Raw genomic sequence first — 117535 nt, forward strand, 5'->3', positions numbered from 1 at the left:
AGGAAGAAAACACAATGAGAAATGTGCACACAGACGTATATACTGTGCCTGCACACACAGAATATATCATTTCATATTTATGAGTTACGGTAACAGGTTTTTTTTTTTTAATGGAAACGTTTTTGACAGTGTCACCAGTCAGAACTCAGCAGGCGACAAGACCATGCAGCAGGAAGGCTCACATTCTCTCCAACTCGCTTGCAGGGAAAATATAAAGTAGAAAAAAAAAAAAATCATATTTTGGACACAAATGGCTGGAAAATACAGGTGAAGTGCAGAGCAGGAGGGAATTTATATGCGCATAATTTGAAAAAAACCTTTTGTATTTTCACTTCTATATACATCTGGGAGGCAATCCTCTCATTCTCAGCAAGGTGCTGAGAGAGCGACAGATATACTATAGTTTGACCCGCTGAAGTTACTCTATTTAGCGTGCCATGCTCTCTGGGGCTAACATGCAACATCCACGCTAATGCTGTTCCTGCAGCCACCCTTGTTTCCATAACAACTAAAGGTGAAGGAGACAGGGATCTAACCACAAAAAAAAGCAGAGCGGCCTGAGAGGGAGGGCGCACACGCACGGTTGATGTAAAGCAAGCACGCACGCCGGCCCACACATGCAGACGAAAATACACACATTGTTGTAATTTCACGACAACCCACCCATCCACCTACTCGTGTTGTTTTCCCACCACAGGTGTGTTCAGAGGAGAGGGCAGGTGGTGCGCGCTCCCCTGGTCCCATCCTCTGAGGGTTATTACTGTAACAAATAATCCCACGATGACGCCAAGTCCAAACAGTTGCAAAAATAAAGACGGGATATTGATTTGATATTTGCAGCAGTATTTTGTCAGTGGATTCGGCTGCTTGTTTGTTGTTCTTCCCAGTGTATATATAGAAACTGCAGCGCTGCGTCTTTGTGTGTGGGCCCCGGTCATGGGAGGAAGGCCTTTTGTATAGCTTGCTTATTCTACTATGATGTGTTCACTTGACTCCATGCTTGTGTCCCAGTGGCCTGATGCTGTTATGTCTCCAAGGGCTCAAACTCTAGCTTGAGAGGGACTGATAAGGAAATTGAGCCGGCCCCTTTCCTCCCTCCTCCCGGCTATATACAGAATGATTGTTTCATTTGTATACAGTTTATTTTCTACTTTTAACCACCCTCTCTCTCTCTCTCTCTCTAAATCACTGCATGAATATTTTTGGGCGCGAGTACTAAAGCTTGTGGCAGCATGGTAGTTTCAAGGCCATGCAACTGTGAGATTCACCTCAGTGATATTATAATTCAGGTGAGAAACCATAGCGCACAAAAATGAGAGGAATGTGCAGAGATAAATCTCCAAAACCTCTTCTGCAAATTTCCCATGAATATACCTCCATGACATTGTTCAGGAAGAGCCTGTGTGTGTGTGTGTGTGTGTGTGTGTTATTATAGGGAAGGTTGTTTGTGTGTGTGTGCGGTAAGATAAAGAAAAAGAGAGAGGGATTGCTAAGTTGGTGGTTTGAATGATGTTTAACTGGAGCTCAGCACAGCTGAATGAGGCTGTAAATCCTCTTTCTCCTGGGTGCAGTTTCTCAGAGCGTCGTGGTACAGAACTATCACAGAGAGAAGGATGTCACCACATTACAGTTGCACACACATACACACACACACACACACACGCACTATTTCTACCTCCTACAAGGCATAAAATATAACCCATACCATCAACAGCAACCCACTCAGAGGACTTAGGATATACACAGAGCACAGAGCTCCATCCCACATTAACCAAACACAGAGAGCTCTCCTCTTGAGGCTTCTCATCCTCACTGGCCTCACTGGCACATAATCTTCCTCTGCCACATCCCTTTTCCTCACAGCTCACACGGCTTACGATCAAATCGCGAGTCAAAAGGAAAACAGCAAAAGTCAGTGAGTGATGGCAGCAATTTCATGCAATAATGGAAATCAGCATTGTGTATAGAGAAAATAAATGATGGGAATAGTTTTTTTTTTAAATGTTCAAATGTATCTACTATATGTCTAAAAGTATGACTACAGGCATTTTCTTATATCTATAACTTCACTTGAGGGCATTTATTAGGCTGCAGCAAGTAACACCAATTTGAAGCATTTTAAGAGAAAAAACCAAAAAAAACCCATTTTCATTTTACCTTTTTATTTGCTGCTGCATTTCTGCCAACATCATACAGCAGTATCCAACTTCTTCAAAGAGGAAATGTGCTGCTTTGTAAACATACGTAACTTGTGGAGCTAATTTGATTCAGATGAGGAGATTTATGTGCAGAGCCGAGGAGACTCGGGAGGTTGTTTTTTTGGGGGTTTTTTTTTTTGAAGGGTGGAATCGTCAATTATTTTGGAACAGATGGGTCTCAAAGTGCAATTGAATTTGATTATCGCCTCAATGGAATACATAATGAAAGAGCCATAATTTGAAGAGAAAGTTATGAGAAGGCCATTTCAATTCCTCCACAAACTAAACTGAGGTACCAGCCTCGCACAACGGGCTCGGGCACTCAGATGATTTTCTATTTCTCATTTTCTGTCTTTCTTCGCCCTTTAATGACAGCAAGAGTGAATCATGACGAGCACAGCTGTTTATTTGCTTGTTTCTGAAATCTGCCCCAGCTGCGTTCGTGAAAGCCTGATGCTTTTGTCATTGTTAAATGATTACCACTCTTCATGAAATACAACTTTGTTTTTCAATCTATTATCGACACTCTTGTTCAAATAATAACAGGCTTGGCACCTCAGCGCCGTTGAAATCATTTGACAGATTTGGAGTAAAGAATTGTCTGCGGTGCCAGCATCGAACAGATTATTACAGAAGCTTAAAGATGTTTTGTCCAAGAACGTTCAAATCCTGACAACCTGTCAGGCATGATTGCTCCACAAACAGCTTTCCTTTACTTAACTTGTGATCGACAGATACGTTTTTAGCTGTTTTTTTCCCCCCTCTCAGGTTCAAGAGTTTACATTGATTAAGGTTTCACAGAACTTATTTGATCTGTTCTGAATTGGGCTTTGTTAAAACTTTTTAGATTCATCAGTCATTCCCTCATTTTTAGAGCTTATACATGATTATCACAGCTTCCTCCTAAAAACAATTTTAGAGAGTGGATCTTGTCCAAATGGGAACACGTTGTTAGGAAGCTTTATTTGCATGTGAGGGAATGAGAAATCAGTAAATTCCAGCATGCAATGTGATGTGACACCCTGTCCTACATAAAGAGAGCGGGAAAAATGGTAGAAAACACACTCAGTGATTTAACCAGAAGCAAAGTAGATGTTCAAACTAATGAAAATGTTCCTGTAACTTCGCTCTTAAATCGATAGTAACTCTGACCCCAATACCAAAATAGAACATTTCTCAAATTGAATATAGTATCTGTGATATAAAGATTTCCTTGGGCAAAGTAAAAATGTATGACTCATTTTAATGAAAAATTCAAGTCAGACCAATAGATGGATAATACAAACCCCTTAAAGGTCCACAGTGTCCTCCTACTAAAATTGTGAGAGGTGCTGCTTTAATCCGAAGCCATTATCCAAACAATACAACTATTGAAACAAAGAATCCCTCAAATCATTTCATTGGTCTCTGATGTCAAGCACTTGAACCGCAACACCTCCACTCAAACCCAGCCACAAACACTCCAGACAGATGGCTAGGACCCACTGGAGGAGGTGTCCCGCCATGCCTGATAACAAGTTTCCCGGGCTATATAGGGCAACCGTGACTGTAAACACACCAGCCTCCAGTGGAGCGAACAGGTGGCGTACCACATAGGAACCCCTCGTCATGTTGCGTGTCCACAACAAAAAGTTCCATTATGAGGAAAAGTCTTTCTCTTCGCTATAATGGCCTCAGATCAGCTCATGGAGAAAATAACAGAGCTGAGATGCTTCTGGGAAATCAAATCCAGGGCTCTGCACCCAAACATCGCCGCAGAGCAAAACCAACACGAGGCATTAGCTTCAGTCTGGCGAAAAACAGAACTAAAGCCAGACCATCAGCGATGTGGTCCCTGGTCATCGGTATCTTTTTTATCAAATTAATTTCCTCTGTGCTGCTTCACAATGACAAGAAGGCTGGCCTAGTTTGGAGCTTTGAATAGAGCTTTTCTCATTCCAATCATTTCCTCCATGTATTTGTTTTCGGAGGCAGTATCCTCTGGTGGTGGTGGTGGTGGTGGTGGTGGTGGGGGGGGGATGATAATGTCACAGAGGAAGGAAAGTGATGGTCTGCCTGGTGTTTATACAAGACTTTGGCATTTGTTGTCATTGGGTCTGCCGTCATTGGCAGGCAAGATGCCACAGAGTCCCTTCCCATCCTCCATCCTCCATCCTCCACACACACATGCACACCCTCCCCACTCTGACCCATATAGGTGCTTTGAACCGCTGGCAGGCCCGACAAGATTATCTGGGCCCCCTTCCCAGGAAGACCACTGGGATGTGGGTGCGTGTGTGCGCGTGTGTACATGAAACATATCTAAAAATGTAAGCACGCTGTCAGCCTCTGCACGTGCATGTACGTACGCAGTGCCGCTGCAGTTTTTGTGACAGCGCTTTGGAAGCTGTTGAAAGAGCTGTAAGGTTTAGTCTCCAGGTGATTCTCTTCTTCAGACTGTCACTGAAGGAGCAGGGAGGGGGATACAGAGGGTTTTTTTATTTTTTTTATTTTAAATTTAGGATTTCTGAATTTCTCAAGAGAAGGTAGAATTCTCTTCTTTTAATATTCTGTATGACTATACCACAAGCTGTTTTCAAGGGTTTCACAACCATTAAAACCAATGTTCCTTGATCCAGCCAGGCCTCTCCTTGCTAGGTCACTGTGAGAAGCCTCTATGCAATAACATAAAGGAAATACTAAGTGATTAACTTAGAAAAGCAAACAAAGTTACCTCCCTAACTGTGATGACTAATGTGCTGCTGGTTTGTCCTCTCCTCCATCTTGATTACATAATCCCCAGATTAATTAGCTGTGTGTTTCAGTCACTTCCTGTAGCGCGACCCTCAAATGGGCTCCCTCCGCAATCTGGCCTATCGACTTACAGGGCGCCAGAGCTTTTTCTTTGAAGGCCGCCTCGGCTTCAGAGGCAAAAGAAGTCTCTGATCTGACGGCTAAAGGAAAGGGCCCCTGCAGTGTGGCATTACAGACTGATAAAAACCTAGAAAAACAACATTTGGGTAACACACACACTCAAAGGGAAAAAAAAAAAAAATTTAAGAATAATCTGGCTGTGAAAACAAGAGGCGGTATGGAACAATGACAATCTGGCTCCTTTGGTAATTTCCTGTCGGCGTTCATTCGTGTGATGTGGTCGTGACTGTTCTGCCGGGATCAATCAAACCTGTGAGCAGATGGCATCGCACTCCTCCAGCGGACTGGGGATTGTCTGTGTTTTTTCAGAGACGGTAATTGGCCCGCTATGTCACGGACCGGAGCATGCTAACAGCCACTGCCACCTCCGCTGTGCAGCGACAACATGTGTCTTTTTTTGCTTTGTATGGCTCATAACGTCATACCTGTGCTCCAAGCCTCCTTTTTTCACATCAACTCAAACTAAACATTGCTATAATTAATACAATAACCAATGTGATGACTATTTCACACATGTCAAGTCATGACAGTAACAGCCAATGCAAGCAGTGAGTGGCTGCCTTACTACAGGCGTCCGCAGGACCCCAAAGACCAAACGATATCGTGTTCTGGATCAGAAAATCTGCCATATTTGCTAACAGGGTTTGCATTGAGGTGAAGAAAGCTTATGTGGATAAATGGAACCGTGTGTGGGAAACTCGGCAAGCTGTATAAAAGAGAGGCACAGTAATTGCATGTGTACTGTATGAGCCTCTGTATGTGTGTGTGTGTGTGTGTGTGTGGGGCTAAGATGGCGGGCACTTCAAAGCTTTGATGTTGCAGCTCCTAAATGAGGGCCACCAGAGGTCCAGACTAATGGGACATCATGGGGAGATTAGAGGCCAAGTGTAGCGTGCTGACAACACAGCATTATGTATGTGTGTGTGTGACAGACAGAGAGGGAGAGAGAGAGAGAGCATGGGTTTCTGTGTGTGGGCTTTCCTTAGTGTATTCTTTTTGCAATTAAAAGTAAAAGTTTGGCTCTAAGTCTCTGATGGAGTTTGTGGAGAAATTAACAGGAAGTGTTTAGTTGTGTCCACAAGTATCGCAGAAGTGTCGCACTGCAGCAGTCCCACCTTCATGTAGCACAGTCAGAAAATCTTGGCCGGCTCGTTCCGCAGTATGGTATAAATCCTTTATTAAATAATCATAACAATAATTATAATAACAATCATAAAAAGAGCTTTTCTGTACAAAGACCCCTTTAAAACAACAACAACAGCAGTCCGAGCAGTGCGAAGAGGGGGGGGGGGGTGGCGGGGGTCCTGTCCTTTTACATGTTTGGTCCTCCCGGGCTGAAGGGGGTGCTGTGACTGTCACTGTCAGTGTCAAATTACTGTATCTGATATTCTCGGCTCCAAAGGCAAGCTGGATCCCCGAGGCTCCAAGGCACTTTGAAGAGAGTCAGTGGGGTCCAGAGATGCTGGGCCTCAGAGGAGAGGGACGGCTTGTGTGTTTCTGTGTGTGTGTGTGTGTGTGTGTGTACATGATGAAGGTGAAAGGGATGAAATGTTGAGTGCATGTGTGTGTAGTGAATCCACGGCATTTATGTACTTCATGGTCTCAAATATATATATCTCTCAGCAGCAGCCATTACTCCCTTCATTTTTAGGTCTGAGTGCCTCTCAGTGTGTGTGTGTGTGTGTGTCCACAGTTTCATGTGTTTCTGAGAGAGAGGGGGGCGGGGGTGTGTATTCATGTTCTGTATATACACATCTGTATATACAAGTGAAGTAATGTGTGTATGTGCATGTGCATGGGAGGGTCTCTCACCCTCGCCTTCTCATGGCTTATGAGTCCATTCACATCGTGCAAGACAAGACTCTTTCTGATTGGTTCAGAACCGCCCCGAAGAATGCCCGCCTTGCTGTGCGAGAGCCGACATTAAAAAATAATAATAATAAAATAAAAATAAAAAAAAAAAAAATAAAAACAACATCAGAAAACAGGTCACAATTAGCCAGCAGATTGAGGTGGGGGAGGTTATGTGTGTGCATGTGTGTGTGTTTGGGGCGGGAGGGGGGGGGGGGTAGGTCCTTTAATTCATGGCTTTTGAGGTCCACATGTAAAAAGAGAGGGAGATAGATAGCTCCTCTCTTGTCTCGGTGTCGCCTCAACGTTCCTTTTTTTTCGACATTTCTGCAAACAGTTTGCTTTTAAGGCTTGTAGTGTGTCCGGGCACACAGTCAGTCGATTGAGAAAGCAGTTTCTGGCTGTGCATTTGTTTTTGATCCCGTTTGTTTTCTGTCCTAGCGAAAGCACAGAGAGAACATTACCCCTGTGTGAGGGAGAGAGGGAGGGAGGCAGGGGATTTTAGTGCTCTGTCAGTCATAGTCTCTCTCTCACTCTCTCTTTGTTTCTCTTTCCTCAGTGGTTCTCAGTCTCTGCTCTTCCCAGCAATCCATAGGTTGCACCGACCAAAGCTCCTTGACCTTTTACCATTAACCACAATGTAAACATGACCTTCTCTTTGACAGGAACCAGCAACAACAGTCTCCGACAACTAAATCTAACAACGTCTCTCTGTCATTAAAAGAATGTGTTAACCCCCCCCCCCAACCCCACCTCTACACACATACACTTTCTTTGCCTGTTTTTTTCTACTTATCTGCCATCACAGAAGGAAAACATTAAACAGAAAGAGAGTGACCGAGCTGACAGACAAACTGGAGGGACGTCGGTGACTAAAAATACCACAGACTGTCAGGAACTAAGAGGATAACGGAGGCTGATAGGTAGCAGAGTCTACGACTGAACTAAAAAAGTCAACGGGCCACACAAAGGAGCTAAGTTCTAGGCCACTGTGTTCACATGTGATAAAAAAGACGCTTTCTAAGCACGTTCCTAACCTACCACCTTTCCAACACAATGTGTTCTGACTCAGTATGTGTAGCTTACAGTATCCAGTTTCAAAACTAGACCTCTTACAAATCTATGATGCATTTATAAACAGTTCTCTTTTGGTGGAGCAGGAATCTGTAACTGATATGTGTAGATATTTATTTTTGAGGCCTAACATCCCCGCAATGGAACAATCCATCTGGGTAACCCCAGTCCTTCTCTCATTGGTTCTTTCTCCACACTACCAAACACTGGACTGTGCCAAGTTTTCCGATCGAGGAAACGAGTTCACGCTGGAGCTGAAAAGTTGGCTTTCTGGTTGTCCATGTGTCCAGGGATCTGCACCATTGAGGAAGTAAACTTACACTAAACTGAACTGGAGGAAATGAAGAAAGCAGTGAGAGGTTTTCACAAATGGCTGTATCTCTCGTTCTCGTTCCGCCCTCTCCCCTCACGCCTCGGTGCAGCAGCGCTGTTGGTTCAGTTTGACCTTGTGCTTGAGGCCGTCGTACAGTTCGAAGTTGTAGTTCTCCAAGGTGGTGGAGGAGCGTGACGACAGGCCGCTGTAGGAGCAGGTGCAGTAGAGGAGGAGGCCGGCGCACACCGCCCCGAGCAGGACGCCCAGGGAACTCATGACGATGATGGTGACCAGGATGGGGTCGAGGGTGTACAGCCATGAGTTGTCCTTCTCTGAGACACGGGTCACCGGAGGCTCAGACGATGGGGATGGTGTGTTCCAATCGGGGAACTGTAAATCTGAGACAGGAGGGAAGGGAGTGAGCACTTCATAATGCTAGTGAGACAAAGGGGCGTTTTCTTGAAACAGAAATGTGACAAAAGAGATTAGCCAGATTAGAGATCATGCCTCTACTGATGAAAAGATGCTTACCTCCACCTAGCGGGTCTCTGCCACTGGAAAGCCGCCCATCTCCGACCTCATTTTGTGTCTTAACTGTCAGAGAGAAGCACAGGTGACACGGACTTTAAGCATCAAGCAAATCCTACACATAATTATCATTACATAGCAGCAAGTGTACAGAAGGAGGATTCTCTCAGATTCACACACACATACAAGTCTTGGAGTAATAGAAAAATATGACTTTATTAATAGAGAAAGGTCATTACGATACATTCAAACACACGGTCATCACATAATATACTGATGGTATAAGACTGTTCATTCCATGTGAATAAAGATGCAAACATGTCATCATCAAATAATTAACATTACCCATCATTATCACCGATAAAATCATCGACACTACTGTCAAGTTTAAGAGTGGTGTATAAGATGATCAAGAAAAAAAAAAAGCAACTCATGGCTACAAATGTCAACATTTAAGTAGTGCTTGTGACAGTCTCGCTTTCCAGTTGGTGAAATTCTCAACACCGCCGGGCAAAGGTTATGGAAAACTGATACGTATGCCAGTGTCTGAATGGGAAGATTACAAGTGTGGTAAAAACTAGCAGTGGGTGCAGCACTTTAGTTGAGCCCCATAGCTCAAGTGTACTTCTACTTTAGATTAGTTTTCTTCTCACTTTTTGTGTGTGCATTTGTGTCTATGTGTGTGTATTTGAGTCTCTCTATGTGTGTGTGTGTATTTGCGCTTGCTGCTCTTGGCAAGCATTCAGGAGTGGGAGTAACTACTTGGCAAGGCACACGTCTAGATGTGGAGGTCTTTGACGGCCAATGGCGTTATTAATACTGTTTCCAGGGCAACTGAAGTTGGCAGCAGATTGGGCGATGGAGGTGCGGTAGATGGGAGGGAAAAGTGCTTACCGCAGCCTTCATAAATGTTATCTGTCCATTAACTAATTACGACTATTAGAGGCTTGGAGCTTAACGGTGTCGAAATGGACGAGGTAGGGTGTCCAATCCCTCCTCCCCGAGTTGATTTAAGAGCACATAGTGAGAGCATGCCAAAAAACACTTTTTTTTCCTCCCCCCACTCTGGAGAGAAAAGAGCAGCTTCTAAATTGTGGCAACAAATTGAGGTGCATTCTGCTGAGCTGTGGGCAAGTAGGTGATGGATTTTTGCTGGTGTGACAGATCGCGAGAGCACGCCCCGTTAAGCCACAGAGTAAAGACCTCAATTTCATTCAATCGAGGATGTCGCCACCTTTGTACCAACTGATGAGAGAGAAATTGGCACCAATTCATCTTTCTCACTCAGATTTTGGAGAAATTTCAAAAATAAAACAGGCTTTTAGATCCCAAATATGTTAAATATTAGTAAGAAATGCATTAGGTATGTCTTATTTTATGTTAATGGCCATTCACGGCATCTTATGGCACTAATAGGAAAACCATCAATAGCTGCAGCTCTGCTCTGGTTTTCATAACGTCTTGGATCCCTCTCAAGGGTGCACATATACAGCGAAACACTGCACTTATGGCTTCCAGCTGGTGCAGCGGCATTGTGGGATTTGTAGGAGCATAAATCAAGAAAGAAGTGGTGATGGCAGACAGCTGTGTCTATTTACAACCCTAAAAACAACAAGCACATATTCACACTGAAAACACAAGACGGTTCGGCTCGGCTCGGCTTTCATCTGGGCAGCTTAAAGACATAGGGAACAATGGGAGTGGGTGGTATGAAGCATAAATGGGAGTGGAACAACGTGCTTTATTACGCCAGAGAATCAGGATGAAACACTAAACACTGAAGACGGCTGCATCCATCACTGACTGATGCCTTTATCAAGAGGAGACAAGACGTTCAATCAAACGAGCTAGTTATCTCCATTTGAGATGCAGGACTTTAAGTATGATGGATTTGCATTCCTTTGTTTTTAAATGTGCACATGCTCTGTTGAAAGGGACAATGGAAGGGATTTCTTAGCTCCTCCGTCACAACAGCCTCACTATTGGTACAACTCATATCACAGCTATCTCGTGTTGTTATTACGGAGATACCAAGAGCTTTATTTTCTGGGGCTTGCCAGATCATTTCCACAGCCAGCACAATGAATGCATCTCAGCCTAACAGTTTTCTCCTCTCTCTCTCTCTCAGCACTGCAGAGCTCCTCATGTCCCTGGGGTCTTGTTTTAGCCTGTGGTTTGGCAGCTCTGGCTGGCTCTCGCAGCAGAACCAGCTCAACCCCCACCCCCCTCCTCTTCCCAGCCCACACATGTCTGTGTGTACGTCCATGCTGGGGTCATTCCAGGAGGACCGTTGGGGTTATGAGGAGCCAGACGGCACTCAATGGTCCGAAACAAGCTGTTCAGATAAATAACTTACTCAGACTTCAGTCCTCTCATCAGGAGCAGCATAGTGTGAAATGTCAACAGCAAACTCCTTAATGGAACATAGAGGAAAACAGCAACCGAAGCTACATCCATGAGAGACAGAGAGAGAGAGAGCACAGTGTTTCTTTGCAAATTTTCACTTGGCAGTTTAGGACAACGTCTGTGTCATCATCACCCTTGCAACTGTAAACTAAAGCAGAGGGGGGTTCGTCAAGTGGATGTCCTGTCAATCCTGCAGCATCACGACACACACTGCCACTGACATCACAAGTTGGCGTCCTCCTCTGCCAAACACAACCCAGCTAAGTGCGTCTTTTCAGCAGAGGGTACGGTGTCGGTCCCGGCTGTCCAATCTCACTGTCAGGACTGGCTCCACCCCTGGGGTGGCCATACTGGAGGACCAGTTAGAATACTGGAAGCACTGCGAGGAGCTGTGATAGGCCACTGACAGCTGGCTCTTCTTGGTGGCCAGGTGTTGTCGGCAGCAACAGAAGGCTCTGACCAAGATGGCCACCGCCAGGAGAAGGAGGGCGCCCCCGGCGGCCATAATGTAATACCAGTGGATGGGCAAGGGAGGCACAGGAACGCCTCCCCCTGGTGGAGAGATACAGAATAATTGGCCAGCGGGAAAAGAGAGGAGTGGCACTTGTTTACTTTCTACACTTAATTCTCTATTTTCTATCCCTATGTCTTCATCATATGAACAGCAGGCGTGCACCTCATGTGAGCATGCACAAGCATGCCAGTTGCAAAAAATAAAATAAATCTCCAAGGCCAAAAAAAAAAAAATTAAAATGCATCCATTTCTCTCATGTAGCTTGTTTTTGCAGTCGGAGGACAGGTTTTCACACCAAGATCATCAAGAGGTTTGTTTTGAAATCAGTCCAATGGTTGATCCAATCAAATGCGATGTAATTACATTTTTTCAAAGCTCAAATGAAATGACTTGGTGTGAAACGAAAGCTAAAATAATTAGTTATGAAAGCACCCACACACATTGAATTAAGGAGCTTCCACTTCCTGTTTCGAAACTGGCACAGGAAGTCACAACCAGCCCCCTGATAAAGCCTCAGAACCATGCAAGAATCAGTCGGACACCACATGGGAATCCAATGTTCCAGAGCTCTCTCCGAGCTGATATTGGATTGGGATTTGTTATTTAGCTGGCTTGAGTTGGCAGATTTGTTTTGAGTACATAATTTATCCTGTTCTCTGTTCTTGGTTTTTCATTTTCCTTTTTCTCATGCATCAGCCTCCCGGCCAGTCCTCTCCTCCTCAAGCCAAGCGCGGTCTCCTTGGAGACTATCTCCACAGATCCTCTACACTGCTGCCCCTGGCTTGAACCCTCTCCTCAAATTCTTGGTAAAAACCAACTAACCACCTTCCAAGAAGCCTCTACTCGATTATCCAAGTCTGCTATGCAAAAAGGAACCCCTGAAGACACTGAAAAGCTAAAAAATAGAGCCCACATGTACCTTCTGAACTTGATGTGGAGTGTTGTACGACTGAGAGAATGTCACATTGAACTAGGGAAAGTGAAGCAGAGCTGAATACATCCTGATTTTTGGACCGTGTCACATAATTACAGAGGGAAATGGTGCGTGCGTCTTCTACTTCACACTGCACACACTCATTAGACAGAGCTGAGTTAGGGAGAGGAGAGAGACACCCGTGCTTGCTGCCGCTCAGTCACTCTGATTGCATTTCACTGGGGACGCTGGTGTGTATGTGAGGTGATGTTAATGTGTGTGTTTGTGCGAGTTTGTCAAGGGTTAGAGACTCTGTGTGAGTTTGTGTGCGTGAAGACGGAGGAGTGGAAAAGCTGAAGAAGTGCACACACATCACATTCGCACTGAAACCGCCAAGCTCTTATCTTATTGGAAGACATTATGAGATGCCAAAACACTAACATCAATCTCATACAGTCCCCCAGGAAGCTCTAAATATTTTTCATGAAGCAGACAGTTATTTAAAACCCTTCAGGCTGTGTCAGGCAGCCTAGAACTGAGAATATGTAGCTCTGTTCAAATATCTGACTCCATGAGGTGCGCTTGATTTAGCTTGCCTTGCACGCACAGTTTGTTCTTTTGAGACTAATCCTTTGTTTCCACTGAGACTGACAAGATAAAACTAATGCACCACAACACATTACTGAAATAATCTATTTTTCAACTTGGTTAGAGTTTGAGACAATTCATTGAGTATTTGCAAATTTATTAATTTAGATTTTAGCGAGGGGTTTGGGTTTTTTTTTTTTTTTTGGTGATGTCTACATGCTGCTGATGATGCGATGAATCCCACAGCTCCAGCTAGAGACTCAGCCTCCGTGTTGCCGGTGGAAGGACTGGTTTGGGCTCATTTGTTTAGCGGTTGAGACAACTTAGTGCCACCAAGCAAAAAACCCCAGGCTAGTGCATACAAACGGGCAGGAAGCAAGACCAGAGAGGAAGTGACATCACACCAAAGTCAAACTCACCTGGATTCTCAGGAGAGAAAGCTGAGATGGGTTCTGCGGGGGCAGAGAGAAAGCCGGGCATACATAGAGGGAGGAAAAGAAAGAGGGAGAGAGGGAACTGTTAGATAACTTTAAATACGAGGGAAAAGTCAGCCAAATGTCACACAAATGTCACAAGACTATCAAACTCCTCCTGAGGAAATTTAAGTTAATTCCTCAGATAACTCACATGAATTATGGCATTTACTCAGCTCCTTTGCTAGAATGCAATTTCAAACAGAGTACGTTGTGTGAGTTGGGAATTTGAGACAGGCTGTGCTGAGAGTGTACGGGGCTACGTGTGCATGTGTGCGTCCGCGTTCGCAAAGTTCACGCATTTCAAGTTGTTTATCTGTGGCGTCCAGATAAACTGGAGCGGGCTGGGGCGTTTTGGCTTGCTGCGAACGCACAGAGCAGAACCTTCACTTTGATTGCCTGGAATGCAAACACAAAGAAGCGCTGTGTGTGTGTGTGTGTGTCTCGGTGTGCGTTAGATGTGCGTGTGTTTGTGTGCGGGTGGGGGTAGGTGGGGTGGAGTGAGAGACAAAGACAGAGAGAAACCAACTTGGGAACTTGCGCCTTTTGGCGGGAACGCCAACGTACTGTGAAGAACTCAACTGCGCTGGGTGATAAGCGGCATCCCAGCATGCTCTGGGAGTGGCAAAGGAGGGGAGGGAGAGGAGTAAGTAACACAGCAGCATGAAGGCAGGGTGGGAAGGATGGGGGGGAGGAGGGGGAGGAGGGGGGGTTGCTGGGCTGTCGTCTTTGCCTTCCAAGCTGCTGCGCTGCTTCGACTCACTCAAGACTCTCATGACACACACACATACGCACAAAAATGAATGATAGAACACAAAAAAAAGGCAGAGACAGAAGTGTTTGAAACAAGCCAGGGACATAACACACACTTATGCATGCATGCACACACACACACACACACACACACACACTTTCCCTCAATTACACTTTGCCTTCTCCCCACTGTGGTCCAGCTCCAAAGCACACTGGACGTCAGTCAGAAGTAATGACGGCAGGTTTTTGGCTCTGAACCCCCGGCTCGCTCTCTGATCTGTTTAAGACCCTCTCCAAAGCCAGCGCTCGGGCCAGATTAAGGAGGCTGTGCTGGCGCTCGGCTCGCACCAGGCACCCAGAAACTTGCTTGGGAAACAGCCTGTCTAGTAATTCCCTTTGACGGCTCGGGAAAAGCTCTGTTTACAAATATGATGGGGGAGTGAGTGCAAGAGAGATGGAGGGAGAGGAGAGAAAGAGAAGAAGAGAAATCTAATGAAACATAGATTAGCATCGCTGGGGCCCACAGGGCGTTTATGGCCTAGTTTTCCTATTCTTCTTTTCTTTTCTTCTCTTTTTTTGGTGGAGGAGTAAACGCTGTCCCTCCCTCTCCTTCCTCCTTTCATCTCTGTATTCGGTGGGCTCTTTGGAGGAGAGGCTGTCTCCGAAACTGGGATGGGAGGGCCAGGGAGTGGAGGGGAGGACATTAGGGGGTGGGGGGGAGTTGGGGGGGGGGGGGGTGTTTATCTCTTCATGTGTATCACTGCTCAAGGACCTTCAGGCTGAAAGTGGAGGAGGTGGAAGGGATACAGAGGGAATGGCAGATTGATGGAGGGCGAGATGATGAGGCGATGGTGGTGTTGACAGAGGATGAGAGGGAGCTGGTGGGTCAAATGGATATGTGTGTGTGTGTGTGTGTGTGTGTCTTTAAATATTCTTCCGAATGGGAAAGAACTAAAGAAAAAAGTTGCTGCCTGGATGTGAAGCGCGTAAATGTGTGTGACTTACGTGTGCACTCTTTCAGAGGGGTGCTGGAGCTCATCTGGATGTTGTCTATCCAGATGTGTCCTCTGGTGCCGTGCGCGAAGAAACCCTCCATCACAACCTACCACAGCCAAAACAAGGGAGGAAGAGGAAGAGGAGGTGGAGAGGGAGAGGGAGGAGGGGGGTGGGGAAGAAAGTTTGAAAAAGAAGAGGAAGACAGAGACAGGATGAAGGCAAGGAGGGAGCGGGGGAGGGGGGTGGGGGGGGGGGGGTGGAGGCAAATTGAGAATGGGGACAAGCAGCAGCAGCAGGAGGAGGAGGAGGAGAAATAGGATAAAAACTTAATACAGTGCCTGTGATTTCAAAGTTGCACTCAACACTCGCAATCATCCTCCCCTTCCCTGCAAGCTTCTTCAGCTGACTTTTTCATGAGAACATTAACTACTTGTGATGTCTCTGACAAATGCACAGCAATCCCCAAACAATCATGCAGCCAATAGAGACAACATGGCTTACTTTAGCTTCTTTTGAAGTCAAACCTGGCCTAAGGTGACAGAGGTTAAAACTGATGCTTTTATATGCACCCACATGAATATATCTCACACTTTAAAGGGATGTTCTCTATCTGGGGAGACATATAAGCCATAAAGAGTCTGACCCAGATATATATTTATCAAGCAGACATACTTTAATATAGCTCACTGATACTGGCAGGAGTTTTGATAAAGCTAAACTTCACGCTATGTGGGATTATTGTTACCTGGAAGTCTTTAGGAGAACGAGGCAGGATAGTGCGACCCTCCTTCCAGCCAGTGCTCTGATCGTCCTTCAGCGTCCACAGGAGGGTTTCCTCATTGTGGGCGTCCCGCAGCAGGACCCTCAGGTGGCCCTGGGCCTCACCCCACAGCTGATAGAAGAAGAGGAGGCAAAGGGGCCCGGTTTCAGCCGCCACCACGGGGCTCACGAGGCGGGCTCGCTGCTGCTCAGTCTTCAGGCTGGCGTCCATGCTCAGATAGCTGTTGACCTCTGGAGGGGAGTGAGATGTGTCAGTGTGAGAGGTTACACTGCATAAACACTCTTTTAACTCTCAAGACCCGGAATCCACACGTGCTACCAGTTTTTGAAAATGAAAATGAACCACATCAAAATCCAATTGGATAAATTCAGGAACACAAAGGGTCAAGTGAAAAGTAAAAAAAAGTTGACAGTGGAGATTTTCACAGCAGCAATGTGCAACCAAGCTGCTCTAGTATTTTAACACATCGCCAGAAGTGAGCAGAGCTTTGTTTTAACCTTGAGTTTGCTGGTTGCTACAGTGAAACGAGAGGGAAAAAAGTCTGTTTTAATTGGTTTTCATTTCAGCCCTCCAGGCATTAAAAACTAGGAAATTTGAAAGGCTGCGTAGACTTTTATCCACTGGAAATGGATGCTGCTGAAATGAATTTGCGGGGCGCAAATGGAGCGCACGCACAATCTGTGTGTCCTCATGGATACCGTCAGACAATTTTCATCATTAATCACCACTGTTTGCACGTACAGGCAGACCCTGACACATATATGTACACCCTTATACCCACATGTACAGTGTGTTTTCACACAATCACAGACATTTCCAACAGGGCTCTCAAACAAAAAAGAAACTAATCACCAGTTGCTAACAGGAACAAGATCACCCCCACACAATAGTCACACTAAACAATAGGGATATGACAAATATAAACACACAGAAGAATAGGTCCAGTGAGAGCGTCATATGTACACGCAGTGCTACCAGAACTCCAGCCAAGACCCACGGGGCCTATTTCTCTTCATTCCCTTCCAGGTGAAGGACTTAAACAAACGGAAAAGTCCAACAAAACGCACGCCACTCCATTTGTTTACACCAGAGGATGTTTAGTTTGCAAATTGGAGGCTGACACAAATTCCATTGTGAGGGGGGATAAGATTGGTGAGCCTACTGTACGTGTGAGCGTGTGTGAGTGTGTGAGAGAGAAGAGGCTGCCAGTGTATGTGTGAGAGAGTGACTCAATGAGGCGTCTGGTGAAGAATTTCTTAAGTGGGCCCTGTGGGAAAATGTCCAGTATCAACAATCTGCAGATTAAATCACCTGCTTTATCATGAACAAGTGTGTGTGTGTGTGTGTGTGTGTGTGTGTGTGTGTAGTGGGGGAATACGTGCCTCTCTCTTTTACAGGGAAGGAAAAATAGTCTGACACATATCAGGAGGCATAAAGGTACTTTCCAGAATATGAGTGTGTCTCTTTTTGTAACACACACAGTAGGAGTGTATGTTTTAGTGCAGCCGTGCTGATTGACTGGACCGTTAACCTTTCGCTGCGCGTGTGTTTATGTGTATATATGTGTGTGTGTGTGTGTGTGTGTGTGTGTGTGTGTTCCAGCAGATCAGACAAGCAGTATCTGGAGGGACAAATCTTCCTCTGACTTGACAGCTCCCCTCTGCCCGCCATACGCCTGTGTGTGACACTTCAGACAGTGTGTGTGACAGTATGTCCCTTTGGCCTTTTGCAGCTCTGGAATGAATGCATGTGTATCTCTGCGTACTCTTCCTTGCTGCACATGACACTGTTTTTTTGTTTGTGTGTGTGTGTGTGTGGTGTATATATTGTATGTGTTTTTACGCCTAGAGAGGGTGCGCGAGTGGAACATTTTTGTGACTCGGCGATGTGTTTTATCACTCATTCTAATGCGTGCACCAAAGCCTCTTCCATCATCTCTGCCTCGTGCTGAAGTGCAGCGTCTTGCAGCAAAACCCCCATTGTTGTGCCTCTTGTTTGCCAGACAGCTCATAATTGAGACTGCCTCGCCATACGCAGCGAAACAGAGCAGTATTAATCCATTTCACAGCGGTCTCCTGCAGCGAGAAGCAAACAAGGATTCAATCTACGCAGCCTAGTTAGCACATTCGTATTAGCGGGGGGGGACATTAAGCCAAATAATACAACAGTATAAGGGCGCTGATTCCAGCTGCGTTTCATGAGTGAGGTCAAGAGGTGAGGAGATCATAGTTCCTGAGTCACATGAGAAAAAGGAATTCTGTAGAAGATTAAACAGTGATTTGATAGCGGTGAAATAATGATCCTGCGTTAGCTGGGATTTCTGACCTTTGACATCTGCGGGAGAATCAAAGGCCGGCGTGGCGTGTTCAAAACGCCTGGAAATGATACTCCATACATGAAAGCCACAACCTGGCTAATCTAAGCAACCCTTTCCAATCCGGCCGTGATGAAAGAAGCTGCTTTGAACCCCCCCCCCCCTTCTCTGTCAACGATGGTTATGACCTAAATAGGTCACGCTTCAGGAAAATGTCTTGCCTTTGCTGTGAGCGCCGTTGCTCTGCTGAACATAACCCAGGTGACATCACAAATTTGACGAAGGGGGGGGGGCATGCTGAACCTCTTGTTCAATTCTGTGCAGCTGAAGAAATGCTGAATCTTTCATGGAGACTTGCTCAAAACCAATGAATTTTAAAACAAGGTTGGTATAACAATCCTGTGCCCTGCCTATGAAAAATTATAAATAGCTCTATGAAAAAAATCCTCCTTAAAACCCAGCAGGAGATGTCTTCTGTAGCTTTTAATAACACGCCAAAAGCTGCACTTTTGATCCTCGGGTATGTATAAAGGGAAAATGAATAATTATTTCTTCAAGGAGTGTCTAAGTAGATGGAAGTCTACACAGCATCATCTGGGATGTGCCTCTGGTAATTGAGGGGCAGTAAAGGGACGGCTGGGAATAACTGCTCGTCTTTGGAATCTCCTGCTCTGAACTTAATTGGAGCTACTGGGTCTTAACCCCTTCCTGCCGAGACGCCGCACATTTGGACACACAGGGCGGAGAGCTGTGTGTACTTGACACGGCGGCGGTGTCTTTTTCCCTCTCATTCCCTCAATTCATTTTCATTCTCATTCACTCGGAAAGAGCAGCGTGGCTGGCAGACGCCACCGCTGCTAAATTAGACTGGTTTCAATTTAAGGAGTTATTTTAATCAAATTGAAAAAGGACTCAATGAAGATGCACAAGGAGAATGAGTCCATTTAATTATAGAAAACAGTGTCTTGTCTAGACCCACTGAAGTTGATAAAATAAACTTAATGCATTTGCGCTTCTGCAATTTTCCGCACCCAAATCAAGTTCCTCTTGCAGCTGCATACATAACAGCTCTGCAGCAGTTGAGAGAAGTTTATACAGAAACATGTAATGCCAAAATAAAATTTTGTCAACCTGAGATGCTAACTGCAAACCTAATCCTGACGCGAGCTCCTGCAGGTCACTGTCCATCAACTGCTGCACAGAGAAAAGCTTAAGCAGCTCTGAGTCACTCTGATAACCAGACAGTGGCGCTGACTCATGCAGAATCACCACATGATGGATAAGGAGACTCACCGTAGCTGTGCAGGGACCAGAAGAGAGGGGCGTTCGGGTCGTGCGTCCACCCACACAGGCCATTGTCAAACTCACACATGCTGTCTGATGGAGGAGAGGTGGCTACTGTAGAGGTGGAGAGCAGCGAGGAAGGAAAAAATGGCGTAAGAGCGAGAAACCAAAGGGCACAAAGGCATGAGAAGTTTCATTCATTTCAGATAAGGAAGCATTCATTCAAGCAGCTCTACAAACAGCCCATTCAGAGGCTTTCATCTTTGCATTACAGCTTCCTAATACCACTATTAATCCAGTGTGTCTTTCGCTTTCATGTAAAACACCCTGTCGCTTGCTCTCACCTGTCATCGTGACGGGGACAGTGGTGGTTTCAATGTCGGCGGGCAGAGTTGGCGTGACCGTGTCAGCCGGTGTGGTGATTTCTACAGGAACAAAAAAAAAAAAAACACAACAGAATTCAGGTCAAAGACAGTATGGTATGAAACAATCCTCAGACATTACATTACTGTAAGGAGGACACATAAATCACCCAGTGTTTGTTTAAGTTGAGATTATTCATGTGTCATACATCAGGGAGGGCCGGGAAAAACAGACAGGAGAGGAAATGATAAGAAACAAAGGCAGAAAGAAGCAGAAAGGAATGAGATATAGTGTCTTTATGCACCTTAAATAACGCTCCATTATTTTCTAAGGATTGAAATATCAATATGAGCTGGTTTGAATTACTTTAAAAGCTGCTGGATGTGATTTTAAATGTTCAATACTTTAAAATGACACCATTGACACCACTGTCATGTATGAAGCTACAGCCAGCAGTGGGCTATCTTAGCTTAGCTTAGCATAAAGACTATTGGAAACAACTAGGGTGCAGGACCTCGTACCCCTTGTAAAAGGGTGAAATTTCTTTTTTAAAATTTTTTTTATTGCAACATGCTTTTCCCCGGCAGCTAATCTCTGACGGTAATCCAGTTCAGATTGGCTTTATCAGCAGTGAGAGGATGTTTTAAACAGGAAGCTGCTGTTTTGATGATCCTGTCTTGATTTTTTCTTTTTTTTTTTAGCCATAATTCAGCACATAAACATCACGTCCATGTGTCCCATGAAGGGTGAATTAAAGTGCACGTCGTTACTGAGAGTGCGAGGTCGCTGCCCGAAAACTAACTGTATCTCCTGTCTCCATTCGGCCATCCCACCCAGAGCGGGAGAGACAGGCACAGATAGCCCTAGAGGACCCAAGGGGGCCCCCGTCATGTTGTGTCTGGGTGCTCAGGCGTCAGTTTCTGTCAAACACACACACACACACACACATACTGACTCAAATATGCAGACACACAGATGCACAGGCGCACATGTCCACATGCAGATGCAGAGTCACACACACGCTCGTGCACACACAAGAAGGCCTGGCGCTAAAGCTGATGGATGGATGTGTCTAACAAACTCCCCTCGACCTTGGACAGGATGATCACGCTCTGGGACCACTCACTGGCTGTCGGGGAGGATACAGAGCACACACACACACACACACACACACACACACACACACACACACACACACACACACACACACACTCCATCTCCCGCTCCTTTTTCTGGTGCATGTGTGAGCTGCCGCGTGTGCGTTAGCCTCACTCTATAACTCACGCACTCTCGAGAGAAGGGAGAACAAACAGCAAAGTGAAATGCATGATTTTCTCTCTGCCCTCAACATCTATTCAAGCACACATTTATCACAAAGAAAGACCGACAACATACAAAGGTATAAAAAAAACAAAAAAAAACCAAACACAACTATATGCTCATTAAAAGATGTCACACGGGCGCGCACACAGACACATGTTGAGCAGGCTGCAGTTGGAATGTGAAGTGGGAGAAAGCAGCGTGTTATTAGGAGCAGATGGATCAACCCTGGTGTTATGGGAGTTTACACAGAGGTTTGGGTCACGTCTCAACCAAAGATCCACATTTATCATGTGAATAAACTGTGTAGTCTCGATTTCTGTCTGTGTAACCACTGCAAAAAGCCATTAACCACGTATGTTTACACAGTGACTTGTTTTTGTCACATTTCACTACACTGCAGTCAGCAGCATATTGCACTAATTTGACATCCGTGATCACTGAAATGCATATGTGGATTTGTAAGCATGTTATATGTCACATTCCTTTGTTAGCTTTCCCTGCCGTGTCTCATTTAAGCCAAACAACTCTGGATCCATGGTGATCTCATGTGAGACTGAGCTCATCAGTTGTTAAAGAAACACAACAAGCGCACAAACATCTAATAAAAGAAAGAAAAAAAAAGAAAAAAAAGAGTCACATGGATTTAACCTGCTGAACGCCTGTTAGTGGCAATACTAGAGCCTCCTACTGTTAATATTCCTCTTTCTGCATGACTACCATCATCATTTATAGACTATGAAAGGCACTAAGGGTAACAAACGCAGCGTGATACACAATTGATCTGCTTAAAGGAACTTCCTGTGGAAATGAGTGCGATGGCGCCCCAGCTGGAGAAATGGCAAACATGAAAGGGCCCGCCACAGCTGGCGACGGCTTCTGACATTCACCCAGCGTTAATGTCATGTCCTTTACACCAGTCATTAACTACCTAATGAGACTCTTATCGCTGCCGGCCCCACCAGAAAGGTAAGGCAAGCAAAGCAGCCCTCTACCTCAAACCTCTCCTCCTGCCATGTTTCAAATTCAAGACCGTCTCTTGTTCCTCTTCTTCTTCCTATTCTGTCCCTTGTGCTCATTCTTCTTGTTTGTTTTTCGCCTTTTTATTCCAGTCTAACCTTTGAGTCCTCCGGTTAAGTCTCTGGACAAGGCGTTAAAATAAACCGCGCGCCTACACATTACCTGGTCGCCAGTGTGCGTATAACTAAACACACATAAACACAAAACACACAGGCTATTCCATTAAGATTCCACCCGGCCCCTGAGCACTATGCTTTCAAAGGTCAGGCCTTGTCACAGTGTAAATGTGCTGACCTTTCCAGGGTGTGACAGGAGTGTCGGGGGCAATGGGAATGGGACCGACTTGTGCGTTTTTGTGTGGGTGTGTAAATTTATGTGAGACAGAGTGAGAATGTGTGTGCGAGCGTATGCGACCTACCTACCTTTGCCCGTAGCCCTGTCCTTGATGTGTGTGAGGATGTGTGTGTCACAGAGCGAGGAGGCCCGCGTGTGCATAGGCAGCGACTATTGTACATGCGCAGCAGAGGGCCTCGCCGTGCAGGAGGAGTCCCTCCGCAGCGGAGCGCTGTCTTACATAATGTGCCTACTGCTGCAGGTGATGATGCAAGTCATCATCATGCACAGGATGAGGCACCAACATTTAGAACTGGACTCAGGGGAGCTGCTGGCATAGATAATGGAGGCGCACACTCGCACATACAAATACACATACAGTGCAGCTGCGCACGCATACACGCATGCTCACAAAAGACACACACCAAAAGACACACAGGGTGGTGTGGTGAGGGCCAGCCCTCTCTGCGTAAAAGACATTGCTCACTCCCAAAGAATCTGACTCAGCAATATGTCAGAGAAGAGGAAAAAAAAAAATCTTCAATTATGTAGAAAGCCTTTCTGTAAATCTCTGCTTGGCAGACCTAGACACACACACTGTGCTAAGACACACACACATTGATGAATGGATGCGCACGTACACACACACACACACACACACACACACACCACAAAAGAACATGATGGGAAAGACAAGGAGCCATTGTTTGAAATTCTGTTGGGTGGGGTTAAGTGCTCAGATCAAGGTTCAGACAGACACAGAGACACACACACACACACACACACTGTCCTAAATGATGGGATGCTACTGCGACCTGAAGAGCTTAAAGGAACAGCCCATGTAAGTATAAGACCAAACTGTGATGACTGGTTAAAATCTGTCACCATAGCTCAACAGTGCAGAATTTACTGGGGTTTCCTGAAGCCAGCGTGAGGCTGAGCTTTACGTTACAGGTGTGTATATGCATCTGCGAGTTCTACACTACAGTGCCTCCAAGACTAAAACGATCCTACCTGGAAACAGGAGGAGATGATATTTTGCATTTTTTTTTTTTCAAAGATCAGTCTAAAATCTCCTTCCACAGCTCATAAATTTTTCATTTTTGGAGCACATACAGTAGAAAAAAAAAACTGTCACTGTAGAGAGAGAGAGAGAGAGAGAGAGAGAGAGAGAGAGACAGCTGGGGGAAACAGAAGGAGTCAGGACCAGCAGCAGTGAGCTTGGAAAAGAGGTGCAAATGATGAGTAACAGAGGAAGAGGGGAGGAGAGGAAAGGAGAGGAGGCATGGTAACGAAAAAAGAACAAAAACATTTACGGACCCACGCACTGGGCCTCGGGGTGGGAAAAGAAAAAAAAACTGCAACCATGTGTAGGAACTGGGAGAGAGAGAAAGAGAGACCTTATTCTGCTTCATTGTGGTAGCTGCTGCTTGGCTCAAACAGCACTATGCAAGATTTAGGATAAAATATATATCCTTTTTTTTCCGTTTTTTTATCATCCTAAACCATATAAATGAGAAGAAACTGAAAAGACGGCTTAGCTGAGGACAGAGCAGAAAGAAGTGAATAGTTTGTGTGGAAGGGGAAGTGAATGATTTACAGGATGTCAGCAGTAGTCCACTCTGCCTGCTGAGTTTTGGAGGCCTGTGAACAATGTGTGACCCTCAACGGTAGTTTTCTGTGTCACAAAACTTTCCGCTCTATTTGATCAAAATCACTCCCAGTTTTTTTTTGTTTTTTTTTTTATGGCTTGTTCATTTCGGGGTTCATTGTCGTATCGTTTCTGCACTGTCCCTCCCAGCGCAGCTCACTTGTCAGTCAAACAGTAAATGGAAAACACATCACTTCCTGTGTGCCACAGGGGGTCGTGTGTGTGTGTGTGTGTGTGTGGGGGGGGGGCACCAGGTGTTTCGAAAATCACATATAAATTAAATGGCAACTGCTTTCTATGGCTTTTTATATTTGTTTTTTACAGTGTCAGTGTGACAGTTGTATGAAATGCTGGATTATCTCAGGTATGGTTTGGCATCTACACACAACTGTGCACAATCCCATTTACATTGCACTATATGTGGTTAACATTGTTGTGTTTAATATTGATGTTATGATGCCAGATCTGAGCGTCTGTGTCTTTAAATGGGCATTACAGTGTCCAGAGAAGAGACAAAGGCCGTTATGATAATGTTCTGTTCTTAATATTTAATCTCACTTCAGCAGGAGAGCAGTGCACTTAGGTACACTGAGGTGATGTGTGTGTCTGCTTGTGTGTTTGTGCATGACTCGCATTTGCAGAGGCATGGTTACCGTGTTGTGTGGGAGTGCGAGGAGTCTAGAGGGTATACATTTGTATTTGTGGTTTGTTCGGCTGAGCGCGTTGTGCTGCACGGCCCAGTCATCCTGTCGAGGCACAGAGGGAGTGGCAAGCAGTGAGAGTCCACATGTGTGCAAGCGATGGTGAATGTGTGTATGCGTGTGTCTCCAGCACTACCTCACATCTGGATAACAGACCACGCTGGAAAGTGAACAAACCAGCTCTCTCTCTCTCTCTCTCTCTCTCCCTCTCTGTGGGAACGCATTCCTTCAAACCGAACCCTGTCCACTCCCTGCTGTTGTGAACACTTGTTGTAGGAGCTTAGCCTAACGTGCATCTTCCAGGTGAAACAATATCAGAAGGGAACCCAAAAAAAAACCCCACAAACTTCACTGTGCTATCACTTCCCCTTTTTCTCTGCCTGCACCGGGTGTCTCTTTTCACCTCTGCCAGCCTCGCCTCACATAATGACTCTCATGCATATCTAATGCGAGCCTCACTTTTCTGGGGAGCCACTTTCCTCAAGGTCCATTCAGTTCTGTTTAGCTCTCTCCAGTTCATTAGAGTGTCGGGTAAATTATTCAGCCTGGAATACCATAGCCAGCAAATTATCATATATGAAATGATTCATATAATAAGCAACAGCAGAGCGTCCTACCTGGAAGGTCACAGCCAAGTATCTCCACTCTCATGCCGATCCCCGCTGGAGACCACCTCTCTGGATACAGCCTGATGTACTGAGCGACCGTCTCCTCAAAGCGGCGCAGCTCTGGGGTGTCGTAGTGTGTGTTCCCCTCGAAAATCTGCACAAAACACACAAACTGTAATGTAATGGTTGCTGAACTGGCGTTACACACAATACAATCTTATCCTGCTCCTTCGCCCACCCTGGGAAGGCTGGTCTTTATGTCCATGATGAAATTCCACTCTTTTCCATTCAGGCTGTACGCCACTTTGTACTTCCGAACAAATGCCCGGTTATCTGTGGTCGCCCCACTTCCAGCGTCTCCCCCTCTCGCTCCTTGGGTGATCACACCACGCACCGTCTTTGGCACGCCAAGGTCCACCTGAAGAGATGACATTCAGATGAATGCACTTTATAATAAAACAACACATGGTAATAGTTTAATTGCTACTGTGCCTCTTGTGTCAGCTGTGTTGCCTCTGGCATAATTACTTGATAGATTACTCTTTCTGGGGTTCACTCAGGCAAATCAGCTGTCTTATATACTAATGTCAACTGTTAATGTGTGGAAGTGAATGTCCAGGGTTCAATGGATGATTCACATATATTAACATGCATGAAAAAACTGCATTAAAAAGGATCTGCAAGGTGACAAAAAGCTGTAATATGAAGTGGAATCTTACAGATAAAAGGTACAATAAAACAATATTAAAATCTTCTTGTACCTGGAGCCACTCCTCTCCAGCCAGAGGCTGTGCAGGGGCGGGGAACCAGCCGGAGCGACTGGCCACCAGACGGGCGGTGCCGGGGCTCCACACCATGTCCCTGCTGGAGGAGGCTGAGATCTGTGCATCAGGCAGCAGGCCGGACAGCAGGCCCTGCAGGTCTGAGCATGGGACATCTGGATGGGAAAGGAGAGAGGGCAGAGATTACTTTAACCTTCACCTTGGGAGGCGACGGGAGGAGGGGGGTGGGGGGTTGGACGCAGACGTTTCAGTGACGACCTAACATACACTCACGCTGTTACACATATTCCCACCTGGGAGCGGTTAAGCTTCACCGCAGGATTGCAGGACTGGCCGCTAAGCATTAAGAGTTCAGACAAACAGGAGCGGGAGAGGTGAGACGGGGGGAGATGTGCAGCTCAGCACTGCTGCTTTTCATGTTTCCATTCATGCACTTCCACATCTCAGACAAATATTTAAGTGTCTTTTAAATATGTAGTTCGCTGTATTGTGTCTGTGTTCAGCAGGCTGCACACATTTTATGTGCATCCACCGGCTGAGGGAAAGTTTCACATACACGCAGAAGCACTTTGGGGATGAAACTCATTCAGATGTGGATAGGCGAGTCGCGCTGAAAGTGAGTTGCTGAGGGAGTATGTGAGAGGGAGAAATGAGGATTAAGGGGATAAGAAAGGTATAATATGAAGAGCTGGGAGGCAGAGAGGTAGAGAGCGGAAAGAGTGGGAAAAAAAAGGGACGACAGCACAGGGAGGCTGGGAGAAGGAGAGCAAGAGACGAGACTCCTACAGAGGCAAACAGTGGGAGAGAGAGAGGGATAGAGGGAGGAGGGGTGAGAGAGGAGCGCGGAGGGTGGTGGGAGGTAGAGAGAGCTTGAGGAAGAGGAAGAGAGGGGGACACAGAGGAAGTGAGAAAGGGCATAAGGAAGGGAGATGGGGAGATGTTAGTTGTGCTGACGGTTTAAGAGAACACAGATCAAAGTTTCATGCTGTTATGTCACTGCAAAAGCAGGAGATGTAAATAATGAATAAAAGGCACAGGAAGTGTTTATATGTGTGTGTGTTGGTGGGTGGTGTCCGTACACATTTCAAAGGGTGCGCCTGCTTTTGAGGTCATCTGCTATATTTAGAAAGCGCCGGCGTGTGGGTGTACCTGCACTGTAACTGCTAATAGTTATTTCAATAGCAGCTGTCGAGGCTGAAGAGAATCACAGTGTCTGATGTAAGAGTGAACGGGGAGCCATGAATGATTGATCGGCACTCGCTTCCCCTCCGATATAGAGGAGCTCACAGAGCGAAGAGGACATATCAGAAAAGGAAGTCAGAGACAGAAAGCGAACACGGAGAGGAAGCGGGAGAGCTTCGAGAGAGGGAACTGACACTGGTGGTGACTCTGGAAGGAAGAATAGAGTAGAAGTTTCCTTTAATTAGCCTGAGGGTTGTCATGTTTAAAAGATAGCTGGGAGGGGGGGGTGTGGGAAAGAGCCTAAACACACATATATGTGTGAGAGAGTATGTGGGAATGTGTGTGTTCTCTTTTATGGTTTAAGAAGTTATTTTTTGCTGATGTTCAAAGTCTTTTAGGTTTTTTTTTTTTTTTCCTGGCAAGACAATAGAAAAGGGAGACTTCTGACCGCAGTGTTGCTGAATTTAAATACCTAAATCATCACAGTGGACAAAAAAAGGATCTCTCCTCCCCTTCATCACCTCTGATAACTCGCCCTTTAAAAAGAAACAAAGCCCAAAAGTGCAGCGGAAAGCTGTTGTTGTTTCTCTTCAAACTGTCTGAGTGTGAAGCAGGATGATACTGGCAAAGGTTAAAAAAAGAAAAGGTTAGAAAAATACAACACACACACACACACACCTGTAATCTGGCATCCGTAGAGCTCGAAGCGCAGGGCGATGCCGTTCCTCCAGGTTTGTGGACGGATTCGAACGAACCGGGCCAGGACTGGCTGCGGGACCCGGTTCAGAACCACCTCAGCGGGGTCTGTGTTGGCGTGGAAGATCTGAGGGAACAAGGACAAACAGGAGACAAAGGTTAGGAACTGTCAGAGGGTGATGTAGGGTGTACTGTACACGCCTGTATGCCTGAGTGCTTATCTCTCTCTTTCTCACACATACTCACTATGTCTTGCTCTACACCCACCCACAGTGCACGGTTTCGCTTGGCTACACACACACACACACACAGTGCCAGGCCGGACAAAGCAGAGACAACCCAAACATGTATCCAATGTCACCATCCCAGCTGTCGATGTGTTTTGGGGTCAAAGGTTCGGTGCTGGGAGGCTGGGAAAGCCCACGATAGATGGGGGTTTCTCTCTCTCTCCTCCTCTTCCTCCTCCTCCTCCTCACACACTGCTCACTCATCCACCAACTTCCATTCACCTCTCCGCCGGTGGTCATAGGAAGCTGCGGGAGAGACGTGACCTGACACGGCCAAACATGACTGGCCTTCAGACGCAGGAAGTCTCTCCAGGTGGGCAGGATGTGAGTGAAATTCACTTCCTGAGGCGTCCACCCAAAAACATCAACATTCACTTCATGAACACTCCCTTCCTTCCATTTGCTCTTAAGCAACGGGCTGGGGCAGCTGAGGGGTCGGGGTAACCAGGGTGGTCAGTTACTTTCAGTGTTGGGCAGAAAAGTCAGGGGGTTGTTGGACGACAGACACCAGTCTTCCTTTCTTTCCTTTTTGTGGTTTCCCAAAACCCATCACTCCCTGTTTGTAATTACGCATAACTTCCTCTTCCTTCTCCGCCTCATTCTCCCTCCTCCCTCTGTCCGTCTCCACCACATCCTTTCATCTCAACACCTCCATTTCCTCCCTCAATCTCTTCTTCATGACCTCTGTACGCCCGACATCTCTCCACACCTCCCCTCTTACTCCCATATGCCTGTCTTCATCTCGGTGGTGGCGGCTACTGACTGAAACCGCGCACACAAAAGACACAGGAAACCACAGGAATCCACACACTCACACACACACACACACACACACTCAGATAAGCGGAGGAAGCGTCTTTTAACTGACTGAGTGACTGTTAAGTGTCATTCACTCTCCCTGTCTGTGGTCGACCGGGCCTGCTGATAGGAGAGCCGCCGCTGAACGACATCAGGATATCAGCGAAAACCACAGCGACTAACATCACCGCCGCTACGCAATAGAAAGATGGAGAGACAACAGCTACAAGCAGCTGAATTAAAGATTAAAGGCATCATTTCTAAAAAAAAAAAAAGTGAGTTCCTACATGATTTTTCTTTTACTCTAATCCAAGCACACTGTGATCAAACCCAAGCAGGCTCCCATTGCCTAAAAATTTGATTCCCTCCTCTTTTGATAATGTTGTTTTTCATTATAAGTGATAAACCGTCTGTTTCGTTTAAATTTTAAAAACACTGCTCTGCCATTTTGGTGTAAAGCGACCCATTTGTAAAGTTCCCTGTCTCTCACAATAATATGATATTCCAGAAATTCCATAACCAGAGGGAATAGGAGTGATATGACTTCAAAATCCTACTCGAGGGGCTTTATTTGATTTTGGGCATGGCCTGATTTAATCAAGTGGAGCTGACACTGGTAATACAAAGCAGCATGAGTGTTTGAACAGATAAGCAGGGCTATCTCTGCTGTATCTGCTGCTGGATCGAGGATAGACAGCCATCATGTTTACCTAAGAGGCCAAACAGTGGATGAGGGCTCTTATGGGGGTTATGTAAACACCCACGCACGCTCATACAACCGACCTGTCTTTACTACTCTCAGATATTCTGTGTGTGAAACAAAGAGCAGCAGGAAAAAAAAAAAACAACAGAAAATGACTGCAGGGGAGGATGAGCCCTCAGAAGAATAGCTGAAAACAGATGAGGAGAGGGGGAGTGGAGGCGGGTGAGAGAGAGAGAGGAGAGAGGAGGAAAAGGTTGAATGGAGGGCAGCAGTTATAACTAAATGAGGAATATGAACAGAGGAATGTGAAAGAGGAGGCAGGGAGTGGTGGAAGAACAACGAAGACATTCATCACCGAAACAGGAAGTTGTCCATCTGAGCATTTATGTCATTATAAGACCAAACAACAGCAAAAATTCAGTGGAATTTCCTCAATTTTGAAATAAATTGCTATCACAAGTTCACATAAACAGACAAACATCCTGATTCAAGCATCAAAATATTTGTGTAGCCTTCCAAACTATCCAAAAATCATAACCAAAGGTTTGAACTTATGTGATAAAAAAAAATAAATGATCAAGTGAAAAATGATGTAAACAGTTTCACAATGAGGCCCGTGAACAGTTTCAAAAGTGGAAAGTTTGGAAACAACTTCCCAGAAATGGTCCTCTGGTGTAGAAAGTGCCCACCATGACTAAGAGGCCATTAGCTGGTGCATTATAATACTGCCAGCTGCTTTTCTTTGTTTCCATCTTTGGATAAAAGCAGGGAATATGGCCAACATTACTGACACAAAAAGAACAATTTGTTCAATGTGAGTCGGCTCTCGAGAGGCACTCTTCATTTTTCTTTGAGAGCAAACTTTAACCAGAGCAAGAGGAGGAAGAGAAACTGAGACAATGAGAAGCTGTCAGTCAGCTCTCAGCTTCTTCTGTCCCCTCCACTTCCTCCCATCTATTGTGTGGCTACCTGAGAGGTCACTCATTTGACCCCTGAGCCATTACCTCCAAGGTTAAAGGTCAATGGCCTTAGGAAGCAGATGGTTGGTCATTGACCAACTTGTTGATAACGTGGTTACTTTTTTACTAACCAGGAATGTCCGCCGGGGCGTGGCTAACAGATGTGCAAGTAGACGATAAGGTGTGTGTATTAATGTGTGTGTGTGTGTGTGTGTGTGTGTGAATCATGAGGAAGGGCAAAGCTGGCCCACCTCTGTAATCTGCCTGACGACTGGCACGTTGTTTTTCTCATTTTTGCTGACCCCCCCTCCTCCCCCTCCTCCCCCTCCTCCCCCTCCTCCCCCTCCTCCTCCTCACGTGACACGTAGGAAAGGTGGGCTGAATAATTAACATTGTCATGTTGTGTATCCTAGCGCGCAGAGTCATGAAATTATAACGAAGCCCCTGCCCATAGTCTACGGCGCCACGCACACACACACGTAGCAGCATGCGACGGTCAGACTGCTGTGTGTGGACACTGGCGGGACACAGGCACCATGGGTATTTAACTATTGATGACCCCTCAGGAGAACGAGGTCACTGTGAAAGGCGCCTGTGTGTGTTATTGTAAACACCCTCTGGACCAGCAAATAGAGTGAAAGGAAGCTTGTGCGCATCGAATCACTTGTTAAAGCGAAGAACATGAGTTATAAACGTATACATCATCTCTTGATTCTTTTACCATCTCTCTCTCCCCGTTCTGTGTTTTTGGTGCATGTCTCCTTCCTCTGCCAGTGCTTTGCTTCAAGCTGATGGCACCGCGGGGAGACGTGGTGGAGCTCTGCACAACACATTATTCGTTTCCCGGCCGTTTTTTCATCCCCGTGCTGTTCCCTCAACCCCAGTCTCTTCCTCTGCCCATTACACTCCTCATCCTTGTCTTCTTGCTCTAGTTATTCCCTCTGTCTCTCTCGCTCTTTCTTTCTAGCCATTACCCTCCAGACGTTCTCCTCCAACCCCACCCACCCCACTCCCTCTCGGTTCTCGGTATGAAGATGTTGACAGTAGGAACTGGTTCCAGCTGGCCGCTCTCCACTACTGACTCTAAGAGGGGCTAGGGGTGCCTGTGCATGTGTGTGTGCGTGCGTGTGTGTGTGTGTGTGGGTGCCAAGGTTGAAGCAGTGATCCATAGAAATAGTCTTACACCACCTTATGCTGAAGTCTTCCGCTTTGTAGCTGTGTTAGCAGTTGTTGTCTGACTGTGTATGTGTGTGTGTGTGTGTGTGTGTGTGTGCGCACGCAGCTTTATGTCATTAGGAATGAGTGAGTGAAAAACAAAGCTTTTTGTGTGTGTGTGTTTTCATATGTGGGTGTGTGACACTGTGTGATGGAGGAGCAGGCTGAAATGCTGTGTGGGCTGTTTTTTTTAACTCCCAGGTTACTTTGTGTGTGTGTGTGTGTGTGAGCATGTGTGTTGAACAGATATAGTATAGCCTCACTACACTTCTCAGTAACACAGTGCTGGGGCTGATGGGATTTTCCTCCGATAGATGCCTTCAGTGTCTTCAGTGTTAATTTGTTTGGGTGCACATGTCTATGTTACCACTAAAAAAATCATTGTGTGTTTGCATCTGTGTGTGTGTGTGTGTGTGTGTGAGATAGAGACAGATATGCAATTCCTAAGTGTGCTAGCATCTCATCAAGCAATGAGGTGCATATGTGAATAGTGTGATTTAGAATTAACAAGTCACATGGGTGTCAAGCTGAAAATGTGTTGGTATGCAGAAAATGTGTCAAAAAGTCACACACAGACAAACGCACACACACACATGCACAAAGTCTGTTTGCTGGTGTGACTGAGGTGATTGCAATCTGCAGTGCTGGTGTTTTTCTCTTCACACAGCACTTTCATTTCTTTCCAAAAAAAAAAGTCCCTCTTTCCCACAATTCCTCTCTCCTTTTTCAGCTCCTCTCTCTCCCTCTCTCTCTCTCTCTCTCTCTCTCTCTCCCTCTCTCCGTTTCTGCCTGCCTCTCTTGCTGTCAAATAATCTTTATTGGCATTAAATCCTCCGATCTTTGTTAACACAGCAAATAAGGACACAAATCTTGACAATGAATGGCAACGCGCTCTCTCCCAATAACAAACAGTGTGAGGTAAGAAGTGCCAAGCCAATCCTTTTATTCATGGCTGATTCACATCTGATGCACAGACACACTCATGGCTCAACCTTGCACAAACACCGCCGACACATGCGCGCACCCTCTTTCAAAGCCACATTAGCTTCAAACTCTCTGTTAAATGACAATTAGAAGAACCAAATCCCAGTTATTACAGGACCCCCTGATGAGCATTGAGCTTCAACCACTTAAGGGCTCTTTGGGGGGCTTAGGATGGGCTAACTGGGAGTTTGTACGACATGACTGGTGGATTAGCAGTCACGGAAGATTCGACTGCAGCCCACGGGGACCAGAAGAGAACCTGGCTGACGAGGAGAGTGAAATTTCACTTTCAGCTTTAAAAAAAATAATAAATAAAAAAATCAGGCCAAGCTGAAATCACAACCGCAAATTGTGCTTCATTTGTCAAAGGCCTTATCCCTAAATCCAATCCATCCATCACTGCCTGTGGTCGGCAGAAATACAAAGAGAAAGTTTTATCCAACATAAGCTGAGATGCCTTGCCTCTATATTATACATCAGAGAGTGTGAATGCACAAGAAATCCTTGTGGATTTTTAAGCATAATTTCAGAGTCCTATCACGCATTGAGTAAATGTTAACCGCCATCTTTTCTTCATCAAAAACAGATGGTGTACTTCATCACAGCTATATTTTATGTAGATAAAGTTATGTCCCGTTAGTAAACGCATCAAAAATGATTTCCTGGTTTCAGCTTGGTTTTGAGGGCTATCCATGATTTTTACACGAATCTGCTTTGTTTTATTGATCCTTCATCTTCCTATTGGACTTTGTGCACTCCTTGTGCAAGCTGGAAACATAACCACACTAAAACTGAAGCCACCACGCACAGAACAGGCAGAAATCCCTCCCAGATTCATGTTGGTGCATCCATGTCCATGCCTGAAAGTGTCTGAACAGTTTCTTTGCTCAGACAGATTAGTGGACTCAGATTACAAGCTACAGACACACATCATGTACATATGCGCACACATGCACAGATCTCCAGACAGAGAGATCAGCCAGAGGTTATTTAAAGGGGGGTCTGTGGGTTTTTTTTTTTTTTTTTTGCATGTGTGTGTGTGGAAGGAGTGGGGGCTGTCTGGGGGGGTCCAATAAATTGCACAGATGTTGACTTTTTAAGTCAAATCCACGTTTCGCTCAATAATCTCCGCATCAAATACCCCCCACCGGCCCCACCCAAACCAATCACTGGCACACGCAGAAGGGGAGTCCCAGTCCGTGTGGCTAAGTGTGTGGATTAACCCACTCCCCACATCCTCGCTCTCGCCACTCTCTATTTATTTTTCTGCTTGAAATCCACAGTGACCTTAACCCACATATGAGGGACAGAGTTCAAATCCCCTGGAGACGGGTTTACTGTAGGTTGCACCATGACAACAACAACAACCTGTCCTGCATACACATTCATACACAAGCCTGTGTGCAGATCCACTCCCCCAAACAAGGATGGACACAATGCGGCTCAGTCGAGGCACTAAACGACACCAATTACAGGAAATAATGTTGATATGAACCTCTTTAGCGCAAACTTCCTCAATCCGCACCTGGTATGACTCCAACGTTTTTACAACCCTGCGTGTGTGTGTTTATGCGTTTGCAGTTTGAGAGAGATGATGAACAGCAAGCCAAGATAAGGGCACATAGAGGACTCCATTGTTCTTGTTTGTCAGTTTTCCCTCCTTTCACTATCTCTATCTCTTCCTCCCTCGCATCCCCTCTCTCTCTACCTCATGACTGGGGTCATGACTCAGGTTCATAAACGGGCCTAGAAGGGGAACGTTGCATCCACTGATATCACTCCTGGATGCACCAAACATAACAGCGGTGGAAGGGTTAGAGAAAGTGCAGGGGAAGTTCAAATCGCAGGCTCCGTTTCATCCCTTTGTCTCCGTGTAGATCATGTTGATCTAGTTAGGTCAGCTCTTATAAAAGCCTACCTTGTGATTCTTGCCGTACCGGTACACCATCCAGTCTTCCCCGTTGGTGCTGACCTCCAGTTTGAAGGTGGTGACGTAGTAGGACTTCTGAGTCTCCTTAGAAATGGCCCCCTGTGTGGCAATGCCCGTCAAGACCTTCAGGAACTGGAGGTCAACCTGGAAAAAAAAAAAAAAACCGAAATGATTTAAAACTTGATTTTTTTTCTTTTTTTTATTTTATAATAGCTTAATAGAAGAATTTACAACTGTAGTAGGGATTTCAGGGGCTCGGGGGTTGATGTAGATAACAGAACCAGAGCAGCTGCTGTGAATATCTGTCACACAGACAGCAGGGGATGGACACCAACTGTGGCCTACTGCTGAGGAAGCCTAGGTGGTGTTTATGTGTGTGTGTCTGTGCATTTGTCACTTGTGTGTCCATGTGTGTGTGTGTGTGTGTGTGTGTGAGGGGAGGAAAGGCTGGAGGCAGAGATCAATGGCACAGTGTTCGGATGCATTCCTGAAGAGCACCTTCATCAATCACAGCGCTTCTCGCCGCTCTCCTCAGCGTTCCTATGTGTGTGTGTGTGTATGCATACATACGCCTGGACCCGTGTGTGTGTTTGAGACAGGAAAGATTGAGAGCACAGAAGCACTTCCTTATCATCAGTTCACAGTTCCTCCATTTCCTTTATACATGTGTGCGTGTCCTCGTATACAACACGCTGCTTCCTGGTGCATCTTCTCCTTTACACTAATATCACTGAGTCCAATTGTTTACATTTATATACCTGTATATACTCCTTGTTGCTGTCCTCTGATGGCGTCCAGGCGTTGTCATCATTGTTGAGGCGGGCCTGGCGAGGCAGCCAGCGGCTGTCGTAGAAGGTGGTGGAAGCGGTGATCTGATCGTCGCTGATCTTCCCCGACTCCATGCCGAGCGCCATGCTACAGTGGAACGCTGTCGGGAGGAAGAAGAGAGTTTTATCTCTGTGTTTGTTGACGTGGCTTTAGAGTCCAGATGGAAAACAAGCTGAAAGAAAGAAAGAAAGAAGGAAACGAGGAAGGAAAGGAAAGGAGAGCTGAAAAGAATGGATGACTGAGAGGGAAGATCTGAGGATCATTATATGGAGCTTGAAGACAGAGACGAAAAGGTAAATCCAGACAGAGAAAGGGCAGAGGGAGACAGAAAGCAGCCCAACAGGTGAGCTGAGGTAAATTGAGGTGAAGTTAATTTATATTCTAAAAGAAAATAGTATGAGCCTGCTTCTGAGAAATCATGCTCCCTTAGGAGAGAGCAAAATAGGCTGAGAGGGGTGAGCGAGAACTTTGAGATTGAAATAGCATTAAAGTAGGCAAAGCTGAAAAGATCGAGAGGGTAAGAGGAGTGAAAGATGAAGAAAGAAAGATGAGTGTCAGCAGAGATGACGGAGGAGAAAATGCTGAAAAGAGAGAAAATGGAGATGGGAATAAAAACAGGTAAACAAACCCACACAGAGAGCAATTGAAGGCACGAACACACACACACACACACACTCTAAAAGTTATCTCTCACTCACAGTCGCTGACTTCTTTGTGCGTCATATTGTAGCGGGCGGAGAAGCCATCTTTGGCCACGGCCATGTCGGTGTGGAAGGACAGGGACAGCAGGCCGGAGGAGGACTGGATCTCTGGAGGGATCTTTGTCCCGCAGTAACGGCCAATCAGAGGAGACACTGCAGACACACACACACACACACACACACACATAAATCCAGATGATGTACACATGTGTTATGTTGTTTTATTGTTCGCAACTTTTAATGGTTTAATTTTCATGTCATTTCCTGGGTGATATTTTGATAAAAGATTTAAAAACACTTGATTCAAAAGTAACAGGAAGCTGTTTGTGCTTTTATTTTGTAAATCTGAGCAGTTTCTGGTTTTTGCTGGGATGCAACAAGAAAAAACATGAAATATTTTGGTGTGCAGCATCTTCAGGAACACTGCAGAGACAGGTATTCAGTGGCCACGCTGCTTCAGTAAGTGTTGTCTAATGAGTCACAGCATGCGCCCCCCGCATCCCTCTTCCTCCCATCATCCCTCTTCCTCCCATCATCCCTCTTTCTCCCATTTCTCTCCTGTCCATCCCTACATCTGCCGTGTGTGTCTCAGCCAGGGCCCAGCAGGGGGATTGGAATCCCTGCCTTAATGCAAGCTGCACTGGCATCAGCTGCAGACATACACACATACACACACACACACACACACGCACCAGCAAGGATTACAATAGTCTCAAGAGTAGCTCCCTTGCCAGACACTGAATTCTTCACCCTTCCGTCTTGTCTCCCGTCCCTCTTTCATGCCTGAGGACTCGGCTCACTGGAACTGGGTTACACTTTAATTTCCTCCTAATTCACAACTTTGAATGGTATAAATTGTTTTCAGCTATCAAAGCTCCCAAATTCAAGGCTATAATTGGAATTTTAAATCCACTTGGATCCCTTTTTAGCAACTGAAAATAGAATAATTAGTGCAAATCCTCAGTTCTCAGCTTCAAATTCATAAAAAAAAAAAAAAAAAAAAAGGCGTGGGGCGAGGAGAGGGGGAGAAGGAAAGGAAGTCAGCAAGAGAGAGGTGGGAAGTGAACCACTCACCGCTACTAATGTGATTTTCAACAGCACCACAGCAGCTAACATTACCCTATGGCGGTCACTATCAAAGCCCTCGATAACATCCTCAAATGTTTTTTCCTCGCCACTTCCTGATCTCAGCTGATAGGCCACGTTCGCAACACTCGGCACCTCCTATTGGTTCCGAACAGATATTCATCGTGGCCGTCACTCTCACTCACCCGGGGGAGGAAGGAAGCGGTAGGTGATAAGGAGGGAGGACAGGGGAGGATAGGAATGGTGGGGGGTGATGGGGGGGGGGGTATTATGGAGAGGGAAGAGGGGCATGGGAAAGGGCTGCCCCTTAGGGGTGTTGAAGCAGTTTCAGCTCGCCGTGTAATAATGTTTCCTCTATGTAATGTAAAGGAATGTAAAGCAACACTGCTTACATCAAAGAGAGCGATGGCTGCTTGGGAAATTGAAGGCTGGTATGCAAATGTGTGTGTGGGAATGTGGGGGACTGTATGAGTCAGAGAGTGTGTGTGTGTGTATGTGTGTGTGTGTGTGTGTGCTCTCACCTTGTGGCAGACCATCCCACACGTCCAGCCAGTCGTACTTGCAGTCTCCCTCTCCAACCAGCAGGGGGTCGTTCTCGAGGTCAAAGGTCAGGAACGTGAGGGTGATGTCCATGCGGGGCGGGGCGATGATCATGTAGGAGCACTCCAGGTTGTGAGGGTATTTATCCGGGAACCCCGGGGACTCGATCATGCCGGAGGAGCTGGTGAAGTTGCGGAAGCAGAATTCTGACCCTGAGCGGAAACAAGGAGAGGAGGATATTTAGAAAGGAATAAGCATAATCGGTCATATTGGGAGGAGATACAGGCATAAGCAATCGATCACACGGGGATATCTCATCTGACTTGCAGAGGGTGTTTCAGAGAGTCGTTCATCACTGACAGCTGGAATATGCAGTAGCTGCAGTGGCGAGACACAAAAACACACACACTTGGTTTACGATGACCGATGAAGGAGAAAATACACAGTGAGCAAATGCTCAAGTAGGCACGTCTAACGTTGCATCGTGTTATAGGAGCGGGCGGATGACTCTTTTTGTTAGCTGGCCCCCTCCTCATATGCATGACGTTACATAATATGACACATTCAATGATACACACTTATGTGAGGCTAAAGAGGGGAGCAGACTGACCCGTGCTGTTGCATATATTCAAAACAAATATTCCCTAACACCCTCCTCCCCTCTCTTTCTTTTCTGCACTCTGTGTGTGTGTGTACGTGTGTCTCTTTCACATACACACACACCAAAAACGTTGTGTAATGGTTCTAAGTGGGCCCTTTGCGGTGGCTCCTCATCAGCCATGCAGATTTATGTGCCCTGGGCGGCTCACCTTGAGCGGCGGCAGCTGTGTGGCTCAGATCATCTACCCATCAGCCACTGCTCCGCGGGCCCACTGGGGAGCCTGTCACAGACGAGTGTTTATGGACCGGCACATCAATGAGGGTGCTGACGGTCCAGCACACAAACACGCACAAAACGGACAGGGGACTTAACACAAATGCCGCACAACCACACACACACACACACACACACACACACACACACACTCATTCACAGTCCCTGGCTATTTCCTCACTCTGTCCATTCGCCTTCTCCTCAAACACTTCTATCTTTACACGAGGGCTATAAACAGTCTGTTTGGTCGCCATTCTGCATCTCGATCTATTTTTATACTTCGCAGAAGGGCAAATATCTTCGTGTGATAATGTTGCTAAGAGACCGCAGCATCTTTGTTAGATCTTTGTTTAACTGTACGTGTCAGAAATGCCTGTGGTAGCGGCCTTCCTAAGCCAACTGATGGCGCTTATTTATAAATGCACTCGCACCGGACGTTGTTATTGCCAACATCCCTGCAGTTGACCGACTGATAGCAAATACATTTCATACATTCTCCTTTCTGGTAACTGGCTCGCATAAAACCAGCATAAGGAAAGGAGTCTGCTCTTGTAGTGTTTTCCCATCAGTGAGCGTGCTGGAAGGCAGACAGGGAGGTCAGGTTGAGGGGACTCATGGGAGAAGCTTCTGGAGGATTTCAAAACCTGGGAAAGCAGTGGGTCGCATCCAGCCTCTCTGCACTGTCTCAGAGAACTGCCAGGCTGCATTTGATAACCAGATACATATTCATAAAAGCAGCGTTTAGAAGCACAGACATGTTAACAGCACATTCCTTCTGCAGCATTCCTCCGAGGCACCAGTCCTTATTATCAGGCAGCCCTATAAAAGCGGAGGGGTCGACTGACTGCTCTGGCCCTCCCTTGTCTACACTTGGTTAATGGCAGAGAACTGACCCCAATCAGCGCAGAGAGAGGGGGAAAACTCAGGAGATATACACTGTCTGTGTCTCTCCTGCTTTGTTTTCCCCCTCTTCTCCAGCAGCTTCCTTTTAACCATTTTTTTTTTAAACTTATTATAATTTTAAAATTGTCTTTCCTTCCTTCACCCCCTGCGCATGTCTCTTTGAATGTATCTACAAAGTGATTGTACAGCGTGTACCTGTCAGTCCATCGAGCTATTGTGCGTATGTGCGCGCGTGTCGTGCTGAAGATGTTGACACAAACGTATGAATCTTCCCCCAACATGTTAAAAGCAGCACTGAACCTCTTGTGTCGACTCCCACACGCGCTGCAAACATCAAAACACCAGTGGATCATCTGCCTTCATGCTTGGAGCCTGGCTGCCTACACACACACACACACAAACACACACACACACACACACACACACACACACACACACACAGAGCTTGGCATGTTGAAATATGATGGTAATTTACAGCAAGCTACCGGCGATATCACCCTATCCTACTACTACTGACCTCACTGTGTGTTTCGTGAGTGTGCGTGCCTGCAGTCACTGTGTGTGAGCGAGCAGCATGAATTAGAGTAAACACAAATGCTATGAATGCATAAAAGCAAACGTGCACGTGATTGTAATGTGGCCATAATAAAACAGTAAATGAACTATGCAGTATGCATGAGCCATATGCCACCTGAGTGTGTGTCTTTGCATGAGTATGTCTTTTTTTGTATGTATGTCTTTTATTAACCTCCTCGTGTGTATTTTTTGCTGCTGGCATCTTTGTCTGTGTGTGTGTGTGTGTGTGTGTGTGTGTGTGTGTGTGTGTGAGTGTCGGTGTCTGAAGGTGTGTGTGACAGCTTCCCAGTATGTGTGAGACCCAGTAACACACTGGCCTTGTTTCTTTTTGGGTCACAGTGCAGCAGTCTGGAGTCCTACTGCTTCAAAACTTCAATCTGAGCACAGCTTGACTCCATCGCCTCCAAACACACCACTCTGTGTTTCCACTGTGTGTTTTACACTCACTGTGCAAGAACTAGTAGCTTCACACACACACACACACACTCAGTCTGCGCTGCCACGTGCCAATGCTGTGTGCATGCATGTGTTCATACATTTACGTGTGCACGCCTTTTCTGCGTTTGCGTATGCATGAGTACCTTCTCTTTTCGTTAGCGCTCATTAGTTCACAGTATATGAACATGCCAAAAACAAGTCTCCCTCTCCACCTCCCTCCGTCACCCCTCGGCCCATGTCTTGGCCCCTGGTTGGTGCCTGCATCACACCATGAGCTGCCATTTGGCAAGAGCTGTCTGCTGGCAACGAGGGGGGAGGTCATAGTATGTGTGAGTGTGTGTGTATTTGATTGTGACGCAGGGGGGCGAGAGGGCGAGTTGCTGGGTAGAAAGCACTCGACTCTTGCACATGAGTGCCTGATGTAGTAGCAGCTCCACATGTTGTGTCGGGGTAACCCCCTTTCCCTCCTCCTCCTCCTCCTCTTCTTCTCTCCTCCCTCCTTCCTCCTCTCCTCAGCAGCGACGCGCAGAATCTGAGCTCATTCACGCTTTTAACTCTCCGTCTCGCCTGGTGTCGCCTCGCTCCTCCCATCCTCTGCACGCAAGTCTCGCTGAGGGCTCACCTCTGCTTTCACAGAGGAGTCTTCTGCACATCAAAACCGCCTCGCCCTCCGCTCTCTACCTGCCTGTCTCCATCTGACACACATCTGCTCCGTGTACACAAACACGCGCAGATCTCTCATGTAACCCTGCTTGAGCTGAGTTCAGGGTTTCATTGAAGAAAATCTCTCCTGAGGCGTCTGAGGAGGGGTGTGTGCATGCGTGCGTGAAGGTACGTGCTACACAAGGGGGCTGGGGTGGAAGCCCCAGCAACAACAACAACAACAACAACAACAACAACGTTGTGAACAACAAGGAAAACCCCAGAAAAGCAAAACAACATTCTTGGCGTGCCACAGCTCGACACTTTTATAGACCCAGGGAGACATTTTGCATCAATCTGAGGCAGCTTTATATGGAGAGGAATGCTCCCTCTGAGACACGTAGCATGCTGATCCCTCTGTTATGAGATGTGCAATGGAATGCCGTCATTAAGCTTTTTTTTTTTTTTCCACCAAAAAGCCTCCTGCTGTTTTTGATCAAAGTGTTCGTGCAGCTCTAGATTTCTTGAATCTTATTCATGCAGTTGCTGTCTTATTATTTCATTTTGGGACATGTTTTCTTCATCACTGATCAGTCTTAAACACTCTTTGCGCTCCGCTTATTTATTCATGAATTTAATTTACCTTCGCCGGTTAATTACTTGAGTGTAATTTCAGCATTGGGATGACTCGGGTGTTTCAGGAATAAACACCACATGGCAATCAGCCATATAGCAACAGCCAAGAGTTGGCATCCAATCAACACGGTAGCATCAGAAATACACACAGGACCCATGTTATGACTGGCGCTTGGGTGGGGGGTCTCGCCGTAGGCTGCGCTCCCGCCGTGACCCCACAGATGCCACGCTAGCGGTCACCAGCGTCCACGAAGGGGACGGAACGCCCTCCGGGTGCTCTCGGCCTTGTCTTAACCCAGGATTGGCTGCGACGTTATCTGCCCCCGCTGCGTTAGTGGTGGGCTTTGGGGAAATGGGAAAAAGGGGGCTTTTTGCTGGCAAGTCTTCCCCCTGTAGCCGTGGTAACAGCGTCAGCGGCACGTGACCGGGTGTAAGTGAAAGTGTGTAATGGGTTGGATAGGGGGCGTGGGGGGGTGGTGGTGGTGGTGGTAGTCTGGGGCTGAATAAAGGGTTAAGCATGCGTGAGTAGGAGTAAAGTAGGCCACAACAATAAGGGGGAGGAGGGGGGCCGTGCACTTTCACTGTACAACAGGATTAAGGCATATGTGTATATACGTGTGTGTGTGTGAGTGTGTGTTGGGGGGGTTGGGTGGGTAGGTGGAGGGATGTTGTTTTAGGCCAAACGCTCACCCAGGCTCCCCTCAGGAGGTGGAGGGGTATCAGGGGTTTCAGGATGGATGTAGAGTCAAAGGTCGACTCCTGCACCTCCTTGCTGGAAATAATTAGCTTTCACTGCACTGTAGCCCATGACGCACACTCACCGTCTCACACACACACACACACACACACACACACACACACACACACACACACACACACACACACACACACATGTTGACACAAACAGATTGCTTGTCCAATTCCAAACCCCCTAGAGTTGTTACAGTCACCGCTTATGTAATAGGGTTGAATGAACAAAACAAAAACAAAGCCGCAGTATCATTAGTTCATAGAATGAAAAACAGGCAACGATATGCCTCTCTCTCTCTTTCTCTCTCTCTCTTACACACACACACACACACACACACACATAACCAAAACCAGACACACACAGTCTGACTTCTAGACACAGTGTGGTGGGGTCAGCCTGTGCCGTAAGCTGTGCTGTCTGTTTAAGATGGGAAGGAAGCTGAACAGACGTATACACACACACACACACACACACACCTCCCAGCTGTGTGCTGCGATTTCTATCTGTGCTCGGACGCACCCTTTAAAAACACATACGCACCCATAAACACACACCCACTCATACACAAATCCACACACACTGTACACACACTGTACCGAAAATATTCTACTCCAGTGCAATCTAGGATTACCCTCACACTTTCACATCTCTGAAAGTGGCACAATACAGTTACATCAAAACACACCTCACTAAAAATAATATTCTTGTCTTGCAAAGCTGAAATTACAAGCACACAAATATGCAACAAAAATACATTAATGGGGGTAAAAGTGCAATTACTTCCACTCTGGTAAATAAACACATCTTAGCTGGGATCTCTGTGTTCCCGTCAGACGTTGTAAGCTGTGTTTAGTGGAAACCCGTGGCCCAGGTCTGCCACGGTAAGACAAACAGCTATGATGAGAGAGCGTGCAGGCGGTGGAAACACCATAATTAACACATGGCCTCAATCACGCATCCTGAATACATTTCGCTCACTGATTCACTCCGTTGTCGGTCTGTCTCCCTTCACTCCAGTCGAGTCTGCATCTACTTGTATGTCTCTCTACCCCTCTCTCCAACACACACACACGTGCATCTATCATTCCGCCTCCACACACATACAGACAGACAGCATCTCGCACAACAAGCCGAGTGGAACCACCCACACATGCAGCGAGCAGACACCTACATGTGCTCACACGGTGACACAATCTCTTGTACCCCCTGAATTTATACCAGGATCTTGTTAAAGCCATGGCAACCGCATCCCCCATCCACCAGCCTTCAATCCATCCGCATATGTGCGTGCATGTGTGCGTGAGACAGATGCAATCTACAGTATTACACTGTCGGGGTTCAAATTGGTGGCCTTGGTAACTGAGCTGAACATCAAATCTGGGTCACGTTCATTTGACACAGAACCTGTTACTGTTCAGAGGTAGGAGGTGATAACTCATTGCTTTCTTTCTGTGAGAGTGATACTTATATTCTGTGCTTTAGAGAAACCATGACTTTCACCTTTCTTCAGTGGCTTTTGATTGAAACACTCTAGTTATAAAAAAAAAAAAATAGCAAAAAAAATAGTTCAAGATACATTTTGAGATTTAAAAAAACTGAATTTAAAGGACTTGCCGAGGAGCTACCCAAGATGTTGCACATGCTGCAAAGACAATCAGCTGGTAACTCTCCTGGGCATAAATCTTTTCGCTCCCCCAAGGCCACGTGACCGTTTCACCTCTCCCACTACTCACACACACAAACACGTCCCACCACCAAAACAAATATACTTCCCACTGCCACCTCACCTGCAAAGCGCACTTCACCTCGTGCACTTTGGCGACCTTGAGAAAATTCCATTTCGGCGCACACTCATCCCCATCAATCTCCTCGCCTCCGCCTCTACCTACAAACCTTTGACCTCAAGTCCAGCAACTCCAAGCTGCCTTGGAGCTCTCTCCATCATCCCACCGCCACCTCCCGCTCCCACTCCCAGCCCTCCTCATCTCGGCAGAGGAAGCGGATCCTGCTCCAATTAAGCAAGCATTCCTTGCATGCTTCTAGGCGGCTTGGAAGTAGTTTAGTAGTCTGTCTTCCCTCTTTGTTTAAGTTTTGTTTACACGCCCGGCTGCCTCTGCTGATGTAAATTGTTGTGAGAGTGTTGGGGTGAAGGAGCACAGGTTTCAGGCCATTAACATGGGACAAAGAAGCGGTGCAAAGACAAAATAATGAACTTTTATATGTATGTGCAGCAGAACCTTGCGTTTGGTTCAGATTTTCTTCTCAGAATACTTTCAAACTCTACTCATTTCTGTTCAACCTAATATTTAGATTTAAACTTATTTTTCTTTAAATCGTTGAAATTTAAACTGAATCTGGTCTGTTAATACAAAGAAACTATAAACAGATCCCTCAGTTGCGACAAATGTTGCTTCAAATTCTGTCATTTAGATTTAGAGCTAAATTCTTATTATAAATCATATTGTAAGGCTGATCAAACCAAACAGCCAATCAGCATCATGTAAATAGACCTGACCAATCAAGCTCAACTTACTCGTTCCATAAGACCAATAATGTTTCCCCACCTGTTTTGAATATCTCATAGCGCAGAGAGAAGCCCGCCCCCTGGTGGGCGTAGTCCGAGACGAACCGGATCTGGAGGGAGGAGCCAGATGAGATGATTGGCGCCGGGGCGATGTTGCTGCAGTGCCGACCCAGAACGTCAGCATTGTCCGAAGTCCCATCGCGGATCTCGATGAAGTCATACCTGATCCACAAAAAACAGAGAATGGTTCAGTGTAAATTGAGTTTAATGCATCAGGAAGGGATTAAGCACAGTAAAGAGATAAAAGCAGAGTGGCAATGGGGAGATAAACATAGATAGATAGTTATGGGGTTATGCAACAAGCTAAGCTAATAAAAACCAGACAGGTGTGGACCTGATGGTATTTACCATCAGAGTTCAGCCTCAGGATAGAAAGCACAGCGTCCAAGCAAAGCATTTAGGAACACAACACAACATTAAGACACAAATAAATATATCTGCCACAGACTTGGCTCTCAGTCAAAGCATCTCCACCTCACTTGTACTGCTTCCCCTTCAGCTGCATTCAGTTTAGCTCTCACGAGTCAGTTTAGCTCGGGACAACAATCTCAGATTTCAAGCTGACATCAGCTTGGAGTGAGAAATCCCCCAATCGTTGCATCTTTGATCCCAGCAAAGAAAACCGAGTGTCTCAAACCGAACATACTCGAGCAAATGGCTGCAACCTGGGGGCGAAGATGCAGGCAAACAGCTGGGTGGACTCATTAATAAGAAGGAAGTAAAAATAGACAGAGAAGCTCATGAAAAAATAAAGATGTGAGGGCTGGGGGAGAGGAAAGGTGAGGACATTAGCGGCGTCGGAGGTGAGGAGGGGGTTTAGTGAGAGAAATTAGGATAAATAAATGTGAGGAGGCCTCGCGTTTTAGCTTCCACATGTCTGAGCTCTAAGCTTAAACTTTGCCGAGCCAACTGACCCTGAGCCATAAAAGCAAATACTTAACTGTCAGGTCAGTGTGTGTGTGTGTGTGTGTGTGTGTGTGTGTGTGTGTGTGTGTTTTTATGAGTGCGGGTGTGCGAGAGAAGAAGATAAAGAGAGAGAGAGAGGGAGAGCCCACCTGGCTGATCCAGAATTAGCTCACAGCCCTGTGTGTCATTCCTCCAACGTTATTAGACACAAGCACAGACAACACACTTAACTGCCTGCGGATGGCGTTTGATTTAGTCCCTTTGGCGCACCACATGGGTGGGGTTTCCAAGATTAGGACAAATCAGTTTCTACACCAAAAGCTTGCCACTGACAACCAATAAAGGCCTTTATGTACAATACAGAATAAGAGAGAAAGAGGGAGAATAAGTGGGAATAAACACTGCAGTGAAGTCCAGTGTGAACCAAACCAAAGTTAAAGGACCCTTGTGTCACTATCGGTATGTTTAAATGTCTTTGACAATCTATGTTACACACTGTGCTCTGCATGTGTGGCAAAGCCATCTGGTGCTCAGGACGCTGTTTACAGGGAAAGTTCAACTACTTCCACTTATGGGCTCAGAAGGGTGAATACAGTGAAAACTGTCATTCGCTGTAAAACACAGTCCTTCTATACATTGCCTCCTGTACATGATACTGTAGCTTTGTTGTTATGATTAAACAGGGACCAGCCTGTGCTTGGGAGCTGAGAGTAAACCATCAGGTTATGAGGTGAATAATTTTAGATCGTGACAATTTTAGAGGTTGTGTAATTCTTGTTTGATACCATCTCAGTGGTTAAGAGCAGTTTTAAACGAGACGCCACACAAAATTGTTCTTGGCTAATTTTCCTCGTGAGCAAAGACGCTAAATACTAAAACTAATCTTCACTTTTCTGCCTCTTTAAGCATATTTTTGTGTGTATTTGTATTTTCCACTAAATATGCATGTTGCTATATTTCAAGTTGCACAACTGGGACTAATTTCCGTGTAATTTAGGTCTCCATAACATCCATTCCTGTCTCTCTTTCTCGTTACAGCACTAACAACTGTCTCTTCACCCCCCATATTGTGTTTCCCTGCGTAACTAACTGCATCGCCACAGGAGCCTTGCAGCCACGTTGAGGACACCCTCCGAAGATTTACACACATAAACACACTTGTCTCAATTAGTTCATATGATGAAGCCGTCAAAAAACACCAGGGCCACCGTTGTCCCACTAATTACTGTGATGGGCTCTTTCATGCTGAAAAAGCATCGCAGACTTTGAAACACAGTCTCTTGCTAATGTTCTGTTCTCACCACTTCCCCAAAATGAAAAGTGTTCACTAAAGCTGAGACGTACCAATCAGCACTAAGCTGTGTTTCTCAGTGGCATCTAAGCACTGAGACTGCTTTCTTACTGCAGCTTGGAATAAAACCTGGATTAAGTAGAGTCACTAAGCCTCTTTTTTGGCTATCTCATTCCTTCAGTGTATTGATTCCCATACAGAGCATTCAAGCTAAGACTGCTGATGGAGGGATAATCCCAGCCACATTAATCTGGGTCAGAATGGCACACGTAAAGGTGAGGATCAAAGTGTGAAAACGCTGCAGTGAGCTTGTAATGTCACCACAACGCTGGCTGCCACATCCGGTGGATGACAATATGTGGGAAGAGGATTGTTTCATTAAACTAAAAAATACATTAAATGATCAGATTATGAGATTACACAAAAGCCAAAGTAGCGCTTGTGTGAAACTGAGATAAAGCAGTTTTTGGAAACTGTTCTGAAAGATATTTAAGTCCTGATGTCACAAAACGATGCTGGCTCCAGTTACAGGAGTTACAGATACATACTCGTTTTTTTTTTTCCAATTTTTAAGGGAAAGCCTGTGTCACAAAGTTGTATACAAAGGTGTTTACAAGGCAAGGAGGGTCTAATAAATGATGCTATTGAGCTGCATTATTGGGATTTCAGGATCCAGCCTTTTTGAAGCTTCACCCACACTTAGGACTAAAAGTCAGGCTATCTCTGCCTCTGCAGCATTGATTTTTGGCCATCCTGTCTCTCCGCCTGTCATCCCAGGCCCACTAACTTTATGAAAGCATGGTAACAGTGAGTTGCTGGAGTGCTCTTTTACCAATACCCATTATTTCTGTGTGCCAGCAAGAAACAACATATGTAAATTATTCAAAAAACAGATGTCGTCCTCCTCTTAAGAGAGTGTGTGTGCTGAAAATGCAATAATATGTTGAGGAGGCATTAACAGGCAGCTTTCAGTCCCTCTGCGCATCCCCCCAGTTAAAGTAAGTGATGGTTGGGGCTGAAGTAAATCTGTGCAAAAGTGGGCCTGAGGAGCACTTGTGCCAGGGAGTAAAGAAGTCGTTGTCCAATTCTCTTATACATGTCTTGGTTGTAATCCTGCATTACAGAGGCGATCGTGAGGGCTTTAGCGGTGAGCTCCCACGGTGAGCCTGTAAGAGCCACGGCTATCCCTAAGTACGGCTGCTTAGGGCTGTAACTGACACATGCTCGGGGAAAACACACACTCAAACAAGTGCCAACAAACACACACACACACACACAGACACGCGGATATAGGCAAACACCGGCGTGCACGTACACACTCAGCGCTGTATCGCCAACAGCAAGCATAAAAGAGCTGAGAGCCTAATTAGGTTTTAATTGATTTTGGAGTGGGTCTCTATCCTTCTCTCCCTCTCTCTCTCTCTCTCTCTCTCTCTCTTTCTGTCTCGCTCTCTCCTGTCATGGATTAGCGTCAGTGAGTGAGTGTTCCTCAGATGTGATTATTGACCTGTTCGCTCAGCCTCTCCCCAGGCTCTGATGAATACATGCATGAGGGCCTGACGTGTGAGAGCCTACTGTCTGTCTCTCTCAAACACACACACACACACACTTGTGCACATTCCAGGACACTACACACACGCATAAATCACTTGCACACACACACACACACACACACAAACCCGCTCCCATGAAGACACACATTAGCAACGCATACCACTCACACACACACTCAAGCATACATGTACACCCCCCCCCCCCCCACCAGATCTGAATTCCATTAGGAGTTGTTTTGATCCAAACCCTGCCTGTGTCTGACACCATCCATTCCCCATTCCCAGCTTTCTGTCTGTCTGGCCGTCTGTCTGGGTCCCTGTGTTTAGGGGGCCATTATGGGACACCAGCCCCCCCCCCCCCCCCTTCCTCCTCCTCATTTCCCCCATAGACACAGAGGGAGAGGGGTTAAGGAAACTAAAAACCCTTGAGGGCCAGAAATTCTGCACCAGTCCAGACATGTCCTCTCTTCCTCTACTCTCATATATCACTCCGCCCCTCCGCCAAAACAACTAATTGCCTTTCGCACCTTTGCTGTTTGTGGTGGACGAGGGACATTTCCTGCAGGCACTGGCACCTCACCACGGAGGAACATAGCTGCAGCATGTATACGGCGTATCTATGCATATTTATAGGCCCTTCGTAGCCTTCAGCGCTCCGCTCAGGGTCACTCTCCCTGCTATAAACACCAGTGAGTTGTTACTGTATACGTCTTCTATCTTTTGACTCTGGGATATTGTGTTTCATTTAGTATAATACATGAATACACAGAGCATTCACTGGGAGCGTTGAAATTACACAGAAAAATTAAGGCCTAATTCGCTGTGGGTGTCTGATTTATTTTGTTTATGCTGATAAAAGAGCAACAGCTGTTCTCCAATATCAGGAAACCAAACTTGGCTGTAGTCAGACACTTGAGGCCTTCAGTTGAAATGATTTTCCTCTTTGCTCCATTGTGTTTTTCTCGCCGTTTTTCCCACTGTCAGAGCTCAGAAGCCAATAAAGAACCGTCTGTCGCTTTCTTCTCTCCCGATGATACAGAAGCAGAAATTAAGTAAGGCGGTAGCTGTAGACACACACCCACATGCTCATGCATCGAGACACACACACACACACACACACACTACCACCCACTCCTCCCACCCTCAAAGGGGACTCTAATAAACCATAAGTGCCTCTGAAATATTAACTAGATACTGCGAGCAAAATCCCTGCAGATCCACGGAGCCTGCCATCTTCAATCTAGCCCAAAAAACAAATAGCCCTCCTCTTCCTCATCTCCTCCTGCCTCACCTTCCTCTCCTGCTGTCCATCACAGACTCATACTTACAGATGACTGGGGCCAAACCACTGACCACAAGCAGTCTGGGCTCGGCCCCAGCCCTTCCAGCGCCGGCATTGATCTGAAACAGCAGACTATAACTGGCTGTCTGCGCTGAAGCTGTGACCCCGCTGCCCCCGCTGGATGCACTTTAACTCACCTCCATCAACATATATTTCAGATGGAGATTTTTTTTTTTCATTCAAGTGGAGATCCTCCAGTCTCCACTTACTTACATGTTTGTGGAGTGGAAAACCTCCCATACAGAGACTGCTGCATGAAGCTAAATTAATCATAAAGCCTTGATGCACGGCTCGTATCTCTGTGTCTCTGTGGCGGACAAGAGCGATTGATCACAGAGAGCTTTTGGAAATGCTGCTAACGCTGCTGGTTTTTAAATTTAACTGCACCTGCTGCTTATTATATCATCATTACAGCTCTGGCAGTCGTAATAGTCAAGACCGCTGGACGCTGATGACCATGATCTTGTCCTAAACGCTGGCAAAGTGCCAGATATTGACAGATCGGAAGCTGAACAACTCCCTTTAGTCATGACCTCTGGCAACTCATCTGTCTCTCCTTTCATCCTTAACCATCACCCTCCTCCTCCTCCTCTTCATCTCCTCCTCTCTCTCCCTCCGGCCACTGCTGATCATCTATCGATTTCCCATTATAAGCGGAATACAGACATTGATGCCACACCTCTGTGCTTCCCCCCCTTTGGGTATTGGTAAGAGGGTGATATCATGGACACACACAGACACACACATGCACGCGCGCACACACACACACACACACACACACACACACACACACACACACACAAACACTCATGCGAACACAGGAGAGTTGTTGCTATGTGTTGGTGACGCTGGTGACAGGCCACACAGTTTTGTTAGTGTGTGTGTGTGTGTGTGTGTGTGTGTGTGTGTCTGCAAGTGTGTGTGTGTGAAGTTATAAAGTTATATCATCAAATCTTCCCACCTCAGGCTGCGTTCAATAACAAATAACCAAATAAAAATGAGAAAATAAAACCCACAGAGGTGGAAGTAATGGATCTTCCTGAATGACTACAGTTTTATGGTGTGTGTGTGTGTGCGCGCGCTCTATCTGTATGTGATTCTGCCTGTTTCAATGTTTAATTCAAGTGTGTAAAAATAAAACACTTCCTCCTCCGGCGAGAGGAGAGAGGGAGAATGAAAGAACAAAGGGGGGGGAAGAGATAGATCAAGAAAGGGAGGGAGGAAGATGAAGGAAAAGCGAAAGAGAGCTGGAGAAAAACAAAACGGGCGAGAGAGGGAGAATCGTCTCCACCTCTCTCTATCTCTCTCTCTCTCCTCCTCAGCTCCTGGTATATCACTAGGTAGCATCCTGGGGCTTGGTGATGGCAGATTGCATTAGAGATATGGGCCTGATATTTCATCTAGCCTTTATTACATTTAGTTCACATCAATCGGCTGGCAGCCTGGAGGTAAGAGCTATTTGGCACGTGGCCGGACTCCCCCCCCCTCCTCCCTGAAATGAAATCCTGAATTAAAGTGCCACCTCAGACATGGAGCGCCTGCATAAGGCTGCGGATTTGATTGCTGCAGTAGAGCCGCGGTTTGTCTGCGTTGCATCGTCCGAGTACTGACTGTTTGAACCCACTGAGGGAAAATCACCAGCTGGCCCGGGATATTAGCCAGAGTTTAGACCCCTTGCCTGAGCTGACCAAGCAGTTTTATAAGGGCCTAAAGTGCCCAAGGGGGGCTATGATGGCTGACGAGCACTCTCACACCGACAGGTTGCATGCCTAAATGTGTACGTGCATGAGTCTTCAAGCGTAGCTACTGAAAACACATGTCCATTTACAGTCTTTATGACCATGTTATCGTCCGTATATTTCTTCCTTGGTGTGTTTCCACGATCAGCAGTCCAGACCACATAGCTCTGCGTCTTTCAGGTAACACACAGCTCCGGTTTGCTCTGCAGCCGTCTCTGTAATCCCAGCTGTCACGCAGATTTTCAGCCCTGACCGAGATGGTGAGCCCCTCCACCTCTGCGCCCCTCTGGCTCCCCTCACCAGAACCTCACCAAGGAGCGTGAAAACATGCAAAAAATAAAATAAATACTCTCTGCTCACTCCCTCGCACTGCCATGCCTAATCATACGGGCAAAAAAAATAAAAAAATAAAAAAGGAAGCAACCCGTAACAGCACTACAGGGCTCAGATCAATCCGGGTAAAAAGCATAACACAGGACAGAGAGAAGAGAGAGCGGGAATATCGAGCTGTACTTTGGCTTTTTCCACTTATTTCTGCTGCTGTTCCTGCACCCTAAAGGCAGATGCTTCCTCCACGAAACACTGAAGGGCAAACACATTAGGTTTAGAGGTTATGCATAAATAAATGTTGGCGTGATCCCCTATTTCTCTAATGGGCTTTTAAAAGAGGGGTTATCACTAGAAGGCTGGGCGGATGGACGGATGGGAGGAAGAGGGAAGTGGCCGGTCTTACAAACCAATGCTGGCTTAAATGCTTGCAGAGTTACTCACATGTAGATGCCTTTTCCCACCCACTCTCACTGACTCTCTCTGTCGCACACACACACACACACACACACACTCATACATGTAGGATGAAGGGAGATTGAGTGGGAGTATGTGTTAGAGGGCAGGCCAAGGCCTTGGTACCTCCAGGCGAGTGTAAAAAAAAAAAAAAATCCTCCATCCCAATAAAACCCTCTGTGGAGAAGAGAAAAGAGGAGGCATTTCAGTTTTCTCCTCCTCCTCCCTCGGCCTCCTCCTGCCCTGCACGCCTTGGGCTGTGAGAAACTGCTTGACACACTGCTTATCAACAGCTGAGCCGTTCCTCTTTGCACCACTACAGCAGGGAAGTCCGGTGTGCTACAGTGTTGACACAGTGGCGCTGGTGTTAAAGCGTTATTACTGAGGAACATATTGAAAAGGAGATAATTATGCAACGTTTAGCTTTTGAAAAAAAAAAAAAAAAGTGACAGAAACCTGTAGACACAAAGCTGAGACATCAAAATAACATTTCCTGCTCACTGCAACGTGACACAACTGTGTGAATAGAGACGACAATCATTACAAAACCCTTTTACCAAAGCAGTCACTGAAGTTACATTTTTCTCCTGGCCAGACAAAGTGCTTTGTCAGTGAACAATGCAAAACAAACACCCATCTAGGATTATTAATTCTTCAATTTACGGAGAGAAGCAAGGGCTGGAGCGAGCTGAGGAGAAATAAATGGGCGGAATTGCAGAGTCTGCGCTGATAAATCACGTCTGCGTTCGCTTTAAAGAGAGCAAACAGACAAAAAGCGTCTCATAACGGGTGAATTGTGTAACAATTCCCCCTGAGTTAGTTGTATAAAACTGGATTAAACAGTAGAGACCGTGACTTCCTCTGAGGTCAAAGACAATAGAAGACCATATGATTTAGATTATTCATGTTTGAGAAAGGAAACTGACCAACGCAGTCACATCCAAACAGCTGGGCCTCATTCTCCTCTTCCTCTCCTTCCCTTTCCTCCTCTCTCCTTCCCCACCTTTCCATCCCACCAACTTCAAACTACATCATGATTGTTTTCTTTCATCCTCTCTGCTCTGGCCTCCGTTCCCAAACTCAAGACACACACACCTTTTCAAATATAGCCTGGCATTTGATTATCAGATGGAGGGGGGATTACAGCTGATAGGCTGTTAAACGCAGACACATACACAAAAATGTTTCGGAAAATTTGTCTCAACTTTTGGATTGTGGCGTTCAAATCGATATCTTGTCCCTGAAGATGTCGCAATAAAACAAAACTACCTTCCAGCAAATCATCGGTTTAACCAGAGGGAGCACATGGAATAATTATTGACTCATTCTTTCCATCCAGTCTTCGCTGTGACCTGCTTTGCGTGTCTGTATTCACCACTGTCGAATGAGGCCGAAAACTTGGGATGTGGAAACTGAGGTTATGTGCGTCTCACGTGAGCAAGGAATTTAACCCAGTAATTGCTCTGGAGAAGGCTTTAAAAGGCCAATACTAAAAGTCTGCCGTCGTACTGAGCATCATCCACAATGTGTGTAATGGTGTGAAAATGGAAAAGGACGGTGCTGAAAGGAGCTCATGTGCTCGCCATTCTCTTAATAAATAATTATTTTGCAAAAAAAAGAAAACCACAGTTAATGGTCTGCGATTTGCAGAAAGCTTGTACCTACAATTAAAATTTCTTTTGCGATTGACCTGTTGCGGTCAAAATGTGGAAAACGTTTCAGCGACTTGGGATCAAGCCAAAACCGCCGGCAGTGAATTATAATAGTATGTAAAAATCTGTGTGCTTCAACAGGAAATTACTTATTTGAGATACAAATGCTTTTGCGGCATACTAATGAAAGTGTCAACACAAATCACCATTCAGCCAGAATAATAATACACCATGAAGTCTTATTGGTCAGAGTAATTTTGCTCTGATAGAGAAGAGTGGTTTTAAAGCTTCACTATTATGACATGACTCCTTTCTCCTATTTGACCCCCACACCCCACACCCCACACCCCACACCCACCACCCTCCACTTCGCCCTGTCTTACTTGCAGTCCAGCCTCTCGATCTCAAAGTGCGGGTTGAAGTTGAGGACGATGCGCTGCGAGGGCTCCGGTGCCGTGATGATCCAGTGGCAGTTCTGGTGAGGCGGGTACTCCAGAGGATAACCAGGGGAGGTGATGTAACCGGCCTCGCTGGCATCGAAGACGCCTCCGCACTCTGACACTGTGATAGAGACAGAAAGGTGACAGGTAAGAGTTATTGATTGTAAAACAGACTCAAAACAGAAGCAATTCAGTCAGTTGGGTTTGTTTTTGTTTGAAATCTAGCTGTGAGTCTGTTATTTGCAAGGCAGGCCTGAGTCACTCCTTATAAATCCGCAGTAAATGGTACACTCCCTAGAACAGTGACTCAGAGGACGCTCCTTCATTTACCTTGTTTCTCTGTATGAAGATGTGATGAGCAACAAATGAACAGTAAAACAAAGAAAGCAATTTAGGCCGTCAGTTACGAGGAAATTGGAAAAACTTCTCCATTGTGGATTCTCAGTGCGAGCGGGAACACATGGGTAGGCTATTAAAACAATAAAAGATCATCACTGCCGCATTTGGCGAGCACACATACATGCACACACCCAAACACGCACACACACACACATAGAGACACACAGAGGCTTTTTCACCCTCTTCCACACCCAGGCTCTTATCTCCCTGGTTCCCCGTTGGGAGCGTTCTCCAAGTGTAATTGTTGCTCCGGCAAGCCAATCTGCAAACATTAGGACACATTCCCTGATCCTATCACGCTCTCCCAGGAACAATAGCCTGCCAATGGGGTTGCTCGGACGGCTTAGGCAGGAAGTGACACACAGACGGCCTGTCTAGTGGGGTTCTGGGGGGTCACCCCGACTCTGTAATGAGAAGGTAACGCGGCAACAAAGGCCTTATTCTTTGCTTACGGCCTAAGAGCTACAGCAGCGCTCTCGCTTGGCGTTATCTCCCATAAACACGCTAAACACATAAACTCACATGCACATACAAAAGGAACATGTATATGGGTATTCTGCATGAAGACACACACACACACACCCAGTGGGATATCACACATTGTGCACAATGGCTCCTTTATTACTCTTGCACTGCAATAGATTTGCAGGCATTCTTTATGATTCTTTATGGAGAAGCAAAGGCAAAACATGTTGTCCATGACAACGGCAGGGGGGTGGTTTAGCTCTCTACCTTACACTGTACATATGTGCATGTGAGTGTGTGCATGTGAAGGCTGACGCACCAGCGGGATCTCTAAATGTAATGAACTGTGTGATATTGAACTCAAAGAGGGACAATGTTTTCTTCATATCGGAGCTGGTGTTCGTTGGCCAAATAAGGAAAAACACCGTACAGGAGAAGGGAAACGCTACAGCATTATTATCATCAGGCAACAAGCTAAAGCTCATGGTATACATGCTGCCATTAACAATGCACCACCAAATGGTGGGCTTAACCACTCAGCCGCTGAGCTGAATCTATTCTTGACATAAATGGGTTGATATTCTTGCCTGTTTCTTTCAAATTTCTGTGAAAGCATCAATAAAGGAAGCGGAAAGACAGAAAAAAAAAACAGCACCAAAGGCTTGAAGTGTAATAGACCCTTCAAGTGTTGACATTTCCACCGCCTATTGTGCTTAAAAGGCACACTTAAGATTCCCTGACATTTGATAGAGCTGCGATGGCTTCCTTACTTTGTTACTGGAGAGGAGCTACGCCCACGCACACACACGGGGCACACACAGCTGCCGGAGATTTCACGCGAGTGCACAGCTCCAGCCGCCCACATGCACACGCACATTCACGTGCACGTGCACAGCTACACAAGCGTACAGAGCACACACAAGTTCAGATGTACGTGCGCACACATGAAGATGCTGGCGTGGACATGCTTAAATGCACACCCACGCACTCATGCACACACACATGCACGCACGCGCACACGGCTCCACGTTCAAACGGCCACCCACGCATGCACACATCCAAATACATACAGAGGGCCTGTCAATCAGACAGAGGTGGAAGAAATAGCTAACTGAAAAATTTCAAAAAAATAAAAAAAAATTGCAGGGACGGCAAAGAATGACAGACAGAAAGACACACACACACACACACACACACGCACACACACACACACACACACACACACCCATAGACATCTCTTTATCTGTTGCGGCTGTGCAGACAGACAGTCATTGTTGGGAAACCTATGGAGGGAATGGTGTGCAGGAGGCTATCAGCGCGCAGAGCCTCAGCAGATTAAGCCGTTTGGGGAGAATCCTGCAGCCTCGACACTTTTTTCCCTGAGCTGCCCATTCAGTGGCCTCCAAGGAGGATGAAGAGGAGGGGTGGAGGGAGAGGAGAGAAGGAGTGGGAAGGGATAGGAAGGGGGAAAAGGGATTAAAATGGGAAGGAAAATGGAAGAGGCGAAGGAAGGAAAGGGAGAGGAGGAGAGCAAAGAAGTGGGGAGGAAGAGGAGATGAGGAAGGGTGGAAGGAAACCGGGGAGAGACAGCGAGGCGATGGATAAAACATGGATTAAGGAAGAAAGGGGAAGATTGATCGGAAGGGGAGGAGGGTGAAGGCGCTGGGTGGGGTTGATGTATGATGGGCGGGTGAGAGGACATATGTGGGAAGAGGGAGGACGAGTGACAGGCAGAGAGAGAGAGGGAGGGAGGGAAGCGACAAGAGGTGATGAGGAAGGAGAAATACAGAGGGCGAGAGAAAGATGCAGTGAGAGAAGAGATGGAGCGGAGGGACTGTGTATGTGTGTGTGAGTGTGTGTGTGTGTGTGTGTGTGTGTGTGTGTGTGTGTGATGCGCAGAGAGCCTGACGAGCCTCATTAAGACATGCCTGCTATCCGGCGGCTCCCTGTAGACACTGACCCCACTGGGAAACCTCTGTCAGTCAGCACACAGACACACACGCACACTGGCAGAGTGTGTGTGTGTTTGAGCATGTGTGTTTCAATGTGCGTGTGTGTAGAAGTGTTTGTTTGCGAAGGAAAAATAAAGAATAATGGTGACGCAGCAGCGATAAATCTGCAATAAATGAACCGCTGTGAGAAGATTTCTTGATTATGGAGTCAGACGTGTGTATTTTTTCCTAATTGCTTGGATGTCCATAGCAATTAGTTAGTGCAAAATGTGTGTGTGTGTGTGTGTGTGTGTTTCCCCGTCAAGCATAATGTTATGGCGAGAACAGAACTTGTGGTGTTGGATGAGTAACACAGGGGAAGCACTCAGGAGCTGCCAGTGAGCTTCATGAATTACACTGTCTCTTCTACTAGAGGAGCCCATCTGTCCACACACACACACACACACACACACACACACACACACACACACACATACACACACACACACACACGTTCCTACCATGCAGGGCTCAAAACCCTATTACATAGGAACAATGTCGCTACTATGTGTGTGTCTTCACTGTATGTAAGAGTGAGTGTGTGTTTGCATGGAGTGTGTTTTTCTTTGTTATTGCAAAACTGAGACGCAGCAGAAATACTACAAATGTGCGTTTGCCTCCACACGCGGCCACGCCATTTGTTTTTGAGTCAGTGAAATGAATGTGAAATAAAGTCGCTCTCTGCGTGTGTGTGTCTGTGTGCACATTTCCCAGTCACTCCGGATCAAGCCAAGCCCAGAGACGTCTTTGTGCCCGCTGTGAGTGCCTTTATCTTCATTATCTGAGAAAATGTGCATATGTCTGCATGTCTTAGCTCACATTCTGTAGTGCGTGTGCATGTGTGTGTGTGTGTGTGTGTGCACGTGCACGCCCGCGCTCTCATTTCTATTAGTCGCCTTATCTGGGAAGTATGGCGTCACGCTCTGGGATAAGCTGCGAGTGTGAGGAGAGGCGCTGATAAATCCCTCCATCATTCCTAGTGTCTCCTGCCCCTCCCTCGCTCGCTCCCTCCTTCATTCCACCCTCCTGACCCCCCCTCCCCCACCCCCTACCCCACCCCACCTTAATTAAAAAGTGCTATCGCCCAGAGTGAGGGAATGAGAGGGGAGAGTGGGCAGCGCTCATCCATTCAGTCAAGAGCAGGGGTTGTCTCCGCACCTTGCTTTTAATCTCACCCATTCCACACTAGACTGGACCCAAGGAGAGGGCCGGGATGAGGAGGAAGGGTGAAGAAAGGCGATTCACTTTCATTGCCCTGTGCTTAAACACCTCTACACAGAGGCAGAGTGACAGTGCTTTGGGGGAAAGGTAATAGTGGTAGCAGTGAAGTTAAAATGCATATGAATTTAATTTCCACCTCCACTGTTGGTTTCAAAGCATTCTGGGAGTCGTTTCCATACTTGTTGCATATCTGAATCATATTTTGGTTCATTAAAGGCTTCATAAGTCATGATAACTATTTGCACACAAAATATAGATTTAATTATGAGGTGCAGAGGAGATAGCAGAATTATTTTGCAGCCTGAGAGGTGAAAAACAGGGCAAAGAAAGTCCATGTGCACTGGAACTGAAAGCAAACTAGATATCAACACTTTTATTGCCTCCTTTTCTTCTCTTATCTAAAATACGGCAGCTGGAAAGTAAGAAAACACCACTCGGAGGTAGTTTAATGAGTGAAGGGAAGCGAAAGTGTAAAAGCTAGTCCCTTGCTTATGGGCTAAAAAAAACACTGAATTTTCCATGGTGCACTGGAGGTGAAGAAATCTCCTGGATTTATTTGCTTTATTCTCAGATCGAGTCAACATATTCTGCAGCCAGTTATCAACTAGAATGAACAAAAACTGACCAAAAGAAACAGCAGCAAACGACAATCAGCCACACACACAGACAACACCTTGATGCTAAAGTGTTAAATGTGTTTAAGGGAGGGATTTGTTTTTTCTTTTAAGAACGGACAGAAGTCACATCAAAGGTAGATAATATCCCAAAAATCCTCTTTTCTCCTCCCTCCCTAACAGGATAAGTGCCCCATGCTAATCAGCTAAATGCACAATGCTGGCCATCCTGATCAATGGTTCAATGGATCAATCGGGTAAACAGATGGTTGCTGGTGCCTACGGGGGGGGTAATGGTGTGGGCCTAATCCTAAACACTACCTGACTACAGTATCACGTCTCCCTCTCCCCTGGTGCTCTCTTTTGTCTCTGTGCGGCAGCGCCGAACCTGCACCGCCGAAGCACTTTTCACAAAAGATTCCCCCGTCTAAAGAGTGGAAACAGTGGAGCCCACATCAGCAAGGGAGAGCTGTGAAGAATCGAGCTTTGCTGCAGGAGTCTTGGTAATTTGTTGCCGCTCTCTACCCCCCACCTTACAGACTGTTCCCTTTTAGTGGAACCGACTGCTTAAAAAGAAAAGAATTGTAGTTCTTTCAAAAGCTGTTTTTCTTTAAATTCACACCCTTAACTGCTTCCTCTTGTACCCTCTCCTCTTTAACCCCGCTTGTGAATTACAGTAAATTTCAAATGCTTTCCCTCTTGATAATGCCAACCCCCTCCAGCTCCCATCTAAGCCCGTCCCTGAGCACCCGTTAAGACCCCCCTGTGCGGCTAATGTGGCAGAATGAAAGACCCAGCTCTGTTTTATTTATGGGGGTCTTGTTTTTAATTTCACCCCAAGTGAGGCGGGCTGTTCCAGTGAGCCTGTGACTCTCATACCTGACTGGTATTGAACGGCCCACTCCGTTTGTCTTTGGCTATGAATGCTAATAGGTGACCTTGTTTTCGCAGCTGATACCTCTGAGGCTGGGGCAGATTAAAACACAGAGAAATGCAAAGAATGGAAGAGCAGGTTGTGGAGGAGAGGGGAAGAGGGGAAGGCGCAAGAGAGAGAAAAAAACAAATAGAGAAGGGTAGAGAAGACTGAGAAAGAAGATAAAAATGAGAGAGTGTTCACTCAGGAGCTAACATTTGAGAGAAGAAATTATTAAATGAATAGAAATCCAACTCTGGGAGAAGTTGATACCATAGGTGGAGAGGATGCACAGCCACCCACTCAATAAACATGCAAATGAGCTGCTTAATGGCCTGAATATTAATGCCTGTGGTAATTAATGTACATGTCACAGAGTCAAACTATTGTGATTACAGCACAAGTGGAGTGGAAGTCTCTCAGCCTCGGATATAAAGATTGCAGCAAAGATGTACTGAGACATGAAAGGGGGCTTTTTCTCCTCCACGTGAACGTGCCACCGGCAGAGACCAGCAGGCCACAACTGGAGATGTCCAAAGCACCGGACATCTTTCATGGATCATTTACCTTGAGACCATGTGAGGTTTTTACAGAGGCTTCTGGCTGAGATGCGCCGGGCAGCCAAAACATTATATTTCCAGGGAAACCTTGCTAAAGTTGCTAAAACCCAGACGGAGTCTATCATCAAAAGCAGGAACTGTCTGTTGAGGAAAAACCCTTTAATGTGCTTAACTTTCATGAAAGCATCATTTTGTAACAGCGAGTCTTTGTTTTTCAAATGCGAGATACACTTCTTTTATTTTCCACCTCCCTGCAGAGCTCTGCCAGTGATTGTACCCCTCTTCAGTGTCACTTCATAAACCCTTAATGCCATCTGTCCCCTCACCGTCCTGTGCCATTTTAACTCCTGACCCCTGCACGCTTTGATGTTGCCCTCTCCTCTCTCACTCTGTTTGATGCACAACCCACGCCCCCACCCCGGTCTCTCCTCCAAGGCTCCCTCTCGCTTGTTCACTTCTGTTTCTCTGTGCCGCGGCCTGGTGGACGCCGAGCTCGCTTCTCTTTTCACTTTTCTCTGCCTTGGGTACGACCGCATCTGCCTTCCATTCTCCTCTGCAGTCACTGTCTTTCTGTCCCCTCTCATCTCTCTCTCTCTCTCTCTCTCTCTCTCTCTCTCTCTGCTGCACCCTCTTCCTCTCCTCTGACTCTCTGAACCTCCCTGTTCTGTCTCCGTTCTGTTCCCTTTCAGCCTCTCTTCCCTCTGGCATCTGTGTGTAATGTGGCTCTTGAGGGGAGCATGGAGGCAGAGACATGGGGTGCAGTGTCTTGGCAGGGGAGAGGCAGAGAGAGAGAGAGAGAGAGAGAGAGAGAGAGAGAGACAGAGAGAGAGAGAGAGAGAGAGAGAGAGAGAGTAGGGGGATCTAGCTTCTTGCTGGCCTGATGGCTGCCAAGAGGCCCACATCTGTCTCTGATCAGCGGGTACACAGGCAGCCAGTAAAACACACACACACACACACACACACACACACACACACACACACACACACACACACACATGCTCGGAGGGATGGCTGGGATGACTGTCCTATTTAAAACAAGTAGCCGAAACAAGAGGAAGAGCCCAGGAGCTGCAGCACTCAAGCCAAATGTAAACTGCTATAGAAATAGGATTAAAAACTACAATAAATCACCCAAAAGACAAACATGTCACAAGACAAGGCGTGTGAAGAAGCAGGATGAAGCAGCACAGAAACGCAGCGCCTGTGCTACGCTTCCTTTCGCGCACAAATATTCCCGAAAAGCGCACATCCACACGAACTAAAAAAAAAAAACTGTGACATCCGGAGCCAAAGCACCGTGAAGGCATCAAGAACGGAAGAGTAGGTGCCTTACAAGGATGAGTGAGCGGGACCCATGTGTCATCCCACCGGTGGCGTCACTTCTCGGCGTGGTAAGCCCCTGCATAACAACCCTTTCCCACCAGCACCTCCAAACCTGCCTACACCCTGCGCATCTCCTGTGACATAATTAAGCAGCAGCTAATGACTGACACTTTATTATGACTGTTTGATCATTTCTGTGCAAGTGACCAGACGGAACACGGTGCGCCCTGGTGTTAAATCCACATTTAATTGGGCTTCTAAATAAATCTGGCGCTGTTTCCTGCTTGAGCTTTGCTCTCTCAGTAGTAAATCAAACGTGGGCTCATTCGCCGCTGTGCCATTTGCGTGCTTTACAGCAGGAATTAGCCTTGTTTAAGTGCCTTAAAGCAAGGCTCGGAGTCCCTCCAGCTGCAGGGCTGCTATTCTTCGGCTCATCCTGCTCCATAATCTCCCTGCTTATTGTTATTTGATTGCTGAGAGCGCACGGAGGTGACGGTGCGCCGCCGCCTGGAGCCGCCGGCGCTCAGCCAGCAGCAGCCCTGCCTTCACCCCGCACACACAACCCCGAAGAGCACAGGGAGATAATGAAGGAGAGAGTGTTGCGGTGGCTGATGAGGATAATGATTATAATGGTGATGATTACAGTCCTAGTAGTCAAATCCTACAATGACAGAGTAGCTTTTACGCACGGTTTCTTGGACACCAGCGAATTTGTAAAATAGCAGGTTATAGCCCAGCCCACGCCTAAAACCTGTCTTCATCCTGATGTGAACTCGCATTTTAATCAGCGCGGGTTTGTTTATTTCCCTTGATGAATAATTAAATCAAAGAAAAACAACGGGGTAAACAACGGTGTTTGAATTTTCAAAAGCTTCATGCATATAATCAGCTCATTCACAGTCCACTGAGCTGGTAGTCAGCTCTGTCCTGGACCCAGTCAGGCTGGGACAGATAACTGTTTCCGATCCCCTAAATATTTGATGAACGCGTCCAAGTTCCTTAGGTTTAACTAGCTCGGCACAAAACTCAGTTAATTGCGGGTTTGAATTTTTAAAAAGTCATCATGACTCCTATGGTTGTCTTTACATTAGGCCTGTTTACACACATGTTTAACCTTTCTCTTGCTTTCTCCCATGTTTAGCACAGAAACATATGAAACATATGACCTGGAGTTCTTCTTAATGTAAAAATAATTATTTCCCAGCAGATGAAACTAAATGTAATGTTTTGAGTACACACTCATGCTTCTGTGGTTTAGAGTGTTTATTTCCCCTTTAATGGGATTTGGTTGAGACCATGCATGCGTCAAAATCAAAGAAGTAACTCCAACTCACCCTCTTCTCCTCTGACTCTCAGAGCCACATGACACATTGCCATTAAAAATCCAATCAGTGATGGCACAAAATCCATCTTGGATGCTTCAGAAAGTCGTGGACAGCTTTAAGTTTCTAATTTCTCCACCTCGTATGAAACAAATGCTGCTGTTCCTCTTAAAAAAAAAAAAAAAAAGAAAGAAAAAGAAAGAAAAAATCCACACCCCTTCAGGACCAAAAATCGCCGGCAACAGTCAAAACTGAACAACTTCAGTGATAATCCCACGGCGTCTATTAAACCATTGGAGGAGAAAACTGTGGCAACTACATGTCATTGAAGAAATTCTGGTTTGTTTTTTTTAATTTACGCCTTTAAAGTCTGTCCATTCAGTGGAGCGATGTCACTCCAGCTCATCCAAAAAAAAATAAATAAAAATAGTGAACAAACTCCTCGATCAGAACTGCGTGTGCTCCGCAGATGGAGCTGAGCGGCTCTGGAGCTTCTGGACAGCGGCTCCGGTGTGCGTCAAGTTCCGACTCCGAGTCCCCGCGTCCCCGCGTATTTTGCGCACACGGGGGTGGCTTCTCCTGCCGAGGGGGGGTTAAGTAGCAGCGAGCTGAAGTCCACACTAACAGCTCTCAAAGCCCTGGAAGCCTCAGTCCGAGTGTCAGAAGCTGCTTTTGCACCGCGGCACCGGAGTCACAGAGTGATTAAGAAGAAGCGTTGCGCTCTTGGTTCTCCGAGAAGGAAAAGGAAAGACACCGGTCGTGTCACGCCACCTCCTGCGGCACCGCTCCTCTCTCCTGGGCTCCTCTCTCTGGCAGCGGCTCCCTGCAGCCTGCGCTCCGCTCCGACACCGGCGTGTGCTCCGTGGGCGCTACCGCTGAGGTGTGTGTGGAGTGTGTGTGTGTGTGTGTGTGTGTGTGTGAGTGATCGCGCTTTTTGAGCCGAGCAGCTATCGCGTTACAGTCACAGCGCCTCGGCTCCGCCCCCTCTCACTCTCTCTCTCTCTCTCTCTCTCTCTCTCTCTCTCTCTCACACACACACACACACACATAAAGGACGCATCCCCCCCTTTTTCAGAAGATACCACAGATATGAACTCTTCCACAGCTAAGGCCGAGATAAGGTTTACATTATAATGACAAACCAGGGAGCTGAACTTCTCCTGAGGCTGTTTCTCAGAGGAACAGAGAGGAGAGAAGAGGAGCAGAAAATCCCAGAAAGAGTGAAAGGGAGAGGAGAGGAGTGTCTGACTGAGCAAAACGGCACACGGCCGGCTTTTTACCACAAACACACATGAAACAACCAAACCGATGTCAAAGCCCTCAACTCAATAGAGGGAGAGCCCACCTCGGCCCTGCCCAATCTCAGCCCTGCAATCAACAGGCCTAAATACAGAGCGGGAGGCCGAGTAATGACACAGTAGAGAGCCCAAAATAATCTGCTGAGAAAGGCCTCTCCAGCGTCCAGCCCATGTGCCCTGCCTATGGCTTGTATTACCGTGTAATGTAATGGACTGGCTGAGGCCTGGCTGTATAATGAGGTACAGTATGTAGCCTCGCTGGCATCTTTATTTGGAACGGCTAGGTGCATTCCTAAAGGTCAGGACACATGGGAAACTTTTTGAGGCAATGTAACACACCGAGCAGCTCCCAGGAACCTTCACCCCCCTGCAGGTATAGGTGCAACTGAATTTAAAGTCTGGGGTGTCGGGGCCTTGCTGAACAGAGCCACAGCGACACTACACAGTCATTATTATCTCGACTTATTCTCCCAGGATCATGACAGTCATGAGTTGTAAACAATGTCAACAAAAGACCTCCATGCCCTTGACAGAAGGTTGTGTGACAGGTCTGTGTGTCACTGCCTTGACTGTCTGTCTGTCACCTCCGTCAACTGTCATCCTCTGCAGCTCTGCACCCCCTCCCCGCCGCCCTCCCACCCCCTCCCAGGTTGACTAGATGCCATCAACTTGCAGCACTCTCACAAGCCTGTCAGTCTTTTCGCTTTAAGCCCACCTCTAGCCCGAGGGTGCGGCGGCTGTCAGACGTCACTGTGATTGGCTAATCTGAGCCTCTGGGCGGGTGTCCTCGCTGGCATAAACCAGTTTGCCATGTGCTGTATTATGAAAAGATGAGATTCTTTTTTTTCCCCCCATGCAACCCATGGGCGTTACATGTGTGTGTGTGTTTATTGATGAGAAAGCATTGATTAAACTCTTTTTAATGAGCACTGGGTGATCTTTACTTAACCCCCGTAACGACCCTTTCACCCAGATAAAGAGAGATAAGGAGAGAGAGCCAGTATAAAACCTTCAAGCAGCACTAAGTCACTTTCTGTTCTGTTCCCCCTCCCTGTCCCCAGGGGTCATTTGATACTCCTCTCTCCCATTTGTCAACATCTCTGCCCCCACCATCAGCTTTCAACCCCCAAAATATTGGGTCAACACATGGCTAATGGAGGGCAACAGTCCACAAGAGAACCTGAGAAAGAGATAGAGACGCAGAGGGAATGCTGTGGGCGGATTGTGTGTTTGTCTCCAGCCTTCATATATACACTTCTTCCCTGTGTATGTTTGGCATTTTTGCTAAGTTGCAGGTTTGTGGTGACATTTTAAACGCTGCAGAGATCATAACACCTTTTTTATTTCTACTATTTTCTGTTGAGACCGTGTCGGTGACGCACCCTCAGCCATGTTGGCTACCTCTACTCATGCCATTTGTTTTAAAAAAAGCTGCAGCAGAGAGGAGCCAAACACACATTTATTATGGTATAGTGAGGGAGATATGCTGCAAACTGACTAAAATGAGACTCATATCCTTGCAAGCATGTGTCATAATATGAGCCCCGGTCTAAAAAAGCCACGGGACTCTGCATGTCTCGGTCTCAGAGGCTGTTTAAGTATCACAGCAGTGAAATCGAACACTTAACCTGCAGCTGCAATACGTGAACCCCCGTTTTCTTCTGTATTTTACCTCCGGTCGAACCATCTGTATTCCCTCTGTCGTCTCCCTGCCCCAAAGTACAGCTGACAAATGGCTGCCATACAGTCCAACTCCTCACCCCAGCACACCTGCGCTGTGTTCACTCAAGGGTGGTAGAGGGGAACACAACAGGGTCTTTCTCCCCTGTTATTGTGTGTGTGTGTGTGTGTGTGTGTCTATGTCTATGGGTGTGTGTGGGAGAGACAGAGAGAGAGATAGATACCAATGACTGCCACGCTGCCTCTCTTATCACAACCGGCCCCAGAGACTGACAGCATGACTGATAACTCTCCCTCTCTTTCTCTGTCTCCCCCCCGTCTGTCATACACAAACACACACCTCTCTCCCTCTCCTCTCCCGCTCTCTCAACGCCCCCCCCCCCCCCCCCCTCCCCCATCAGTGTGTTTCACCAGTCAGCCGGCTGGAGGTTCAAGGAGGAAATTGTGTGAACGGTTAGTAGTCTTTCTGAGAGGCTGAGTGACCCCGGCCCGCACCTTTAGCTTTCTTCTCTTCATCACCGACAGACATGGCTTCAGATCTAACAGTGGGGGGGGTAAGCCAGAGATAGCCCCGACTTGACCCTATCAGCATCTCGAGTGCGCGTGTGTGTGTGTGTGTGGGGTGGGGGTGGGCTAAGGACATTGTAAGAACATCAAGAATGGAGGGCCAAGGAGGGAGTTTTGCGATGCCCCTTTGGTATTCACTGACACCTCAACTAGCAATATCGCAGCTTTCCAACCACTTTTAGGGAGGGTAACCACACAGAAAATGATGAGAACTGCTGTGCACAAACACATACACACATACCAATGCACAGGTTGGACGCAGAGCTCCTTCAAGGCCAACAGAAGCTCCGCTGCTGCATCTTTAATCTTCAAAATGTTCTGTTTGTTGTATTTTTATCCTCACACGTTGTTCTTTGCTGCGGCAGTGACCCAATTTCCCCTTGGGATCATTAAAGTTTCATCTGATCTTTATCTTATAAGCACAATCTGCATACACACACACAAACATACACATAAACACACACTCTCATCTGCCCTGTGATTTTTCCAATTATTCCCACACTATTTTCTCCAGCGAGAAGGATCTGCCTCTTTTCACCAGGAGGCACAAATCACACGTCTTCTGCTACTGACTGCCACCGTCGGATTCCTGGTGGGCCACCCAGCGCTATGGGCATGCCCTAGCCAGGGTAATAATTACACACACAGACTTCAACCTACTGTACAGCATGTACTAATCCTGGCTCTGCTGTGCTGGCTGGCTGGTTGGATTGTATGGAAACATCTGGTGTCTGTCTGCTGCCTTAACACTCCTCCTCCTCCTCCTCCACCTCCTCCCTCCATCTCTATGCCTGTGTATCTGTATGTGCTACCTTCAGTCATCAAAACACTTTCAGCTGCAGTGCAAAAAAAAAAAAAAAAAAAAGCCAGCAAACAGAGAGGAAACCTCAAAGTAGAGCTGTGCAGAAATGCAGTGCTCTGATTTAAGGAAACAGATTTCATGATCTTGCTCTGCAGGTTTTTGTCCATCAGCTTTAACAGACTTAATCTGACACTTTTTGCACTTGCTAAGATCGGGTTGTCACCCACCGAGGCAAGAGGGATGACAAAGCACTGAGTGTAGTCTGGAGTTATATCCGATGACTGCTCAAAAGCTTATTTCAGTGCAGGGTGATTCATATGCAGTACACAGCTGAGCCTAATGGGGGCAGGCAACTGCATCAAGCCAAGGTGGTGAGGAGTCCAGGCTCCAGGCAATCTTTAGGAACACGTTATCAGCATAAACAAACTTGATGTTAGATCATGCATACATCGAAATGATTAAGATATGAGCTCAACATGAACATATGACAGCGATCCAGACAGATCTAATTGGCTTAATCGTGGTATATAAAGCATCTTAGAGTGCAGCGTGTTAAAATATGGGAGAATTTATGAAACATTCAGGAAATAAGTCACAGTGGATGATCAGCATTTGCCAAATGCCCCCATTTTGATGAATGGTAATTTATTAACCTGCTTAATAAGTTGCTGTTTTTGATTTAGATATGAGCTTGGCTTGTTTCACATGCAAGATGGCCGCGCTGCTGTGTGTCTCCCCCATAGCTGTTGTCAGCTTCGTTCAAAAATGTTGTTTGCCCACTTTAATTGCAAGATGCCGGCTCTATTCCCCGGCCACCTCTTGTTTATGATACAGCATCATTATCCTCTGTCTGCTGCAGAGGAGAAGGGAGAAAAGCATCTTCCTTTGCTTTTCCACCAGGATCTATTTTACTTCTGCTCTGTCTCTTTCATCTCTTTCCACTGGCCTGCTGTGTGTCTTTATAGTCACATCAAAGTGACCTTCGCCACCCTGTTCCCTCCAAAACCCCCCACCCCTCCTCTTAGTCTGGAGCCCAGAGAGAGACACACAGAGTGGGGGGGGGGGGGGGGGGGGGGTTCACTACACATATTTTCCAGGCAGCACTACAATACCTGACACATAGAGTGGTTTTCAAATAACAATAGAAATACAGATGCATGAAAACTTCACTTCGCAACTGAAGTTTTGAGTTTTTTTTTCTGTGAGACTGTATATTTCTGCATGTGTATATTTTGTACACTCCTTTGTGCACTCTTTCCCCATGCAAGCTCGTATGGGAATATGAAAGTGCCCTCCCCACACACACACACACACACACACACACACACACACATGATTTGCAGGTTCCGACCCCCGCTCCATGACGGCAGGGATGAGTGCTGAATTAGGAGGCAATAATGAAAAGACAAGAGGCCATTCTCCACGGCTTGTTTACTCTGCGGGGCCTTTATCGCTCGGCCTCTGATGGAAAGATCAGCACTTCACAAACCAGGGAGAGAAAACACTGGAGGACAAGTGCACGCTAATGAGAGAGAGAGTGTTTTTTTGTTTTTAATGGGGGGGTAAAAGTATTGCACGGCTATGAGCCACAGTTTTGTCTCCTGTTACCAAAATATATGGCAGAACATGAAGAATCATGTCTTTATCATTTGAAGACAGGCACTTAAACATTATGTATGCATGCTGTAACTGTAACTCAAGACACACTGTAATATTACATCATCCATCTTCATATGAATATAGTGCACGTACTTATACTGCACATAGACTACATAAGCGTTTTCCTGTCAGCAACAGATGCTTCAATAATGAGGGTTGGAAGAGGGCTGAAGCAAGAAAGATGCAGCAGCTATAAACTTCTGGATTTAAAAAAATTTTTAAAGATCCAAAGTTACGCTCATAAAGCTGCTTGACTGAAGACAAAGAGATAAAGACGGAGAAAGAGAGAGACGGGCGGCAGATGGGAGGAGGAAGTTGGAGATGTAGAGAGCAACAGAGGAGATTTGCCGTGCATCTGCTGTGGGAGGAAGAGGATGAAGAAAGAGGGAGCGCAGTAGCGCACAAAAAGAAGAAAAGTCCCATTAACAGAAATAGGAGGAAGAAGAGAGAGCGGCAGACAAGGGCGCTTACTGACGGTCTGGAAAAGCAAAGATCTTTGAGAAAGGCGGCTCCCTTAATGTGGTTTAACCCTGGTGCATTCACATTACCATGGTAATCTTATCAATATCGTGTGTTAGCATGTGTGTGTGAGTGTGTGTGTGCGTGTTGGAGACTTCTAAGCACTCGGCCCCATTAGCAAAACCTAATTGACTTACAGCCTTCTGACCACAAAGGTAACATCTGTGTCAGTCATGTAAGTGAGTGCCCCGTGTCACCTCACACACACAAAGACAATTGTGCACACACACTTTTCAGTGGCATTTGCTTCATTGTGCATCCCTTTGCCACTGATTGACCTTGATATGCACCAGTGGATGCAATATGGAGCACATCTTTGTCTCCTTGAGATGAGATGAGTGGGAAACGGGCCAAAGACAGACACACTGGCATTAATGCAACCACATGTGAGAACTGGCATTTAACCTTTTTAACATATAGTTTCCCCCTTTAGTATCTAGTCCAACCCAGTCTGACAGTGTTTTAACCCAAAACTCATTCAATATTATCTTATTTTGCAAATGTAGTGTCTTCACAAGATTTTAACCCTTTAATTCTCAATGTTTAGGATGAGCTGCAGTTTTCAGATTTCCTCTTCTGTCTCCGTTAGCGGCAGATTAATCAGTCTTGGCCTGTGTCCTGTTTGTGGTGGAGTTTTTCATGAGTAATTAATTATTGAACAGAAGGATGTATATTAATCAAAAATCTGAGGACTGTGCAATAATTTATCAAAAACATGCTCTACTGATTGGTAGGAAAAGTCCATTTATGGTGGAGGTAGCACTGATGATGGTTAAAAAAGACTGAATTTGGCTAAGGGATACAAGATTTCTGATTACACGCTGTATGATAAATATTTTATTTGAATATAAATATGTTATTTCATTGTATATTTGTTGAAGTTATTACATCAGAAAACAGGATAATGCAGATAATATTGGTAAAAATGATACAACAAGTCAAATGTAAGCACAATAACAGTTATGCCAAACTTCCCTCTCTGTTGCTCCTTCAGGCCGCACTAGATTGTTTAGGAAATACTTTGTTTTCTTGTGTTTGAATACAAGTAAGAAATGGTAACGATCTATTCATCAAGACTGAGCTGAAGATTATGTGACTTTTTGTTGTTTTTATATGTCTATTAGTTTTTTTTATCATATCTATTTGCTCTTTAGAACATTTCACTTTTATGATTTGTGTAAAACCTCACTGAGCCATGTTTTGTGGGTTAAAAGGAAAAGACTGAACCCAAAATCTGAAGCTTTAAGCCCAAGCCAAGATAACCCCCATGACATCATCAGAGGATATTTTGTCAGACTTCAAAAATCTCCCTTCAAAGGCACAGAAGACACTTTACAACTGTTTTCACAAGCTGCGTAGTCCTCCTCGTGAGTAAGTAGATCCTCTTGTGTATTATCGGTGCAGTGCCCCCTTAATTTCACTGCACATAAGATGAGAGACTCAAACCAGCCGGCAGACAGACATAAAAGGAAGCAGCAATGAGGGATCGACACACACACTGAGACGGAGAAAGAAGGAAAAGGCTGACAGGTGAACAAGAAAAGCCCATGGATCCATCATTATTTAGCAATGGATATAGAATATCAAATGCAGGACAGGAGACACCTTCACATCAGCCTGCTATTATTGAAAATGACTAATATATGCTGACGAGAGAGAGACAGAGAGAGAAAGAGAGATGGATGAGATACGGAATCCGATGGAGACTGACACTCAATCTTTCTGAATAGTAATCCAATAACGTCTCCTGAGTTTCCTTATGGTTAATCAATTGTGCCGGAGCGCAGAAACAAATCACCATATCGCCGAGTCAATAACCGTCAGTCATGGAAATACCCCGCCTCAACTGTCAGTGTTTATCAAGCTTGGCTGAGTCTCAGCTCTCACTGCAACGGCGGAGAGAAGGGCGACATGGGTATGTTTGGTATGCACTCTCGTAGCTTCCTAAGGTGTCCCAGGCTGGTTGCAATTCAGATAACGATAAGGAGGAGATAGCAGAGCCTTATCAAGCGTGCCCTGACCTCAGGTGAAACCAAGCTCAACCAAAGAAGAGATGGATGATGATATATGGCTGACAGGGCAAACACAACAAACAAGTTTATCAGGGAAGGGGAATAGGTCGTCTCACACCTTCATAACACACAAAAGATTAATCATCCGCATTGGCCATGTTTAAAAGAAAGTTTACGATTTGCATTATTCATCCCTATTTCACCCGTTTCTGCGTCTGGGCTCAGGACACTGTATGCAAATGCTTGTTAAATCAATCCCAAAACAAACACATGCCAACGCAGATCTCCCACAGCACTGACCTCTAACACTTGTGTGTGAACTGGGTGAGCCAGTCAGTACTGGTTCTGCTGGCTGAGCCTCGCTGGGAACTTCATGATCAGGATCTCAGGTCAGGATCAGGATAAGTCTAACTGAAGGAAACAGGAAGATACAACACCACATAACGTTTCATCAGTCAATAGTTCTGGGTTTAGTCTCTCTACGTTAACTTTAAAAAGTCGTTCTCCTTGCCTCGTTGTGGACCGAGGCTGGTGGCGAGTTTCATCGGGCCTCAGTTCCCCTCCGCTTCTTTCAGCTCCTTCTTTTCCAGCCCTCGACCTTAGTGCTATGATTCACTGTCACTGCTCTTATAGTGGCCGCAGCAGGCAGACATTTTTAGTATAAAAAAAGCTCTAAAAACTCTAAAGCTCTAAAGTCTTTCGACAAAGTTAGCGAATAGCTTGTGAACAGTGGAACCTTTAGCTGCTAAAAATCCTGATATTTCCCTCAGAGAAAAACGTGACTAAAAGGAGAGAGAATGTTGGACTAGTATTTGCCAAGTTGCCAGAATCATGACTCCAGATGAATGCTGAAGTTGCTCCATAATAAACTTAAAGTTGCTAATATGTCGGTATTATGTTTACAGCTTGTTTCTGTTGCCCCCAAGTGGCCAAAAAACTCACATATTCCACTTTTAAGGTGTTTTCATTGTAAATTGTAATTGATAAATTCACTTCAGTTTATTAGCAGGGCTTATCACCACAGCAGGCCGTCCCCACATCTCCACCCAATGTGCAGCATTCCTCCACTGAGTTACATTCACACAGAATTTGACCAGAGACCAACATGCAAACTGGCAAAACTAACTTCACCTTGTTGACGTGTTGAGAAAGATTTTTTTAAAAGTGTAACACCAGCAGACTGGATCAAAGAAGTGAGAGCGAGGGGCGTCCAGCCAAACCTGACCTGGTGCTTCAGACAGAATGAAGCGACTTCGTGTGCTCGCTGCGGCTGCACGGTTCAGGGTTTATATCATATTAATTACAGCGAGGCGAAACCATCAGGGGTTGATGATAAATGAAACATGTGACTGCTGTCACTGCCAAACCAGAAGTGTGTTGATGCTGACCTAGATAAGCCAACGTTTGGTGTTGTGTGTTTTAAACTTCTGTCTGAAGCGATTGATATAATACACAGCCCAGTGATGCAGGGCTGTTTTTGGCTTTTCAGGGACAAATGTTCACAATTAGGACTCTGTTTTCATCTGTCCTTCCTCAGAGGATGAAGATGAAATACAAGATGTATTCCAACCAAAAGTATAGGTGCTAATGAATGTATATTTAACTTTTTTTTTTAATTCCTGATTTGATAATGTTCCCATTTCATTTGCTTGAATTGACAGAAAGCGTAAAAAAAATGTCTAACATGTATTTCTAAAGTGGGGCTTTGGTAAAAAAAAAAAAAAAGCTTTATATGTGGAGTTCTTATGTAACCAGATTAGCAGAATCCTTGTCTGCCTTAATAAGTGTCTCCACAGCCTTTAATTATAAAACATAATTAGGGGAGCTCATTTTTTTGAACTTGTCATTTTCTCTTAAAATGGAGCATAAATCCCATCCAAAATAAGACTAACAGAAGCATGGGAGATGTTTTTCATTGTTAAATGTATCTGGGATATATCTGAAATCAGTTTATCAATATCAAATATCAATTGATTGTTGTCCACCTGATAATGCATACTCCTCCTTAGCCCCAGTTGTAAAAACAAAGTTAAAGATTTTTTTTTTTTTTTTTTTTTTTTTGCAGCTTTATTGTTCATTCATTCATTTAATTGTTCAGATATGTTTTTGTAAATTGATCCTGCATTTCAAGGTCTAATGGAGTTTTAGTGTCTTGGTCTAATTGTTTTAAAAGCCTTTCTGCTGTGACAGCCACGAGATTGTCCAGTAAACATTAGATAACTGTGTATTCAGGGTGTTTGAGCTGCCTAAAAATATTGATTTTGTGTTTGCCTGCATAAAACGGAAGTGATGCGTGTCCATCTCGACAGCACGGACAGGGCTGTCACCCTATGGCACATTTAAGTACTCTTGTTGAGATACACTTCTCTTGGTGTCATATTTACTTTAGCAGTTATGCTAAGTTGTTAGCAATGACTGAACCCCACTGCGTTATATAGCAGATCATTCAAAAACTTAAATGAATCATACATAAAGAATAAATGTATCGCTTTCATATGTCCTTATATGACTCAGCATGGAGCCTGGAGTTGTTCAATAGCTACAAACAGCATCAGAAATGCAGGTTTGGCTGTGTTCTGTGTTGAATGTAACATTTTGCTTTATACTATTAAGTGTCTCTTTTTTTGAATTTCAGCTTTTGTACATAATAGACATATTAATCTTAAGCTTAATGAGCTTTGAGCTGAGCTAAATCTGGTGAGGCAGACACTAAAATAAACCCCCTGTGGTGCTAAACTGACATAATGGGAATCTACCCCGAAGTCAAAAGTCTAGTGAAATAATAGTATTTATTTCCTAATGAATTATCAATTAATTAGTAAATTATTGAGCCTCCTCAGGCAGCTTTCACTGATTGGCTGACCTAATATCCAGTTTGCTGATCTTTAGTATGAGCGTTGAAAGAAGATGAGATGTCTGTTGGGATGTTACCAGAATGAGACATGTCGAGTTTGATTTTCTGTTAGTCAAGGTTGAACGCGTTGCGCCACCGTCGCTGCTACTTACTGCAACTACTACTCTTCTAAAAGGTGCATCTTAACAGCTCTTCATCTCATTCAGCCTGCACGTCGTTTCCTGAATGAAACATTCTGACTAAAGCTTTGCCTGATTCCGTTTTGACAGGAAACTCCTCACAGGCTGCAAGTATCAGGCTGCATCGGCAAGATAATTCAAGACAGTCCGTTGATTAGAAATGTTCTAAATGGGTGTTTAATTTGAATAATGATTCTTGTAAAAAGAGCTGCGAAGCATCCATTTTTTTCCTAAACACTTGCTGTGATGCTCCAGCTTCACAGACAGACAGTTGCCCATTAACATCCTCATTAGTGAAAAGCTGTTAAATATACACTTAAACTCCTGTGAGAGGAGTCTGATATGTGTCAGTGTTCACTTTGAATACTCTCGAGATTAATTCTGTGGCAGAGTTGGAAGCGTCTCTGTTGCTCTGGCAGGGTTTCACTGGCTTATGTGTGTGTGTGTGTGCGTGTGTGTGTTTGTGCCATCTGTAAGAGTGTGGTTTTATAGTGACAAGCACAGTTGAGACTCAGATATGGTTCAGTAGCTGCTAACCCAGCGGCCATCTCTTAAGAAGATAATGTCACTTGAGTGAAGAAAGTTCTTTTAAAAAGTTGATTTGATTCAGAAAGAGAGAAAGTATCACCCAATTAACTCAATGTTTTAACTGCTTTAAGAAAAATAGGATTGCATGAGTCAATACTGGTCTAAATGACTTTTATCTCTCGCTGTATGTGTGTGTATGTGTGTGTGTGTGTGAAAGAGACAGTGATAGCATGAGGGGCGGTTATGCAAAAAAAAGACAAAGAACATTATCTTCCTTTCCCTTTCTTTCTCTTTCTCTCTCTCCGCCTTTCACCTCTGTTTCTTTTGAAGGGGAAACAACAATGGCACCATTAAGTCACTGAGGGGTCTTTGATGTGAATGGACCCTAAATGGTCCTTTCAGCAGGCAGTCAGGAGAGGGGGGTGGTGGTGGTGGGGTGGATTGGGGGGGGGGGGGGGGGGGGGGGGGGGGGGGGGTGTAACATAACTCATAATAACTTCACATATCATTTTCAACTCTGCCTATAATCAATAACTTCATTACCAGGGGTTGATTGGAGGTGAGATGAATCTATATTTGCTCTATTCTGTCATTCCACAATAAATTAATACTTGCAAAACAATCATCTGACAATCATTTTGACTGATATATGGTAAACAGCTCAACTTGTCTCCCCATTAACTACAATTTCCCTCGTGCAGATCCCTCTCCTGCACTTTGTCAAACTATGTCAAAATTGCCCCAAGTCACCCGCCAACAGGCAAAGAGCTGTCAATAAAAACTCAGTAAGCTGTCAATCATGTTCACGATTCCTCAGATGGGCTTACTCCTAAACACTGTGGTTTATACAGCGCATCATGGAAGTATAGTTTGGACGACATGAGAGGCTGGGGCTTCCAACAGGGGGTTTCATCATCCAGAGAGGGACACCCTGTGCTGGGTGAGCCTGGGTATTTTTCCTCCATTGTCTGTGCTGCAGTTGGAGGCAGTGGGACCTCATGAGCCAGTGGGCCGAGAGATATCTCAACTACAAGTGCAGCATCCTGCAGAGAAGGAAAGCATTAAAAAAAAAACAAAAAAAACACAATACAACTAGCCCAACTTGGGAAATGCATTACACAGGCTACATTATCTGTGCATGGCAACTGTGGCAAGGTTGAAGTCAAGGAAAGATTATCATCATAGCAAACAAAATGCAGTGAGGGCCGGGCAACTCAGTGTATAATATATTGATGCATAACCTAATCATGTTGGCTAAAAGCTCTTTATTAAACATGGGAATACATTAAGTCTGGAGCAAAAGTACCATTAGAACATAGGGAATTAAAGTGGGACAGAAATAACAGATCTTTCACTTTCACTCGGGCTTGACGTGAACTCTACTTAGTACCATGATGCTGACCCAAGCCTTTTCACAGAAGGAACACCAGACATGAATATATATATATTTTTTTGGAGTTCTGCTTATGATTTGTATCATGGGTGTGAATGAGAGGGGGGTCTGGAATAACAGGAGAGGGTAAGAAATAAAGAAGAAGACACAGGGAACGAGGGAGGAAGAGAAAAAACAATCATAATGCAAGGAGGGCAGAAAGAAGGAGAGAGAAACTGTCATATCCCCGCTGTAATAGGGGAAAGGGAGCCTTTGCTGATTGGAGTTGCCATGGCAATGGTTGGCACCTAGTATATGTGTGTGTGTGTGTCTGTGTACGTATCTGTGCATGGTTGAATTTGTGTGCTCAGGGTTTTGTGTATGTGAATGAGCTTCTGAGCATCTGGAAATGTTTGTTAGTGTGTGTGTGTCTGTGTGTGTGTGTGTGTGTGTGTGTGCAGAGGTGGGGGGTTGAATGGAGGATCTTGTTGGGGGATTATCAGTGTTGTCGAAGGCAAATGAGGAAGGGGACCAGAGAGGCACAACAAAGCGCTACTAGCCTGCTCTGTGGATGGCAAACACAGTGTAAACAACACAACCAGGAGAGAGAGAGATAGAGAGAGAGGGAGAAAGAGGAGTGTGTGTGCGTGTGTGTGTGTGTGTGTGAGAGAGAGAGAGAGAGAGAGAGAGAGGGAGATGTTGAGCTTTTACACTGGCAACAATATCCTCAACTTTCACATGGCTACACATCTCCAGCTGACAACCCAAGTTAGACAGAACTTATGATGCAGTAAATTGTGAAAATATACACAAATCTTACTCAAATGTACACACACACACACACACACACACACAAAGACACATGAAATCACACAGCACAACTCAGAACACACACAAATCAACTGAAACATAGTTAATCTAGTCCACTATAATGCTGTGTGGGATGTCAGTGCATCTTTAACAGCAACACACACAAACCATACAAAATGTGAACAATATTGAGTTTATTTGTAATCCCATCGCTCTCTGACAGCAATACACACACAGCACACACTCCTCCCTTACAGGTAATGACTGCAGCCAGACTCATTATTTTCAATCCCAGGTTCCAGGGTGGTTACCATCTAAAGGTCATGACAATAGCCTCTAATTGTTTTCAGGGGTCACAAACCTGTTTGTCTAAGCCAGCAGCTTGCATGTCACGCTCATTATTAATAATGGCCGCAGTGCTGCAGAGTCTCATGCCCTGCTCGGGGTCAGTATGCTTTCAATTCGAGCGAGTCTAACTTCAAAACTGGAGATGGCTGGATGCCATGCTGCTAAAAGCCACACCGCGAAAGAAATGAAGGACCATGTCTTTTTTTGGTCAATTTTGTATTGACAAACTTTGAATTTTTGTTTTGTGCTTTTTAAAAAAACCTACATACAATGCACCACCACTGAGCGTCACAACACCAGCCAGACACTGGGTATTAAGAAGGCTACAGAGCCACTAATCTGTGACAGACAGGTGCCTAATGAACATTTATTTATAGGCAGGACAAAGCAGGTTTATTTATAAAGAACATGCCATACACAAAGGCCATTTAAAGTGCTTTTTATACACACACGCAAGGCATGAATTAAATACAGCGCAAGATGTTAAGACACAACAACTCATGTATGCTCTGGAAGTGTATTCCAGTTCTGTGGAGCATAAAAACAAAATGCTAGTTCTCTGTTTAGTCTGGAGTGGTGCCACAAGACTGAAGAGGCCAAGAGGGTTTATATTGTCAAAAAAAAAACAGATACATCTTGGTCCTGAACTACTGAGAAAGATTCAAAGACCAGCAGCAGTAAAACTTAACTTTGAGCTGAAAGCCAATGCAAGAGACCTAAACATAAGTGGAATAAGTTTTTGGAGGACACCGACAGCCCAATCTTCTCATCTCAAGTCTTGCCCAGGCTCAGGCTTACCAAGCTCTTTAGATGGTATCGGCTTGAAATGGTTATTAAAATTTAGACCAGAGTCCATGATCACAGGTTTTGCTGAGGGTAAGTAAGCAACGTCCATTTTATGGTCAAAGCACCTATAGAAACTAGCTGAGGTACATTTGGGTGTCATCTGCATCCTGACAGATGATTTTCCAGCCAAATAGTATGCTAAGTATGCTGAAGCTAAATAGGAGAGGACCAATGATTGAGCCCTGTGGAACACCACAGGTTACCACTGTTTGAAAAAGGCTAAACCTGTTTTTCAGCCTGTGTAATAGTATTGTAAAGTGAATAGTTTCAAAGGCAGCAGAAAGTTTTAAAAGGAAACTTTTGCCTGAATCAGGTAAAATAGGTGTTAAGTTGCAACAACCTTCTGATGATTTACTTACAAGTGGAAGGTTTGATACAGGCTGTGTCGTGGAATCACATCCATCTTGACTGTTGGTGGTTATACTAAGTAAACTGCCAAACCTCTTGTGCTAATGTCACCAAGACAAATCCCTGCACAGTTATTATACTTGGAAACTGATTGTGATTACAAGGTTTTTTTTAATAATCAAGCTATGAAGAAACAAATAACACCAACAAACCAGTCATTACTTTGAAAAGGCCAGTTTCAGTTTGGATTCTGAATTCCTGCTGAGTAAATACAACAATCTGCCTGAGCCTGTTGTCATTTCACTTCCACTTCAAATCCTCAGCCTCTGTGGGAAAGTCCTCGCATCCATAAATCATTCACTTGCCACTCTGCAACCCAGATATGGCGGAGTTGAATGCATCGCAGTCTACAGCCTCCTTTTCCACACTATAGCCGTCTTTTCTGCTCTCTGTGACTGCGATAGAAAATCCCTGCGCAAGTTTCCGACTTAGTAAATGTCAATCTCTTGGAGGTTTGTGAAGAGAGTCGCTTCCACGCGGACACAATGGGCTTTTTATGACGGCTTCAGTACCATGATAATTAGGCCGAGGTTGGAGAGGCAGGCTAAAACTGGGATGCCATTTGCAGTGTTTGCATGAGTGTGTGAGTGCATGTAGCGGTGGTGGTGGTGGTGGGGAGGAGGGTAACTGAGCCGATCCACGGTACACAAAGGACTGGCAGCTGCTGTAAACGATAGCAAGGTCATCACTACCGCAGCCTCTCGATCAGGACTGAGAGTGTGGGAGTGTGTGTGTGTGTGTGTGTGTGATGGAGAGTCAGGGAGAGAGAGAGAGAGGAGAGAGTTGGCAAGTGTGTGTGAGAGAGAGAGCAGCTAAATTTCCATCCATTTGTCAAATGTTTCGAAGAGCACTTTCCCAACTTTCCTAATAAAATGCAAATGAAGTACGTTTCCAGCAACTTTATTAGAGCGTATAAAATATCTTACACAAAATGTATGGGAGGTGTTTGAGGTTGGTGCTGGTAATGCGCTGTTACACTTAGCTCCCTGATAAGAAGACATAGCTGAGTAAAAACAACTGTGTAAAAGTGGCAGGGTTGTCGTTGCTTTCCCCTTTTTTTTCATGTTGCTATTTTGTATTTTATGTTGTCAGGAGAATATCTGGGATCACAGCCAACAACATGCATGTTACTAGTCTGCTCGCTGTCTGTTTAAAGCATATAAAGAAGATTTTTCAAGACATTTTCTGTAATGTGACACTTCATGATATGCAAAAAAAAAAAAAATCTTCGACATCTGGCTCGTGTGTGTGTGAGGGGTGTGAAACAGAGAAAAAGGAGATGCATGGATGTACAGAGGAACAGACTGCACCTGTGAGCTGATTGTTCTGACAGGCGGTGAAGCTGCTGTTCGTCGGTGTCTGAGACTGTGACCCCCGAAAGTCAACTCTTAACTCGACAGTTTCCTTGTTTGGCGAAAAAAGAAACGCAAACAAACTTCAGACTATCAGCTGATAACACTTGGTTTTCAAATCGATCAGCTGCCAGTTTAAAGGTGTTTTCATATGTTCTGGTTGAGTGAGATGTTCGGGTGGAGAAGTATGAGAGGTTAGTGCCTTCACAGCGCCAAAAGCAACTCACCCCGCTGCAGTGATGCAGTAGCGTACTCCAGGGTGTGTCAGTACACTGTGACATCACAGTTGGGTGTGGTTACAGGTGCAGAAGAACGCACTTCTGAAACCTTTGAACCCTTTAACCTGACAGGTGAGTAAAACCCACTTTTTAGCCTCGTTCTATGTTTTAATGAATATATTGTTTCTATGCTTTGTTCTACATTGAGGGTTATTCTTTAAAGCTGTGTTAATCACTTTATTGGCCACTTGGAGAACAAGCTGACTAAAACTAAACTATTTCTACACGCAGCAGACAGAAAATGATCATTCTCTGAGCTGGCGAATGGAAGTTCAACATTCACCGGTTTGGTTTATACCAACTCCTGAAAAAGCATCTAGCTATTTAGCTGCTAATTATCTCACCACACAGCTACCTGCAGATGCAGGGCATGAAACAAAAGCAGCTAAAACGCTCAGCAGAGCTAAAAGGGAACAGCAGAGTTGAGTGATAATTCTCTGTGGGCGATCACTTTCCCTGACATACAGTCATTTGATCCATAGTTAACATAAAAATAATATGATCACTGCAGCTTTGAGGCTTATGGATGTAGCTGTATATGGAAATAGGAACAGCTGTCTACTCCTCCATGTTGAAAAGTCAGTAAAGTCAGAGGGATCTTATGCATTATTTTTTATAATGTGACAAAATAGTGGCTGAAATTATAAATGATGAAAGTCAACATGAACAGAATACACCAGTTATGTCTGTTTTTCAGGCTGTTCTACAGTCTATCTGGTGTGTTTACAGGTCTTAGACAGTGTCTAGGCTGTTGTTATTTTCAGTGACATACTCATTTCTACTACAGCCCACTTCATGAATAACAAACAGCGCTGTATCATTTTTTATCATCGACTTCGTAATGATCATAAAAAGACGGTCGGGCTTAATGAACTCTGGAATGTAAGTAACAGATGTAGGAGAGCGGGATGGGAAAATACCGAACAATTTGGTGCTGCAGCGACACGAGGAACAGAATTCCAACATGTAAACAGAGAAGCAGGGTATTGAAAATGTCACATTAGCTATATTTATTAAAATCTTTCTGCTATGCTTCAATGTGCTTTAGATTTCCTTCTGGTGCGATAAGTTTTTTAATGAATTGGCCAGCATCCAGCAGCACAATATCACCCCCAACAATAGCAGCCTTTGCACGCCACTAAATATCTGATGGGCTCTGCCGATTTCTCCGCTGATGTGAAGCACTAAATATGGAGATGCCATTAGTGTGGGCCAAGCAGTCCCCCAGCCATTATCTTAGCAACGCCATCTTGACATAAACATTTTGGAGGCAATTAAAGATTATATGTGTGCGTGCGCGCGTGTGCGTGTGTGCATAGCTGTCAAAGAGCAATTACGGTGACAATGTCCTCAATGTGGCTCAATGTGGCTCCTCTTCATGTCAGAGGAGAACGTGATGTTTCACAATTTGATGAATGTGTTTTCAGAGGGACGTGTGCAGCGCGCGGGGACGCATCTGAAAGTCACACACACAGGCACAAACAAATAAACACACACGTACACACACACATAGGCATGGAGATGAGACGGATGCAAGGCAGTAAATGGCTCTTAATTGATGCACTACATCCTTTGTTTCATTATTTACAGGCCCGTCTCATTATTCTAACATTCCCAACTCCAAGTACTGCACAGAGCTGCTTCCACGACGCAAACAAATAAAGATGGGAGACCAGAATAGCAAATGGCCCAACTTCATCATTATGGGAGGATGGTGTGTGGTTGTGTGTGTGTGTGTGTGTGTGTGGGAAGTGAGGCTACATTCTGTTTACGGGCATGTGAAGACAGTAAGACACAATGTGTGGCGTGTGGATACGTATGTGCGTTCGAGCGCGTTCACACTCAGCTGACCAAACCATTCCGCCTGACAAAGACGTGCATCCACAGAAAAGGTCGCTTTCCTAAAATCTTGCAAACACATCCGACAAAATAAGCTTAAGAAGCATAAAACTCTGCGTAGGTTGAAGACAGAAACACACATTCTCCGAGTCGCACCTTCACATGGTTCCACATGTTTTATAAATCATCATCAGCGGCCGTAACACGCCTTACATCACCCATTTGCCGTTTGTCTTCAGACTATTTCCTGACAGCTCGACAGCACAGATGCCTCTATTCTCTAAACCATTACCCCTTTAAAATGAAAGGTGTTAATATGTCTCATAATGCTTATAATGACCTGTAATCTGCTTTACTCTCCTGCCAGCCGTCACCTTATATGAGGAGGCGTCGATTTTTCCAAATGATGTAAACGTCGCTTTTGAGTTGGAAAAAATGACACCTGTTAAAATACAATTAAGCTCAATGGAAGATTTTTTTAAAAAGTGTGTGCGCGATCACATCTGGGTGTGAGTGAGATCACGTTATTCTGACGTGAGAGTGTGTGTGTGTGTGTGTGACGTGTTGGGGAGGGCCTTAATTGAAGCAGGGTGCTGTGCCAGACTAGCCATTATGGGGCTGGATCTTGATCTAATCCGCAGAGTTAGTGGCCTTAAATAGATAATGCTCCTGTACCGGGGTCCAGTCACTGGGGAGGCTGAACATATGGTAAATGTGAGCGTGTGTGTGTGTGTGTGAGAGAGAGAGAGAGAGAGAGAGTGAGTGGGTGCATGTATGTGTACATGTACAGGAGCAGACAGCTGAAACCGAGCCAAAGGCAGAACGGCATGCCTGGAGCATGAGCAGCAAACTTTCCAGAGTAACTGAGACCCCCAGCTGGTCTCACCAGAGCCATGTAACTTTAACACCACCTGACACTCTGGATCCAAGAGTCGGAAGGCCCGGGTCGGACCTGAGGAAGATGAAAACAGAGATAGTGATGGAGACAGGGAGTGGGAGAGACAGACTGACAGGCAAACAGGTTGAGAAACACAGCACCAGACAGATGAAAACAAAACAAAGCGTGAGAAATGTCAAGTAGCAAGACTCAAAAGAGAGAGAGGGAAAAAAAAAAATAAAAATAATGTAGGAAAAAGAATACCTGCCAGAAACAAGACAGTGAAAGAAACCCCAGTGTGCTCCAAATTGCAGAGCCGGGGCATTAGAGTAGCTTGTCAATCACGACCCCCCCCCTCGACAAGCACAGAGCAGGTGAGCTGAGGTTTAACTGATACACACACCGACGAGTCAATTACAGGCCGGCGAGGCAGAATGTCACGGCCGCCCGGACACTAAACCGACGGCTTAACCTCCTTACACTGCATCAATATGCCTCACCGGGGAGGGGGGAGGGGGGAGGAGGAGGAGGAGGAGGGCCTGGATGCTGCTGGAGGATAAGCCACACACATTAAAACACTAATGTGTATTTTTATTCAAATATGCAGGAGCGGGAACTAGTAGGAGTGAGTTAGCATTAGCTCACTGCTAGCGTGTTCAGTGGAGGTTCTGTAAACGGGAGCAACCAAGCAGAAAAACCCCCCACAAAAAACACAAAAAACAACAAAAAAAAAACATTCACAAATGAATTGTGGGAATTAACTGTGCTACAGTGAGAAATAAAATATGGATGTTTAACTGTGAAAAAAACAAACTCTCAGCCTCTTCCTCTGCTTCTGAAACACACTGGCACTACACTCCCTGACACTGAGCCTAATCTGGGGTTTTGCAGAATCATCCAATATCAATGTTTTGTTTGGCAAGTGGCTTGTCTGAAATATTCATATGAATCCAGCAGAAGCAGCAGCGGCAGCAGGAAAAGAGCTCAAGTATTATCACAATGACTCTTAACTGCTGCTTGATCGGCGCCACGATACGTGTCTTGTACATTATGTTTTATATTTCTACATAAAACAGTGCTGTTGGTCCAAATCAGCACATCTGGAAGACAAGTTTCTTCTTGACAACTGCCTCCACGTTTTGTTTTCGTTTCTTTTGACGTCCTAACGTGACTGACTCACACATCTCCTGTCACTCTGCTATAAATGAACACGCATGCAGTAAACACACACACACACACACACACACAGACACACACATGCAGAAGGAGACTTGGTGTCTGCAGGGCTGTTGCTCACTCCACTCTCCACTCCAGAAGAGGAATAGGATGTGACTCGCCCTCATGGACACCCATCGGCCTTCACCCCTGCGGGGCGTCTCTTCTTTACATGAGTCAGTTATCAAGTGAAGTCAGCCCAAGGCTTTCGTGTGGCCAGACCCTCACCTTCAACAGTACAGAGTCCATGTGACCCCCCCCCCCCCCCTCCTTATTCTGCGACAGTGCATGAAAACAGGTTTGTGTATGTGCATGTGTGTGTGTGTTAGCTGGGAATTAAGCAAAGTACACAGGGAATCCCCAGCTCAGCCCACCCCCTCCAGCCCACCGGCCCTCCTGTCCTTCTCCCTCTGAAGTGGGGTGGGCTGAGATAAGGCGTGTAATAAAAACACACTCTCTCAGAGGGTGGTCGGAGCGAGCAGGTCACATATCTCTGATGTTTACAGGAGGAACCCACAATGTGAGTGGGTACAAAGAGTCAGGACGAGTGTGTGTGTGTGTGTGTGTGTGTGTGTGTGTGGTTTATTTACTAAACTCGGGCTGGATAGTCATCATTTTATCTGCATTTGTTGGGGAAACATTGTGCATCACTCAAGGCGATGGGGCACTGTGAGAACATGAAAACTGAAAAATTCCTTATTTTCTTTTGCATGTTTGCAGCTTCATCAGCCTTATCTGCAAAAGAGTTTTATCTAAGCGGCTGGTGAAAGAGACTCGCATGCTGTGTGTGTGTGTGTGCGTGTGTGTGTTTGTGTGTCACTCTCATTTCCTCCCTATCATAGGGCTTATCTATGGACTGCAAAGAATTGGGGGAGAGGAGTGACAGAATGGAAAGAGGAGATGGAGGAGAGAAAGAGAGAGAGACGGAGGGATGGAAAGTCAAGCTGCGGAGTGAGAAGGGCAGGCAGTTGGTTGTGTTTGTGTGTGTGTGTGCACGAGCGTAGTTGTGGCAGCTCCACTGTTATGTCTAGAAAGGAGGCATAATGAAGGCGAAGGCACATTGAAATGACTCGGTGAAACTCCCCATTATGCCTTTTCTTTCTGCACCGCATGACACAACTCTGCAAAAGAAGCTCTAAACTGTCTGAGCAAAGTGCAAAACACTTATAATAATAAACAGTTCTATAAAAAAAAATAATGTGTCAGATGCTTTTGCCACCAGAAACTCTTTCCAGCAATAAAAAAAAGGAGCCAGGAAAACTTCTCCCAGTGTTATTTTTGTTTTGTTTTGTTGCTCCTTTTCTCCCTCAGACTCGCAGCTTCGTTTGAACGATCGCCTCCAGAAAACAAGCAAGAGGTGGGAGCCAGACGCACAAACCGGTCAAAACGCAGACACGCTTCTCGCGGTGAAGCTGCAACAAGAGAAGCATAAGGAAGCAAGTTTGTCTTCACTGCAGAGAGCTTCTCAATTAGCCACTAATTGCCTCGGCTTAACGAGCAGGACATTTCTTAGCACTAATGAAGCTGGTGGCAGGCGCGCCGAGAGGGAGCATGTGTGTCACTTGCAGCTACAGAGGGTGTGAGGTGTGTGTGTGCGTGTTTTTGACGGAGCGGGGATCTAATGGAGTCGGGTCCGCAGCTCATTTTCAGCGAGCTGTTTGGCATTCTCTGGAAGGAATGCGTGGATGGATTACACAGCTGGCTGCTACAGCCACTTTCCAGTGAGGCTCCACTTTGTCTTCACCCTTATCTAATGCACACTGGAATGACCATCTCCGCGAAATGAATGCAAGGCCGGAAATCAAATGACCTGCCTGTTCCTTACAGCTGCATGGACGGACATGTGATTTGAGAAATCAAACTGTACTTGGCCCAAAACTGAAGTGAGAACAATTTGTTTTTTGTTTTATTTTACAGCAGAGAGATGATGGGCAGTGAGGGCGTGTTAACCCTTCGTCCACCAGTGCCGACTTTTAATGGCAAACCTGAGGTACTAACAAAAGACGCCGTCGAGCCCCATTATGGGATTTGTACCAGGGATTAAAGCAGGGTGACATTTAGGAAAATATAGCTCTCTGCCACAAAGTGCGTTTCCCAAAATGTCAAACTTTTTCTTGGAGATGAAATTCTGAGTGTCACATGACCCGAGTGAGAAAATCTGTGTCCCGGTTCAGGGGCCGCATCCTTCAGAGCACGCGGCCTACGAAGGTGTGGCCCTTCATACCATAGACAGCAAAGGCCGAACCGAAATGAGATGGTGGTCTACGGAGGGTTTTCACTAGCATGGCTCTTGTTGCTTAGCAACCTTCACGATATGTAACTTTTTTTTTTTCACAAAAACTCGAGGTTTTGAGGCAGTCATACCGTTAGTCGAACTGAGCTCCAATACTTACAAGTGTAATCCTCCGGCTCTCTGTCATGTTGTTTGCTTTCATTACTGGCACGCAATGAATCATGGGATAGGTTGACCCACAAAGGATCCACCCATTGCCCGGGACACATTTCTCAGCCGCAGCTCAAGGAGCCTTCGAAATGGGACAGCTTCATCACACCGCTGTGATGCAGCTGGTCTTCAAAAGCAGCCTCTGAAGGATGGGGCCTCTGATTTAGGACACGGCTGTAGTTTGAAATCTTGACCTTTGCCCTTTTGAACCACCAGGACAAACAATGTTTTTTTAAACACTATCAAAATGTAACTGTACACCAGATCTCCAGAAGTAATTTTTGACACTTGACATGCATATGCTTAACTGAACGACGATGGTGGCTCGTAGCTCCATGTGTCAGCGGCGTTTGGGAAATCACGCCGGCTTATGGCGAAGACGACATATCACACACCGCTTTCAAGCTCTTATGGAAACTAAGCAGTCTCTAATTCCTCTTGGGCCTGGCAGTGCCAAGCGGCCGGGCTAACAGGGACACATGACATACTACCCCATCCTTTCCCCTGCCGTTCACAGCAACCCAACACCCCTGACACAAACTCACCCCCAGCACCCCCGGACTGCCAAGCAAAACACCTGGCATCTGTATGAGAAGGGCGCCAATTTCACAGTGACTGCCAGGCGGTCAGCTGAGCCTCCGCCGCACACACACACATTGGTAACATGTGTGTGAGGGATACGGATGTGGTGTGTGTCTGTAAATGCAGCTTGTGTGTGCGTGTGTGTGTGTGTGTTAAGGCACAGCAGTAGAAGCATATGAAATCGTGTCAGAATAAGAACCTAACACAAGGATCTGAGCGAGTGCAGGACAGACAGCTCAGTCCGGACACACAAAACCACAGTTTGGCAGCATCAGAGCCTCTGGAAATATTTATAACTTTCTATTCACATGCACAACCACACTGGTGTGTGTTCGCTCGCATGCAGACTCATTTGTACTGAATGCATGTTGGACAAAGTGCGTACATATAATTTTATATGGTTCCAGTGTCTCGCTGACATTGATGCATTTCTCTGTTGCGTGCTCCCATTCTCTGGCTGAAGTTTTGTGTGTGTCAGAGGCCAGGGCTGGTGCTGAAAGCCTGATGGATGGGGTCCAGGGGTCACGGACTTCAGCTGTTGTTGGCCGCATCACAACCCAGTGAACCGCAGTGCTAGCCTTGGGTTAGCACCAGTGTGCAGAGCGCTTTTTGGTGTTTTTCATTGTCGGAGTGGAAGGAAAGCTGAGAGGGTCGTGGGGAAGATATATAAAGAGAAGATTTTGCAGGGTTTGGATGCCTGGCTGGCAGGGGGGGTAAGAGGGTATAGAGGTAGGGGTCTGACCAAGCCTCCTGGGCCTAGGAGGCAAATTAACAATGCAGTCCCCTAATCCTGGGAGTAATACACTGCTCTATTCAGGTGTCAGCCCCGCAAACCATTCAGTGGTCTCACCCTGATGCTGCATCCACAGGTTTAAAAAAAAACAAAAAAAAACAGACTCACTGAATATGATCATGTTTGTGACTTCAAATGAAAAAAATATCTCAAACAGTAGAGCAAGAAATGCTGAGTTCAGCTTTCTGAGTATAGGTTTGTATTTATGCTAAGTGGCTGCACCCACAAGAGCTTACCACACTAAAGTGATACCCACTTCCAAAGCTGAATGTGCTGCAGATGGTGTTCCAGCTGCCTGTGTATCACTTGGTAGCAGAGTTGGTGTAAAGAATAAAGACATTTTTTTTTTGATAAAGGAGTTTACAGTATAACAGTGTATGAGGTTTTCGGATGCTCAGTCACTGCCCGGGGGAAAAAAAAAATCCAGTTTTCCTCCATAATGGGTTGTATGAACCTTTCATTGTTGCCACGACGATGTCATCAGCTCTGAAAGGGGCTGCTGTGCCAGGAGCGGCGGCCACGTTGCCATGGCGACAGTTGGTGTAAAAGATGGTGGTTGGTGGCTTGGTTGTGGTGTGTGGGCGAACGAGAAGCAGCCAGCGAGCCAACATTGCTTTTAGGGTAAATATGGTCTAAATTAACAGTGTTGCTGTATCGACTCGGCAAAATAAAAAAAATAAATAAAAAAAGACATTAAGTGAAAAAGGATGTCTTAAACACAACACAAGGTGAAACCGAGCAAGAATATTGCACAGGATATGAAATTATTTCCAATATCAGCCCAGCTGTGGAAATTCAATTTCACAGCTCATGAACAATATCAAACAAACATGCTGGCTGAAAGAGCACACTCCAACGTGAGTGATACTGTATCAAAAGGCTACACGGCAGACATAAAAGAGAGAGAGGTGGGTGAAGGGCAGGCTAACGGGTAACGGTAATCCATAACTGGACCAATCTCCATATTCAGGCCGTTTAAACTGCACATTAGCCACCAGCTATTCCCATGGCCTGTCTCAGACCTGGGATGGTAGGGTGGGTGGGGGGTGGAGGGGGGGCTGCTTTCTAATGAACTGTATAATTAAATAAGAAGCTCGGCTCGGCCCGCTCCGACCGCTCTCGATTTCGAGACCATGATGCCTTAACGAGGGCTGAATTGAAATGAATGACAGGAGGTGAAGGACAGAAGGACAGCGGGCTAATGCAGTGGAATGTGCCTTTAATGAAGAGACTGAAGGGGAGGGAGGGGGGGGTGAGTAGGCCGAGGTCACTGTGGGCGCTCACCCGTACCTTCTTTCTGCAATGCGAGGGTGTATAGTCCCCACACACACTCTCTATCTACTGTACACACCCCCCCTCCATCTTCCTCCGTCTATCTCCTGCAGCTCCGTCTTTTTTGGGAGCTGTGTGGGAGAGATAACTGTTTCAGCTCTCCACTTTGCCCTCCCCAGAGCACGCCTCTTGACTGACACATGCTAACAAGCTAAGGTGTTCGACAGGGGCGCCGGCAGAATAGGTAATGCTAAGAGAACATAACCGGGGAATTCTCCCACAACCCTGTGGTTCATGACAATCGACTAGGGAACAGCGTGTGCTTCTGCTTTTTTTTTTTTTCTTCATCAGTAACTGCAACAAAAATCTGGGCTCATGTGTCAAATTAATTCCAACCCCCCCCCCCCCAAAAAAAAACACTTCTCATAATAAAAGAGGAAAATCTAAGTGAACTTTGAAAATCAAAAAAAAAAAAAAGGTCCAATCAGAATCAGAAGGAGGATGGGTGTAGAGAACAGACTAATAGTCTTAAGGAAGGGTACGGGCTGCTGAATCAAAGGTCATGGAGTCAGAGAAGAAAACGTCCTCACACAGTACGAGTGTGAGCTGATAGGAGGCGTGAAAATATGTCTGTCAGCGCATCAACGGCCGTGACCGCGAGCAGTTTGAGTGTGTGTGTCATGTGATTGACTAAAGAGTCGCTGCTAGATGACCATGAACAAAGGGGAGACACTCATGAGACACAAACACACACACATACACACACACACACACACACACACACACAGTGTAACTGATTACATACAGTGTGGGTGGAAGAGTGATTTCAGTGAGATGTGTGTTACAGCCAAGTGCTCCTGACAGTGATTTCAAAGCTTTTGTTGAATGTACATTAAACGCAATTAATTCTTGGATGTTCAATTGCTGTTGTTTATCGTCTTTGGCAACAAAACTGACCGCAAGCACTTGTAGGAGGCTGTTTACTGCGCAGTTATTCTTTAAAGTACAGTGAACGGCCAGTGAAGGCATCTTAAGTGCTGTAAGTTGCTTTGAGGACACGGCCCCTGTGGACTGACAGGAAACATTTCCACACTAAGTTACTGCTGGAGTCCAGGGATTGTAGCTACAAGCGACTCAATGTTGTGAGTTTTGATTAATGACTGCGCGGACTGGATTGACTTGTGGGTGACGCAAAGACACAGAAACTGGACTGTGTTTACTTCACCTAATAACTGTACTTTTCATCTCTTCTACGAAGCCAGTTGTTTGTGTGCTCTTCTCTCTACAGTCTTTTGGTTGAGCTTATTGTGGAGTGTGAAAGTTTATTCTTGACCTTTGAAAGTTGTTGACAAAAACTCAAGGTCCTCTTACTAACGGAGCTTTCAGTTGAAGAAGTTGTTCATATGTCATTATGTGGCCAGTGAAGCCAAGTAAATGAACCTTTAGTGAAGATTTTTTTTGTTTGTTTTGTATATTCATTTTTTGTGAAGTGGGACTTTCTCTGTGTTGGTGTGTTTGAGAGCCCTCTTATTGTTTTTCTTCTAGACTTTACTGTGGAACTGAATAGCCCATAAATTTCATCATGTTCAGATATTGGAGTGTCTTTGAATGCCTCTCGAAAGAGCGCTTTAAAAATGTTCCGTGCTTGCAAACTGTGTTACCATGGTTTAATACCATTACCATGCTATTATCATGGTATTATCAAGGCATGGTGACGCCTTTGATAATGGTAAAGCCACAGTACATGTGACATGTAATGAACTGAAACATGCAAACCTCCTTCATGTGTGAAATGTGTGAAAGTACTTCTCTCTGGAAGCTAAAATTTGCAGAACTGATCTATTATATCAGATTTTGATTCGACATCTGATCTAGATGCACTGGCTCTGCATCTTTAAATCTGCTTTAGTTCAGGTGTTAGCAAGAAAGGGGCTGTTTTCCCTGTCGTGTCATCACAGGATGGTCACAGGATGTTTTTCCCCCCTTTCTTGTTTATCCAGCTTTTATCTATTCTGGTTTGTGGAAAGCATTGTAATGCCGTTTTGAGAAGAATAACATGAACAGAAATGTGTTATAATAAGCTAGCGCCTCATCTGAAGTGGGCTGTTTGTCCTCACTCTATCTGGAAAGAGCTCATCTGCTTAAAATTGGTTTAAATAAAACGATTGATCAAGCATTTATCTGCCTGTGCTGCCTGGTTTGAATGCCTGGTCTATTTCAGCTCAGACAGGAGAGGGTCAAAGCAGTGCCGAGACTAGACGGATCAGCAGAGGCCCAGTCCCTGTTGGCCTTGATGCTAATTAAACACTAGCTGATAGAAAAAGCCTTCTCCAAACTCTAATTATTCCCCATTTCAAGTCTAATTTCACCAATCAGTGCAATCTTTATTTCTGAGAGCAAATTGGGCAGTAATCATTTTCTAGTGGAGATTTCCCTGACTCTAATTGTCGAAGATGATTTAGTCATTATCAGAAGCCTGGCTACTCTTATCAGTCATCTCACTGGGCAAATTTATCTGGCGATTGTGCTCAGAGAAATTAAGCTGAATATTGTAATGAATTTTTAAAGTGATGACTCATGGTGTTGTCACAGTTCGACTGGATGTTTGAAATATGCACAGTTTGGCTAACCCGTTAAATGAAACAGAAATAGGATGAAACCAATTTCAAAACATTTAATGCAAAATATTTGTGTTAAAAAAAAAAAAAAAAAATCACACACTTATTTGACAGCATGTTTAAATCAAACCACCAATGACACATTTAATGAGTTTTCAGTGCAGTGACTTTTAGCAATGATATGTTAAGGGATAAAGTGTTAAATTAAACTCTATTAGCTGCACAGTGTACGAGGAGTCACACAGGATAGTTTTAGTGTCTGTGTGCAGATCAAGATATGTACATGTTATTAGAGACACAAACAGAAAATATCACATTTGCAATATGGATAAAAAATATACAGTAAATGCATGAGTCATGTCCACATCCAAATAATCAAAGGCATAAATACAAAAAAAAAAACAAACCAAAGTGTGACAGCAGGATGTAGAGGAAGTCCGAGCGACAAAACATCAAGGACAAGAAGCTACTTTGAAGGGGAGTTACTTCCATTTCCTGTTTGTCGACTTCAGCTTCCTGTGTCTCGTCTGTTATCACAGTCTGGCTGGTCAAGGTGATCCCTCTTTATTTCCTTCAGTTTGATCAGCTTGTGCAAAACGCCAGTCAGCACTGCTTTCATGGTGAGCTGCTTCTATACAACATATGGCACCAAGTTTACTCTATATATCTATGTAATTTATTCAGTTTCCCTTCATTTCATTTCATCTCTACATAATAGAAATTATGTCAAAATAAGATCCCGTTAGTATAATCTGTAAACGTGTATTTCGACACACATGTGTATATATTTTTATATGTACACCCACATACGAGTCCTTAATGCTTGTTAAATCTGCCTTGGCCTGTGACGACAGTTATGACCAGATGGTTCTGAAATAAGCCCTGTTTTAGCCTCTCAGCTTGTCACTTATTGCCCTCAGCGTTCCTGATCAAATAAATTAATATGGCAAAATCACACTTATCCACACCGGCAGCCTGGGTGACAGCCGATATTCTGTCTCACAAATCTGGAAACACAAATTCTGAGCTATTTATATCTTCTTTGTGTAAAGTTCACCTCATTTTTAGAGGGGTGTACATTTTACACTGCACCTATCACCGGGTTCTTCCGTCTGGGGTCAGGCTGCCTTTCGTCTCTGTAGGCGTAGCGCTCGGGGCTGGTGTAGCGCTCCCTGGTGTCGGGGTACCTCTCTGGGCTGGTGTAGCGCTCCCTGGTGTCGGGGTACCTCTCTGGGCTGGTGTAGCGCTCCCTGGTGACGGGGTATCTCTCTGGGCTGGTGTAGCGGCCGGGGCTGGCCCCCCGGTATCCGTCTGCTCGCCCTCCAACGGCTTCGTAGTAGTGCCGCCCTCTGTGGCCTGCGGTGGGGGAAGGAGGGACGTCCTGCCTTACCATCATGCCGTGCTTCTGTCCTGTGTGGGGGGACGAGGGGTAGTAGCGTTGATTGCTGGACGCCTGCTGGGAGTGGGCACCTGGCTGGGGGAGCGGTATGCGGCTGGAAACGGGAGGGTCTTGGTAGTAGCCGGGGTAGGGTGCTGACTCTCTTGGCATGGGTCTGGAGTGGGTGGGGTAATCATACGGATCCCTCCTGAAAGAGAAATGTTGTCTGTGAGAAATGAGAAAATGACTGTACGTGTACAAACTGTTCCTGGTATTAGCCTGGAGCGGGCCTGTGGGACTGTGTGACAGCATTAGTGATGTCACACACACACACAAGTGATCGCACATGTATATATGCATGGAGACTATAGAGGAAAACAATATTTAATACCGGTATAAACTGGTTGGGAGTGGAGGACGTGCCAGAGATTTGGCCCTCCCTTGCGGTAAGCCTCCTCCTGTTATTCAGTTTACGTGGTGAGGCTGTGGCCTTGGCAGGATCGAGTTGTGGGGGGAACGTGGATGGAGAGATGCCAAGAGATAACAGCAAATGCCTCGGTAAGCATATATGAGGTCGTGTGTGTTTTCAGCTTGTGTGTGTGCAGGAATGTGTGTGTGTGTCCCAGGGGTCTGCAGTAACGAGGCAGCCAGCTGGTAGTCTCCGGTTCCTTCCCACTAGCTTTTGGGTGATTAGAGGCTAAACCCCTGGGTAAGGCGACACGCGGGCCTCAGGGTGACGGTAGGAGAAAGAGTGGGAGAGACTGAAAAACAGAGGGGAGGAAAAGAAAAAGAGAGAGAGAGAGAGGGAGAGAGAGAGAGAGGGGGAGAAAAGAAAAGGGAGGGCTGCTCACCTTTCACAGGCCCATTCAAATGTTTTCCGTCTTATGTGCTGTTTCCAGCTGAGTGACACACAAGTCGAGCTACAGCGAGTACGCAAATCTACAAGTCAGGTCTTCATCAGCCTCGCTGTAAAGGAAACGCTGCTATTTTTAAAAGTGGCGATCTGCGAGAGCCTGGTCAACATCATAAATGATCACTTTTGGCATCAAGTGTTTCCCCTCATGTAAAACCGAGCATGCAAACTTTTTTTTTTTTTCCCTGTTGTCTGTTTATTCCAAACAAACTTTACAGCCACCTTCAACCTACTGCTACCTACTCTGACTACCCATAATCCCCCTGGCCTGATGTTAAAAGGGAAAAACAGAGGAACATCATAACATTTTATTTAAATTCTAAATATACAATATAATAAATATTGTGCACTACAGATAGTGCAGACACAATGCACGCTTGCAGGTAATGTTTACTTGCAGTTCAGTAAAAATGGCTTTCTTGTATACATACCTTAGAAGAAAGCAGACAGCAACATGGGTATTGAAGTGTATGTAAATGTGGATTTCCTGCTACAGTGCTATTGTTGGTTACAACGTGGCCTAAATGCAGCAAATGTGGAGCTAGCTGTAGTTCAAATTGCTGTGATGCTGTATCAATCAGCAGCAGAGAGCTGCAAACAGATTTAGACATTTGCTTCCCAGCCGTCAACAAAGGCTCCCACTGTAGTTATTACACAGAAGCCTTGAGCTTATAGCCTCTCCCTTGTTCTGCAATCATATCCGTGCGTCTCCTCTGTCCGGTCCCCCGAGTGGAGATCAGCACCTGTTGACTGGCCAATTAGAATGACTCACTCACCACAGATTAGGTCGCACACAGCTTGGTTGTGTGTGTCTGTGCTTGTGCATGAGCGGACTTCCCTTGAGGATATTCGTGGACCGTGGTGATGTGGATTTCTATATGCGTGCGTGTCCCAGATATCGGTGTGTAGTTGAGTGTGTTTTGTGTGGGGCTGGGAGGGCCTGACCACCCAAACGGAGCAGTGGGGCAGGATACACAGGTGGTCCCGAGAATGAACAGCACTGCCTTGTCAGTCAGCAGAGCAGCAAAGACGGATGCATACACACAGATAGACGTACACACATGTGTTGCCAAGAGTTGATATATGGAGAAAATGGGAGGAGGGAGAAGAAAAGACCAAAAAAATATTGAAAAAAAAAGGGAGGGGTAGAAAGAGAACAGAGAGAAAATTAAGACATAAGACACAGAGGCAGATGTGGAGGGATGTCTGGGTGAAAACAATATATTTCTCCCTGTACAGCTCTGTGAGGAGTGGAGAGAGCCGGAGAGAGAGCGGGCGAGACGAAGGTCAACCTACTCATTAATCCAGATTAAATGGTGAAGGCCACCAGGGGAGGCAAAGAGAAGGAAAGAAAGAGGGATGGAGTGATATAGGGGATAGAGGAGGGGGAACACCTGGGTCCTCAGCCCTACTCAGGGCCACCCAAACAGACAGGAACCTCCGCCGGCTTCCCCTTTCTCCTCTTATCATTCAACTCAATTTACCCCCTCTCCTCTACATGTTCAGTTTCCACTTGAATATTCATCTCCCTCTCCTCCTCCTCCTCTTCCACCATCACCTCTGTGACCTCTCCTCTTAATATCTATCTATCATTAATCTACGCACTCTCTGGTTTAAATGCCTGCTGCTCTTTTCTACAGCATTATGTCAGCTTCCCCGCGGCAAAGCAGTAATATAAGCAACAATGAATTTAGCATCTTTTGCCCAATTATAAAACTTGTAAGATGTCCATTACAGTAAGTTTGCTACACAGTCACTGTTAAGACTCGTCTGCTTCAATTAATTAATGACAGACAAAGGCACCAGACTTAGTTTGACCTGCTGGAAACAACCTTAAATACTTTGTTTCTTCAATTTCCTGTTTGACTAAGGGTTAAATGAAGTGGGACAAATTCCTTTAGTGCCATGATACCCAGGTCTGGATGACCTTTGACCCTGCTATGACAGGGCAAAGCAGCCTTGGTCCAGTGGCTGTGCATGCGTTGTGGGGTTGCCATTGTTTTGCCTGCTCATGTGGGAGTATTTATGTTTCTTCAGGGAGGCCAGTGGCTGACAGTCTAAATGTGTTTGCAGAGAAGAGAAGAAGGGGAGTGAGCCCATGTGTGTGTGTATGTGTGTGTGTGTGTTTTGATGTAGATTTAACCTCATTTACTACCCAATTTAAAATATGTAATAATATTGCAAAAGAGAAAACATGAGGGCAGTTCTGAGATGTTGCGTGTAAAAGCATGACTGCCTGCAACCATATGAGAGTATGCATATGTGTGTGTGTGTCCGGCCAAGCAGCTGGGGGATTAGAGGGTCCATGGGCCTCAGTGACCCACAGGGAGCTCCTCATCCCTGGGTCACACAGCTGGCCTCAGCTTGGTTGGGAGATGGAGGGAGGTGCATGTGTTTCAGCGGGCCTTTGCCTTTGCTAACCTTAAACTCCCTCAAACCATGGTGAATGTCCGCACTATTTGAATTTTACATAAATTATGATTTAATTTGGCGGCGCTGAATAAAACATTTCCAGCATTTGAGTGTCTCTGTGAGCACGAGTGCGAGCCAGAGGAGAGTGCATGGCCGTGTTTGTATACTGCAAGTGTCAGAATGAGATCCGTGTTTACTTGCTAACTTACGCAACTTCATCAGCAAGCTTGTGTGCTATGCGAGTGTGGGAAAGAGAGGAGGAGTGTGCAGGAGAAAGAAACACAAACACACAAGAGGAACGCAATGACTAAAAACAGACGTTAAATGGAGGTAAACAGAAGGACAAAGAATGGAGAGAATTATGTCATGGAGTTTTTCCATTTATGTACCCAGATGTTTACCTGTCTGCCACTGAAAGCACTGCATTTAAGTTACAGTTTGCCAATGATTCTGTGGAAAATTTCCACCAGAGCTGTTACTTCTGACATACAATACAGCATGCAAAACATTACCGGATTAAAATGTTGGTTGCTGTTGGTAATGACAATTAAAGGAGCTGCGCCAGTGCCGCTAATCTAGTTTGAAAAGAGCTTATGACAACAAGAGACATACAGACAGTAGATGTGTTTTCATTCAGCTGTCAGCAGAGCTTTAGGCTCACTTTTGAAATGTCAAAATAAAAAAAAGCTAATAAAAAAATCTAATGCAAATAAGATGTTTCTGTGAGTGATGTTGCAACAAATAAATAGGTGGGAGTGAATGTGAGAGAAAAGAAAATGAAAGGACTTTCAAGAAGAAATTAATACTTGGTAGGCTGGATTTTTCTCTTTGTTATTATTTAATGCACTAGTGACATTGTAATAGAGCTATTATTAGTAAAGCTACAATCTGAAGACACTGACATGGCGGTGACAGTGGGTATGATATTGCTGGGAAGAGAAAATTCACAGCTAACATTTAACTAAGTGTGATGCCAGTTTCAAAGTGTTTTGCAATGAAACTAAACCATTTGTCTACATAATTACTCAGCAGCAAATGCATTTGTCTCTATGTATCATCTAATGTCATTAAATACAAGTGTAAAACATTTACAGCAGAGATTTTATTGAATTGAGCTTCAAGTTTAATGCTTTCACGAACTACAAAAAAACAAAAAAAACAAAATCAGGAGAGAAGACGATGTCAAGAAAAAAAGAGAGGGAGACAGAAGAAGAAAGAGGAGCCATGTCTAGCAGGAGACATGCAGTGAGACAGATGCGGACACCCGTCTGTCCCTGAGGTCTAAATGCAGCAGCAGTGCAGGGTGTGATGTGAACCACAGGGACCAACCAGAGTGGAAAGCTGTAATGACACGCCATGTAATACATCTGACTCACACTTCCAGAACATCAGCACCATACACCACACTCCCCAGCGCCCTCTGAAAGTGTGTGAATGTGTGTGTGTGTGTGTGGAGAGTGCAAATAACAGACTCAATATTACAGCCATATTCATATGCATGTGACCGTGCGTTGGGAGTGTATATGATTACATACGCAGCAGGGAGCGATAAATGTGTGTGTGTCCATCTGGGACTGTGAGAGTGTGTGTGTTGCCATTTAGGCTTCCGCCTCATGACAGTAAAGAATTTGGGTGTATGGTGATAGCGTGGGACATACGGGGTGGGGGGGTGGGGGGTCCTGCACCTGCCCCAAGGAAACGGAAGGAGGAAATGAGTAACCCCCACCACCCCCTCCACACCAACTCCCAATTCCTCATTAGACCCCCACACTCACTATCCTGGTCCCCCAAATACCCCTGGCCCTTATAAATGCTTTACACCCAACAGCTGGACAACAACCATGTGTCTTCATCAGAAAGACACACACACACACACACACACTCTAGTAAACAATATGTGATTAAACTTGGGGAAAAAACATCACCCGTGTGTAAGCTGTGACATGTGTGTTATTCACAGACACACTTATAACTATAACATTTATAACTATTGGCAGTCAAACATTTTCCACGTCAAATAGCTGTAATATCAGTGTTTATAATCATTATATAAATATTGCTGTATATAATATTGCTGTGTTTCTATTGACAGATCATCTACGTCTATGTACGTTTCTATGTTACTTTTTCAACTCTTGAATTAGAATGAAGCATTAATGGAGTTACACTGCACTGCTCTGCCTTGTGTTTAAAGTTTAAAGGATGTGTGTTTGTCTTTTGCTCTCACATACATAAAAATCAGTGCTAATGCTCAGACAATTACCTGCACCCACCTAAATGACATTAGCACATTTAACTCATTAATGTTCTGACTGCCAAGATGAAGAGAACATACAGATGCATATGTAAGCACATCTGCCTGCTATGTGCTCACCTGTTCGCCCGCTGACGGCGAGCACACATGCATTGCATGCAAAATACATTAATTGCTCGGCAAAAAACAGCTGCTGCGCCTCACTGCCAAACACTCCCACGCACACAGACATTCATATGCATGCGTGCACATACTTTTCTGGGTAAAATGTTTAATGTGTCATAATTTGCAGAGGGACCAGAGCAGTGGTGCTACAAAAAAAAAAAATGCTTGAAATGCCTCCATTTACCTCATTCAGTCTGTGGTTTAAGGTAAATGCTCGGCTCTAAACTCGGTGTGGTCATGAATTATTGTAAATAATGTTTATTTAAAAGATGTAATGCAGTATATTTAGAAAGCTGACATATTCATTAGTGTATGATGCATCCTCCAGATTCTCCAAATTCATCCCTGTCCAAACTCTGCTCACACACACACACACGCAAAGCAACACACAAAGTCATAGCGCTAATGGTGCTGTGCTAGCTGAGTGCTACAGACACAGAGCAGACCAGGCTGGCTCCACAGCAGAGGAAACCATTAGCCACTCTGGCCCTGGCCATGGAGGCAGCTCTGCTAATCAAACCAGCCTATGTCAACAACAGCAGTGGAAATTGGCTCTCACCTAAGACGCACGTGCCTCATCTAAATGGGCCCGTGTTTACACTCCCTGCCGAGCAGTGACAGGGAATGTGTACAGTATCAGTGGCAGGTAGCTGTGGGTCTGACTGCGACGTGGGAGTTTTGGGTTAGAAATGAGAAGGTGAGGAGAGATGGGAGGCAGCAGGCAAACAGTCCTGTGTGTAAACTAAGAATAGGGACTCTCATAAAGCCCATAGTTACACTTAATGACTCATTCATCACTTTAGTGATGTCATGCTTCACATGACTATCAATAACCATTCATTCAGCCACATCCTTTTTCATTTTATTCTGGTGATCTAAATTTAAGGCATTCAATTGATCATATTCAGTGCAAAAAGTTCCTTTTCAGTGCATGCAGCTTTAAGTGAGGAGGTCAAAGGTGAGATTTATGCTTTGGACAGGAGGGAGAGTGAAACATGTAATAGAGACGTGCTGGGGAAAAGCAGTAAAGTAACAGTTAATGACGGAAACAGATGGGATTTCTTTGCGGTTCTCCACAACATACAATTACTCAGATTATTCACAGTTCAAACTAAGTTCACTGTGTGTCTATTCTATTCTATTCTATTCTATTCTATTCTATTCTATTCTGGACGAAGAAGAGAACATTTGAATTCATGGTGACTCCTGTGTCTCCTCCACAGAGCTGCCCGTCCATCTATATTTGTGGGCTGAATGTCATGCCGACTTGTACATGACAGTCTTTGTATTTCTCACTGAGCTCACGGGGAGCGCCGAGGCCTCAAAGTGTATATCTTTTGTTTTATTTATGAAGCGATGATTTCATTTTCCCATACACAGACCTGGGAGACTGTGGGAGAGAGGGATGGAGAAGGAAGGGGAAGACAGAGAGCGGGACGAGATACAAAGAGACGTAGGAGAGATATAAACAGAAGCGTATGAAAAATGCAGACAGAGGGATTGATGGAATCAGGGAAAAATGCAGAGAACAGAAAAAGGGAAGTTATTGTAAACAGGTAGAGCCACTGGTGCCTCAGCTGTGCATGTGACAGAGCTGGCTAAAGCCCTTTCATTTCCTACTGCTGATTCCATTACATTCTCCTGTGTCTGAGCACAAACACCGTTAGCTGGGTAAATATTGCTGCCTTTGCGCACCCACGTGGCCCGGTTCCTTCATAAAGGACCCGCAAATAAGAGAAGGGTCACAGCACCTCTCTGGCAAATCTAACAAAATAATCTGCACATTGCTTCAGAGGCTCTTGGGCTGCTTATTTAACAATAAAAAAGGGGGGTCAGGTCACCTTTTAAACCAATCATGTAGGGTCCTGGAAAGATGTAACAAGCTGTGATGGGGCAAATGTTGAAAGTACTATAGTGGAAAAAGAAAGACACTGAGCTCTCCAGGACCAAAGAAATGAAATGAGTAACAGAGACAATAACTCTAACTGAATTGGGTGAGTTTAAAGTGAGTTATTCGACAGCTGGACAGCAGTAGGTGGGGAAACAGTTGATCACTTATGAAGCTCAGAGAAGCAGGATTGGGTTTTAATAAAGACGGGGGCGAATGTGGCGAAAATATGATTTCTCTACTGACCTTGAAAAAGCCATCCGAATTCATCCAGAGCTCCAAACTACAGGGCTTAACAATATTACTGCACTAAAATGATAACGGACCTGTGCAATAAATATGGCTGTCCAACCGTGCAAGGTAGGAGTGAATTTTTTGGGAGCTTATTTCCAGTTGACAAAATCAGCCAGTGAAGCAGAAATGAATGAGTAAATACGAGCATTTTAGCCGGATTTTCATTTTTAATATTCCTCTCATCCTTCCTTATTTATTCATCCTACTCTAATCAACAGATTGCTTTCACTCAGAGGGGGGCAAAGTCATTTATTGTTTCCTATTCCGTATTGCTGGGTGTGCTGAGTCTGGACGTGGCTCATTAGGGCCTGAGCAGACACAACCGGGGTGAAGAGGTTCACGTGCTGAGACATGCTGGAGGAAACCCAAGTGGCTGCAAGTGTGGGACATGTGTGTTAGCGTGGACGCTTCTCAGGACGGTCAGATGAGAGGCCTTGAGGGACACTGTCTCACAAACCAGAGGATGCTCAACATGCACAATGGAGGGCTTGAAGCAGTCAGTCACTCTTCAAACGACAAGAGAGGCTCCTTACAATGACTGACACACATGAGAAATACAAGGCTTAACTTTAGGATCAGAGTCTTGGTTACGAGGACCCAGATGTTCCTGTGAAGACCTTCACTACTCTCACACACACACATCTTCTGTCCCTCTCAGTGAGTCATGTCCATTGTCCAGATGTGACAGGATCTTCATGGGGCCAGCAGGGCCCCTTGGTTGGAGCCCTGTGCTCTCTGACTCGCTGGCCATCGGCTGCACATTAATCAGCCAATTATCAGTCCTGGCCAGCAACGTTGCCGCTCCAGCCTGGTCCCCTAATCCAATCACCTTGGGGGAGTGGGTCAGGGGGAGCTCTGATTGGATAACCTGAGGCTGGGTCGCCGCGCCTATGACCTGCTGCTTTGAATTGGTAATGATGTTAATATTCTCCATATGTCCGTGTGTGTGTGCGTGTGTGTGTGTACATTTGTGTGTGTCCTCGAGCTTAGAGCCTATCTGGAAGCTGAGCTGCACCCCAGCATTAATGGCCAATGGAGAGGGAGGTAAGAGCCAAAATAGCACTATCACCCTCCCTGGGGCAAACCTCTCGACGCTGCCACTTCTAGCCTTCTTTCCAAATCCTCTTTCCCAGACTTCAGCCTCTCTTGTTGGCTGCTGTGCAGCAGCCTTTGGCGCTGAGTCCCAGGCTGAGGTCCACTTTCTTTCCATCAGCCCTGCTACTTTGGCATCCACCCCTTCAGGTCCAAAGAAACTCTTGAGTTAAGGGGTGGGAATAATAAAGGGCCCACAATTTGGGCTGCAGGATTGTGATGAGAGATGTTTTCCAACACAATGAAAAAAGTAAGTAGGTAACAGGGCAAACTCTGCCTTGTTGGTCTGTTTTTCACAGTCTCTGACTGTGAGAGAAAAAGAAATATATGGTATTTGTTAAAGCTACAAAAAGTTCAAGTCAACTGAACTTATGGGAGAAAAAAAGAGATTGAAAAACACAAATTTAATAGACCATGCTTGTGTGCTTTCATTAGAGAAGCTATAATGTGCATGGACATATCGATTTTAACAACACATTTAAACGTTTGCCTGAACATCTTGATTCTGCCTCGATTTTATCCTCATCCATCTAACTCCTACCTCTCCTCAGCTCTCTCCATATGCTCCCATCTGTGAGACGCTTTGCTGCATCTCCTGTACCATCCATGCGCGTGCACACGCACACACACACACACACACACACACACACACACACACACACACACACACACACACACACACACACACACGCGCGCGCTCACCTCCTTCACTCCCTCCCCTCCAGCTGCAGCCCCAGCCGGCTCCACACAAAGGCAGGCCAAATGTATGCTAATGAGAGCCAGGCCAATGGTGGAGCCGCACTCATTTTGAGAGGAAATGGCTTTCAATAATGGCGGCCCCCGGGGGGATTTTGCACAAAGTTCAGCTCCACTTTGAAAAATGCATTCAATTCACTGCTGTGTCTGCTCTCTCTTTTCCTCCTGTTTTTCCCCGCTCAATGAAAAAAGAAAAAAAAAAAAACATTCCCGGAATATATTTGCGTCCCCTCCTCCTCTCGCCTCTGTAGTTATGCTGGGGGGAGTCGGAGGACTTTTGGGGACTGAGGAGTCGTGATTTATCTTTACAGAAATATCAGAAACAAGAACACAAACATGTGAGTCTGAATAGTGTTCACACTCTATCTGGCATGTTTCCTCTGCCTTTTGTTGCTCCTGGTTTTGCTCCTCTGCTGAGGCACACGTCTCCAGAAACATGTTAACTGTATCATATGCATTTCAAACACATCAGATCCTATGGGTCCTGGGCCCAAAAATACTTCAAAGAGGAAATGAACAACAGTTAAATAACATTGAGAATACTTTGTTAGGTAACAAATAATATTTGAACTTGATTTGTCATCTTCACACTCAAACATATAAGATAGGGGATATGTTGGCTGCTACTTAGATGTATTATGTAAATCTAAAACTGAGCATCATCATATGTACTGTAGTATAGTATTACAGCCAAAAGCTGCTGACATTCTGTGTAGTTTGTAGACGAATTTTCTTATTTAAAATAGTTTCTTATCTATCATGCAGCAGACGCAGGAAGATGCTTGTGTTAATAAAAGCCTCTTAAAGCTTTTCAATATGCTGGAATACACAGTTTAACCACTGGAAAAGTAGTGAGAATGCAATGCATTTTATTATCAGTTAATCCATTGATTGTTTTTCTGATTAATCCTTTTGTCTATAAAATGACAAAAAAGAAAAAAAAAAACAGAAAAAATTGCAATTCATAATTTCCCAAAGCTCAATGTGATGTCGACGCATATTAATTTACAATGCTATAAAACCTGATATTTTAAAAGCTGCAACTAGAGAACAAGTGGCAGAATGTAAAATACAAAGAGATTCAATGATGTTAAGCAGCAAATCCTCACATTTGAGAGGCTAAATTACACAACTTGTTCTTGTGCTGTAAAGTATAGTTTGGACTGAGATGTCAATGGTCAAGTCTCCCTCAGCCTGTCTGGTTTGCCTCCACAGTTACAGTTGTCTAATCTCTCTGTCCCTCTGCTGCTCGGTCATGTCCCTCCTTCTCTCTTCTTCTCTCTCCCAGATTCCCAGAATGTCTCGTCCCCCTGAGCCAGTGCTGATGTCTGTGCTCCCTGGTGCCTGTCATATCAGGAGGGGCAATAACCCGTGAAATGACTGTTCTCTTTTTCTCACTTGCCTCCTCTCTGTCCCGGTGTCCCCTCTTTTCCTCATTCTCCTCCTCTCACTTTCCTCGCTCCACTTAGCTGTTGGGGGGCGCGAACATCGCAAAAAAATGGCGTTTTGCTCAGCATGTGAATGCACACACTCGCATGCACAAGACGGTGAATATTCTGGTGTGGGTTTGACACTTGTATGTGAGCTGTGTCACTGCTGGGAAAGACTTATATGGAGAAGAGAAGAAGAGGTACAAGTGTGTGTACATATGCGGCTGATTTGACAAGAGAACATCTAACCAAACAACAGAAATCGTGCAGTTCCACTAAACCCACACTAGAGGTTATACATCCTTTATAAGCGCAAACCATCCTCTGTGCGTGCATGTGTGTGTGAGATCCTCCTGCCTGTGCCCTGCTCTCCGGAGGGCTGATCACTCCTGTTCCTGGGATGAGTAGACACTCCCAAGGCAAACACTCCAGATTTAATTATAAGCTCCAAAGAGGATTAGCCTGTGCCGTGTGTGTGTGCGCTCGCAAGAGTGGGGGAGACACAAAGGGAAGGAGTGGCGAGAAGTTATCCCTTCATTACCCGCACTGAAGAATAAAGCACATGCGTGCACGTACACACGCGGCGGGCTCACCTGGGGTGTGTGTGGTACTGCCGGTCAATCTCTTCGTAGCGGTGCACGGGTCGAGATTCACCTCCTCTTGGTGCCATCTGTGGGGAGACACAGCACAAGGAATGTAAATATGCAGAAAAAAAAGTCTGAGGTTCAGTCACTAAACACTCAAAACACAACTTGAGCAAGGCACCGAACTCTCTGGAAATCACTCGGCTGGAGATCTGATGAAAAAAATACAATTGTTAAAAAATCCGTTGGCAGATTTTTGGCCCGTTTGAGCAGCTAACCCTCGTGGTGGTGTTGGAGACCACGTGTCCTCAGGCTATATGTTTAACCTCAGTAACATTTCAGTCTTTAAATACTACATTAAGTATTTAAAGCATGTATGTGTTTGTGTGCAGCCTTGTGGTTTCAGTGGAAACAAAAAAAAAAAAAAAAAAAGACAGGGAGAAGGCGCGGAATGCCCCACATGTGGTGCACAACATAAACATGTGCAACCACATTTAAGCGGCATGTCCCTCCGATACACATGTGTATACAGTTCAAGCAAACACACCAGTCATCTGAAAAAAATTACATTATGAGCGGGTTTTGGGCAGAGGGTTGATCTGTCTCTCATCCAGGAAGTGATTGATTAAAGCCACGTCCACGCTGGGGGCGGGTAAATCTGGAAATGCTGAAAAAGATTTTTAATTTTCTGGTCGTTTTCTGTCCACAGTTAAATGCCAAACGTTGAAGAAAACCAGCTAAAGCTCTTCTTCTTTGTCCTATTTCTGCTGGCAAACACAACTGTGGACTACAGGCCGCATGTACTAGAGGAGCTGGACAGTCATAGCCAGGTTCTTCAGCTTGGTCTCAGCAGGAGAAACCTCGTTCTCTCATGAGTACTTACAGACGGGTGATAAATTAAAGGAAAGCTGATGAATAAAGCAGTGGAAAAACATAATGACAGTGTAACTTGATGATGATGTGAAGCATATGCTATAGTCTTCACAGTCCCCAGATCTTAACCTTAACCTATGGAGGATTGTGCAACAGCATAATAGCACAAATGAGGGAACATCTCTCGGTGGAGCACTGAGGCGGAGGCTCGTGCTGAGCCAATACCTCACTAAGACTACATTTGACACCCATCTGTGAGAGTGCTGTTCTTAATGGCATCAAGCTTTTGTTACTGTTGTCAAACCACATCAATATAAAACTGTGATTTACTGCTTCTCATTAATGGACAATTCTAACTGCCACAGGTGGGATCACTTTTTATGCTCAGAAATCAGCAGCAGGTTTGTGTAAAAAAGACTTAACACTTCTGCTGAATGTGTAGATATTTGGGTTTTGAAATCTATGCACATTTCAAATCACGTTTCTGATATGATAAACACTGGCTTTGGATCGGTGGATTGGGCCAAAAGGCAGAGATAAGATGTGGTTTGAAATTTAGTTGCGTAAGAGTGGACATGGTCAAAGGTTTGCACAATACGAGGGGGTTTGAACAAGCCATCCCTGAAGGCAGAAGAGGAGGGAGGCTGGGGGAGGCAGAGGGGGACAGAGCATACAGTTTCAATTATCTGTAATCTAGGTTCTGGGCTCTGAGTTTTCTCATACAAACACAGGCTGTTTACTCAATGGACATTTCATCGGTCAAACACACAATACTCCACTGTAACGTAACGCGCACACACCAGCAGCCACACATACAATGTGCACATAAACAAGCAATCACTGGTTTGACAGAAGCACACATGGAAATCTAAAGAGGCGAACAGTCACGCGTTTGATCCGGGCTATCAAAGTGATACAACCCCGCTATCACCCACTTACACACATTCAATATCACAGACACACACATCATAAAGAGCCTAAATGAAGCCATGCAGGACCGGTCTATTGTTCTGTTTTTCATGTACGTATGAGTTCAAACTCATTCTGCATGTCAATGTAGCAGCGGCACATTACCAGATATCATTAGCATGTCTCTGTAATGTAGGGAGCTCTAATGTCTCTGAATGGGAGCCAGGAAGTGAAAGCACATCAGAGCCGCGGCTGGGGCAAGGCTGCTGCTCTATTCACTGAAGTGGCTTTGTGCCTGAGTGTGTGTGTGTGTGTGTGTTAATATTATGGTAGTCAGGGAGGGCAATGTGTGTCTTTGTGCGCAGGTTTAATATGATGTCGGGAAGTGAATGCTCCATCTTCGGTTGCCAGTGTGTGTGTGTGTGTTACGCTGGGGACATTATGCAAAGAGATGCATAATGTGAGGTAAAGGGGGCATTAGTCTCAGCGAGAAGCTGGGACTCAGGTGGAAGACCTTGTGAGTGTGTGTGTGTGTGTGTGTGTGTGTGTGTGTGTGTGTGTTGAGCAAGGCACAATACATCTTCTAAGTAGGAGTAGAGAGGAAGCGAATGATGAGGGCAGGAGGAAATGTGTGTTTAGATAAAATGAGTAAATTTTTTTGTGCCTTGATTGTATTAACATAATAGCCTGCAGCCATAGGTCTGGATTATCCCTTTATTAACTCACACACACAAACACACACACACATAGATTAGGGATGTCTGTCATATGGATGCTTTTCAGGAGGAAGCCCATTTCCCTAAATTAGACAGCTAGCTTTAGAGCCAGATGATATGCCTTGAAATACTGCTGTGGCACACACACACACACACACACACTCACACACACACACAAGTAAACAAACACAAAACAAGTCTCAGTCTCACCATGGCAACTGGTAAAACAGCTATATGAAATTCATCCAGGTTGAAGAGAAAATGTAGCAGTCAGACTTCAGAGGAGGCGGTCAGAGAGCAAAGTGAGGAAAGTCTTCAAAGCTACAATGGTGTACAGTGATGACACGCAACCAAATGCAACGCAGGTTCACGTCCTCACCCTGAACCCGGTGACATCATACACACCACTGTGTATATCTACAGTAAGAGAGTGTGTGGAAATGTTAATGTTTTGTGCAGACAGTGGCTGACTGAAAGCCAGAATCTCTCTGGACACACATGATGGTGAATTTCCCAATTCTCATGAGTGTCAGGTGGTAAAACTCTAAACTAAGAGGCTTTGTTAAACTTGGAGCTCACTGCAGTTGTGTGCATATGCATACATTTGTGTGTGTAATTTAAATCCAAACCTTTCAATCAGGCGGTTTTTAATACTTTGTCATCAGGGAAAGCAAATGAGCTTTAACATATCAGAACAATCTTTCTTATAAAGTGTCGAATTTTGTGGAGTCATTGCGTTGCGTGCCGCAATTCAAGCAGCTGACAAACCCTCTGACAGAATGGTTGGCGTGTGTGTGAGTGTGAATGAGCAGAAAGTCATTTTTCCATTTCTCCAAATTAGAAAGCTATGCCTTGACAGTGCCAGATGATAAGCAATGGAACACAACACACACACACACACACACACACACACACACACACACACACACACACACACACACACACACACACACCCACCAATCAACTGTAGCAGCACAGCTGTCGCATTCATCAGAAAGTATTGCCGGAGCTCAGGAAATGAATTTCTTGGAGCACTTTTGGATTTGCTGTAGATGTGCGATGCTCACATATACAAAAAGCCTCAAATGAGGGTCCAAGTGCTTTGACACAATGCCTGAGCGCCGCTTTCGTCCCGTGACTGAGATGCTCAGATTCGCCTTTTCCAAACCGCTTCTCTTCGCCGTCTCTTTTCAAATGGCATAATTAGCCTCCTGTACTGCCATCTATTCCTCCTTGCATCCATCCATCCTTTTCTTCCCCCCTCCATCCATCTTGGATGCTAATTAAGCATGTGTCTCAGTGTGGAGCCTCTGCCTGGCACCCCATGCCCACCTCCTGTTGGCAACCTCACCCCCACGTCCTGGCACGATGAGGCGGAACCCACCCAATCCCCCCCACTTCCCTCCTAAAAATCACTGATGAGACTTTGCTGACTCCCCTATGGGAGGAGAGGGAGCAGAAAAGACAGAGAGGGAGAGAACTGAGCTGGAAGAGAAGTTGTTAAAGATGTGTTGTGTGCGTAGGTGGATGCAAAACAAACCATAGCAGGAACTTGTGAGAGACTCTAACTACTGCTGCCACTAGCTGTTGACAGGGAGCATGAACTTGAACTGCTGAAATACAGAGAAACCACATCCATGCATACGTGCACATACAAGTCAAGCAACAAGTTGAGTTACATCACCGCCCTGGGTCAATACATCCGTATTTTTTAGACGTTACACCACAAATACAACGCAGTATTTTGCATTTGGAGTTCTGTCATGTTGAAAGACAACTATATACTTCTCTCCAGAAATGGCTTGTTGCCATGGTTACCAGCAAATAACCAACTAAAACTCATAAAGGTCAAAGCGCTTCTTTCATGCTAGTCAAGTCTAGTCTGTAGGCATATGAGATTATGCTGTATTAGGAGATTGTGTGTGTGCGTGTGTGTTTATGTCTCAAACAGGAGGCTCACTTGCCCCCCAGTGTACACTAAACACTCCCACACCTGGACCCTGCTCACTCTGAGCTCGTTAGCAGCAGATGGTACACACACACCCGCACACACACACACACACACACCCGCACACATGGGGACCAAAGGTTACACACACTCAGACTGGAATGCAGTCTATTTTGGTAATAGGCCAATCTGCTGGTAATTGTCTTCATTGTTAGTATTTGTTTAGGCCTCAACTCTCGACCTTAGAGTAGCTTTTTACATTTACATACAGTCGAGTTCAGACCTCGGCTGGGATGTGTGTGTGTGTGTGTGTGTGTGTGTGTGTGTGGTTTAATCTTTCCTCACGACGATACAGGTTGTGTGAAAAGAACATTTAGCTCCTTAGCCGACAGCGCTCACGATGAAACCGCTGACCTCTATCACTTCCTACGACTACGTTTAAACTTTCAAACCGTTTACATGACGTCTAAATAAACTGAATGTGTTTATGTGCATCAGAGCGAGCAGACGTTCAAAAGGATGTTTTTACACTCTCTGGGAAATGTACTGATGTCACTGGCTCCAAGTGGACAAACACGCTCAGAGAAAAATATGTCCTGCAGTATTTGATTAGTAAAAGTGGCAATTAGCCACAAACCTTCTGTAACTGGACAGTTTATCGCTCTTCGGGATGATTTAACATGTCACAAAGGCAGCTCTTTTTCTTTTTGAGGTGGTTACATGAAGCATCTGTATTCTTATTAAGTTATTATGTGTTAATAGTATATTATCAAACTAAACGAGTGACTTGTAAATAATCTGGAAAATTGTCTTTGACCTGCATTTTGTTACCACATCAATCTGTAATCAACATGCATCCTTAACCTGTTCCATATGTGTGTGTGTGTGTGTGTGGCCATGGCAGTGGCCATGGGGTGTTGTTTATTTGCTGGGGCTGTGTCCCTGTTCCTCTCCCCCTCTGTGGGTTTGTTTGCCTCCCCACTGTTCACTGAAATAACATCCAAGTACCCCTGAGAGTCTGTGTGTGTGTGTGTGTGTGTGTGTGTGTGTGGCTGGTTTAATGCTTCCCTCTCCAGGTCATGATGGCCTGAAAGGTCTATCATAAGCCCCTTTTACACAGAAATTGTGCTATTTTGCCGTTAAGAAGACCCCTCATTATGTCACCTTTGCTTGTTTACACTGAAGCAGCGTTGATATGATGATATAGTGTTGCTCTGGCTCTGTGACTACCTCTTCTGCCTACATAAAGGTGGAACAACAATGCCCCCCCATTTCATGTTTGTACCTTTTATACAGGAGGACAAAGCGGAATAAAGGTGCAACATTGCCGCCTTGAACAGGCTGTCAGGGGCTGCAGGGTGCGTGGGGCAGAGGGAGACAGCATTGTGTTCAGTTTATTTTATACCAAGCTGAGATGAGCCTGAGCCTGGACACAGCCTTGATGTTTGAACCAGGGTCTGCAACACACACACACACACACACACACACACACACATACTGCAAAAACACCAGCACATCCTCCAGCAGCTGCCCTTCCAGTTTTGTGATGGCAGCATCTCTACAGCACAGGTTAAACAGCCTTCTGTTGTCCTCTGCTTCCAGTCAGTGGATGTGTGTGTGTGGGTGTGTGGGTGGGGGGTTTGACACCACAACCAGTGATGGAGGCTTTGATGACTGAATCCAGCTCCTCATGCCATCCACCAGGCTGCTGCAAATGTCATGAGGTTGATCTGTTTGACCTTCTCGTGCTTTGATGTGACTTGTGCCGACTCCAGAACCTCAGAGTGAGCTGCAGTGGATTTAAAGGATCAGTTTGGGGAAATATCCACACTGGGCTCACATAGGGTTTCCCTCAGTGGATGATGAAGTGGCCTGTTTAGCGTCCTAGCCTCTAAACCCCCCCCCCCCCTTCAGCTTCTGTTGACATGAGTCTTCAGTGGTTAAATACTTAAAGTTTTGCTGCTTCTAAAAAGACTGCAGAGTTATAAAGCGATTTATAGTACAAACAAATGAATTAATTCAAAGTGTGACCTCAGCAGAGAAAGACAAACACACACGTGTAGCCAACCCTACCGAAACCTTCTCCTCTTTAATCCAAACAGAGTGGTGACGCGCTTTGAAGTGAGAGCGAGTGAGGAGGAGAATGGGAGATTTCTATCAACTTGCAGACAGATCACACTCTGCAGTTTGCCCGTAGGCCAGAGACAAGCTGTGGGGATAAAGACAGACACCAAGTAAGTCCCTGTAGCCCTTTGTCGGCCCAGATGGGGAGGAGGGAGAACAGGTAGGGAAAAAAAAAAAAAAAAAAATCCTCACCCAGTTGCCGTGCAGCATTGGAATGAAGTGACTTAAAACAAAAGAGAGAGGAGAGGGGGAGAGCAGTGTGTGTGGAGCCTCGGGGATGAGCTGGAGACAAGGACAGAGAGGAGGAGTCCGTGGATGGAATCGCTCATTGTGACTTTGCCGAGAGAAAAGAGCAAGAGAGGTGCTATACATGTGTGTGAAAACTCTTGATGGCAGTGGGTAGAAACATAATGCGCGAATGAGATGTTCACTCTTGTCTCTTTGTCTCCCAAGAGTGTGAGCAAGAGTTCAGATTGTGTCTGAGTCTGTGTCCGTGGGTTTTAAAGACAGGGAAGGAGGAAGTGTTCCTGCACATGTCAATCAAACAAGGCCAACAGCCAGGAGCCAAAGATGTGAAACAACATAGGTGGTCGAGTGTGAAATCATGCAGGAAGGATAAAAGTGAATGAATCTTCAGCTGTGTTATCAGTGGCTCCGTCATAAGAGGTTCCTGCCTGCTGAGGTCAAGGCCACTTCAGTTGAGTCCAAGTTACAGCAACAGTAAACAACACAAATGTTCCTAAATGTTGAATTATTTGTCACAGTTACAACTTACACTTTACAACATAAGCAAAGTACATAGAAAAAATATAACATTTTTTGCTATTTTGCTCATGAACTACGCATCTAAACCCAGTGTCAGCCGGGATCAGCTCCACACCCTCAAAGGATAAACAGTGCAGCTACTGGATGGATGGATGGACTACAAGTCTAAGCTGAGGATGCCACATTGTTACATGGCAAAGACACACAATGGGAAATCAGCATTACCTCCTGACTGACAGGTCTGAAAGGTGAGAGCAGCGGCTGAGACGGAGACAAGACGAAGACATAACAACAATGAGACCAAGACAAGTCTGAGATAAGAGAAACACCCAAAGGCCAAACACGCGACAGAGACTGCAGTGCCAAACACACAACACATGCTTTATTAAGAGCTTCCTCATTGATGAAGATCAGTGGCTTATCTCCACAAACAAAGACACTCGCTGTTCACACACTTAAAAAGACCAATTTCTGAAGCTTGCCTGACAATCGCCCTCTTATTGTTTTAGTTGTTACACCATCACAAAATGTCTTAGTGAGTAGATTGGTAGTGCGATCCTGTGCACCAGTCAGCACTGGTTTATTTATATGATGACAATGTTTTCCTAAATTTATCCATGACTGGGTTTATTATGGAGGATCCTCACTAGAAGTTTAAGACTTGCTGGTCTATGACACTGGATTCTGTTGGTGACCTATTTTCAATATGGGAAAAAAACCACCTACTTGTCCACAGAAACCTCTCATAATCTACTTTTTGGTCTTTCCATGTGCTGAATATGGCGAAATACTCAACTTCAGTATGAAATGAAGTGTTGCTAGAAGTTCTGTTTATTCAGAAAATGACAAGGGTTTGCAGCACAGTGAGCATATGGAGGCACAGAAGAGAGGATTATGCTGCAGGACATGGTTTGAAAAGTTTCTATGAATGTTTTGATTCACTGCAATTGAGCCACCATTGGGATCCATGGACTGATTATAAACTGACACAAGCTGCTGTTCTCAGTCAAGAGGAGACAGTAACTCTACTAACTTTATACAAACACCTATTGTCCACACTACTGTGCTTGTGGGCCATTGTATGCTGAGTGTGAAGAAGTGTTTTTGATCTGCAGACAATAACAACACATTCTGAGGTAATTTCACTTTTTTTTTCTTTAAAGCAAATCAGTGTTTGCAGAATATTCATGAAGCATCAGTTCCTGATAATCAAGTATTCTGAAACATTTAAAGGTCCTGGTGTAAAATTAATTTTAATTTGCATTGCAAAACAAGGAATTATCTCACCTCACTGGCAAACACTGAAACCTAAAATGGGCTTGCGAGGCTGAATTTTTTGACTAAATGACTTGTAAGTAGGAACAATCGTTGCAGCACGACTTTCATTTTATAATTATCACCCTCACCCTGACATTAACATTCAACGGTCTGCTGCAAGCTCTACCTCCTGCCTCATTTCTCCTCTGTCATTTTCCTCCTGCTCAGCCTGTTTTCCAGTAGCTGGTCACAGTAGCTTGTTCGGGATTATTCTGGGGTGTATGATCCAAACACTAACTTGTGGTGGGGCCTGTGCAATTACACGGGCCAGAATAGCACTCAGCCTGGTCCAGAGAGTCAGCGGCCAGTGGGTAGCCTTTAATCAGCACAGGCCTCCGCTGCTGCACAGGGCTCGTGTGTGTCTAAGATGTGTGGTGAGCAAGAGTGATCTCAGAGGGGGTCACGAGGAAACCAGGATCAGGAGACTGCATTTCTTGTAATTACTGAATTATGGGATTTTCCTCAAAAAAAAAAAAAAAAAAGTTTTTGCGTGTGTGAGTGTGTGTGTGAGCTGCCAGCATGGAATTGGCTAGAGCCTCCTGCAGAGAGATGAACTCTGAAAGCAGCTTCAGTTTGGCTAAAGCTGTGGTTTACAGCCCTTTGATGGTGACTGAGTGTGTGTGTGTGTGTGCATGTGTGTGTATGTTGCCTGTCCATGGTTGATTGTGGAGTGTGTGTTTTTATGTGTTTTTATGTGTTTGTGGTATGTTACCTCCTAAAAGACTGTTGTAAAATGTGTGTGCATGTGTGTAGTTTCACATGAACATGTTGGTTTGTGTTCATGTTCATATGTACTGTTTACGCATGTGCAAGTATTTGATGTGTTCATACGTGTGTGTGTGTGTGTGTGTGTGTGTGTGTGTGTGTGTGTGTGGGAAGTCAGTGAAGACCACATTAAATTACTAAATTTTGTGAAAAATAGAAAACAGGACTTAATCCAACTTGCTTGGTGATCCAAGTACTTCAAATGCCGCTTTTCCCATGAGGATTGTGTGTGTGTCTGTGGGTGTCTCTGTGTCTGTGTGTGTGTGTGTGTGTGTGTGTATGTGTCTGTGTGTGTGTAAGACAGGAAGAAAGTCAGATGGACAGAGTGAGAAAGATGTTGAGTGGTGGTGTGTGCTAGCCAGTTATCCTTCTCTCGTTCCTCATTAAAATGGTGCAGGTGCTTCAGTAAAGCCTCAAATCTACACACACACACGCACACTCTCACAGACACACACAGGGCATATGCTAACCTGATTAACACAAACATTAAGACTAACATTAGTGCAGCCTCCTTCAGAGAAACACCCCCGAACCAGCTGCTCGCTCACCTTCCTCTATAAGCACAATCTAGCAGCTCGGCCTCCTATGGTCCCTCTCTCCAATTCATTATCCTGATGAATCCACATTTTAACACTTTATCTTAAAAAGTGTCTAATGAACTGGACAGCAGAGAGTAGGGGAGACAAAGAGAGAGATGGGTACATGAGATGGAAACAAAGAAACAAAGCTTGATGAAGGAACTGAAACTGAAAACCCACAGCTGACCAAGGCTACGTCCACACTGCTACATTTTCATTTTAAAAAGGCATCCATTTTGCTACATTTTCGCCTCCCGTCCAGAGTTTCCGAACCCTGAAAACAGAGAGTCTTGGAGACGCTGCTGGCTCCGTTTTAGTTTGAAAACTCCAGGGTTGCATTGTCGTCTGGTCGGACAGAAACAGAGACCCTTTGGAAACGATGATGTAGTCGCACCTGGTCGCATGGACGCAGATCGTTCTCATTTTGGACGTCGTCTCACTAATGAACTCTCTAACCAGCAAACCAACATGAGCAGTGCAGCTCTACAGTGGTAGCTGTCGGTTTGTTTCATAAACCAAGATGCAACAAAAGACATTCAGTATGTCCATGCCTGTGGATTTAATTGGCTGTTTTTGTAGAAGTTTTTAGCGTAAGTAGACAAAGAAACAGCAGCAGGCTGACTGTGTAACTCACAGACAAGAGGCACAGCCATGAAACTAATAGCTTTAAAATATAAATGTGCTCTTTTTGGTTGTGATTTTCTCTCTAAGAGAGCAGG

General features: G+C 45.4%; 2 protein-coding genes across 6 annotated transcripts in view; both read right to left on the reverse strand.

Moving 5' to 3' along the window:
* Positions 1–6271: 6271 nt before the first annotated feature.
* On the reverse strand, positions 6272–65418 carry nrp2a (neuropilin 2a). 3 transcript variants are annotated; one of them, XM_071464539.1, is made up of 18 exons: positions 64517–65417; positions 55640–55817; positions 45971–46152; positions 38568–38798; positions 36958–37113; positions 36190–36359; positions 35420–35575; positions 28538–28682; positions 26657–26832; positions 26134–26313; positions 25905–26049; positions 20244–20324; positions 19909–20013; positions 16266–16531; positions 15530–15626; positions 13718–13750; positions 8881–8943; positions 6272–8747 (listed from the first exon to the last, which is right to left on the reverse strand). In XM_071464539.1, exons 1-18 carry the CDS (start codon positions 64590–64592, stop codon positions 8443–8445), a joined length of 2745 nt encoding a protein of 914 aa, XP_071320640.1. In that variant the 5' UTR covers positions 64593–65417; the 3' UTR covers positions 6272–8442. The 3 variants fall into 3 exon arrangements, with proteins under 3 accessions (XP_071320640.1, XP_071320642.1, XP_071320643.1); XM_071464541.1 differs by lacking the exon at positions 13718–13750; XM_071464542.1 differs by lacking the exons at positions 6272–8747; positions 8881–8943 and adding an exon at positions 9069–11835 and having other exon boundaries at positions 64517–65418.
* A 28273-nt stretch (positions 65419–93691) lies between these two features.
* Positions 93692–117535, reverse strand: part of pard3ba (par-3 family cell polarity regulator beta a) — a 143828-nt gene continuing 119984 nt past the window's right edge. For 2 of the 3 annotated variants that reach the window (XM_071464562.1, XM_071464561.1), the window contains 2 exons: positions 106831–106907; positions 93692–95241 (listed from right to left, as the gene is read on the reverse strand). In XM_071464562.1, coding sequence (XP_071320663.1) covers positions 94737–95241; positions 106831–106907 — 582 coding nt within the window. In that variant the 3' untranslated portion in view covers positions 93692–94736. The remainder of the gene's footprint in view (positions 95242–106830; positions 106908–117535) is intronic. The other variant, XM_071464563.1, reaches the window with a different exon arrangement.

Source organism: Trachinotus anak, unplaced genomic scaffold (assembly GCF_046630095.1).
Source record: "Trachinotus anak isolate AG129_WGS33_773 ecotype Australia unplaced genomic scaffold, CSIRO_AGI_Tana_v1 ptg000026l, whole genome shotgun sequence".
In the NCBI taxonomy this organism is placed as follows: domain Eukaryota; kingdom Metazoa; phylum Chordata; class Actinopteri; order Carangiformes; family Carangidae; genus Trachinotus; species Trachinotus anak.

Bases quoted from the DNA above. Each gene is read 5' to 3' on its own strand.
- nrp2a (XM_071464539.1), bottom strand. From the start codon at position 64,592: ATGGATTTTGTGCCATCACTGATTGGATTTTTAATGGCAATGTGTCAT. The intron at 55,818-64,516 runs GTGAGTTGGAGT...TCTCTATCACAG, and splicing joins GAGAGTCAGAGGAGAAGAGG to TGTCAGAGTGCGGAGGCGTC. The intron at 36,360-36,957 runs GTGAGTGAGAGA...TCCTCCCGACAG, and splicing joins GCACAAAGAAGTCAGCGACT to CGTTCCACTGTAGCATGGCG.